Raw genomic sequence first — 144179 nt, 5'->3', positions numbered from 1 at the left:
AATGTCTCTAGACATTGTCAAGTGTCACCTAGGGAGGGCAAAACTATCTTTGGCCTACCCTGACCAAAACATCATCATGACCACTGTCATCCCAATCACCATTACTGATAGTCTAGTCTCTCATTACCCCCTTATAATCACAACCCCAAAGTTCCAAATATAGGCCCAGCATATTTTTTTATGAGAAAAAAATCAAATGGCACCAAAACATAAGAGAAGATAAGGGTTCGAGTGGTAAACCCAGGGTTACAAGGGACCAAAGAACAAAGTCAAAACCAAAACAAATATAATTTTTTTTCGAAACCTTGTTTGATCATTTTGGTAACCCAGAACAAAATTATTTTTTTAAAAAAAGAAGACTAGGGATTTCCCTGGTGGTCCAGCGGTTAAGACTTCGCCTTCCAATGCAGGGGGTGCACGTTTGATCCCTGGTCAGGGAGCTAAGATCCCACATGCCTCCGGGCCAAAAAACCAAAACATAAAATGAAGCAATATTGTAACAAATTCAATAAAGACTTTAAAAATGGTCCACATCAAAAAAAAAAGAAGAAGAAGAAGACTAAATAGAGGTAGAGGAAGTTCAATATTTAACAAATACTTGTAGAATACCTACTATGAGATAGGCACTGTGCTGAACATACACTGGTGAATAAAACAGATATAATCCCTGCTCTCACTGAGATGAAAGGTAAATAAAAATATGGTAAAATTTTCTAACAGTTTAAACACAGTCATTAATTGACCACTGTGACAGGCAGAATTCTAAAGATGTCCCTGCAAGATTCCTGCCCCTAGTCATTCAATCAAACTTTAATCTAGGTGCTTCTGTGAATGGACTTTTCAGATGCAATTAAGGTTACTAGTCATATGACTTTGACATTGGGAGATTATCCTGGATTATCTGAGTTTGTCCAATGTAGTCACATGAGGCCTTAAAAGCGTAAGTGCAAAGTGGAAAACAGTCTGAGAGAAGTGACAGAAGCAGATGCAGAAGCAATGCAGCAGATGGGGAGTCAGAGAGATTCCAAGTATGGGAAAGATTAGATGTGCTATTAATGGTTCTGAGATGTAAGGGCTAAAGGTGAGGATTGGAGAGGGGCTTGTAGGAACTAAGGGTGGTCCCCAGCTAACAGCCAGCAAGGCCACAAGGACCTCAGTCCTACAACCACAGGAACTGAATTCTGTCAACAATCTGAATGTACTTGAAAGTGGATTCTTCCCTGGAGCCTCCAGAAAGGAACGTGGTACAGCTGACACCCTGATTTTAGCCCTGTGCCCCTGTGTTGGGCTTCTGACCTACAGAAACTGTGAGATAATGACTGTATGTTGTTTTAAGCCACTAAATTCATGAAATTTGTTATGCCTCAGTAAAAAACTAATCAACCATTGTGCCTTAAATGTTTTAGAAGAGAGTGGGTCAAAGAAAATAGATATTAAAATATACCTTATCCTTCATCAATCTCAAGTTTGCTAAGTACTTGACAGGTGCTCACTTGTAGAATAAAAGAATTCATTCATATTTTCATTCATTTGTTTAATAATATGTATTGAGTACCTCTTCTCTGATGGTCCCTGGAAGAGGTGCTGAGGATACAGTAGTGAAAAAGATATTGTCTTTTACTTCTAATTGCTCATAATGGAAGTGGAGGATGGAAACATGTACACCCAACAATAATGCAGAGAATGTATAACTCAACCTTAATATAAATATGAAAAAAAGTATGAACAAAATACAAAGGAGCATGGAATAAAAATCACAGCTAACATCTATCAAGTACTTGTCTCACTCATATTTACAACAAGGCTATGAGGTAGAACCTGACCCTTCCCATTTTGCAGATGAGGAAGCTGAGGCACAAGCGGGTGAAGAAACCAGCCCAAAATCATAGTCAGTAAGTGGCGAAGCTGGGATTTTAACACAGGTAGTCTAACTCCAAAGCCTACGCTTTTATACACTTCATGGTGCGCTCTCTCAATGCAGAAGAGTGGGCACACTCATGAGAAGGGCTGAGATTTGGAATGGATACCTTTATCAAGGAAAGAAGAAGGGGTGAGCAGAAAGAAACAGCATCAGTAAAGACATAGATTTAGGAAGAAGGTGCATGGTGTGGCACATCCAGGGAACAAAGGAGGAACCTGTATCAGGATGAAGGAGAGCTGATGGCAGATGAAGTTGAAGCGTAAGTTGTCCTGACTTGACAGTCTTAGACCAATTAGTTGTTCAATTTCATTCTGAAGCTTTCAAAAGGACCTATTAAAGAGCATGATAAGGCAAATAATTTCCATCAAATTGTGTATGATTTTTAACATTGTTATTAGTGGATACCATCAGGCATCCAACATACAGCCCTCAAGTGTAATAACATTTATCCATACAACTTGGAAAAACCTTTGAAAACATAGTAAAACCCTAAATGATTCTGAGTTCAAGGAAACTGGGATAAAGTACAGATGCGTGTAAGAATCCAGCTCTGTCTTCCATCTAGAAAGCTCTTCATGTCTAAAGCCACAAAGATACTGCTCAGCTTCTGAATCATCTGAGTTCGTTCACAAAAAAATGGGTGGAAAATCTACATATTGGCATTGAGAACATTTCTCGATAGAAACAGACCAACTGTTCAAATCAGTACCACCCGAAATAAATACATAAATACAGCATATAGAAGCAAAGGCATTTGTGGATCTAAACCCTCAAAAATTCTTCCATTTTTTGCCTGATGTAGAGTCATCATGAGCATTTGGCATTCTAGCTCGTTCTGTTTAATACAGTAGCCACTAATCATATGTGACTGTTTAAATTTTAAAAAGTAAAATTAAATAAAATTCCACCTCAGTGTCATTAGCTGCATTTCAAGTGCTCAACAGCTAAATGAGGCTATGGTCAACATACATATAAAACATTTACATCATTGTAGAAATTCCCATTGGAAAGAAATAAGGTACTTATTTAGATAAAAGCAGTGATTTGTTAGGCACACCTAATATGACTTAGTTTATTTTAAATCCATATAATTAAATTCACCTATTGCAAGGTCTTATGAGGTTCTGAATTTTTGTTTTAATCATTCATATGTATTTCATTCCTCTAAGTATGGAGAGATTCTATAACAAGAGACTCTCCATGGAGACAAGACAAAGCATTTATTAGGCATCAGCTGTTTCAAGCTCTGTACTGTGTTCACATCTTTTATGTCACTTAAGTCTCATAACACCCCGGAAGATGGCATGGTTGTCGCCATTATACGGATGAGAAGGTTGAGGCCAAGAGAAGGCACCACGTCTTTTCACTTACAAAACCTAAGAAATACTTATTTCTTCCCAGCTAGCTCCACTGCTCCTAAGAGGAATACAGTACATAGACTGAACAGTTAATTTTCCATAAATGAGGTTTACTTAGAGGGAAATCAGAGTTCTCTTTCATGCAGTTGAAGATTTTTTTTAATTGTCAAAATCATCCTGTTCTGGCAGTGGTTAAGAAGTGACTCAGGGAAGTACAAGGCAAGGAGGAGAGAGGAAGTCTGTGCAGCTGGAAACACTGAGTCAGATACTTATGTCATCAGTCCCCAAAGGCTCCATACCTCTGCCACAAATATACTCAAAGTTACTTTTTTATGACTTCTCCGCTCCAGTCTCTGGAAGGAATGTGCTTGATATTTATTTTTAATCTGCTTCTCCCCCGAAAATGTGGAGGGGATGATATCTAGCCTATAAGATGGTCCCCAATGATTTTTGCCTTCAGACAGTCATCTTTGATACGGAATAGGGCTGACCTGTGTAACTAAAAGGATATTGCAAAATTGATGATGTGCTACTTCTGAGGCTAGGTGATGAGACATTAAAGGTTTCACCTTGTTCTACCTCTGGAGGAAGCCAGTCACCACATGATGAAGATATTCAAGCAGCCTGTGGAGAGGTACCCACGGAGAGGAACTGAGGCCTCCCACCAACAACCACCACCAACCTGCCAAGCATGTGAGTAAGACAACTTGGAAGTGCATCCTCCAGACCCAGTGAAGCCTTCAGATGACTGTCAAACTAGCCAACATATGAAACCTAGAAACAAAACGACCCAGCTAAGCCTGTCCCAAATTCCTGACCCACAGAAATAGAATGGAATAATATATGTTTATTGCAGTTTTAAACCATGCCATTTCAGCATAATTTGTTAGGCAGCAATAGATCACTAACACAGAGGGTTTCTCAAGCTTTATCTAGTAGCAACCCTGCAGATGGAACATCTCACGTGCTGCTTTATACATCTAGCTCTTTCTCCATAATTATGTCTCGTCTTAGCACCGAGGCTGCAGACAAGTACCAAGTCTTATACTTTGTTGTGTTCTCTCTTCTCATGCCTGTTGATTAATTGGGTTCCAGTGATTTTCCTCCTTCCCCTTTGACTACTGACAGCATTTTCCTCAACTCTTAGGTCCTTTCTCTTCAGATTTTCTTCCCCTTTTCTTTTTCTTCTTAGCTGATCAAAAGTCAGAAAAATCAAAAATGTTCTATCACAAAGTGTTCATGGCCCTCAGCAACAAAAGCCCACAGTACTCTTTTCAATGACCAGAGAAAGATTATAAAGACTCTCAATTAATTTAACTCCTCCTCCCATTAGGAAGCTGCTACACATGGTGAAACAAATGAAATAAAATTAACAAATTTGCTTATCATCTATTTCCTGTCATTTGAACACTTGCTTCACCCATAAACTATATTCATTCCACACTTACTGGACATGCAAAGCACTATGGGTGATGCTAAAACTATACACTGTCTATTTTCAAGGAACTTATAATCAAATATAGGAGGCTTGTCATAAAGATACAAATATTTATTCATATTCACTAGTACATTTACACATCAAAGAGAGTGAAAGCTAAGGGCCAGATGAATGGTATACTCAAGTGTTAACAGATCTTCAAAGGAAGAAGTTATTGCTGTGAGCTGAATTTATGGAGGAAAAAAGCCTTAAGAGAGTTTAACTGTGGTAAATATTATTATAGATTCTACCAATTTCATCCAGTTCTCTTTGGGCCCTGGGCATAGACATGCCTGCACATCTCAGTCTCTTGTTGTTGGCAGGGCCATGTGACCAGCTCTTACCCAATGGGGTGTAAGAAAAAGTAACATACTTCATTTCAGGGTTAAGTCAGGGAAAAACCCATTTTTTTTATTATTATTATTATTTAATCTTGGCCACACAGCTTGCGGGATCTCAGTTCCCTGACCAGGGATTGAACCCTGACCACAGCAGTGAAAGCGCCGAGTCCTAATCACTAGACCACCAGGGAACTCCCAAAAATCCATGTTTAATTCTCCAGTTTCTCTTCCCTAAGAAGGTCACATATTCTAGCCAGGGCACCACAGGATGGTGGTAGCTCTATCAGCTTGGGTATCTGAGTGACTACAAATAGCAGAGGCCCCCGACTACCTGTGTTGGACATGTACCTTGAACAGGAGATAAGAGATAAGACTTCCTTCATGTTATGCCACTGGGATTTCGGGATGAATTTGTTATTGCAGCATAACCTAGCCTGTCCTCACTAAAACAGAAAGATTCCAAAAGGCGGAGAAATGAAGTAAATGGTACAGGTAATTTATAAGTCATGTGTTACATGACCTTTCTCAGTGACAACTCTATGCGCATACCAGAACATAGGTTGTTATGATATATCTTAATAGAATCAAAGGTTTTTAAATAACAACATGAAGAGGGTGGGAAAGGCAGCAGGAGAATGAGCTACTGCCCTTGGGTGATCACTACAGATCTCAGAGTAACAGGATTATGGACACCTTGGCCAAGAGCATTCCTCTCTCTTTGCTTTCTTTTCCTTTGAGATTACAAGCCATATATTTCCATTTGGAAAACAGTATTTCATAACCTCTAAACCCAACATGAGTCTTGTGAAACCCTAGTCGACAGCTGAACAGCCAAAAATAAAGACTTGGAATTCCTTCAAAACTATCCCATTTTACACAGCAATGCTTTCTTTCTCTACCAAGAAAGTGTTCCAGCGTGATGGATTCCCCCTCTCGCTGTATATTACACTTACTGCTCTATGCCTGTCACTCCCTATTCTCTTCCTAGTTGCTTGTGCCTTATTAAATTCAACACTTTAAAACAACTAATAAGAAGCAGAGAGCCTCAAGAAGCCCTTTCTCTTGCAACCAGGGCTCCCTTTTTTCTAGAAATAAATGACGTTTTCCAATCAATCCGTGGGTGGGATTCACTGACAACGTATTTTCTTTGTAACGTTTCTCAATGAGTAGCAAATGGTCTTTGATGAGGATTTGGTGATAAATTTTAGCCAAACTTTTTCATACAGACATTATCTCCCATGTTACCTCCTCAAATCAAACCTCTTTGAAATTGATTTGCAAACAGAATTTGAGAGTCTAAAGATATAATCAAATAGTCATTCTTGACTATTATTCTCAAAGCAAAGCTCCAGGCCAAGTCATTTCAGGATATGCAATAAAACATCAAGTAGAAATTCAAAGGTCCATCTCAGTCTCCAATGTCTTTGAATATTTGTGTGTTTTGGGGCAGGCAGGGGAGCAAAGGAGGAGAAGAGAAACTTATTTTAATTATGCACATTTTAGAGTGTCTCAGTCTTTGGCCTTTAAACATTGTACTAAAGTCCAGTTTTTGTCATTTTGAAGGGATTTCCCAAGTTAACCAATTCCCATGGAACTGACTTCAGATTGGTCCCTTATCTAAGGAAAGGTTCTGACAACTCAACAGGAAGGATTTGCAAAGTTTTACCAGAGATTAAAAAATACCCCTAAAATACCAAATTTGAAGAAAATACCTATTTCACCTAAATCCTATACGCCCATGTGTAATATCAATTCTTCTGATTTTTGAGGAATATTATTCTTGTATCATTGGTTTGCAGTGGGAATGTATTACTAAGTCTCTTTGGTTCTAAGTAACAGAAACTAGGATAAAATGGAAGGAAAGAGATTATTAGAAGGACACAAGAGTATCCCAAAGGACTCAGAGGCAGAGATGCAGCCAGTTCCCCTAATGCCAGAGAACAGAAGGTAGGCAGGAACCTAGGAAATACAGTCGCCTTCTTTCTCTACTCCTCAATCCTCAAAGAGATATACGGCCACCCATAGATCTCAGGTTTACCTGTCACAGTTCCAGCCACACACAGAAAATGACTGCCTATCTATGCATCTCAAATTCCAGGAAGACAGACTTTGGCGGGCCAAGCTTGGATTAAATATCCAACTCTAACTGAAATAATTTTTGCCAGGGAACCATGTGGTGAGCAAAGATGATTGCTAAGGCTCAACTGAGCACTCTTACAGAGAAGGAAGAGAGTTCTCTGAATAGAAGAGATGGTCTGAAGACTCCACAGCCACTCCAGGAGTGCCAGTATAGATAAACGGGAGCCAGAGTTTAAGCAAAGGCTACTGTTACTAGAAGTTGTCCCATCCCTTTTCTCCTATTACAGGAGTTGATACAACTTCAAATACTCATATCTGACACCAACAAAGAGGGACCGTCCTTTCTTGATATCTTTTCCAAAGGTCCCAAGGGGCTCCCATTACCTTACCCTACTATTCAGCATGGGTTCTGACAAAAGAAGAAATGAAGCAACTTTGATTTTACTCTTTATATTTGCCAGTTCTTCTGGCAAGACCACTGAAGGGTAGCAGAACATGCCACCTAAAAATGTGCCACTTTGGTATATTGACTATTTTGAGCTGTAGGCACTTGAAAAACAGCAAGTGCAGGGAGAGACTTTCTCTGAACTCCCCTTACCTGCCTAAAGACAAATCCCCCTAAAGAAACTCAATTGTCATAAATTCCCTCTGTGGCAGTTTCATCAACCAGGGAAGACTGACTTGCCACAGGTGAGGAGACAAAAAGTCAACACCACAGCCAGACAAACTTTGTCACAAACGATCATACTTCTTAGACACTCTTCTAAGGGCCCATTCATCTTTCCTAAAAATCATTTATCCTCCCCAAGAGGTCTACATCTCTGCCCTCCACCCTTTCCCTATTAAGATGGTATTTAAGTCTGAATTTTAAGCTGCCTCAGGAGTCACTCAATTTTCCCTGGGTATCTCCCATGTAAATATGAGGTATACATGTTAATAAACTTCTGTTTGTTTTTCTCTTGTGTCAATTTGTCTTTTATTACAAGTATCTCGACTAAGAACTCAGTAAAGTAAAAGGAAAATTATTTTTTCCACTCCTACACCATCCTCATTGTGAGACTCTGGTATCAGGCTATCTAAAGCCTGACAGTCCTGTCATATGAACATATAGCCACGCCACTCAACTCCTTTTGTTCTCTTCTCATGCAAAACAGGCCATTTTCTGATGCTCTGGCTCCCCACATTGCTCAGGCCTTCACAGAGGACAGAATGAACTGGTTGTACTGACCCAATATTCTGTGCAGTGATTCAGCTGTTCATTGTAAATCACAATGAGGCACTCTGGGCTAGTATTCAGTCGCACAAGCTTGGGTAATGTGAATACATCTTGAAAAGAAGAATCTTCCACGGGTTAGACTGTGGACCATAGTAAATGAGTGCCCCCCAAGACAGCTGCCAGAGGTAGAGTCACTTAGCCTGTTCTCGTGGGGGTGCCTTGGACAGTGTCAACATGGCCCCATTGGAGTATTTTCTTATTAATTTATACATGTGTAAGCTCACTGTCATATACAGTTGTTCTTGGGTATCCTTGGGAGATTGGTTTTGCAATCCCCCACAAATACCAAAATCCACAGGTGCTCAAGACCCTTATATAAAATGGTGGAGTATTTGCATATAACCTATGCACATCCTCTTGTATACTTTAAATTATCTCTAGATTACTTATAAAACCTAATACAATGTAAATGCTTTGTAAATAGTTGTAAATACAATGTAAAACGTTGCCAATACAACAAATTCAAGTTCTGCTTTTTGGAATTTTTTTCAAGTATTTTTGATCCACGATTACTTGAATTTGCAAATGCAGAACCCATGGATAGGAAGAACCAACTGTACTTTTCTAAAAAGATAACACAACAGTAACGTTAATAATATAGTTCTTAAAAGAAATAAAATCCCTTGTAAACCTTTTTACATTTTCCATTTGTGATTCTTGTCTTCCTGTCCTTATTCACATACCTACGTATTCTTGCATATCTGAGAATCTTGCGTACCTTCCATTTTGCATTTTCTTTCTTCACATTATATCAGAACTATTTTAATAAATTATATCAGGACCATTTTTGCATATTTTTATCATTGGCTTCACAATGAAATTATAAATAGCATTATGATGTCACTGTAATGAATATTCTCTTCCACTTCTGTTACATTACTATGTTAGGAAACTCCCCTAGAGTTCTTATCTCAGAGGATCATCTCTTTTGATCAGACTCAAAATTCTGTCAAACTGTTCAGCAAAAGGAATTCACCTACCCATAATGTCACCAGTAGTCTAAACAGCTAACTGTTTCACCACAATGTTCTCAGCACTACTAAATCCTACCATTTTTTGAAATAGTGAATATTTTAGATCACAATGAAACTTTCAAAATGCCATCCTGTTTTGAAAGGGCTCTATATAAATTAGGAAGGTGTCCAGGAACAGTTACACATTTAACATGTAATTCAGGACTCTAAATATCCTACTGTGTTTTTTAAAAGGATTATGCTGAGGCAAATACAAGTGGGGTTGAAAAGATTAGAGAAAATCTCTTTTGCAGTATAAGCAGGCGAACACATTTTACAAAATCATGCTGAAAGGGGCTGTACGTTTTACCTGCTGTGTGTCCCTAAGGGTCACACACTCCTGAAAGGGGCTTTAATTTGCCATAACTGCTTGCTTTGTTTTGTTTGTTGTATGAATTCCCTGCTATAAGGAAATCTTTCAGTTGTTTCTCTATCTCATGATCACCTTTTGCAAAAAATATTTGTAGGCAGTAAACAACTTGACACATTTGAAAAACTTGTAGCAGGAAGGTAGGAAGCTGATTTTCTAACATTAATTCTCCACTTCAGGGGTCTATAAAACTGTAACTCAGTGTAATACCACTTCATTTTGACTCCAATAATACATACTTTCTGGGCAACACCTGGGGAAAGGGCAATGAAATATTTTTCATCAGTGGAATATCTTTCTCCCTTTGCCCTCCTATTTTCTTTCCTTCTCTACTTTTGCCTTTAATTCTTCTACTTAGAAAAATTCTCAAGGAGCAAAAACATGTCCCTCTCTGCATTTTTATAAGCTGGTCAGTTTTGATTCCAGGTTTCTGAGGTTTTTGAACTCAGAAAATTACACCTCAAACATAATCCCACGTTATTCTCAAAAATCGTTTTCCACAGTCATTAGCCCATAACGCCAATTTTCCTTTTGAAAACATAACAAAAAATTATGATCATTTTTGGAGACAAACCCTCACTCAGAATGATTCAAAGAGAATACAAATTTAATGACCACCCTGAGAGCCCAAGTAATACACCCCAGGAAATAATAATAAAATTTATGGTGGCCTTAAAAATGTTTATCTCCTTTCAAGAATCTCTAAATTATAGGGTAATATAACCAAGGACTGGCAACAACTCACAAAAGTCCAGAAGAGTATTTTCTTTGAGTTTGTAGGCAAAGATGCTTAAATTGTTCCCCTTCGAAAAATAAAGATTATTTATTATTTCCCTTCCTGCGCATCAGACACTCCTGCAACATGCCTGTAACTCTTGTGTTCTCAGGTTTGAGCTTCAAAGACTCCAAATGCATGAGAAACTAGTAGAGTAGCAAAGCCAACAAACTTGGGGTTTTTTGTTTGTGTGGTTGTTTGTTGTTTGGTTTGATTTTGGAGGGAGAGAAAAAGTCGGCGGGGGGGGGGGGGGCGGAGAGAGAAACAAACCGCAACAGCTTCATAAAGAAGTCTGAAGTGGGTAAACCAGAACACACAAAGACACAATTTTTCCCTCTAGATGATTACACTAGCAGGAAGAAAGATTTGAAACCATTGAATGTTTTATCTGATAACCACCTATGGCTTTCTCCAAAGAGACACATGTAAAATTGGGCAGGTTGTTTTCTGTTCTGTCAGGAAAATATTTAGTAACAGCCTTGTAAAAGTAAGTACTCACAGCTGCCCCAGGGAGCTGTGGATTTGCTTTCTAGTCTTGTGTCTTTCAACAAGTTGCTTTGTGTGTTCTCCCACAAAGGCCCTGCCTTCTTCTACAGACGGATTTACCATTCTCTCTGCATGAATGCTGTCCAAGCTGGCTCTCTATCTGATGGTCCTGGCATTTGCAGGTTCCTAACAGTGACCCACAGGATGGGAATGGTGAAATTCATATTGACTGACCCCATAAGGATATGGTAAAGCTTGACTGGCTCGTAGCTTTAAAGACCTTTCAAGGTAAAAGCACTACTTAAAATGCTCTGTATTCATTGTATAATTTGCTAACAGAAAGAAATGTTACCTGGTTAATGAGTGCTTCCCATTTCATAAAGTATTTGTCACTGGCAAATCCCTTTTCAAAATTTAGATAAACTTCTATGATGCATAAAAAATGATGCATAAGAAACAGAAAGCTAAGCCGCAGAGCTTGCTGCTACGGAATTTTAAAGCGTGGCAGGTGCCGTTTGTCACCCCAAGCGCGTGTCTGCAATAAGAACCTAATATCACAGTCTATTTACATGGTATGTGTTAAACATTGTCCCCACTTCCCAGCTATGCCAGATCAAAAACTCACAAGTAGGGCTTCCCTGGTGGCGCAGTGGTTGGGAGTCCGCCTGCCGATGCAGGGGACATGGGTTCGTGTCCCGGTCCGGGAAGATCCCACATGCCGCGGCAGCGGCTGGGCCCGTGAGCCATGGCCGCTGAGCCTGCGCGTCCGGAGCCTGTGCTCCACAACGGGAGAGGCCGCAGCAGTGAGAGGCCCGCGTATCGCAAAAAAAAAAAAAAAAAAAAAAAAAAAAAAAAAAAAAAAACTCACAAGTATTTTTTTAAGACAGGACATTACTGAACAATAATATTGAGCACATCTCACTTAACAGCTCTGTAACCTTGAACATACTATTGAACTCTTCAGAGTCATTTCCTCATCTATATAAAAAGGCTAATGATAATACCTACCTTGTAGAATTGTGGTGAGGCTTTAAAAAGAATTAAGTAAAACAAAGGCTGCTATTTATTAAACTCTAAATAAATGTTTGCTGCCAGAAACATCATCTTGAAATAATACCAGCTCTCCTTTAAGTAAACACTTCTGAAAAGGCTCTGCGTCCTTGGTCTAAAGATTTTCTTAGTCTAAAGATTCTCCTGGACTGGTGACCAAATCCTTGATTAGTTTTAAGGGCTCTTTGAACCTTCTGAGACTGAATGTAGAATAGTATGACTGTGAGGTTAAATACATTTTTTCTAGGAAACCTCGTATCTTTCATCACATTCAGAGGTTAAGAATCACTGCCATAAATCAACTAGTTTAACTTCTTTCCCTTCTACTTCCAGTGGAGAACCAGAGTCCCATTAAGGGCAGAGTGACCAGGCCAAAGACAGAGCAAGGAGCCCATACTCGGGTTGTTGCTGAGGCTCTACCCTATCCCAGCTTCTTCAGGCTTCCTCTCCCAATATTTGTGGTCCTAGACCTAGCTCCTTTCTGCAGTCTCCATCCATCCTTATCTCAGGACTAACCATGACACATGGCAGGAGAAATCTAAGACTATATAGGCCAACATTCTGGGCAATATCAAGTCACCTCTGTAGCAGTGTGCTTTCATGGAAAGGTCATGACCTTTGTGGTTTTCTTTTAAAGGATGCTTTTTTTTTAATGCGGACCATTTTCAGTCTTTATTGAATTTGTTACAATATTGCTTCTGTTTTATGTTTGGGGACACGAGGCATATGGGATCTTAGCTCCCCAACCAGGGATTGAACCCGCACCCCCTGCACAGGGAGGCAAAGTCTTAACCACTGGACCGCCAGGGAAATCCCAAGTCGTGACCTTTGAACTAAGAAGGATTGTGTTTAATTCTTTTCCACCATTTATTGGATGTATAACCTTGGAAATGTTTACTTAGTCATTCCTCCCATCATCTATAAAATACAAGCAATAAGATTTACTTTTTGAGTCTATCAGGAGAAAAATGAGATAATGCAAAGAATATAGAAAAACAGGAATGTATGTCAGGCAACAGTGGACGCTCAATAATATTCTCTTCTCATTTCTGGGTTTCAACCTGAATTCTCTGGGCACCTGCCTAGGACCTAAATCCCTCTAGGAATGAGCTCTGGCCCTCACTGGCTTCTTTATCCTTCCTCCCACATTCACACTCAAACCCACTCAGAGCCACAGACCTTATTACCTTGGGACTCTTTTCTGATGCTTACTACTTGCCTGACACTTACCTTTTTGCATCACATTTGTGGCCTCTAAATTCCCTACCATAGAATTCTATATACCCCTAGGGCCACCCTTCTACACCGTGTGAGACTGACTAACCTACTCCCGCCCCCCACACTGATCACTTATTTGAACTGTTACCCGCCTGCAAACTCTTGAAATACCATGTTAGGTTTGCAGGCTCAATCCCCAGATCCCCCTCTTCTTCAGTCCCTCTAATAACAATGCTAACCAGTTCACTGTGCCTGTTAAGCATAAAGGGATCTTTGATTTAATGGGCCTCTGGCATTTTTCACATATCATGAAAATTTTAAAATCCAGGTAATTAAGTCTAAAAAGCCCATGGTTATTTGAGGGTAATAATGGTAAATATAACCTTTTTGAGCTCTTAGTGTATGCCAGACACTGTCCTGAACACTTTATGTATATTTTTGCATAGGATCCTCATAACAATTGTATGCAGCGTTTGTGATTGTTATCTCTATTTTATAGATGAGGAAACTGAGACTTAGAAAAGTTGAGCAAAAGTTACACAAGTAGTAAGTGACAAAGACATGGGATTGACAAGAGAATCCTCATTGTAAACATGTATAAAGCATGTTTCAGGGTATCAATCTCCAGTTAAGGAAGTCATTACATATATATGCCCCAGGGCTCATTCCAATCAGAGCTCTCTGAAGAAGTGACCATACTGTGGTCATATACAGTTGAGTCTGCAACTTTACGTGAAAATATAATCTCACGTTACTAGGAAACCTAACCTCAACCTACTTGAGAGGATATCACTGTTCCGTTAGTAGGTAAGGGATTTTTCAATCCTGGGACAGATAAAAATTAAATAGGGAGATCATAAAGTTAATGAAACCCATGGTATTCATAATTTTAGGTTAAGTCAGGCACTGGGCAATTTGAATGTTTGGTGACAAGCGTCTGTAATGTTTTAAGAGAATTTATTATATTTAAGAATCTGACAGATTAGCCCTGTGATTCCAGTTTTAAATGTGTAATTGATTATTAACTTCTGATTTTAAGTAGAAAGGCTGAAGATAATTTAACTGTTTTTAAGTGGAACTGCAATGTTTAAGATAATTGGATTTACTATATTTCTGAGGTTGAATATTTGAGTCAAAATATGGTTGAAAAGTTTGGAAAGGTTTTGCAAAGTGTCTGAAGTATTTACAAAGAAAGTAGAAGTGTTAAACTTGTAAATGTATTTTAAAATATCAATGGAGAAATTTAACTAAGTAAATGTAAAGGATTATTTAAGTAGAATTTATTTATGACATTCATAAATTGCACAAGATTTCTGAATTAATCTAAATATTTTAAAACAAATGTAAAATATATAGCTTTAATAAATTAAACATTAACTAAAAACCCAAGTTATAGTAAATAGGCCCTTCTGCATAAAAAAGTGCTCCCTTAGCCACTAAAAAACTCACATTGACAAACTCATAATCAAAAGTAAGTGTTCTAACATAAACCTGGTCATGTCAGGCCTATACCTAAAGTCCCCCTTTGGAGATTATCTCGGTGCTTTGTGACCACCTACAGGGGTGGGATAGGGAGGGTGGGAGGGAGACGCAAGAGGGAGGAGATATGGGGATATATGTATATGTATAGCTGATTCACTTTGTTATAAAGCAGAAACTAACACACCATTGTAAAGCAGTTATACTCCAATAAAGATGCTAAAAAAATAAATAAATAAAAACTAAAGCTACCTGAAAAAAAGAAAAGGTTAAGATGGTAAGCTTTATGTTATATTTTACCACAACTAAAAATAAAAAATATATAATAATAAAGTCCCCCTTTGGTCACTCACTACACTGAGGAGAAATTCCAAACTCCTAAGCAAGGCCTATGAGGCCCTTCAAAATTGACCTCTGCTCACTTCTCCTACGTTATCTTCAGTTATCCTTCCCCTTCCCCAATGCATTTACCATCTCCAGTCACACTGGCTTTTTTTCTCTCCATGGTGCATCACAAGTTCATTACCGCAGCAAGGTCTTCATACTCACTGTTCTCTCTACCTAGAATATTTTTCCCAAAATCTTTTGCATGGCTAGCTCCTGCTTACCATTTAATTCTCTGCTGAAATGTCACCCCCTCCAAAGGCCACGCCTAATTATCTCTTCCTCCAACAACCTTTGACACATTAAAGTCTTAGAATCATCCTTGATGTCTGAATTACCTTGTTCACTTTTTGGTTTGCATATTTATTTTCCTTCTCTCTCAAATAAAATAAAAGCTCAGTAAGAGTAAAACCCTATTTGTCTTTCCTAAGACATTGCCTGACACATATTAGGTGTTCAATAAATGAATATCCATTACATAAATGAATAAACTAAAATAAATAAAACCCATCTTTGCCTTAATAACAGTTATTTTAAAAACATATCCCTACATAAACTCTGCTCAATATTCTGTAAAGACCTAAATGGGTAAAGAATTTGAAAAAGAATATATTCATGTATGTGTGTAACTGAATCACTTTGCTGTATACCTGAAACTAACACAACATTGTTAATCAACTATACTCCGATATAAAATAAAAATTAAAAAAAAAAAAAATAAAAACATATCCCTACATAATATTGAGTGCATAAGACCCAATTATCTAGGGTTTACTTGACAAATTCGATTATGTTATTTTGGGGTTAATGCCCATGAATTGCTGAAGATAGGCCAAATGCCAAGCAGAGCATACAAGCAAATATGGTCCCTCCCCAGGACACTTGCCATCCAAATTATAAGCATTCAAAACTCTTGGCAAGATGCCTATGCTAATAAGAAAGTGATCCAATATTCATGAGAATTTGAAAAGTCATTGTTTTTACCTGCAATTGTCTTGGCTTTTCCATAATTAATATGTCATTATCATCAGAAGACTAAGACATCAAGGATGGTAAAAGCACTGCTTCATATAACAACACTTATAGGGACAATGGTACTTAGCAAATATCACAGCAACTTGTGATAAAATAATCCAAAATCTGAGGCTAACAAACACTAGAAACCTACTAAACAGAAAGAAGATAGGAGAAGTTGACACCAAGACAGAAAGGTAGGATGTTCAACCTAACCTATAAGTGGAAAACGTATTCTGCAGATGCCTGGGAAGAGACAAACTCCAAGTATTCATGGGCCATAGAAAATAACATGTCTTGCAGATGTAGAGAACAAACATATGGACACCAAGGGGCGAAAGTGGCGAGGGGGGTGGTGTGTGTGATGAATTGGGTGATTGGGATTGACATATATACACTAATATGTATGAAATGTATAACTAATAAGAACCTGCTGTATAAAAATAAATAAAATAAAATTCAAAAAAAAAAGAAAATAACATATCTAGCGTCTTTAGTGTACCTTCCTTAATAGTTCTTTCTTGACTAGGTCAGGAAGAAACTGGTCTTAAATGCCTGCTAAGCTATTCCTCCATTTTCTCAACATTCTATCCCTATATCAAATTCGTTTACAAGAAAGGCAGATATCATCCATGCTACAATACGTCAGCAATGTGTAGAAATGTCTTTTCAAAATTCCAGTTTACAGCATGTCTTGGTCTGTTATCCAGCATGAATCTAAGAAACAATTAGATCAATAATCTTACACCACCTTTTGTTAGACTACATTTGCAAACATTATCAATTATGTATTTTTTATATAAGAATGCCTAGGAAAGTGTTTCTTACAGCTAGGAAACAGTTTGTCCCTCCCTTGATCTTGATCCACAGATCTGTCTACCTTATTCTTTGGTTTTTTGCACGTGTCTTTTTTTACGAGATGGTTAAAATTTGCTACGGAAGTGTTTGTGATAAAAACAATGACTAACTTAGTAAAATTTTACAACTCCCTTTTACCAAAAAAGGTATGTACTGGGTTCTCACCAGGTTGCAGTAAATGTCCAGAAATTGCTCAGAGCCAAGGTATCATCAGAGAATTGGGGGAGGGAAGGGCAAAGAATATTTAACCTCCATATAAGTATTGTTTTCTATGAAAACATAAAAGGAAAAAGTTCACATAAAGGTAGGCTGGGGAATTCCCTGGTGGTCCAGTAGTAAAGAATATGCCTTCCAATGGAGGAGATGCGGGTTCGATCCCTGGTCGGGGAACTAAGATCCCGCATGCCATGGAGCAACTAAGCCCGTGCGCCCAACTACTGAGCTCGCGCACGTCAACGAAAGAGCCCGCATGCCACAAACTACAGATCCTACATGCCCCAGAGGCCGTGCACCACAACTAGAGAAAGAAAAAATCCACAACTAGAGACAGAAAACCCCGCATGACACAAGTAGAGAGAAGCCCACACACTGCAATGAAGACCCCATGCCACAAGGAAAGATCCCACATGCCTCAACTAAGACCCTATTTTCTATATGGAAAATAACTGAATATCTGAGATAAAAGGAATCTTAGAGACCTCTAATCCAATCTCCTTGATTTGGACTAGGGAAAGTATAAATCCATAAAATCCATTTAATCCATAGAGATTAAATGACTTCCAAAGAAACAGGAAGCTAGTAACTAAATCATGCCTGGAATCTGGATCTCTTTCTTTCCAGATTATGAGATTGCTAATACTTGAAGAAATGTGAGCACTGGAGGGAAGATTTTAGTCTGACTCTCAATTCCTGAGGACATGTTCTGTGCTATAGAGATCAGGAAGATTTAGGTTGCACATTAACTGTTAAAACATGTTAAGTACATTATTTTTCTCCAATTCCATTCAATGTATGAATTTTACTGTCTATTTGTTTCATTAAACTAGATTTCCTGGGATTTCCCTGGTGATGCAGCGGTTAAGAATCCGCCTGCCAATGCAGGGGACATGGGTTAGATCCCTGGTCTGGGAAGATCCCACATGCCGCGGAGCAATTAAGCCCATGTGCCACAACTACTGAAGCCCACATGCCTAGAGCCCGTGCTCCACAACAAGAGAAGCCCAGGCACCGCAACAAAGAGTAGCCCCTGCTTGCTGCAACTAGAGAAAAGCCCATGTGCAGCAACAAACACCCAATGCAGCCAAAAATAAATGAAATTTTTAAAAATAAATAAATAAAAATAAACTAGATTTCCTGAATGTTTCAAATGGAAGCCAGGAGGTAAAGGTACAAGGGAAAGCTGCTTCACATTCAGTGTACGAATACTAAGACTATAATCAAATTTGCACAGATCAAATTCTAATCCTACTGAATTTCTTCTGGGATCAGCATCAGCATCTCCCAGTTCTTCCCGAAGACATCCTGAGCTTCAGATTCCTTTTTAATATTTTTTCCAAGAAAAAAAGGTATAGGTTTAGTGATGTCCTTTAAATGTTAGCTTTACAGTTAACATGTTAAGCTATTTTTATGTCTTGACTTATTCTTAACAGGGAAAACAAAGCCACTGGTATTTGTATAAATGAAAATTTTCATAGCTGGCAACCAACTGGTTGATACATATAAAACACATTTAAGATAATACTCAATTGCATTCAATAATCTTATAAGTAGGTATATAAAGAACAATGATTTACTTTGGATAGTATAGAAGCAATAGTCCTGGAATATTTTTTTCAACCTTTTATTTCACGATAATCATAGATTCTCATTCAGTTGTAAGAAATAATACAGAGAGATCTTGTGTACCCTTCACCTAGTTTCTCCCCATGATTATATCATGCCTACGTATAGTAAGATATCACACCCAGGATTATGACATTGATGATCTATCAACCTTACTCAGATTTCAACAGTTTTACATCATGCACTCATTTGTGTAGAGGTCTGTTTTTAATAGCTACAATTTACTGGGCATGTCTATGATCCAGTTCTTCCTTACAAAAACCAATTTACAGATGGGGAAAGTGAGACAAAGAGGAAATAATGAAGATTTGAACCTCTACCATTTAACTCTGAAGGCAGAGCTCTTTATACTACACTATAGATGTGAGAAGTCTACATATGTGTTTGGTTCATTTCAAAAATCTGTATACAGCTATTCCACAAAAGAGTCAAAAGAAATATTGACACAAACAGTAAGTAAAACAAAGAAGAATATCAAAGACATGAATCAACAGCAGAGGCAAACTGGGTTAATATGATGCAATTTAGCTCTGAGCTTCTTGGTAGGCAGAGTAAAAAGGTAAGGAGGATGATATATGAAATCCTGGTTGTCAAAGAAATCATTGATTCCTCAAGACACAGAAATTTTAAAATGTATATATGTATGTGTATATGCCTATGTTTGCTTCATTTCATTTTTAAAAATTCAGTCAGGGTTCATACATAACCAAAATAAACTCTGCCAAGGCATACTTAATACGTCAGTAAAAACAGTTTTTAAACAGTATACTCCACTAAGCTTTAAAACTGTGGTAGTTTCCAAAGATGACTATAATCAATGCTCTCTCTGTATGCTCATTCCATTCCTTTTCCCCTTGAATATGGGCTGGACTGACTTATCAACTCCCTCTGGCCAACAGAATGCACAAATGTAACAGTGTTCTAATTCCATATGTAGTACTTAAGAAGTCAGGCAGGTTCCACTTTGGAGCTTTCTGGGGAAGTTAGTTGCCTTGAAGTAAAGAAGCTCAGCCTAGACTACCAAATGATAACACACTTTGTGGAGAGATTGAGGTTGGTCCGACACATCAGAAATGTGAATAAATCCTTCTTTGACCATCATTCCTGGCCAGCACAGCCACAAGCTGAATACAACCCAGCGAATGACCCACCCTAAACCAAATGGAGCAGAAAAACTACCCAGCTGAGCCATGCTCTGATTCCTGACTTACAGCACCTTGAGAAATAATGAATCATTGGTTTAAGCCACAAAGTTCTAGGTTAGTTTGTTAAAAGCAATCAATAACTGAAATAATAACCAAAACTGATAGTCTGAAAATTCTTTCTGTAAGCTTACAAGTTTAGATGCACACATCTAGAGACTGTCCATGATACCCACCTGGAGCCCTCAGGAGCCACTGGGCACTTTCCCCACCTTCTGCCCCCAGCTCACTCCAACAATAAAATAAGGTCTTCAGCATCTTTCTGGAAAGAGCTTGTACACAAGTCTAGGGTCCAAAGATTTTGTGGCTACCACCCGAGGGACAGGCATCCAAATCACCTATCTCTGATAGCCAGTAGGACCTACATTCATAAGTCCACAGGAGTATAGCAAAAATAAAGCAGTTTTTAAACAGGCACAGGAACACCACCCCATCATTGTAAACTTGGGCTCAATGTAGATACAGCAGGCAAAAATGCCCATCTCCCAGTTTCTCCCTAGAAAGGATTTAATTGCATACTTTCCCAGTTGCTGTCTGAGGGCTTGGCTTCTAATCAACCTGCATTTAGGTGCTCACTGCAATCCTTCCTTTTCAGACACTGATGGGTCTTGGCATACTCTCAAGCATCAGGAGTCACTGAGAACAAAGATAAAAGGCTTAGACAACCACAAAGGTTTGAGAGGCAGCCAGGATCTTGGGCCAGGCTGACTGATGAGGTTTATTTCCTACATGAGACAGGTCTGTCAAGACTGGGAAAGGTGGCTGTTTTATCCAATGCACAGAAATCAACACAAACAGCCAAGTAAAATGAAGAAAGAGAGGAATATGTTCCAAACAAAAGAAGATAAATCTCTAAAAGCTGATCTTAATGAAACAGAGATAAGTGATTTGTGCAATAGAGAGTTCAAAATAATAGTCATAAGATTCTACCTGCGGTCAACAGAGCAATGCATGAAAAAGCTGAAAATTTCTACAAAGATACAGAAAATATAAGGAAGTACCAAAAAGAAATCGTAGAACTGAAGAATACAATAACTGAATTGAAATATTCAATATAGGGGTTCAATAGCAGACTAGATCAAACAGCAAAAAGGATACATGAACTTGAATACAGGAAAGTAGAATTCATCCAAACAGAGGAGCAAAAAGAAAAAGGAATGAAAAACAATGCAGATAGCTTAAGGGACTTATGAGATACATCAAGTAGATCAATATACATACTATAAGGTTACAGGAGTCTGAGAAGCAGAAGAGAGAGGGACAGGAAGCTTATTCAAAGAAATAATGGCTGAAAACTTCCCTAAGCTGAGGAGAGAAACAGACATCTAGGTCCAGGAAGACATAAGAATTCCAAGAAAGATGACTCAAAAGAGATCCACACCGTGCATATATGGTCAATTAACTTTTAACAAAGGAGCCAAGAATATACAATGGGGAAAGGAATAGTCTCTCCAATAAAAGTTGGTTGGAAAACTGGATATTCATATGCAAAACAATGAAAATGGGTCCCGACCTTACATCATACAAAAGAAATTAACTGAAAATGGATTAAAGACTTAAACATAAGAGTCAAAACTTTTTAAAAAATCCTACAAGGAAACATGGGGAGTAAACTCTTTGACATTGGTATTGGCAATAATTTTTTGTATTTGACACCAAAAGTAAAGGCAACAAAAGCAAAAGTAAAGAAGTGGAACCACACCAAACTTAAGAGCTTCTGCACAACAAAGGAAACCATCAACAAAATGAAAAGGCAACCTACTGAACTGGAGAAAATATTTGCAAATCATGTATCTGATAAGGGGTTAATATCCTAAATACAAAAGGAACTCATACAACTCAATAGCAAAAAAAAAACAAATAATCCAATTTAAAAATGGATAAAGGACCTGAATAGACATCTTCTAAGGAAGATATACAAATGGCCAACAGGTACATGAAAAAGTACTCAACAACACTGATCATCAGGGAAATGCAAATCAAAACCACAGTGAGATGTCACCTCCTACCAGTTAGGATGTATATTATCAAAAAGACAGGAGAAAATAATAAATCCAGGCAAGTATGTGGAGAAAACAAAACCTCTGTACTGTTGATGGGAATGTAAAGTGGTACAACCAACAAGAAAAATAATGTGGAGGTTTCTCAAGAAATTAAAAATAGAACTACCATACAATCCAGCAATTCCACTTCTAAGTATATATTCAAGAAAAACAAAATCACTATCTTGAAAAGATATCTGCAGTCTCATGTTCATTGCAGCATCTAAAAAAATTCAAATTCATAGAAACAGAGAATAGGATAGTGAATGCCATGGGCTGGGGGGGGCGCGGGGGGCGGGTGGAGGAAATAGGGAGACGCTGGTAAAAGCATACAAACTTTCAGTTATAAAATGAATAGGTCTGAGGATCCAATGTATGACATTCAATGTGACTATAGGTGATAATGCTGTATTGTATAATTAAAACTAGCTAACTAGCTCAGAGAACAGAACTTAAGTATTCTCATCAAAAAAAGAAAAAAAAAAGATAAACATGTGAGGTGTGATGGATGTGTTAATTCTTGATGGTAAGAATCTTTTCACAACATATACACAGAGCTAATCATCACATTGTATGCTTTAAATATATTACAATTTTATTTGTTAATTATACCTCAATAAAGCTAGAAACTTTTTTTTTTGTTTTGTTTTTTGTTTTTGTTTTTGTTTTTGTTTTTGCGTTAGGCGGGCCTCTCACTGTTGTGGCCTCTCCCGTTGCGGAGCACAGGCTCCGGACGCGCAGGCCCAGCGGCCACGGCTCACGGGCCCAGCCGCTCCGCGGCATGTGGGTTCCTCCCAGACCGGGGCACGAACCCGTGTCCCCTGCATCGGCAGGCGGACTCTCAACCACCGCGCCACCAGGGAAGCCCAGAAACTTTTTTTTAAAACGTGTTGATACAATAATTAAACATTTTCCAAAACTTCCCCGGTGGCGCGGTGGTTAAGAATCCGCCTGCCAATGCAGGGGACACAGGTTCGATTCCTCGTCCGGGAAGACCCCACATGCCGTAGAGCAACTAAGCCTGTGCGCCACAGCTACTGAGCCTGTGCTCTAGAGCCCGCATGCCATAACTACTGAAGCCCGTGCGCCTAGAGCCCATGCTCTGCAACAAGAGAAGCCACCACGATGAGAAGCCCGTGCACTGCAACAAAGAGTAGCCCGCGCTTCCCGCAACTCGAGGGCCCGCGTGCAGCAACAAAGATCCAATGCAGCCATAAATGAATGAATGAATGAGTGAATGAATGTTAAAAAAATAAACAAACAAAAAAATATATATATATAATTAAACATTTTCCAAACAAGTAGTCCTTCTTACATGACTAGAATGTGTTCAGTGCCTAGAAGCAGATTTTCCAAATGAATTCATCAATAAACATAAAACAAAATGAATTGCTCTAGTTTTCCCAGAGACCCTGTCTAGGCCAGACCACCCTAGGACAGATGGTTAAGTTAGTGTGGGTCCAATTCAGGACAACATGTGGAGTTACACCTTAGGTGATGTCCCCTCAGGCAACGTGGAGCTTTCCAGGGTCAAAGAAGCCCTGCCAAAACCAGGGCCATTTAAATGATGACAACCCCAGTGGGTAAAGATATTTGATTTTACACATCAATGGCATGAGCTACTGTCCTGCGCATTCATCGATAGGTCCAACATCCCATTAAAGCTCTCTAATTTCTGCTTAGTGGTATTAGGATTTAATTGATGGCAAAGACACTGCCTGACACTAAACAATGATGTTGTGGCAGTCAGTAGAAAATGTGTTACACAAAGGCCTTCCCAGATATGCCAGGCAATTCCACTGGCTGCATTTACTGGCTTGGAAGGCTACTTCAATTCTACAGTAGGTCTTTCTTGTTCTGCCTGACCATCATCCAGACCCCACCTTCTTTTACCAGAAACCCAATTTTTCTCTGAGAAACTACTCCACCCCTATTGTTAGTGTATGCTGTTTAGGAGGGACTGAATCTACTTACAGCTTCAAGAATAGGCTCCTAGATCTGGTCAATCACCTTGGGACAGTGCCAATAAGACTGAAACTTTGAACTTTCACTAGAACTACTAGAACTACAAAACTTTATCGTTTCCTACTGAAATTACTGAACTGGTAGGATGGAATGGGTATATATTCCTGGGAGCCCTCTTGCCATTAGGTGAGACACTGCCTTAGAGAAAACAATGGATAGATCATTTGATCTCCTAGATCCAGGAGTTGTAGATGTCACGTGTCAGTGTTTTTTCAGTAGATAAGCCAATAAAATACCTTTTCCATTTTTAGCTGTATTTCTTATCTCTTGAAATCATTCTCAGAAACTGCAAAAAATGGGTTATTGCACAAACTATGGGTTAATGAAATGTCACTTATTTCCTGGGACTGTACAATTTATCACACTCCTTTTCTGAGCCTCATATCCAAGTACCAAGGCATTTAGACAACAGCACTTCTACAAATGATATCTTACTTGATCTTTATAAGTTGGCCAAACAGGAAACTGAGATATTCATGGGATGTATGGCTCAAAAATCATCCATCAGGTCAAGACTGGAACCCAGCTCTTCACTAAATGCAAGCTTCTTCAGCGTGCATTGATGGACCTTACAGATCATTTGATTGTATGGCTCCCCAGCGTCAGTCCATGGACTGCGGGGGTGCAGCCACATCATCAACAGTCCACAGAGTAATGAGAAAAATACATACTTTCTAATAGGTTTTAATGGAGCTATTTCATTTCACTTTTACACTTTGAGATGTCATCCTTTCAGGTTTTCTGGGGCTAACATGTTCTCTTTTGTGAAATGATAACAATACATGTAAATACTCTTTTTGGTGAAATATAAAACAGGCAGCCCCCCCACCGTCCCCCCCAACCAGGCACGTAAGTCATCCAAGTTTTCTCCCAATGCTCTCAGCTTTAATAGTGACAGACACACTTGCTTTCTTCCTTATAACTCTCCCCCTCTTTCTCAGGCCACCTCAACAGAGTGCTCTCCACTCTCCACTGGGTAATTCCTTTGTCTTGTATAATGCAGATTCGAGTGGCCTTTTTTTTCTGGCTTCCCCAAATCTGGATCTCCTCCTATTGCTCAGCACCTTTTTAGGCCAGTTGCAAGAAGAAGCTGTCTTTCCTCTTGAGAACATGGGAAAGGGGGAAATTATAAATACTACAGGGGTTCAGAATGAGCCTCCCCAAAATGTGCCAATTTTGATTAAGGATTATTGTGAGCTAAAGTCAGTCGAGATCCTGCGCGTTCAAGAGAAACTACTGTCCCCCACCTTTAACTACCTAGAAGAATTTAAGTTGGAGATTTTCCCCAAAAAAGAGTTATTACCAAGGATAAATTTTATCTAAGTGGTCCCATCTATGTGGCAGGGTAAACATCTAATTACCAAACATCTGCTTTTCTTTTTATTTTATTTTTTCCAGTCTCTTTTTTTTTTTTCCAGTCTCTTTCTCCATTTCCTCACCTCAGTCATTCCCCTCCCCGACAGCCCTTGTTCTCTCTGCTCTACCTGTGTTGGGAGTCCCCAGGACCACCCTTGGTTATGATGATTTGCTAGAGGGACTCACAGAAAAGCTGGTATCCTCTCCATTATGGTGGTTTAATGCAGTGTAAGGATACAAATTACAGTCAGCAAAGGAGAAAGGCACATGGGGCAGAGTCCAGGAGAAACCAGGTGGGAGCTTCCAGTTATGCTCTCTGAGTGGAGTTGCATGGACAGTGCTTAATTCTCCCAGCATCTGCTTTTCTTCTTATTGTCCTGTGAATGACCCTCCTGTCCTTGGAAGCCCCAGGCCCCTATTCCATTCCTTAGCTCACAACAGCATATTTACCTCATTTTACCTTTCTGCTTTTGAACCTCTCATGTATATGGGATATCTGACCCTTACTTGTATGTGGGACTCCCATACGTAAGCAATTAAATTTGATTTCCTCCAGTTAATTTCTTCAAGTCAATTTAATTCTTAGATCAGCCAGAAGAACCTAGAAGAATAAAGTTTTCTACATCCACAACAATACTTCAAATAAACGCTTGTTAGTCTCAAACAAGCAAATTTATAAATATTAATACCAACATTACCTAAAGCAACAAAGCATCAAAAAGTTGAAGCCAAGCAAAACCCTGTGGGACCCTTCCAGGTACCAAAGCCTTTGCGTGTCCCTGTTTCTCATTTGTAAGGAAAAGATTTCAGCCTCCTAGACCTTCCCTGAGTTCCAAAGGGCAGATTCAAACAGTTACTAATTAAGGAAGGGAGGGAATGCTAAAATAAAGGAGGAGCCTTCAAGAAACAATAGTGCAGAGATAAAGCAGGGTCCTGGTTCCTTCTCAAGGGATATACATAACAATATATCTTTGAGTTCTGCAGGAACCAAGGCCCCCATCCACTTGGAGGATGGTAACTTCAGGCTGAGCACAAGATTCCTGGAGCACCACACTGTTACCTCACCACCAACCAATCAGAAGAAAGTCACATACCCTGCAGCCCTCACCACAAATTTTACCTTTAAAAACTCTTCCCCAAGAGTTCAGTGGTTTTTTTTTTTTTTTTTTTTTTGAGCACAAGCCAGCTGTTCTCCTCGCTTGGCCCTGCAATAAACCTTTCTCTGCTTCAAACTCCGACTTTTTGGTTTGTTTGGCCACACTTATGCAGGGCACAAGAAATTGCAGACAGCAACATAAGTGCCCCCATGATAAAGGAATGACTGAAGAAATTCTCCTATGTGGGAGGATAACATAGTCATTAAAATTATGGTTATGAAGACTTTGTAATAATATGGGGAAATGCTTATAATTAGATATAATAAAAAGAGATGTAATTATGAAAATACAATTGTGTTAAAATATCCAGGCATAGATAAACTATAACATTGTCCACAAAGATTTAATTGCACAGTGGGTTATGGGTAATATCTATTTTTGTTTTTAGAGAAGTCTCTGTCATCCAGATTTTCCACAATGGGAACATATTATTTTTAAATGTAGAAGAAATAAGTTTAAATTTAGCTCCATTTATGTATGCAGCCAGTATTTACTGAGTACTCATTATGTGGAGGTCAAAGGTCTTCTTTGCGAGACAAGGTTTGTCAGAGATTTAGGTAATACTGGCATTATTTTTTTCTTGCCAGCAAGAATAACTTGTACTAAGCCAGGCAGCCACCTCTCTCAAAGCCATCCTTAATGTCTGATGGCCACCACTGCACCTGAATAGCTCCAGGGCTGACTCTCCCCTGTTTGGCCCAAGGGCATGTCCATCTAAGGAGCCATACTGGGCAGGTACCTTCCAACCAAAGTGAGGTCAAGGATCCCATCCACAATTACTAGACTAGCACAAACCAAGAAAGAGAAATCAAGGAGCTTCATAGGAGTTAGCACAAGAAATCAAACTCAGGTAGAAATCCCAGAAGGGTAGTATACAATTTATATTTCCCTAGCAAGGTCCATTCTAGAATAACAGAAAAGTTTCACCGTTTTCAGAATGTCAAAATCGAATTCTCCTGAATGCTGGGCTGCCCTGAAATCAACACTTAGGTTCTGACTACTTCCCAATTCATCCTCAACAACTGCATCAAACCTCCAGTATGCTTTTTTGGAAGTTGATTTTTGTTTGATTTGATTTATCTGGCATCTGAAACTCAAGATGACAAAGGATGAAATCTCTTCTTAACCTGTGTGTAATTAACCGCATCAAAGAAGGCTCCAGTTACATACAATGAAACATTAATATACATTAGTTCCAAATGGTTATATTTCAGATAGATATTATCAGGCACTTTCTCCCCTGTGCCAAAACTGCACACACTGCTTATTTCAGCAGAGACCCCATCCTTTCCAAAGCAAAGGTACCCAATGCTGCCTCAGGGACACAATTGTGGTATCTACAGAAGGGAAGGAGCATATAAATTCTGTCAGTTGTTGACCAACAGGACCCAATTTCACAAGAATGGGTAAAATAATTTTGTTAGTCAAGAGATAATGTGGGATGCACAGATAGCTCGGAGAGCCATTTGGGTGGGAGAGTTAAAGTGAATGTAATGAGCACTTTTTGAGGTAACTTGAATTGGAGATGAAATGCATTCACTGCATCTGGAAAGTTAGGATCCCTAATAACACAAAGCTCTGTGGCCTGGCAAAAATTTCAAAGACTAAAGGCTTTTGGGCTTTTAGTATTTTTTAAAACTTTTTATTTTGAAAAAAAAATTCAAAACTATAGAAAACTTGTAATAATCATACCATGAACTTCCATATACCATTCACTAGATTCATCAATTGCTACGATTTTGCAATATTTATTTTATCTCTTCCTCCCTATATACTATACTCCCTCTCCCTCAAATGAAAAGGGGAGGAAAAAAAAAAGATTTTTCCTAAACCATTTGAGTATAAGTGCTGGACGGATACCAGAATATGGTCCTAGAATACCACTCCAAAATAGTATATTCAACACCCACTTTGACAGAAGGATTATTCTGAGCTGAAGGCAATTGAGAACATCCAGACTCTTTACCTCCTTCTGTCCAAAAATTTATAAAGAAAATTTCCATTTGTAAAGATTCTTCCTACTAGGAAGAGAACAACTCTTGGAGACAACTTTATCAGCGGGAGAGACTCTTATCTGCATAGCAAGATAACTTTCATTTACCCTACATTTCCTTCCCCATCTTACCATAACCTGCCCCCATTCCCTTGCCCAGAAGTCCCAAACCCCATTTTTCTTTGTTTAGACTAGAATGATATATAAGCCTCAATCATCTGGCCACCTCCTGGAGCCACATTTTTTCTTTGTGAACTCCAGTGCCACTGCATGCATACGTAAGGGAGAAAAGTTTGCCACCTCAAAATATGCCTCTTTGGCACAAGGATTATTTTAACCTGCTTATCTTTAAGAAATAGCAGACACAGGAGAAGCTCTGAAAACCAAGCAGGAGTCACTGTAAGAAATATTTACATGTTATACAAGGGAAATCTCTATTTGTAAAGTGTCTCCCTTGCTATACCAGGCCAATTCTTATCAATGGAGAGGGCAATGACTTACATCTGCATAACATCCTTACTCCTGTTTATGTGCTTTTCCTGGTAACCTTCCATAACTGACTCTCCCCACCCTCAATAACCTCTTTGTCTTCAGCGGAAGATGGTATTTAAGGTGGGCTTCCACCATTTTGGTTTGTTACTCAGAAAGACTGAGGAACTACTCTCTCCCATGTATACGTTATTAAATTTTTGTTTTATTTTCTCCAGTTAATCTGCCTCAGGTCTACTTAATTCTTAGACCACTCAGAAGAACTAAGAAGGGAAGAGGACAACTTCTTCCTCCCTGACACATACATAAGTAATTAAAACTGTTTTTTCTTTTGTTAATCTGACTTTTGTCAGTTTGACTTGTGGGCCCCAGCCACTGAACCTAGAAGGGTAGAGGGAAATAAGCTTTTCGTCTCCTGCAGGGAGATTTCAAAATCTTTTAAGAATTAGGACAGTCACATAACCATAGTACAATGATCAAACTCAGGGAACACTGATAGAATACTATCTTACATATAGTCCACATTTACATTTCTCAATCCCAAGAATATCCTGTACGGCCATTTTTCCCCAAGCGAGGGTCACAATGCTTTTAGTTGCAATGTCTCTTTAGTCTTCTTGAATCTAGAGTAGTTCCTCAGTCTTTCTTTGCCTATAATGTCATTAACATTTTTGAAGAGGACAGATCTGTGGCTAAGATATTTATGCTAGTCTGACTGTGTCCTCAGGGTTAGATTCACATTACACATTTTAAAAGGCATACTACTTAAGTGATTTTATGTCTTTCTTATTGCATTATATCAGGAGGCACCTGATGGAAGTTGTTCCCATTGTTGGTGATGTTAACTTTGATCCTTTGCATAAGATGATATCTTGATTACTCCTTGCATGGGTATGGGGGTGTGTGTGTGTGTGTGTGTGTGTGTGTGTCTTTGTCTTTGTCTATGTGTCTGTGCCTGTTGTGTGTATTGATGGGATTTAGTTCATGCTAACCCAAAATACGGCACCTTGGTATACTGCATATTTTAAAGTGAAGGAGTTTGAGAAAATGGCAGTAGGAAAATCTCAAAGCTGCCCCTGGCATTCTCCCCTGAAACAGAACATAAAACCCTCATGTGAGAGGTGTCCTCTTTCTGGAGGAAAGGATCATTCCTATATCTGAAGACAAAGGGACACTGAGAAGAATCCTTACAAACAGGCCTTGCTAAGTTGCTCCCAGTTAACTGCACTTACCTCATATTCTCTGACCTATCATACTTCTACATGACTGCCCACTCGTCATCAAAGCTAGAATAAAAATACGCAGGTCTGTTTCTTTGGGTCTTCATTTCCTTATGAAGGCTCCCACATCGTGTAAAACTTACATTAAATAAATTTGTATGCTTTTCTCCTGTTAACCTGTCTTTATCATTTTAATTTTCAGACCCAGCCAGGGACTCCAAGAGGGTTGAGGAAAACTTTTTCTTCCCCTACAGTATAAATGCATATAATAAATAATGTGTGGTGAGATTTTTTGAAACTATGCAAATATCCTGTTCCCAAAAAAGCTTCTGCTCGATGATTTTAGCATTTATTGATAATTCTAGTCTGAATTAATTATTACTAGAGAAGTTGTAAAATAGTGATTTTCTAATTCCATCATTTCTTCCACATTTATTAGTTGGTATTCTATATAAGAACAGCTTGCCTTCCTCCCTTCTTTATTTATTTATTTGTGGTTTAAGTATACCTTATTAGCTTGACCTTTAAGTATCCTGTTTGAAGCTGGCTTCTGTGTCATTCAGACATATCCTCATCCATTTTTTTTCTAGCAGTTTCTTATTTGCTGGCACAACAAAATGTTCCAGGTTTTCCTGTACTTTCCCGCTTGGGACCTGGAATGAGAATTTCTCCAAGTTCCTTTTCATGTGAAATGGTATTTAGAAACAAAGAACCAGGAACTAGGTGTGCTCACTGGTGCTGGGCTTGTCACTGCTTGGAGACCTTTTCATAAGACAGAACTATGAATTATAAACATATATTTATATCTATATGTATGTTTAATCATACATATATGTATGTTTAATCTATATGTGTGTTTAATCTATATGTATGTTTAATCATGTGTTCATATTGACACTTCTAATCTCAATCCAATAGTACACTGTTCTACCTTCCCTTCCCTCACTTCATATTTATTTGTATTACTATTGTATTACTATTCTTCCACAGTGATATACAGGCTACCCCCCCCCCAATATATATATACTCAGTTGTACAGTCCTACAACACATAAAAATAATTTCAGAATGTTCCATCACTACCACTATCAACAGCAATTGTAAATGTAAAAAGTTCAGGATTTCTTTCTAGTTATCTTTAAACTGTGCCAAAAGTACAGTCAAGATACTGTGTTCAAAATAACTTGAATTATTATTTCTTTCCCTTATGTGTGATCATATCATTCACTTGATATGTAGCTAGATTCATTTACCTCGGCTTTTATTCCATTTTTACTCCCAGTCTTGTAGTTTAATTTTATCTTTTGGGTATACAAAACATTAACATGGTTTCAAAGTCAAAACTATAAAGAAAGGTATCTTCAGGGTGGTATCACTCCCTTCCCTAACTCTTCTAATCCTATTCCCACACTACAGATTACCAATTTCATTTTTTCCACTTTATCCTTTCTATGTTTCCTTTTGCAAAAATAATCAGATAGATAGATAGACAGACAGACATTCTTATTTCTCCTTCTTTCATACATAAAATGTAGCATGCTATCTATATCCTTCCATACTTTGCTTTTTGCATTAACAACGTCTCTGAGAAGCACTCCATGTTAATTCATAAGAATCCTTCTGATTCTATTTTACAGCACACTACTGTGTGAGTTATGCCATGACTCATTCAAATAATCTCTTATACACAGGCATTTAGGATGTTTTCAATATTTCATAAGTACAGATGATACTGCATAGCTCGTCTTATGAGTGAAGTTAAACATAACTTTCATATGCTGAAAGACCATTTTTATATCAATTTTTGTGAACTGCCTAGGTCTTTTGCCACTTTTCTACTGGTTCTATGGGTTTTTTTTCTCCTCAATTTGTACTTTGTAATAACTCCTCAAATCACATATGAAGAATGTTAACTCTTTATCATAAGATATCTCGCAAATGTTTTCCCTCAGCTTATCACTTGTGGTTTAACTTTATGCTTTTTGCCATGCAAAAGGATTTTTAAAAAAATTAAAAAAAAAAAATTTTTTAATTACAGAGTCAAGTTTAATTGTATCTGAATTCTGAATTACAGAAAGGCTCTCCTTGTGCTCACTATATAAAGGAATTCCCTTTATTGAATACATTTAAGTGTCCCTCAGTATGGTATAAAAGGGTGAAACTGAGCAGGACCTTGTGGGGCACCTGGGCATGGAAGCCTTTCTGTCCCGTTTCTTGACTCCAGCTTCCATGACCTTCCCTGAGTTCCAAAGGGCAGATCTGAACAGTTGCTAATCTGGGAAGGGAAGGGATACAAAGACAAGGGAGGGGCAGCCAGGAAACAATAGTGCAGCCTTGGGGCAGGGTCCTGGTTCCACCTCAAGATACACATAACAATGTCTTTAAGCTCTTTAAGATGTCAGCATTCTTCATACCATAGAAAGACCACCTGAGGCTACATTAAAGGAACCAGAGAAGTTTATCAAGATTAGCTGAGACCAGATTAGAGGAGTGAAGGCCTTGCACACACCCTAATCTCATCAGCAACCCCACCCTTGAACCATTGCTATAAAACTCCTCATCAAATCCTCCCTGGTTGGGACACATAGTTTTTTGGGGCAGGAGCCCAGTGTGTCCCCCTTTACCTGGCAAAGCAATAAAACTATTCTTTTCTACTTCACCCAAAACTCTGTCTCCGAGACTTGATTCCGCACCGATGCACAGAGGCTGAGATTTTGGCATCAAGGGCCTGCTATAGGAATAAAATACTATTTGCCTATTGACCTCAGGGAAAATTCAAAGATGCATAAACTTTGTTTCTGCAGGCCTTTCATCTCCTAACGCTGTAGCTTTCATTTTCCCTAACCCCAGGTTTCCTCAGCAGGCTAGCTTCACTAGAGAGCTGTGAACTAAACCTGAATTACTAAAGAAGATACTAACTCATAACCACAGGAATCTTTCTCTAGAGCAAATAATAATTTGTAGTGCAAATCTGTTTTATAATCACCTACTTTTATAAAGCAAGGATCACCTGTGTTATATTTTATTATCTCGCATTGATGGTGCATTTTCTCTTATTTTTATCATCAAGTAATCCATGTTTATTATAGAAAAAAACTATAGTTAAGTTCAAAGAAAAATTTTGGAACAGTTAACATTTTAGGACATAGTACTGTATCAATATATACCTATTTAAAAATTCTATTCAATAAGACTATATTTACTATACTTTCTATTTTGTAGTTTATTTTTATTTTCACTTAATATAAAAATCTTTCCATGTTATTGAGTCATCAACAATAGCATTTTTCGGGACTTCCCTGGTGGTCCAGTGGTTAAGAATAGCCTTCCAGTGCAGGGGACATGGTTTCAATCCCTGGTCTGGGAACTAACATCCCACATGCCACGGGGCAACTAAGCCCGCACACTGCAACAAAGAGCCTGTGCTACAACGAAAGAGCCAGCGTGCCGCAACTAAGACCCAATGAAGCCAAAAATAAATAAATTTTAAAAAATAAAAATTGAATTAAAAAATTTTTAAATAGCATTTTTAAAGTCTACATGGTATTCCACTGTATAAAGTGTAGGGGAGAGAAGGGAAGCAAAATTCACCACCCCAAAATGTTTCTCTGGCATGAGGATTATTTCAAGCTGAAAACAATCAAGGCCCAAAAGATTTAGGAAGAAACTACGACCTTCCCCCTAACTGCTAAAAGAATGTAGACAGAGGACCTATTCCCAGAATAGAGCTATCTCCAGAGATATCCGCAAAGAACGTAGGCTAGGTATGGTGGGGGTAGGGTCTAGAGATCAGTCCACTCTGTGTCCCACTGTCACTGCCTGGCCCAGCAAACATTTACTTACCAACCTTTTGCTTTTCCAAATCCATGTCAATGGCCTTCCTTCCCTTTGAAGTCCCAAACCACTACCCTCAACATCCTCTTTTGTCTTCAGCTGAAGATGCTGCTTAAGGTGAGGGTTTCAGTCATCCTAATGAATTACTCAATTTTCCTGGGTCTCTCCCATGTAAACATGTTATTAAACTTTTCTTTGACTTTCTCCTCTTAATCTTTCTCACTTCGATTTAATTCTTAGAACAGCTGGAAGGACCTAGAAGGGTAGAGGAAAATTTCTTCCTCCCCAACAAAAGGCAGAAAATATTTAACCATGTATTTTGCACTTAGGATGTTTGGTTTTTCTTCTTAATATCATGAACAGCTCTACAACAAAATTACTTAAAGACACATGCCTTTGTGAATTTGTCAAGATATTTCTTTAAGATAAATATATAGACACAGAATTGTTGGATCAAACAGTATACAAGATTTTTTTATATACACAGCTGACTTGCCACCAGCAGTATTTGAAAATAACTGTTTCCTTCACTCACACCTCACCCACTTAGTGTAAGCATTCTCCCTAATGCTTTTTTATCTCAATTTCTTAACGCAAGACTGAACAGCAATGAAAAGCTCCACGAAAGTACAAGATGAGCAAATTCAGAACAAAATATTACTGATGCGTGTCTAAGACACTGTAAAACTCCTCTGAGTCTCTGAACAATCTATTGATCTCTGAACAATCTATTGAAACATCTGAGAAACCACTTCATTCAAAGATGAAGATTTTTTTTTTTTTACTCTGCCTATACAGCTTGGTCTTTAAGACTTTAAGATCCGGTGCAACTTCCTAACAGCCCTTTCCATTTAGTAGGAGCTCAAGCTTGGTTCTGATTATAAATAAATAGGAAGGTTTCTAGCCAAGAAGCATAGACCCAAGGAAGTTGTGAGAAGAAACTTACATGAAAGCTTCTCCCATTAGAGCTGAACTAATTAAAACTCTGTGATAATTCTCCCTCATCAGTTACTGGCTAAACACATTTGCCTTAGAAATTTTTACTTCAGGTTCTAGTCTAATGGCCCACACTTCCAAATTACACTTTTAATTAAAAAGCAACAACATGGAATTTTTCTTTTCACAACCATCTGTGCTTTCCCAAGAACATGTGACTGCTACTGATAAATCTACTACTTTGCACACCCCAATCTTTATGTTTAGGGTTCGAAAAACTTAGGAAAATAATGCTGTTCCATAAAAACAGTATGTGATCAGAAACACCTGGTTTAAAATTCAATGTTTGGTATGTGATGCTTCTTAACAAGTGTTTATTAAACTGCATAATTTCAAAGCCTGAAGTGGTATACTGCAATGTTTTCCTGGGAGTTGATCACATTTACATATCCTTTTACACTTCCTGTGAAATTAATATTGCCTTTTGTATCTTGAACTTAGCTAATATAACTTGCCATTTCTACTTTTCATTGCTATGAGTAATATAGAGTGGACCCCCAAAGGGACCCCTGCAATGCCTACATAAGCTTTATTCCCTCGCTGTTACATTTCTTCATATGAATACATTAAATCAAGATCAATAAACCTTTGCAGAATTCACTGGTCTTGCAAAAAGGCAAGATTCATAATGGTAAAGGCTGCCCAGTGAATAAAGGAAAACTCTTAAAACTGGAGCCAAAGGCCAGGGTTCACAGAGCCCTTGTCACATCCAACAGCTTGCCAGAGATCCTTCACAAGAAGGGAACATTTCCACAACTGCTCAACGTCTAAGCAAGAGTGGCTTCATCACCAAGAACCAAAACCCAGCTGGTAATAACTAGACCTCTTTCTCTCAAGGATACATCTCTGTCAAACATTAAAACCTGACCATAATTTCAGGATTCTTAAAATTCCACCTGAGGCACATGGGGGTGGAAATAGGATGATAATCAAAGAAAGTGGATGGTAGAGGCTGAGAAAAGAGGAACATCAGGAGTAGCTAAGAAGCTCCACAAAGCAAATCAAAGGCAGAAAATGGAAATCTTTGGAAATACCACATACCACAGTAGACAAAAGGTCACTGGAGGTCTCAAAGGATCATCCCCCACTCATCTGCCCTGAGTGGAGGAAAAATAATTTTCTCTCTACCCTTCTGAGTTCTTGGCTGAGACCCCTATAAAATGAGATTTAAAGGAGAAAAACATATTTAATTACATACATAGGTACAGGAGTCCACAAAGATGAGACTCAAAAGGCAGCCAGAGGATTGAAGCCAATGCACCATCCTGAGCTAAGGAAAGGGATAGGGGTCTGATGCTTCAAAAACGGGAAGGCAATTCACAGGAAGGTGAGAGGAGGAGATGTTTTGAAAACAAAGGTCATCTTGCCAGGCAGGTAAGTCTCTCTGGTGAAAAAGTTCTCTGGCAATAGGTATCTTCCATTCTAATGTAAATTTCCTTTAAAAAGGTAGATTTCCCTTATAAAATGTAGATTTCCCTTACAATGTAGTTTTTCCCTACAATAATGTAGATCTACAAATGATAGAATTCCCTAACTTCTACTGTTTTCAGAGCTTCTCCTGTGTTGCAGTTTCTTAAATATAATCAGCTTAAAATAATCCTTATGTCAAAGAGGCATATTTTGGGGTAACCCATTCTGCTCCCCTTTACCAACCCCCCCCCCCCCCACACACAAAGAGCAGCTGCTTTGTCTAGTTGACAATTTAGTCAAGGCCAGGAAACCTAAATGGCAATCTGAAGGAAAAGTTGGGGGCAACTCCAAGATACCTGACCTGGGATAAATACCCCATACCCTGTCAGAAAGCACTTTCTACCATGCCTTGTACAGCTCTCATTTATTCTTCTACTTGAAGTTCATCTCCAATTTGGTCAAGAAGCAGAGTAATGGGATTCAGGGCCAGGATTAGAGTGAGGCAAGTGAGACAATCACCTCAAGTACAAAACTTAAGGAGCGCTAAAAACACAAAAAAACAAAACAAAAAACAAAACCCCTCAGTAATCAAGATTATACTTCAGATGAGATTGGGCACATTCAGGGTGGTATGGCCATAGACCAAGATGAAACTTCAATGCAATATTTTTAAAAATCAAAATTGATGTGAAAAAATTAATGGTGATCAAAATATCAAAATTTTAAATAAAGATTAATGCCATGCTGAATCACATTTAAGCCTGCATATGCACTCCTATTTATAGGTTTTCATGTATTTTGTTAATTTTTTTGGAGGACACTGAAGCTAGAATTTATTACAATGTCAATTTTGTAGCTTTAATGGGTACAAAGTATATAACATTTTCAACATTTATTTCTTTATCTTGTTTTCAATGGGGAGAATTGTCATCTTTGACATTTTCTCATTAGTAGTAATGATCTTAAATGATTTTAAATTAATTTACTTAGTTTCATTAATTTAATTAACTTCATTTTTCTTTTGCCTTGGGCTCCAATATAGCTCAGCACAGCACTGGTCTTTATTTAAAATTTTTATACTTTGTTCATCATAGATTTTTTTGGCATTTATTTGATTTTGAAAATAATATTGACCTAAAATATCTTTTTTCTTGATCACTGAGTATTTTCACACTCTTAAATTGTGCAATGGTTGTTCCATCCAAGTCAAAGTTATAGCTATAGCCATTTCAGATATGTAACATAAATTTAAAAAATGACTCTAAATGTGGACAGGAGCACAAGACATGTTAAGTGAGAGAAGCATCCTGCAGAATAATATGTAACTATGGGCTCATTTGTGCTTAATTTTTAAAAAAAATAACTCTAAGTCATAATATATCAAATATACATGGATGGTAATGTTACACAGCTCAGGGTCGGCTGCTCGCAGCTTGAAAGCCAATACTCGAGAGACAAATGTTGATTGGAAAAGAAAGATTGCTATATTCAGGAGGCCAGCAACCTGGAGAGAAGGTGGGCTCATGTCTGAAAACCAACTCCAAAGATTCTGCTCAACCGTTAACGTTTTTAAAGGGAGAAAGGTGAAGTTAATCACAGTTAATCATTTGAGGAGGTGGTCAGAGTCTTCATTATCTTTCACTGTGTGCAGACTTTCTTCTGATTGGTTGGTGGTGAGGTTAACAGTGTGGTGCTCCAGGAATCTTGTGATCAGCCTGAAGTTACCACCTTCCACCTGGGCAGTGGCCTTAGTTCCAAGAGAAGAACTCAAAGATATATTGTTATGGTTCCTTGAGGAGGAACCAGGACCCTGCCCCATGGCTGCACTGTAGTTTCTTGACTGCTCCTCCTTTGTTTCTGCGTTCCCTGCCTTTTCTGATTAGCAACTGTCTGAATCTGCCCTTTGGAACTCAGGGAGGGTCAAGGAGGCTAAATGAAGACTATTTCCTATAAACAAGAAAGAGGGGACACGGAAAAGATTTGTACCTCAGAGGGCCCCACAGGGTCCTGCTCCATTTCAGTAAAGGGTAAAGAATTTAGTCATTGAGGCAAGAGGTTCTCAATCATGTTACTGCAAAATAATACATTAGGTGCTCAAGTAACATGTTACTATCAATAATCACAACTAAAGCATTATTCTTTGCTAATCTTGATATCTTTGAAATATCCCTACAACAATGTGATTCTCACTCACTTGTAGCTAGGTACATTTTTTTAATTTCAGAGAAAATGTACTGGGAATTATAAGCAACCACTGTAGATTCAAGGGAGCTCCTGGGCATCTCAACAATATGTGTCACTGAGCACCATTTTGCTTTGTTTTGTTTTGTTTTGAGGTTTTTTCAGTACGTGGTCAGTATTCCCTCTTTTCAATAATAGCAAACATCATTTTGTTTGCTTTTTTAACCAGGCTTATGCAGGTATAATTTAAAAATAGTAAAATTGTCCCCTTTTAGTGTACATTTCTATGAATTTTGATGAACACATACAGTCATATAACTGTCAGCTGTAAACTGGCACTTGCCATCCACCTCTACAGGGATTAAATCACGTGCTGCTGCAGCTGCTGACTTTCAACACCCTCTGAAAGGAGTTCAGGGTGGAGAGCAGAAAGGAGGCACTCTGTGCTCTGGGAAAAACGGGCAGAACAGGTCTTCAGATAGTTAGATATTTTATGAGCCGATTTTATGAGCCCAATTCTTGTCTCTCCTCATATCTAGAAAAGCACTAAATTGCTTCATGGTGACGTCTGCTCGTGACTAGCAGTAACCTTCATGAGACTAGCAGAAACCTTCTGCAAAATACATGTGCTTGATTGCATGTACTCCCCTTTCACCAAAATCACATACATACTGACCTTCCCCCCTACCTCTTTGGAGCAGTTTCTCAGAGCTATCTGAAAGGCTGTCTCCCAGGCTACAGTCCTCACTTTGCCCCAGATAAAACTTAACTCACAACTCTCACGTTGTGCATTTCTTTTTTAAGTCAGCATAACCAACATTAAAATGAAGATATAGAACAAATTTTAAAAGCCTATTTTTAGATGAGACTTAGAGAACAAAAACCACTTTTTAAGTTAAAAAAGTAATTGGGAGAAGCAAAATAAAAACCCAGATTTGGGCCACCAAAGCCACTGAACACGTCTAAGTGAGATAAAAGGCATGAAGCAAACACTCTGTAGAGCACAATTCAGTTATAAAAAATAAAATCATCATATAATTAATTTAGCAATTCTATTGCTTTACACATAAGTGTGCATAATGTATCTAACTCATTAAGACACAAAGTCTAGTCATATAATATTATCACAAGGTAACAAAGTTGCACTATTTTCTAGACATCTGGATTACTAATCCAATTTTACACAATTAATTCAGCTATTTGGTGTCATAAACACATAGCAAAAATTCACAGGGCAAAAAATGATTGTACATCTGGCATGAAGATGGCTCCAAGAATTGGACTTACGATGAGTAAATCATGTTTGTCTATCCTACTTCCTCCAGAGTATAAATACTCCAAATATAACTGTTTCCAAAGTAACCATGATCAAGAAAGGAGATTGCACAAAGGAGACAAGAATTAATAAGTTATATCCAGCCCTCTTTAAAGGCTGAGACTTCCCCTCAGGATAAGGAACCTGTAGTTTCTTATCCTTGGCAAGTTGGCCTATAAACCAAAATTGAGTGTCTCTTGTCTGCTCTTCCATCGCTAGTTTTGTAGCTTTGGTGCGCATCAGATTCTCCAGAGAGAGAGCCTAATTTTTAAGCCACGCATCATTCCTGTCTAGAACTTCTTTTACTCATTCATTCGTTTAGTTACTCTATGACGACTTCTATTTGCTGAGCCCTGGACTACGGATCCAAAATCCCAAACACCCCTGCCTAGGAGACTTGGAAAGATAAGGAGTCTGGAGTCTCCATCTTCCCCTTTTCCTCCCCAGCCATCAGCTTCTGTTAGCATTAATCCTGTGAGTTGTGGCAGCCCTTGAGATTCAACATGATTAGTCTTAAAATCAAGGGCAACTACTAACATCAATAATAAAACAAGTATTAGAAGAAAACATTAATTTCTTTACAACTTCGATGTGGGGAAAGCCTTTCTAACTATGATTCAAATCCAAATGTTAAAAAAAATTAGGAAAAGATTGAAAATTTTGACATATGAAAATTTTAAAACTCTTTTGCACAGGGAAAAAATAACCCATAAGCAAAGTCAAAAAACAAATGCATGCTAGAAAAAAGCATATACAATATATATAATAGATTAAGCACCAATCACTTTTTAAAAGTTAAAGGAGGGCTTCCCTGGTGGCGCAGTGGTTGAGAGTCCGCCTGCCGATGCAGGGGACACGGGTTCGTGCCCCGGTCTGGGAAGATCCCACATGCCGCGGAGCGGCTGGGCCCGTGAGCCATGGCCGCTGAGCCTGCGCGTCCGGAGCCTGTCCTCCGCAACGGGAGAGGCCACAACAGTGAGAGGCCCGCGTAATGCATAAAAAAAAAAAAAAAAAAAAAAAAAAAAAAAAAAAAGTTAAAGGAAAAAAGGTATTCAAAACCCCAGTTCTTTGTATGAGCAAAATAAAGGAACAAGAAGGTCACAGAAAAGGATATAGAAATGGCCTTTAAACATATGAAAATATGCTTACCTTCACTTATAATAAGAGAAAAGCAAATTAAAGCTACAGTTAGAATTACAACAATTGCACTACACTGATATAAGAGGTTAACAATAGGAAACACTGGGTGTGGAGTACATGGGAACTCACACAATTTGTATTATCTTTACAACTTTTCTATAAATATAAACCTATTCTAAAATAAGACATTTATTTAAAAACAACTGCACCAAGATACTGTTTCTCACTTACCAGATTAGCAAAAGTTCAAAAGCTTGACAATATACTCTGTTGTCAAGGGTGTGGAGAAATAGTCCCTCTTTTGCATTGTTAGTGAGAACGCAAAAGGATATAACCTGTATGAAGGGATATGTGGTATTGGCTAATAAAACTATGTATCTGTTTACTCATATATCCATCTACCTATTTATCTGTATGTTTACTTAACAGCAATGTCAGTTACAGCAATTCACTCTAAACATATACCTTCAACCATAAAGGAGAAACAATAGACACAAAGTTATTCACTGTGGCCTTATTTCTAATAACAAAATACTTAACAATCTAAGCCATCCACAGGAACCACCCCGGTACATCACAAGAAGGAATACTAGTCAGCTGTAATAAAGAATAAGGAGGATTTTTATAAAATGATATGGAAAATTTGCCAGGTTAAAAAAAAGCAAAGTGAAAAAGAGTATGTATAGTACACTACCTTCTGCATAAGAAAGGACAGAAAGTAAGCATTTATATATATGTATGTATTTGCTAGTTTTGTAATAAACACCTGAAGGATAAACTGGAAACTAATGAAAACATTTACTATGGAGGGTAGGTAAGACCTGGGTTGAAAGGGTAGGCATGAAATAGGACTTCCTTGGACAGCTTTTTATCTAAGTTTGGCTTTTGAACCATGTAAAGTTTTACATATTCAAATAGAAAAAGATGGAAAAGATAAAACCTAAACTTGCATGCAAACAGGAAAAGAAGTAAAAGGTATGCTATATTGATAAAAATAACCACAGAGGACAAAAAATGAATTCCAATAAGTTTTGAGTCTGGTACTCTGAATGTATATTCACAGTAGAGCATTAGTACAAAAAGAAGTACAAATTAATCTTGAACTTTACTTAGTAGATTGGTTGTTGGAAGTAGTATTGATGTAGTATTTCTGACACTATTTTCTGAATGTTATAGGATAGAGCAAATGAATCAATACATTGAACTCTCACAGTGGAATAAAGGAGATACGAATAAGGAATGAGGGTAGCTGAAGAAGAATTTTCTGATGTTGGATTTGAAATGTAGGTTATTACATATATAGTATATACATGTATATACACATAAATACATACATATATCTTAGAAGTAATGACACCAAAGTATCAATGATCCCACCTAGTAGCCAAATCTTTGTTCCTAAATTCCATTCCCCACTAAAGGGAGGCAGTACTCTTTGAAGAAATGACTTATTCTTGATCAGGACTAGGGAAAATACAATGTAAGCTTAAAAGATCTTATTTTCTTCAAGGGCATACTCAAAACTGACAGAGACATGTCAAAAGGACACAGGAACTAGATTAGAGAGGATCCTACTGGGGACAATTTGAGCATCACTAAAGAATAGGGATCTGTTTATATAGTTATATTTAATTTGTGGAACTCCCTTGAGCTATACACATATGATTTGTGCATCTTCTGTAAGCTGACTTTACTTAATACAAAGTTTGAAAAAAAAATCTGTGATAAAAGCAGCAAAGAAAACACATATTTTATTTTAGCTGAAAGTAGTACCATACTGTATGAGTAAATTGTTCCAGCTAGGATGATAATAATCCAATCCTACTACGGGTATGGGGAGGAGGAGCTCTTTTGTTACCAAAGAATATCAGCTAATAAATATATAAGGCTAATACAATTAGAAGAACACCAACAGGCAAGATTCATCCATGAATAATAAAACCAATGGATGAAAAGTTCTTGGGAAAAGTTCTTGGGAAACCAATGGATGAAAATATTCACCCACTCTCAAAATATCACCTCACAGATTACTTACTAATTACAAAGCAAAAAACAAATCTCAATAAAACACATACCTTCCAAAATTTGAGGTATCTGGAGAATATCACCTTAATCAAGTGATCATATGGCATCACCAAGAATGATACAAACAAATTAGGTGCCTCTGATATGATGCAATGTGAAGTATACAATATCACCTAGGTAGTATTTTAGCCAAAAATGTTTAAACTAAATCTAATTATGAGGAAACAACTGGACAAATCCACATTGCGTGGCATTCCAAGACACTGGCTTGGAAACTTCAAAAATATTAACTCACGAAAGATAAATAAAAGCAGGAGACTATTCTAGATTAAAGAGTCCAAAGCAGTGCAACAACTAAAGAAATGTGTAATCTGAGTGGATTTATAGAAAAGAAAATAGAAATAAGGAAAAAGGGACACTACAAGGTACAAGGGACATTAATGGGGACATTTGACTATATTTGATAACACAGTGTTTAAATTTCTTGGGTGTGATAATAGTATTATGGTTACACATTGATCTTAGGAGACACAAGGTTAAATGTCAGGTGGAAATACAATGTCTACAGCTGAATTGCAATTAGTTTTCAAAAGTATATAAATGAGAAAAAGAAAGCAAATGAACAACAGTGCCAAAATATTAATGAATAACTGAATTCCTGTGAAAGGTATTTGGGTATCTGTTGTTCTCTCAATTTTTCTTAAGTTTTAATATTTTCAAAGTAAAAAATTGGGAGGAAAATAATTGGGATAGACTGTAAAAAAAAAATCAAGGACAATTAGCATTTTCTAAATGCTTGCTATGTGTCAGGCCCTATTCATAAGGGGATTTCAATAATAACTCATTTAATCCTCATAATTCTATGTGATTGATAGTAATACTTCTACAGATGAGGAAATTGAATACTATAGAGAGAAAATAACTTGCCCAAGCTAGTAATCAGAGTAGTTAGGATTTGAACCTAAGAAATTTAGATTCAGAGTTCATTATCATAGACACAATATTTTTCTGCCCTTCAAATAAATAATAAATCAGATTATTGAAACATACTTATTGAATAATATGAAATAATATGATTAGTAGAACAAATATATTAATCACATCAGCTTAATGATTATACCTATCTGATATTTCCTACATGCCCAACACAGAATTCTGGAGGGTTCAATTGGTTCTGATTAGTTCTCTTTCCTATGCTGGAAAATAAGACCAGCAATAACTGGAGGCCAACGAACATCCTGGGTGGGGTGGAGGGTTGATTTTTATTACCATAGTATCTTCAGTTATGGGCATTATTTTTAAAACAGAGAATACAGAGAAAGTTAAAGAATCAATATTTATAACTAGTAGGTTTAAAAAATCAAAGAAAAAGGAACAAAAGTACAGGTGCTTTGAGGTTTGGATTATGATAAAAATGCCATTATAAAGCAATCCATTTCCCCAGATTGTAGCAGCTAAAGACCCTAACACAGTAAAAATTACATCATTAGTCAGTTAATCAGCTTTCTCTCACAATGACTCAATGGGGTGCCTTCTTTAACTCAATACAGTAACCAGCTCACCAACAGTATCTAAAAAAGAGAAAAGTTACAAGAATAAAAAAATCGACACAAAAAGCTATGGAGAAGAGAGACTGAAACAGACAAAAGCGGTTGTACTATAAAAGAAAGTGAGAAATGGAAAGGGAAATGTCAGGAATCAAAGGTTAAAAGAGAAAAGATCAGGATTAAAAAAAAAAAAAAAAGATATTCAAGTCTCTTATAAAAGAAAAGGGACAAGTCGAGAGATAAAAATCATGACCAGAGTTGAAGCCTGAAAACACAAGGCAACAGACAAAAAGAAGTGGTATTAGCAGTGCCATTCACTCACTCATTTACTCATTCATTTAACATCTAGAATATAGAAGGTACTTTGTGGACCTCTGAGAGACACAAAAATGATAAGCAGGGACCCCGGCCCTCAAAGAGCCTAGCTGCTCAAGATTTTCTCTTTTTGCATGTTCCTATTTTTTAAATGTGATTTTAATTATTGATGCCATACCTTAGTTAACTGTGGTTGTTAATTTTATATCTCAACTTGATTGGAACACAGGGTGCCCAGATTAAACATAATTTCTAGGTGTGTTTTTGAGGGTGTTTCTAGATAAGAGGGCATCATCCAATCCAGTGAGGGCCTGAATAGAACAAAAAGACAGAGAAAAGGGAAATGCATCCTCTCTGCCTGACTGATTAAGCTGGGACAGTCTTCTGCCATCAACTGTGACTTGCACCATCCGCCTTCTGGTTCTTAAAACTACACCACCAGCATTCCTGGATCTCCAGCTTATAGATGACAGATTGTGCAACTTCTCAGCCTCCATATCATATAAACCAATTCCTATATATAATAAATATATTTATTTATTCCTTTATAAATAAACACACACATAGGTAAACAGCTTTTGGCAGGAAAGAGCACTTTGCAGGAGGCCCCTTTTGTCTTGTCACTTTAACAATGCTATATTGCAGGGGTCCCCAACCCCATGGGCCGTGGTCCACGGCCTGTTAGGAAGCTGGCCGCACAGCAGGAGGTGAGCAGTGGGCGAGCGAACGAGGCTTCATCTGCCGCTCCCCATTACTGCCTGAACCATTCTACTCCCCCACCCCGGTCCGTGGAAAAACTGTCTTCCACAAAACCAGTCCCTGGTGCCAAAAAGGTTGGGGACCACTGCTATATTGTAACTGACCTTAAGCCAGGCACTATTCATCTCTGGCCCAAGCACACTTTCAAATCTTTTGATCACACAATACCTTGCCTAACCTGTTGGTTCTTTCCTTACATCAAAGAAATAGAAATGAAGAATAAGTAATTAACATACAACTAAATCTCTTCCCTAGCTTCCCCTTCGGTAATCTTGTGAACAAACTGTGTGAACAAAATAGCATCTAAAGAAAGATCACGAGAAGTCGACAAGCCCGCACGTAGTGGAAAATGGCAATGAGTCTGATCCCCTACCTCAATGATTAACTGAGATTTTTTCTCCTTTTCTCTTTAAAAACGTTCATGGCTGAGCAGAGTCTTCAGAGTTGGTTTTGGGACACAAGTCCACCTTCTCCCCAGATTGCCAGCTTTCTGATTAAAAACAACTTTTTCCATTTCTACCAACACTTGCCTCTTGAGTATTGATTTTCAAGCAGCGAGCAGCTGGACCTGAGTTCGGTAACACACACACACACACACACACACACACACACACACACGCACACATAAATACCTCCTATTGGTTCTGTTTTTCAGAAGAACCTTAATACACTAATATTCTCATACTCAGCACGTACTTCCAAATATTACAGCAGTTACATCATCCATAAAAGAGGGTACTTCTTAATGGCAACTGCTGTACTGAAGGAGTTTATTATGAAAGGAGATGTGCTCACATTTCTGATATACTGATAGTATCATCATTAATTAAAGCAGCATCATAAAGTGGTGCTATGATGTATAGATACTTTCAACTCTGGAAACATATCATCCATTTTCTTTTCATTACCTTATTCCAGAAAGGTGAACATCGGCAAAGGACAAGGAAATCTAAAGGAAGCAGAAAGACAGATAAGGAGTTTAGGAATCAAGTTTTCATTTTCTTTGTAATTTTCCACAGGACTTCTATGAAAAAAAGCAATACTGACCAATGGAGTATTTTTCATATTGTGTCTGAGAACGAATTCTGGGTAAAGGAAGATACAACAAGGGAGAGGCTCTCAACCAGATATCCTTTCCCAGTATCTCACATGCAGAAAACACCTAAGTGAGGTTTACTTGAAAGAAAATCAGAAATTGACCTCCCAGCCTGCCTGTGTATGGTTTCTGCTCTTACTAAGGTCAGCTTAATCCCTGAAGAGAGCTGAAAATTCAAGTTTAAATGGGTGTTTCATACATCCAATTTAGAGGACCCACCTCTACCCCCCAGGTCAACAAAAGAGGGTGAAGAGCATGGAAGTCAACACCCATTATTTAGACTGATCAACATCTGACTCCCTTAGGGCACTGCGCCTCCCCAATTCATTGTTTTCTCCTGGGATCTCAACTGAGGTGTCTCATCTCCCTCACCAGAGGTAGGAATGTGACTCAAGCTAACCAATCTGAGTCTTCTGGGGGGATTTATATGAATCAGCTGTAAGAGAATGGCGCTTCTGAGAACATGGGTAGTATTAAAAAGAAACAAAGAAGAAGAAAACAGGCCCAGAATGGAGTCACTTGCGCTAAGCTCCATGTCAACAAATCAAGAGTTAATACCTAATCTAATTGTAGTTTCAGCCTCTCCTAGAAATGTAATCTTAACCAGTCAGTCTGAAATTTCCTGGCCAGCACTGGTGAGATAATCCATCTGATGGAACTCTGCCATCCCCCAAGAAGGTAACTTTGCCTGAAACAATCCTTTCTTTTATTTATGACTTTCTTATCCCACCCCCTTTCTGCCCTTCCCTTGTCTGAGGCTCTTTGGAGCCCTTTTCTATCTACTAGACGGGATGCTGCCTGATTCATGAATTGCTGAATAAAGCCAATTAGATCTTCAAATTCACTCAGTTGAATTTTGTTTTTTAATAGTAGTTAAATTCACACCACCACAAGGACTTAGACTGAAGGAAAATTAAGAGCATGTAGAGAAGAAATGGGCTATGAGATGGGGAGGAGCAGAGGCAAATTAACCATGAAGCTATTGCAACTTAAGTTTCCAGGTCCTTTTAGAGCAAAGTGGTCATTTATGATCTTTTAATAAAGAAGCTTCTTCAAACTGTGTAAACTTCAGGCTACACAAAACCTAGATTCACCCCTGGAAGAAACAGTTTTGAATATACAATGAAGCACCTATAGCCATCCATGACAAAAGTCAGGTTCATCCCACTGGAAACTGAAATTATGTGAGCCAAAATTCCCATTTTCATTTCTCTCGGGATATCCTGAATTCAGTTTTACCCACTTACAACTGAAGGGTAGGAGAATATGTCACCCCAAAATATGACTCTTCAGCATAAGGATTATTTTGAGCCAATTATTGTAAGAAACAGGAGAAGCTCTGAAAGTAGAGTAGAACTTGCCCTTTTGTAAGAGATATTTACATTTATAAAGGAAATCTCCATTAGTAAGTGTCTCCCTCTCTGTACCAAGAAGAGAAGGATGACTAAATCACAAGAGAATCTTTTCAATGGAGAAGGCATTAAATCTACAGAACAAATCTTACCCTGGTTTACCATGCTTTTCCTAGTAAACTCCCATAACTACCTACCCCAACCCTCCTTACCTTTCTTATGTCTTTAGCTGAAGATGGTATTTAAGGTAGTAGATGCACCATCTCAGGAAGTTACTCAGTTTTTCTGGGTATCTCCCATGTATACAGGAAGTATACAGGTTAATAAATTTCTGTTTGTTTTTCTCCTGTTCATCTTTTATTACTGGGAGGTTTGGGGTGGTCTCAGCCAAGAATTCAGAAGGGCAGAGGGGAAATTATTTTTCCTCCTCTACATAACCAAAAGAATTTGGAGAATTTACGAAAACAATAAACTTAACTTCCTCTCAGGAAAATAGTACGAATCAATACTACTTTCAACTTTCAAAATATATATATTATAAGCTATTACTTTGCTTTTGTCCAAATTTCAGAATGTTGCTAACAGAAAGTTCCCACATCAGATTTAAGCAATTTTAATAAAACAAACCATAGGACAACCTTTACAGATTTTTCAAAGATATTTTTCCTTTAATTAATTAGCAATAAATGAAAAAAAGAAAGATTAAGCTGACACTACAAAAAGTCTCATTTGATAATAACCTTTTGGGACTTCCCTGGTGGAGCTGTGATTAAGAGTCCTCCTGCCAATGCAGGGGACACGGGTTCATGCCCTGGTCTGGGAAGATCCCACACGCTGCAGAGCTACTAAGCCCGTGCACCACAACTACTGAGCCTGCACTCTACAGCCCACGCGACACAACTACTGAAGCCCACGCGACACAACTACTGAAGCCCACGTGACACAACTACTGAAGCCCACGCGCCTAGAGTCCGTGCTCCGCAACGAGAAGCCACCGCAATGAGAAGCCCATGCACCTCAATGAAGAGTAGCCCCTGCTCGCCTCAACTAGAGAAAGCCCGTGCGCAGCAATGAAGACCCAACACAGCCAAAAATAAATAAATAAATTAAAATAATGATAATAATAAGTGTAACCTTTTTATGTTGTGTGTTTACCAAACGTATTTTTATTTCTTCATTGCACAGAGTACTTATTTTCTACTGAGAGTTCCATTTAAATTCTCTCTTGGCCAATCCACGTGATTGCTAAGGAATCCATTCATAATACTATATGTGTCAAACCCCTACCAGCAGTGCTTTGTCACCCACAGTCTCCTCGAAACAAATTACATTAGATATCTAAGACTCTTGGAAATCTGCAAGAAAAGCATATTCAGCAATGTTTCACTTAAGCAAGCCTCTGCCTTCTTGGAATTTTTCTTTGAAGAACATAATTTAGAAAGTGGTAAAATTTAATGGAGGATATTCCACACTTTTCTGAATAGCAACATGCAAACTAATAAAGGTCCAGGGAGTTCTTCCACGTAGTTCCAAGGAAATAAAATGTGCTTCTTATTAAATATTTCTCAAAAGGTACTTACAATACTACATTTGTTGGAAAAATTAGATATTTATCTTAAAAGAAACATGAAATATTTCAGGTCCAAAAGATCAGGAAATCAATCGAAATGGACCATTTGTCTTGTAAATGATTCATTCAGAATGACAAAGAAAATCACTGTTGTACCAGGAAGTGACCCCCTCATTTTGAAGAAAAGCAGGCAGTCGGAGAAACATGGATTTTGTGATTTTGAAGAAAATCACTGTTACTTCCGAGCAATGATTCAAGTCCCAATCAAGTCCTGTCCCCACCCCCATACACCTTGCCTCTTCACCTAAAGAAGACAATAAAATTTGTACTGACCCCTCCAAAAAGTGTGCAGCCAGATGATCTCACTTTAAAGAACTCTGTACACACACACACACACACACACACACACACACACACACACACACCCCCCTCCATCACCACCATCATGTTGCAGAACAGCCACCTCAGCAGAAAAGAGATTTGGGAGTTAAGTAAACCTTCTAGCCAGAGGTCCTGGTGTCCTGGTGTCTTCATCTAATCCCAAGTCACTATGGAGTAGGTCCCTGCAGGGCACTGGCTTTGGTGCCACAGGGCACTGCCATTTCTAGCACTGCCAGTTCCTTTAACCTTCAAGAGAGCAGAGAAGAGGCATTCAAACCGACGAGTAAAGAGATGTCCTGGCCGTCTAATTTCAAAGTAGGTCATATCAGAGTCTTTTATGGTTTTTAGAAGTATTTTATGCTACTCTGATGGAAACCTAAAACAGTAGTAGCTTCTGTCTGATAAATGCCATAGAGGGGGAAACAGTAAGTCTAAAGCAAAGGGAGGGGGGTGAAATTATTTTGCTGCAATAGGCAACAACACAGTGAAAACAAGAGACTACTGAAGTTTAAACAAATCATCTCTATTTATTCTGGTAAAGACTTTCCTCATATCAGCACTTTAAATACCACTGTAAAATGCTGACAATAATTATGTGAATGTTGCTACAAAAAATTAAATTTCCCAACTAATGGGTTTCAAAGGTGTTTCCGCTCCTGCCTTACACACATATACACAGACAGACAGACAGACAGACACACACACACACACACACACACGTGCACATGCGCAAGAACATTTCGGGTATCTCTGTTAGGACTTCCCAAAGTCAACTATACTGTATGGAACGAAAATATCTATACTCCTCCTACTACCACCACTACTACCAAGAAACAAGTCCAAAAAGAAAGAATGTGAGCCATAATACACTAACCTGAGGCCTGTGTTAGGCTTGTAGTTGGAAGCAGTGTGGCAGAGTAGTTATCAACCTGAACTTTGGAGTCACATCATACAGAACTGAATCCTATCTTAGTCACTGGGTGACTAGGGCTAGTAACTAAACCTCCCTGAACCCCAGTTTCCTCATCTGCAAAATGGTGACAGTCATGTATGTTATAGGAATTAAATGATGAAATGTATATAAAGTACTTAGTACAGATTCTGGCTCACAACAAAGCACTTGTGAAGTGTAGAGTAATTGCTATCATTATCAACAATTGTCACAGAGCATGCTTCTTGGTTAAACAGACACGAAGCTTAGGGGAATAAAGTCACTCTCAGGAAAGTTAGACTTTAAGAAAATAGAACTTGCCTAGTACTTTGGTTAAAATGCACATTTGTCTGACTTTATATTTTTGGCATTGGCATGTCTAATGGGCAGCTGATACAGCCTGTGCAGGATCTGCAATCTCAACAGAAAGGCAAGTATAACCTTCCTGGTTGTTAATAAGCAACTTGTTAATCTTTGGATGAATGGACTTCCCTGCTTCGACCTTTTCTACTCAAAATGTGGCCCACAGACCAGAACATCAGCATCACCAGGGAACTTCTTAGAAATGCAGAATCTCAGGCCCCACCCCTAATCTACAGAATCAGAATTTTAACAAGAACCCTAGGTGATTTGGATGCACATTAAAGCTCAAAAAGCACTATTGTAGACCACAAAATTTAATATACAACTTAACCCATTTTGGATGTGTTTCTGTAATCTCTGCTATACAATAAACCACTCCAAAACTAGTGACTTAAAACAATAAGAATAACAACCATTTATTTGTCCTACATCTTCTGTTTGGGCAGCCCTTAGTGGGACAACTCATCTCTCTGCTCCACATAATGTTGACCGGGGCAGTCCAGCTGGGACTGCAAGATCCAGGTTGACGTCCCTTCCCTCCATGCCCCTCGGCTGATATGACTGGGACAGCTGGGGGATGGCTGGGCCTCTCTCCATATCTTCGTAATCCTCCACGAACTCAATCCCGATGACCTCTCTCTTGCTGCATAACCAGACTTCTTAAAGAGATGGCACAGGGCTCTAAAGAGTGTTTATCTCCAGCCAACCTAAAGTCTAGCTGGACTCAGAACGGACACAGTGTTATTTCTGCCATTTTCTATTGGCCAAAAAAAGTCAAAATGTCAACCAAAACTCACGGGGAGGGAAAGAGGACTTTATCTCCTTACGGGAGAAGAGACATGCACAGACAGAAATGGAAGAATTTGTGGCAACCATCTTCTCAGACCAGTTACATACAACAGGGTGTCCATTCCTTTATCATTTCCTTTCTCTCCCGGTTCTTGTGATTGGTAAAAACATCCACTTCATTTCGATTACACGATTATATACACGCCCCCATTGGGAGCATAAGGAATTTTAAGGCCTGATATCTCCCCTCAAGGATCTTGTTATAATAAAATTGGTGAAATAAGGCATGTATATCTTAAAATTTTAATAACAATAAAGTGCTGTAATAATAAAATATTTAAGTAGCAGTACCAGATAATAATAGAAGTGACGGCCTAAGGCTGCGAACCATTCATTTAATTAATTGTGTACACAGTAGCCACTTTGGGTGCTCAGGGAAGAGCATGGAAGTGGAGAAAAAGGGACCATGGAAGAGGAGGGATGTATAGCCTGAGCTGAGGAAGATTTGCAAAGGAAGAGTTAGATAGATTTCCAAAAAAAAAAAAAAAAAGGACCCAATGAAACATACTTGAAGGATAACAGAACCAAGGAGCCAAGGGAATGGGGTCATGGGGACACAAAGCCATGAATGAGTGTCTCTGCATAAAGCACCTTTATGCTTCCCCCTTAGATATATTCATATGCCATTTATGGAATTCCCAACAGCAATGTAACCTTGTATTAATAATGAAGGGTTTTTACTAACCTTATAAATTTTACTATACCTTGTTGGGGGGTGGGGAGGGAGGACAAACAAACAGAAATGTGGGCATGTCAAATGGCAACTTGTAAACTTCACTATTCATTGTATAGGAATTAGCACTTCTGGTATTGTTAACAGCAACTTGTAAAGTTCACTCTCGCTTAGAAAATAAAAATGGAATGAAAGGTACTGCTTAGAAGAAGCATAAATTTCAATCTCCATTGCAGGAAAATAAGCTCTGATTACGCTACATAGTTCATACACCTCAATGTGCCAAACACTTGTTTTATTATACATTCATGTATAATCAGCTGGTTTTCCAGCAACAGAGAATGAAACTTACAAGTTGTTGTTTAACTTTCTTTTAAATGTATTTTCCTTCCTTCTCCTTTTTCCTCCTCCATACCCCCAAAACATAATATGAACAACGGGGTTTCTGAATGTTACCACTCATTAATTCCTTTTATAACAATGATTAAGACAATTTTAAACATTGTTCTTGGGCTTTATGCTATCACATATAATAGAGAATGACATAGTTTTGGGTCATACATTTCAAACAATAGCTTTTTAACTTGTTGGGGGTAGAGAGAGCTTTTTAAAAGTTAATAATAAGCATCATTAATAGCCTTTAATTTCTATTTGTTGTTGAAAAGGACCAGGCCTCTGACTCCAGAAGCTCCTCAGCATTTTCACAAATGCACCCATCAGAAATTCAGAACCAGTGCATTTGAATGATTTTACCATTTATTAAAACAAGTTTCTTTTTCTTGTTTCTTTTTTCTTTTCTTTTTCTTTTCTGACTTTATCTTACAGTTCTAGAGGCCAAGTACAAAAATCAGGGTGTGGGTGGGCAGGGCTGGTTCCTTCTGGTGGCTCCAGGGAGAATATGTTCCTTGGCTCATGGCTCCTGCCGGCACCTTCCAATCTCAGATTCTGCATCTGCCTCCCTCTTATGGGGACCCTGTGTGACACCCGGCCCACCAAGATACTCCAGGACCACCTCAGGATCCCACGTGGACATCTGGGAGGGTTATTCTGCCAACCACACTACCTCTCCCCCACCCCACTTCCCTGCACCCTGTATACGAGGGGGGCCTCCACCACACTAATCAGAGGCCCTCAAGCCCAGCAGCCAAGAGCCCTGACCCTCATGGGGACTTAGGACAGGGAAAGCAAAGTGTGTCATGTTCCTAAAGAGAGTAAGACACAGGCCCGGCGGCCCGTCTGTGTCGGCACCTGTCCGCCGGGCTCACAGCGCTTCCTCAGCACGGGCAAGGCGGGCCAGCCGTGCCAAGACACCTGCCAGGTCGGCGGTCTTGCCCAGATTGACGTAGGTGTCCGTGCAGATGCGGTGGAGGCTAAGCCAGTCGGACAGCAGCTCAGAGAGGAGGTGCACATGCTTCTCCATCTCCCAGGGGCTCGTGGCCGTGCGGTAGCTGCCCACCACCCTGGTGCAGGCCATCTCCATGCTGAGCGCTGGCTTGTGCTCTGACCTGAAGACGCTGCGCAGCACGCGGGCCACCTCAGGCAGCCGCTCGAGCCCCTGCAGCCGCTGCTCCTGTTCCAGGCGCCGGGTCATCTGCGCCAGCTGCTTCTGCACCTCCTGGGCCGGATCCGCTCCAGCAGGACCTGGGACATCCCCTTCAGGGCGGCAGGCGGCATGGCGGCAGGGTGGCTGGCAGTGCCGGGCTGGGGAACCAGGGGCTGCTAGGCTCGGCCGTGAGCTGGGCCAGGTCACTCAGAGCCTTCTCCATCCTGGATGACACCAGGCTGCGGGCACCGGCCAACACCTCCTGGGCGGTGGCCAGCTTCTCCACGGTGGGCGGCTGGGGCAGCTTGGCCAGCTCGATGTAAGGCACTTCGTCCACATTGAAGCGGGGGTGCCAGCGTGTCAGCTGGTCCTCAGGAACCTCCATGGGCGGCGGGGGGTGGGGGGGTTTCAGGGAGGCCAGGAAGGCCCTGTGATACTACTGGACACGGGCTACCAGATTCTGGCTGAAGGTCTGGCACCACCGCAGCAGGCGTGATGCCGTGAGCTGGGGAGCCACACTGCCAGCCTGCTGGTCCAGCAGCGGCTCGATGGTGAGCTGGTAATCAGACCTCCTGCCACCGTCCTTGAATGTGGCGGCGTAGCGCTCCTGGTGGAAGCAGTAGGAGCCAGGGTACATGGTTTTGATCTGGCCCACACTGTGCTCCTCAAAGCGCTTCTGCATCATGTCCTGGACTCCCTGCTTGACCTTGGCGAAGGTCACAGTCTCAGAGCGGTTGTACAGCATGCCCACGATGGTGTCCATGCTGCAGAACATCTCGGCCAGCACCTGGTACTTGTAGGGCAGCACAAGGCCCGGGGGCCCCTGCTGGGCCAGGGCGAGGAAGCGCTGATAGGCAGGCATCTGCTCACCACGTAGTCCCGCTGGGTGCCCCTTGTCCTCCGGTGCTCTGGGTTCCCCAGCATTCTTCTGTGCACTTGCCTTCAGCTCCTGGACCCGTGCCCCCAGCTCCTGTGCCCACTGCAGGCAAGACTTGAGCTCAGAAAGGGTGACCTTTGAAGGGACCTTGTGTCCTCCTGGTCTGCCAGTCAGGGTCGCTGACCAGCTGAGAGGGTGGCCTTTGTCTTCTTGCTTTGAGGAGAAGAGTGCTCTGGGGAGCCAGGGACAGCTGGGGAACTAGGGCCAGAGACTGCATTGGCCAGCAGCCGCAGCCTCCTGCACGGAGGTGGAGCAGGCTCATCGCTCTGGGGCTCGGCGGGTTGGGCCCAGCCGGGGCCGGGGCGCGGGGCTCAGGGTGCACCAGACCGGCTTGGTGCGTCTAAGGGGTGGTATGTAAATCTTCGGGAAGACCCTGACGGGCAAGACCTGAAAGTGGAGCCCAGTGACACCATCAAGAATGTGAAGGCCAAGATCCAGGATAAAGAAGGCATCCTCCCTGACCAGCAGAGGCTCATGTTTGCAGGCAAACAGCTGGAAGACGGCCGCACTATTTCTGATTACAACATCCAGAAAGAGTCTACCCTGCACCTGGTCCTCTGTTTAAGGGGTAGCTGTTAATTATTCAGTCTTGCATTCATAATGCCCAATGATGGCATCACTCTGCACATGGCACTGCGCCATGGCGGGAGCAGCGAGGCCCCAGCGGTGGGACCACAAGCAGAAGTGGAGACGCGTTTCCCGCTGATTTTCTCGCTGCACCCTGGTCCCGCCCCCACTCTGGGCGGAAACAATTGGCACAAACAAATTTCTAAATAGTTCTCCTGGACAGGAAGGACCCGAACCTTGGAAGAAAGTGGTAGAGTTATATTCTGTGGAGTCATGGCAAGCAATAAAGGAATAAGGGGAGTTGCCACCTCATTACTAAAAGTGTCAGTGCAACGATATCCTAATAAAAGGTGTTCTAACAGAAATTATAAGAAAACTCTCAAAAGAGAAGTCAGGTGCAATACAGCAGAGAATCAAGCAAAGACATCTTTATGTAAGAGGGGAGTAAAAACATACAAATATACCACCCCTATAATTTTCTTAACTTATAATTTTTGAATAGATGATACATCCAAGAAGTAATTAATTGAAATAATACCAAAGTAGCAATGTACATTGAAAAATGTCTTCTGACCCATGCTTTTAAAAATCTCTTATGCAGTCTTCAACATATGCATATATAAATATATATACATACACTTTACATTTCTATGACCACCATTAATAGCATATTCTAACCCTTCTTTCACTTAGAGATGGTTCTATATAGATACAGGCTTTATAAAGGCTTAACTATATTACAGTGCATAAATATTCCATAATTTATTCACCTAATCTATTTCTTGGACATTTAGACTATTTTAAATCATTCGTTATTAAACAAAATGCCATGATGAATATTTTAGTACAGAGATTTTTGTGCATCTAGTGACTATATTTCTAAAATAAATTACTAGAAATGAAACTGCTAGGTCAAAGGGTTGTGTGAATTTTATTTTGATAGTTATGGCCAAATAACTTTCCAAAGACAATGTACCAATTTATACTTCCATTCATGATACCAATATATCTTGCATTGAAGGAATTCCAAAATATCCAAAAGTTCACATCATTTTTCTGCCAATTGATCCATTCCCTCTGAAATGGGGGTTGGGGGTAAATATCATCTACTTTTGCTTATAAGTATAGGCAGGTTATAATTATTATTAGCCAAGATTCAAGGCTATATCATTACCTACCGCACCGCTCTCTCCTCACTGTGCTATAATTCTAACTGGTCATATAGATCTTTAATTTGCAGATCTCCCCAGAATACAGATTATCTGCATTCTGCAGACATCTGCAAAAAGCCATCCACAAGTGCATATTTCATGGCTGAATATTTTTACATAACATCAGCTGGAGCCCATCATTCCAGTATTCTCGCCACGTATCACAACCTGCTCTATTATATCAATAAGCAGCTTCAATTAGTCATTTTCTCCCCATGGTGACGACAGCTATAATAGCGTGCAGTGGTCTGATGAAGTTTGTAATACAAAGTACAGATGGGGATATTAGAAGGAAGAGGATACAAAATTAGAATAGCATAAAAAAATTCCACCTCCCAAATAGTTATTTGGGAAATGACACAGTATTCAAGAACGAATACAAAAATGCAATTACTTTTGAAAAAGATGGATAAATAAATTCACCACAGGAACACATTCTTGCCCCACATAGAACTCTGGTTTTTATTGACTAATTAGTCATTAAGTGTTATCCCAAAAGCAAGTATAAATAAAAGAATGTTTGGTAAATTGAACAAAAACTTGCCTTAAATAGAATTATAAGATGAAAATAAATACCAACGGAGAACGCTGCTTTGAAAGCGTTGTACAGTAGTAAATAAATTAGAAGGCATAAACACAGTTGGCTCTCCTCTCAGAATTTTTCCTAATCCTTCCAGTTCTCACTTTGTCCACTACTATCACTGGGCTCCAAGCCACCCCTACCATATCTGGCATAGAGCCATGTCTTCCTAACTGACCACCTTTTCAGCCTCTTCTATTCAGAGCAGCTGAAACTATTACTTTTTAAAAATATAAATCAGATCATGTTATGTCTTTCCTTTCAGTTCTACTGTAGTTTCTCTCACAATAAAAATCTAAAAGCTTCACCATGGCTGAAAACGTCCTATGCAATCCAGTCCTGCCACCTCTTCAATGACATGTCCCACTGCTCCCTTCTCATCCCCACACTGGCCTCCAACAAGCACAGTCCCAACTTAGGTCCTCAGGCCTTACTATTGCTTCTAGCTAGGATGCTTGCCCCTCAAATATTCATATGTACCCCCTCCTCTTAACTTTAATCACATTTGTCCTCAAATGTCACCTCATCAGAGAGGTATTCTTTGACTACCCAATCCAAAAGCAACCCAAAGCTCTAACAATGCATGCTGATTTACATTCCTTACACCACTTACTCCAGTTTACATTACATTATAATATGCATATGTGTATCAATTTATTATCTTTATCTCCTAGATTCTAGAATATAATTTCTATGAAGGCAAGAAGAAGCAAAAATACAAATTGTGCATCCCAAACAGACACAAAATCATGCTGTGATTGTGAATTATATCCATAGTTGTTAAAACATCATTTAACTTACTTACAAATTCATTCAACACAGCAAACATTTAATGAACTTCTAGTTACATATGTGACTATTATATATTCTGTTTATAATATGCATTATATTACATAATATGTATTATATATTATGTATATGTAAATATATAATATATAATTTAATAACATATACATATAATATAAATATTATATATAAATAATATATATTATATGATGTAATACATATTATAAACAGAATATATATTATATAATGAACATTTAATTAATATGGGGTTCCAGAAGCACAGGTCCCAGTGTCTATTCCTGGAGACAGAACTTTACAGTGTTTAGGAGACAAGACACAAAATATGAGCTATTGAAATACCAGGTCAAAACATTAACAATCAGAAGCCAACATAAGTAGGGCAGATAATAAATGTCAGGAAGTTCGGACGAGAGACTTGTGTAGGCTAAGAGGGTGAAGGAAAGTTTCAAAAAGAAAGATGGAGAGGATCAGGAAAAGGAAACTAGAAGGAGGAAAGCATTCTGGTTAAGCTCACAGCATAGGGAAAAACAGATTATACCAGTGATCCTCAGACTTCAGGGCATGGAACCCTGGTGCTAGATGGTCACTGACAGGACAAAACAAAGACTAATAAAGTTATGTCCCTTTCAATTCTCTTTCAATCTTTCTAATTCATCCAATGAGAAATATTAATTAGTGCTAACATGTCAAAACACCTTCCTAACACTTGGCTACGACGAATAGCATCATTTTATTTTTGTTATATTCCCCTTTAAAGTTTCATTCCCTTATTTATTGTAATGGATTTTATTTTCCATTTATGGAACACTATGTGAGTTTCTTTATATATAAACTCATTTAAGTAAGTAAAATGAGCTATTTTAAAGCCAGACATTAAACCAATCCTGGACCAGGTGGCTGGGACACTACCTGCCCAGACACAGCAGAGCCCAGCTTTAAAGTAAGCAAAGGGTGCTCAGTGGAGAAAAGCTGAAAGGGAAACTCTTGTCAAAACGCAAGAGGCCTCATGGCAGGCTAAAGATTTTAGAAAATATTACGTAGGCCTGTTTTCCAACTGGTTACAAATTCCTTGGAAACATGCCCTTTGCACAAGAGTGTGGCATGCCTCTCATTTTTAAGACTGCATGAACTATGACAATCGTCAATTCCATTATAAAAAGTTAAAGACAAAGTAGAAAAAAGCTAACATTACTCCATACTGTATGAGAAATATAAAAGCACAACCATAACTACAGTTTTAATTTAAAAAATTTTTGTCTGTATCAATAAGGATCTGGGCAGAAACAGAGTATACACAAAACACCCAACTGGGGTAAGCTGCAGAACTTTTTACAAAGGTGTGGTAATGGTGTGGGGAAACCAAGGGTTAAGGCAGTATGTGGAGTTAAGGGAGGAGCCCATTTATAAAGCCAACAGAGAAGAACCTCCCAGGCACAGAACTGAGTAGAAAGTGGGTATGAAGGGATAAACGGAAGATACCCAGCCCAAAAGTAAGGCTATTTCCAAATACCTGCTGGGTATTTATTTACTACTGTCTAATCACTAGCTTTAGGTTGGGCTTTGGGCTACAGAGTTTGAGTGTAGACAGGCTGGACTTAAACTTCAGCTTGCCACTCATCAGCTATGTGAGTTTCTTATGACACTGAACTTAGTTTTTCTGATGAAATGGGGGACAATAGCAGTATTCACCATAAGGCTGGTGTGAGAGAAAATGAGTAAATGTATATAAAGCACTTAGCATACTTTGCCTACAATAAATGTGTTGTGCACGTCGGGGGGTGGGAGAGGGTCAGGTCAGCCACCAAAATGTTTGAGAGAAACCTACAGGAGGAAAACTTAAAATTGTGGAAATTCTCAATTTAAATTCCATTAACTTAATACTTCATATGACTTGGCCAAAAAACCCCACATAATTCTATTCTATTGATAAAATATCTGCAAGGCCTACAAAGCAGGAAAATTATCTAAACTAGTAGAGGCAGGTAGGGGTGATGGTGGTGGCAGCAGCAGGGAGTGGACAGTAAAGACTTCCTGGAGAAGGCAACATTTAAAACGAGACCAATCTGAAGCCAAAGAGGAGTCAGCTAAAGAAAGAGGTGGGTGAAGAGGGAGCAGGGGGCACTCAAAGTGCCAAGGCCCTGGAGAAGAGGAAACATTACAGGTTTAATGAACCAAATGATCTAGACATGAAAGAGTAAAGGGAGCTTGGGGAAGACTCTAGCTGGAGAGGTAGAACTCTCAGCCATGCTTAAAGAGTTTGAATCATACTTTTTGTGAGGGCAGTGAGAAACCTCTGAAGGGTTTTAAACTGGGAAAAGACATAATCCCATAATCAGACTGTCATAGTTAGAAAACCACTGCTAAAGGGAACGGAGAGCCATTGAAGAGTTTTGAGTCAAGGACTGGACAAGAAAAATGGTGTTTCAAACTTACTTTTCATCATTTTAGTGAATGCCTAAAACTAAAATTGTTGTAAAATGTTATAAAAATGGTTTACAAATGTCACACATAACTTTTCCTTGGCTTAACTATACATGTGTGTTCATTCAATAACTCATGTACATTCATTAAGACATTTATTGAGCACCTAATATATATACCAGGAATTGTGCTTAAATAGGGACAGGAGAAGAAAACTCACAAATAAGCAGTATAAAAGTGCTTAAGATTTGAGAGGCAAAGGACATTTCTGAGTGGTGGGTAAAATTCCTAAGGTGGGAGCAAGCAGAGTGCATGTGATAAAACATATTCCAGAATGGTTAGAATATACAGTGCATGGGCAGTGTTGAAACACTCATTCAATAAGAATTTAGTGAGTACCTACTATGTGCTAGCATTGTACAGCCATTGGTGACACAGTGATGGACAAGAAAATGCTTAAAATATGACAAGATAACTTTTATCATTGCAGACAACACTAGGTTGATTATCAAGAGTACGTGAGGAAGAAAAACAGAAAAGAGCAGTGCCTTAATTTAAAGACGCTTGGAGTGGCAATAAAACATTTTTAATTAAAACTTCTCTACTGAGAATAGACAATCTTTGAAAGCCTGTGTAAATGAATTACATACAAATATACTAGTGATATTAGAGCTTTTAAAATGACATTATAACTTCTGAAATGTCAAATAACTTTGAATGTCAAATGTTACCCCCTCCATCAAAAAAATTACAATCATGGGGCTTCCCTGGAGGCGCAGTGGTTGAGAGTCTGCCTGCCGATGCAGGGGATACGGGTTTGTGCCCCAGTCCGGGAGGATCCCGCATGCCGCGGAGCGGCTGGGCCCGTGAGCCACGGCCGCTGGGCCTGCGCGTCTGGAGCCTGTGCTCCGCAACGGGAGAGGCCACGGCAGTGAGACGCCCGCGTACCGCAAAAAAAAAAAAAAAAAAAATTACAATCATGAATTGTCCAGCTGATCCCAAATCAAAGCAACGTACTTAAAAGGGGAATGCCCATTCTTTACACTGATTAGAAGAAATGTCTCAAATGTGGTTAAATCTTTGGTTTGACTTCACAGAATCTTGATGCTGATACAGACCCAGGAAGTCAGCTAAGGTCCATTTGGGGCAGCTTGAGAAGGGGAGAAAATGTGTTCCCTGCCTAACACGAACTTTTCCAACTCAGCCCCTGATCGTGCCAAGACAACACAGTGTAATAATGGTAATTTAATAATGCCGTCCCCTGGGCTCTGCCCAGATTAGAAAGCTCGGGGAAATAAATGAGGCTTGCAAGCCAAACAGAGGGAAACTTCTCCAGGCAGTGCCTGCAGCAGGGAGATAGCTGGTAACGAAATATCTGCAGTCTCCATTCTTTATACAAGAGGTAAACATTAAAAGGGAGTCAGGAAAGGTAAAGCTCTCAAAATGGAAATAAATAAATAAGCTCACCTGCCATGATGAGATCTCTGAAAATGACTTGGAAGGACTGCCCAGAGATTTTCCCAGGGGATGTGGTAAAGTATCGAGAGACATCAAGGGAGGTAATTATGTGCTTGGGCACATTTGCTGGATAAACTGGCCTCCTTACCTTCAACTTCCCGTGTGGGCACCAGATACAGAAACCATGTTTAAACTACACTGCGTTCTCTCTGGCTTTTACCATAAAAAGGAAATAAAAGTGTATTCTGGGGGATTCCCCTGGTGGCACAGTGATTAAGAATCCGCCTGCCAATTCAGGGGACACAGGTTTGAGCCCTGGTCTGGGAAGATCCCACGTGCCACAGAGCAAATGAGCCCATGCGCCACAACTACTGAAGCCTGCGTGTCTAGAGCCCATGCTCCACAACAAGAGAAGCCACCGCAATGAGAAGCCCATGCACCACAACGAAGAGTAGCCCCCGCTCGCCGCAACTAGAGAAAGCCCGCGCACAGCAACGAAGACCCAACGCAGCCAAAAATAAATAAATAAACAAATAAATTTATTTCAAAAAATGTGTCATGGGTTCTTGGCAAATCAGTCCAGTGTTAGATAGGGACCCATTATCTTTGACCTTCATGTTTTTGCCTCTTCTGACTCATAGAAAATCCTCAAAAACCCTTTAAGGGAAAGATATGTGATGTCTGAGAAATTCTCACTTTCAGAAAAAAGACACCATTTTTGCAGCATAAAAATCATAGTTGAATTCACTGATTTCTTTATTTTTTATTTCAACTGGTCTGTTATCTGCTCAAATTTTTAAAATTTACCTAAAATAACAGAAGCTTTGTTTACTGACCGTGTTATTAACATGTGAGGATAATAGCCAACCCTCTCCTTTCTCTGTTTTTCCTCTCAATCACCAAGACAACTCTAACATTCCTCCATCTTAGCTTCTTTATAGAAAAATTCTCACAGGTAACTGCCATCCTCTATCACTTCTGAAACTGGTAATGAAATGTCAGAGGAGGAACAGTTAATTAAAATTGTGGAATCCACTTTGCATCCTCTCACAGTCAATAAAAGTACTACAATTAAGGATACATTTCAACACATGATGTAACTAATATGTCACATTTTTTAATAACATTTGGCTATTAAAAATCAAAAGTCATGAATGTGGGGGCTTCCCTGGTGGCGCAGTGGTTGAGAGTCCGCCTGCGATGCAGAGGACGCGGGCTCGTGACCCAGTCCGGGAAGATCCCACATGCCGCGGAGCGGATGTACCCGTGAGCCATGGCCGCTAAGCCTGCGCTTCCGGAGCCTGTGCTCCGCAACTGGAGAGGCCACAACAGTGACCGCAGGAAAAAAAAAAAAAATCACGAACGTGAACAGAATATTCAGTAAACATCTTGCTACACTGGCCATAAAACTCCTTTCGTTCAACTAGTGCAATAGATTTGATATTGAGATCAATTAAGAAGGTGTTTTCTAGTAATAAACCAAGGAACATGTCTATAATCTGCAAGGAATTTATGGGAATAAAAACTGTACCTGGGGCTTCCCTGGTGGCCCAGTGGTCGAGAGTCTGCCTGCCGATGCAGGGGATACGGGTTCGTGCCCCGGTCCGGGAAGATCCCGCATGCCGCGGAGCGGCTGGGCCCGTGAGCCATGGCCGCTGAGCCTGTGCGTCCGGAGCCTGTGCGTCCGGAGCCTGTGCTCCGCAACGGGAGAGGCCGCGACAGTGAGAGGCCCGCGTACCGCAAAAAAAAAAAAAAAATGTACCTGAATATCCCACACGGGCTTACCCGAGCTGTTATCTTCAACAAGATTTCCTCACACTCTCAGCTTACTCCATAAACATTTAAGAAAGAAATGGTACAGAACAGCAGCTGAGAGAGTTCAGGCTCTGGAGTGAAATGTGGTGTGTTTCAACCCTGCCTCTGCTACTTTCTAAACATGAGACTGTAATCACTTGGCTTTATTTCTTGGAGTCTCAGTTTCCTTATCTGCAAAATGGAGAAAACACTCTCTACTCTTAGGGCTGCTGTGAGGATTAAATGAGATAACATACATGAAGCATTTTGAATAGTGACTAGGACCTTGTAAAGGCTGAATAAATATAAGCTGTTCCTCTTATTGGACACTTTATTCATTTAATAACTATATTTCCCTAAGGGTCTGGTAATTTAAGAACATTCATATACCTGAAATATATTCATTTGTTTTACACTATTGCACTACTCATTTTTCTACATAAGAATTAGGCAGATGATACTTCAGGGTCCCTTAGTTCCAAATGCTGCCACTCATATTTAGTACAGATATCTGTTAAGCAAAGGAGAATAAAGGAGTCAAATCACCTCAGAAGCTGCTAGTTTCCATCCTTGCTTGTCAACTAACTCCATATGAGTCAAACTACACTTTCCAGGGAGCACTTGTGAAAGTCCCTGATTCATAGAAGTATTTACTTTGGGGTTTGGGGTTTGTTTTCTCAGGTTTATGTCTGGGACAGCTTGCTAAAGCTAACAGTCCAGCAATTTTATTAAACTCTTTTCAATTTCAGCATTTTTTAAAGAGCATATAGAAATCACACTGGCAGTGGCTATTTAAACTTCCCAGTGGATGCTAAAAAAAATAAAGGACACTTAAATGACCGTTTTTGAGCAGAGCCAACAGCATGTGGCCTAATTATCCAACTACATGAAAAATTCTATGGATTTTTAACCAGAGTATAAGGGTTTGATATGCACAGTTCAGAACGCAAACGGCTACCTCACTGGGGGGATGTAGAACTTTTCAAGTCTAAATATAAGGTCCAGGTATATCGGGGTAAGTTTCTTCTCTGTTTTTCCTTCTGATAACTTCTAACAAATGATAAATGAACAAGATGCTTAGAAAATGATATAGCTAAGCCACTAATGAATACAAGTAAAGAAAATACCATTGTGCTAAGTGCTCTCCATTTATTTCTAATACAACCTTCTGAGGTAGGTATAATTATGCACATTTTACAGATGAGGAAACCAAACTCAGAAAGGGTGAGTGCCCTACCCCAGAGGGCAGGTATCAGAGCTGGTGTCCTGGTTATCCTCTATTTGCCCCTGCAGACCCTTTGTCTGCCCTGTGGTGGCCTCTCCTCTGCAGCCCTCTGAAGCTCTCATGCCTTCTGGCTTCTGTTGGGTTAAGACAGGAGGCAGACAGCTTTCCCTTATTGTCCCTACCTTAAAATCATTACCCCTTTATTTTGTTTCCTTCATCACTTATGTAAACATTAGCATACACTTAGTCATGAATTCATTCAACGATATTTACTGGGAGTCTGTCACGTACCAGACACTCTATTTAGGTGCTGAAATACTGTAGTAAATAAGACTCACGTGGCCCTTGCCCTATTTATTTTCTCTTCCTTTCTTTTCCAACTTAAATATTAAATATAAGGGATTTCCTAAAATCAAATACCATGTCTTCTACAAATCTTTGGGCAGGCCTGGACACATTACGGATGCTCAAGAGTGGATGGATAAAAGAATGATTGATGGATAAGAGAAAATCATCTGAAGTATCTGCAGGACCAGGATAGAAGCTACCAAGCCTAATAAGACTTTTTCAATTCGCAGTAATCGTGCCTCGGATAAACCTTATTGGCTACGATATTACCACTGCACAAAGCTTAAAACTAAGACTTTTTCAATAATTTGCTGAGCAAACCCATAACAGTGCTGCTCGTTACAATAAGAATTAAGAACAATGATGATATCTGGTGTTGATAAAGATGAGGTGAAATGAGCATTATTATAAACCACTGTACTGAGTATGAATCAGTGCTACCTTTCTATATGGCAATTTGCTTAAACACCACAAGCAAGTGACTCGGCTAACTGGCTTCCAGAAACAAATCCTAGAAGCACAATTAAGGATGAGTCCAAAGATATAGTTATAAGTATGTTATGAATAATTTGAAATTTTAAAAAATGGTAATGACCTAAGTGTTCAGCAACAGTGGATTGGATTAATCTATCCAGGCACATCATATAATGAAATACTACAAATGATTAAACATAATGCCATATCATATATTTCATGACATGAACATATTCGCATTAACTGAAAAAGGAGGATACAAAGTTTTACGTAGAATAACGCAATTTTTCTTTTAAAAAAATTTTGATATAAGAAAAGGGTCTAAAATAGCACTGTCCAATAGAAATATACGTAATTTTAAAGTATTTAGTAGTCATATTTTAAAAAGTAAAAGATGAAAAAAAAGTAAAAGATGAAATTCATTTAAAGATACATTTTAATTAATCCAACATACACAAAATAACAATAGCTTAAATTCTCTTTTTGAAATTTGGTGGGCAGTTTATACTTCTAGCACGTGGTGTCAATTCAGTCTTGCCATATTTTAAATATTTATGAGCCACATGTGGCTAGTGGCTACCAGACTGGACAGTTCGGGTAAGCCTTTAAAAGCAGGTATGGAGAGTAGGAATTTGTATGGTTTTTACTTTCTTCTTTCGTTTCTCCATCCTTTTACAATTACCATGTATAATTTTGCTGTTGACATATACTACTTCTGTGATACAAAAACAAAGTTGTTTTTAAATATTAAGAACAGAGGGTTTTTTTTTCTGTCTCTGGAATGCTTTTTGTCTCATCGTCCCTGCAGTTCACAGACTACCTGCTTCCTAGAATTAGAAAAATGCTCTCCTTTCTTCCCCTCTCTTTATAGAGACTTTGAATAGCTACCTAGCTTCAGCCCTCGGGCAAGTGACTTAAGGATCAAATAGTGTTGCTCTTCAGAGTCACAGCTAAATCAGCCCCTGCTTTCCAGTGATGTGACCCCGAATCTATCAAGACTCCAAGCACTGTTTTAGAAGCTCTCCTGGGCTTGTGGAAGGGCATGGAATGGGACCGGAAAGCACTTAATTTGAGGTTAATTAAATAGTGATGACAAGCCTTAATCTCCAACTTGTCATCAGATTGTAAACACTGATCGCAGCTGCAGCCATCTGCAATAAACCTATTGAGAGAAATCTTGACCAGAATGAAATGAGTATGTTGATTACCCAGATGAAGCTGAGAGAGATGAGATCAGAGAAATCCAGGCTCTTGTTATACCAGGAGAAAGGGAGACCCGAAAGGAGAGAAATCAGAGGAAAATGTGTCAAATCTGATTCCTTTACAGTCCTACCAAAAAAACCTAAAAAATTACTGGACCCCAGGAGCCTGGAGGATGAGAGAAATAAAGGTGAAGATGTAAATCCATTGGACTGAGGACCTGAAAGAAACTGAAATAGCTCTGTCACTATTAACACCTGATGGATTTCTGTGGAAAATATGTCTGAGCCACGTGCATGTGCTGTGGCCTCTGGACCAATAGCTATACCAGCGGAAGTGAACTACAGCAGGAGTTTCCCAGTTACAGGTCAGGCACTTCACATATAATTTACCTGATAATTCTCTCAATTATTTTATAAGGTATTATTATTTTTTCCATTTTAAAGAAGAAAACGCTAAATCTCAAAGAAGTACCTACCTCACAGAAGGCCATGCAAAATATGGGTTGAACCCGGATTTGAATACAGACTAACTCCCTCACGTAAGCTCTAAACCTCGGGCAGCTCTGCCTCGAGCTTTGCAGCTTTGCGGTAGTGGTAAGGAAGTGATCAAGGTGAAAGAATACTAAAGTTCATGAGGAAGATGGAAAGAAAAGAGCAAAAATTCCCCAAAGAGGATCTAACTAGTAAGTTAGGTGACCTAATGGAAATCTGCAAGGTGGGTGAACATTCTGGTACCACTGTTCTCAGTGTACCTTAAAAGTGCCGTTTCTGGCCTCACTGACATGGAGAACACATCCTCATTCTTCAAGACTCAGCACAGGTCAATCCGCACCTCATCTGTGAAGCCTTTCCCAAACCTCCTGGTGAGACCAGCACTTTCTTTTTATATTAACAAAGTGGGAGGCATTAGGAAGGCGATAACTTCAGTATAGTTGGCTGGACACCATGTCACATGTAAAGAAAGTTAGGAAGGAGAATCTGAACCTAAGGATGAGAAAAACTGAAGTAAAAGAACCATGATAGTTGTCAAATAGTTAATGGATTAAGATGTATGGTTTAAATCTATGTATTCTTCCCTGAAGCCTTTTTGGAATAAGATAAAACATTCATTCCTTCATTCATTGCCTAGTTTATGACACTGCTAGTGAAAATAGCAGTGAGCAAAACCAGACACAATTCTGCTGTCAGGATACATGCATCTAACAGGGATAACATGTTCATAATAAAAAGATCACAGAAATATATGGAAAACTGTGATACATACTCCAAATAATAGGTAAATAAGATGTGATGATTTTGTTCAAGACACAAAACTGGAATCGATGAAGAGATTTTGCAGGGAAATAAGCTTCAGTTCATTATTTGGAAGAACTTTGAAATAATCCACACATTCCAGAAATGACCCCATGAATGAGTACACTTCCCCCTCCTGACATTGGACAGGCCCAGGCTGAGGCCGGAGAACAAAAGGGTCCAGTGCCAGACAACTTCGCAGGTCTCTTTCAGCTCTTAGAAACTATGATTCTACCATTCTAAAGAAAATATTGTCTCAGCTGGTAATTAGAATTTGATAGCTTGAATTTCCAGGAGACTCAGGAAATTTGTGCAGAGAAGAATCATTTTCTGTACATAGAGGGGAGTCAAGCAAAATTGAGTCTCCTAAACAGCACTGATATACCTCTGTTTTACGTACTGCCCTGGAAGCTTTGTGAGTACAGGGGCCCATGGGCTTGCTCATCACTGACTCATCACTGCATGGCACATAGCACATACTAAATATTTGTTAAATGAACAAATAAATACAGTACTAAAATGTATCAGCACAAACACACTCACTTATAAAAACTTTCTTCTACTGTTATAGACCTTAAAATTGAACTTCCTTGAATAATTAATGAACATGAACATCAGTCAATCACTTGCTTCCTGATTGATAGCTAGGGTCCCTTGTCCAAGCACTCACTTAGTTCAATTAAAAATTAATAATTTTCCATGGAATAAATACACACTACACATAGTACATCAGGGGTTCCACTTTTAATAAGCAATTAAGCAGAGGGGCTAAGAATCTTTTAACTAAGAGAGAACTCCATGAACTTGCCCTTCAAGTTATCATTCACTTACTACCCATTTCTCTTCTAAATTTTTAAATTAGCCAGGAAAAAAGTAGTTCTGAAAACAGAATAAATAACGCCAATATGTTGTCATATTTTAGTTAACATCTGCAGGCGACACAATGTGTTTTTGTTAAACAGTGTGTTTTGTTTGTTTTTATTCCTTCTTTGACATGAAGAATACATTACGGAAGATCAATACAAAACTGAGGCACTGTATGTAAAATGTTAAGGGTCATTCATTGAAAAATTATGAACCATGCTATAGAACTTAGCCAGGTCAGAGCTAAATTAAATTATTGATCCATTCATGTTTCCCCTTTCTATGTGACTATCCCCTGATTTTTTATAACATACAATATTGCCTATATAGCAAATGAGTCATCTTATTCTAGGCCCAGCATGTCTGCTGACTGACAATTTTCTAAAATTAATCATCATATTGTTAGCATTCAGATTTATAAATTGAGCTCCCCTCACATAAACATCTAAATACCCAACATAAAATTTATAAGCTTTTGTAGCATGAACTCAAAGGGAAAGAGGGTAATTTTCACTTTTTTCAATACAAAGAAAAAATGAAATGTTGTTTTTCTTAACACCATTTCACTACTTTATGGTTCTTGGTACATTTCATTGATGAGGCCAAAACGTATTCACTTGACTTTTTAAAAATGACTTAACTGTACTACTAAGCAAAATGATGCAATCAACACTTTGTGAATTGAAGTCTTTTAAATTTTCAGACTTAAATCTTCCTCAAGATGTGTAACATCAAATTCTACAAGCAGTTTTACCAATTGTTTTGGGGATTTCTTTGAATACTAAAAAACTCTCATCCCCAATCAGCCTCCAAAGTGACAGAATGTATCTTGAATTAGGATCTTTTCTCACCTTATGAAAAGGGAAAATGGGTAAACAATTTGTAGGAAATGTAAATTCCACAGATCCACATTAATTTATGAAAAAGAAAGCTGACATAAGAGTTCTTGGCAGAAAAGATCTTTGATTTGGGGCTGTATTTAGCCAGTAACTTTTGCCTTCTGGGAAAATATTTTCTCTTTAACAAAGTAGTGTCAGATATAGAGGCCTCTTCATGTCCTCTGATGGAGATAAGATCATTCTGACTGGTGCTCCAAATAAGGCAGAAATTACCCCTAATGTGTAGTTTGAACATTGTATCAAAATACAGTAAAACGCCCTTTCAGAGTCTGATGAGAAAAACATGTGAGCTCACAAAATGTCTGCCTCCCTCAGGTGGAGAAATGGTCCACCGCTTTTCTTCACGCTGATTGTCACTGCAAGAAGTTCCCGGCATCAGGGGCATGTCCCACTGTCCCACACAAATGCCAATCCCTGTTGCTGGGACAAGGGGATTCTAGCCTCACAGCAGGCCTGAGGGACTCTATTTCTCTACAGGTCTGCTCCAAAGCTGAGCGCCCTTTGCACTAGAATCAATGTCATCCAACAAAAACTTCAGGAGAAAGTTAAATACCAGCAGCAAAACGTCTCTTGTGTACCAGTCTCTCCCCATTGTGTTTCTGCCTGGTGACAAGAAACAGTGAGGAAAACGGAGCAAGCAAGGGGTTGAAGAGAGAAAAATTGAAGAAGTGCAGAACTTGAGAGCTGGAAAGGGGCAAAGTTTCAAATAAGAAAAGACTCAAGCAACTTACTGTGCAGAAATATAGAATGCCATCTGAGGAAGGGCAGCAGGCTCCCTCCCCAGAGAGCCAGCTGAAGGTCATCTATACCTTAGGAAGTTCCTTCACTAGGTTTTGGCATCCTGGGCCTTGGAGTTCTCAGCACACAAGACAGAATCCCTCTCTCAGGAGGAGGACTTCATTAAACAAAGCTCACGAGTCCAGCAGCATGAACCCAAAATATTGAAGTAGAAGTCTACAATTTGTAATACAACTGCCACACAGACGTCAGAATGACCAGAACGTTCCCTTCCTGAAGATGTCCTCCATGCAAAGCCAAATCCTAACCAGACAGAAATTTGATGTGAAAGCAATCTGAACAAGAGGAGTTCATTTGATGAACTGAATGCTAAATGGCATCAAGGGGAATGGAGTCAACCAATGGGAGAAAATACACAACGTGCGCTGGCTGCAGTTCCCTGTATCCACTGCCATAACAGGAATGGCCTTGTCAACAAAACAAAGCTCCTAGTTCCTCACAGGAGACACATCTCCTCCAGAGAGGACTACACGCACATGCCTTCTGCATTTCCATTGCAATGTACCCACAATTTGAATGGCAAAATCCTTCTTTTGTCCTAAAAAACCTGCATCATTTTCTCACTGTGAAGTAAAATATATTCCTTGTAACAAATGAACATATGAAAAAGAGTAGAATAAAAATTATTCTATTTCTTCCACCTAAGAAATTACAGGTGGATAATCTTTCAGTCTCTTTCTTAGGTTGACCATATAAAACTTTCATTTTGCAGATAAAAAACAGCCATTTAACATTAATTTCACATGATCCAACCTAATATATGGGTTTGTACATACATTATATCAAAGTAGGATCACATATTACATTGTTTTGCTGCTTTTCTTTTAATTAACCAGGGCCCATAAATAGCTTTCCATGTCATAAAGTAATATCATGACAGATACTCTTGTACATGCTTCTTTGCCAAAGTCTCTGATTATTTCCTTAGGGAACATTGCTAGACATAGAATTGTTGGGTCAGAGAGTGTGCACACACCCATTCATTTATATATTACTTACGGTGGCTTTCACCCAATAACAGTAAAGTTGAATAGTTGGAATATGGACCCAACAAGCCTACAATATTTAGCCTCTGGTCCTTTACAAAAAAGTTTGCCAACTGCTGACCTGGAGTCTTCAGTTAGGTAGAGACACAACACCCACATGGAACATCCACAGGACACAGACTCCCCATTTGTAAAATTCACCATGATTACAAGCAGATCTCATCCATTTCAAATGTCTTCTACTCTTTAGCATTTTTTAATCAGTCCAAAGGTTCTATACAAGTCCACTTATCATTAGAATAGTGTTAAAGAATACTATTACAGAAATTTAACTCCATTGTTTTTAACCACAGAAATTACTGTAACTTAAGATATAAATGGGAACCAAATCAAACAAGATGTTATAAAAATTCCTTTCTTGTATAATAATCTATAGTAAACATAGATAAACATGTTCTTAAACATTTAATATAAAAATTGATTATTAAATAAAAAGACTAAAAGATATTTCATTTCTTTGGCCTTTGATTTCAAACAGCTAAAAATTTGAGGCTGGATTCCCTTTACTCATGAGAAAGACTCAGAAACTTGGCTATGGAAAAAACACACTTAACTTTTCACTGAAAAAGAATCACACAGACCACGTCTGAATATTTACAAATTCCTCGTTAATTAGATTTTAATCTACATGACTATACCATATGCTAGAAAGCCATCCAAATACAAACTCTATGAGCCGGTTTTATTGCCATTACTTTAAAGAGCCATTTAAAAGATTTTCTATGGGATAAAGATTGGGTGATTTATCATTGTTTTATGCTCCTTTAATCTGCTCCATCTTCCCATTGTAAAATAAATATTGGTTTTAAAATATATGGTTCTGCCCAGGTTTTGATGAGAAAAATTGCCCTGTAAATCACAAGCTCACCTGTGCCAATTCCAAGTCCAATGTTAACTAGCCCATTCTGATGAAAAATAAGTCAATTTTATAGAACAAAATCTAAGGAAGACAATTACATAAGTATATTATCAATGCTGCAATGTAACTAATTTGAGATATGAGCTTCCCCACTCCCTGTTTTTTCAATTCTCAAAAAAAAAAAAAACTAGTTGATGCCAAACTGGTCTTTCAATTGGACTTTTAAAGATGTATTATTGACCACAGTTTTTATTATATTCTGTCCAACTCCAATATACAAGTTATGCAATTGAAAATAAATACAAGCAAATCTGAAGGGTTATATGATAACATCTTTATCAATCACTTTTTTCATACTCAGGAGGCCACATCAATTTAAGAGTTGCCTCCTTGGACTATTTCACAGACCTCTGAGAAATTGACAATATACGCATCTTCCTATAGTAAGCATAGTGTCTAAACACTTTGGAAGATATGAATGGTTTCAAGCAGTGCTTCACTAATTATCTGTGATGAAATACTAGTTGACTGTATTATTCCTTTCCAATATGTTGTGGGCTGATGAGACATACACTTGGATATTGTGGCAATGCCAAATTGCTATAAAAGTTTCTAAACTTGCACTGTCCAACAGAAATAAAATGTCAGCCACATGTTTAATTTTAAATTTTCTACTAGCCATGTTAAAAACTGTAAAAAGAAACAGGTGAGATTAATTTTAATAATATGTTAATGTAGCCCAATATATCCACAATCTTATCATTTCATATAATATAATCAATATAAAAATATTGTTGATGACAAATACTATATGTTACCACTTCTACATGGAATCTAAAAAATATTGGGTTGGCCAAAAAGTGCGTTCAGATTTTTCCATACACTCTTGTGGAAAGACCTAAATGAACTTTTTGGTCAACCCAGTAAAACAACCAAATGAATAAAACAAAACAGAAACAGACTCACAGATATAGAGAACAAACTAGCAGTTACCAGAGCAGGGAGGGGCATAAAAGGGGTAGGGGTATTAAGAGGCAAAAACTACTATGTATAAAATAAATAAGCTATAATGATATATTGCACAGCACAGGGAATATAGCCAATATTTTATAATAATTTTAAGTGAAGTAAACTCTATAAAAATATTGAATTACTATGTTGTACACTTGAAACTAATATTGTAAATCATCTATACTTCAACAGAAAATATTATTGAAATATTTTACATTCTTTTTTAATACTGCCCTCGAAATCCAGAGTGTATTGTACACTTACAGTATGTCAATTCAGACTGACCACATTTCAAGTACTCAATAGCCACCTGCAGCTAGTGGCTACTGTGCTGGACAAGGCAGTCCTAAATCCTTACTCTCAATGTCTGACCTCCCTCTTCACATTTTGAGTAGTACTGTCTAAACCACTGCTCCCTTCAGAATAGCATCTCTAAGTTTCTCTTCTGTGATTTTCTGCCTGATGTTTTATAATTGAGGTCTCCATTTCAGATAAGGCCAACACTTAAAGAAATTAGCACACTCATGATTGTGGCTTACCTTATCCTCCCTTTCAGGAAGGGAATCACCATTAACAAGGGATGGATGCAGAAGCCTCCTCTGCTCTCCTTCCTCTAGAAGCAACCACTACTCTGAATGAAGCTGGTTTATTTCCTTCCCATCCTTGTTTTAATACTTTCTTTACAGATTACATTCTTAAGCATCTACATAAAGCTATTAAGAAGGGGAAATATGTTTGTGCTCTACTTAGACATGTGAATTTAATGTATTTGGCTTGTATAAATCCTTACCATATTCCAAAGACAACTGCTGAAACCGATTTTCACACCTTTCTAACCATCCACTCTATGATCTATGTCTTTGGACCCTGTAACCCCTTCTAGCTTGGGTAACTCCTACCCATTATTTAAGTCCCAGATTAAATGTCACTTCTTCAGGAAACCTTTGCTAATCTGCCCTTTGCCCAAATAAGATTAAGTTCCCTGTTAAATGCTCTAAACTTTCCTATACTGCACTTACCTCAACTGTAAATATCTGTTTTTGTAATGATTTGTTTAATGTCCATCCCCCTCATGAAAACATAAAGTAGCACCAGCACAATTCCCAGTACATAGCAGATGTCCATAAATACGTTTCATATGAGTGAATGATTTTTCTCTTCCATTCATTTATTCAAACTCAGTTAGAAATCATGTTTCTCAGTCTCCTGTTGTGACATGAGCTTAGAATGTATGTATCATAAATGTATTGGGCACCCCTATTTATTAAAATGTATGTTTAAATATATTACCATGAAGTTACTCACAGTACATTCTTTTGACCTTTTATTCTCTATTATACATATATTAGGTCCCTATTTTCATTTCTAATACTATTTGTGTTCTCTCTGTCACTCTTACTCTCTTTCCTTCCTTCTGTCTTTGTCTCTGTAGCTGATCAAGTTTGCCAGATGTGTTTAGTTAGTCTTTCAAGGAATCATCCTTTGCTTTGTCGATCTTCTCTGCTATTCCTTTGTATTCTATTTCATCTCTTTTTGCAGTACTTCATATTATCTTCTCCCTTTGCTTTATTTTGGTTTACTCTGCTATCATTTATAATTTTTTGGTTGAATGCTTAACTCACTAATTATCAGTCCTCCTTCATTTCAAATATATGCATTTTAATCTATAAATTTTCCTTTATGTACCTCTTTAATTGTAACCCACAAGATTTAAAAGAGTATCAACTAATTTCTATCATCACTTTTCTTTGACAAGGTTTAGAAGTATGATCTTGTTTCCAAATGTATAAAGTTTTTGAGGTCTACTTGTTTTTGGTCTCCTAATATTTTTTCTTCCGAGATAAGAGGAAATATAATTTTTAGCAATCAGTGGTAAGGCTTTCAATGTGTATATATTCTCTGGTAGTGGAATTCAGGAGTTCAGAGTTCTATGTATGTCTATTCAATCAAGCTAATCAGTTATGTTATTTAAATCTTCTTTATCCTTTCTAATTTGTTTAGTTTATTTGATTTTTCAGTGTCTTAGAGAAAATGTTTAAAACTCCCAATTATGGGGACTTCCCTGGTGGCACAGTGGTTAAGACTCTGAGCTCCCAATGCAGGCCAGGTTTGAACCCTGGTCAGGGAACTAGGTCCCACATGCATGCTGCAACTAAAAGTTTGCATGCCACAACTAAGGAGCCCGCCTGTCGCAACTAAGGAACCCACGTGCTGCAACTAAGGAGCCCTCAAGCCACAACTAAGGAGCCCACCTGACACAACCAAGGAGCCCACATGCTGAAACTAAGGAGCCGGCAAGCCGCAACTAAGGAGCCCACGAGCCGCAACTAAGGAGCCCGTGAGCCACAACTAAGGAGCCCACCTGCTGCAACTGAGACCCGGCAAAACCAAATAAATTAAATAAACAAATAAATAAATATTTTTAAAAACCCTCCCAATCATGATTACCTATGTTCTCAATACCTCGTAGTGATATGGTCAATTTTTACTTTATATATTTTTGACATGATGTGACTAGGTAATAATGCAGGTTCAGGATTAATATATCTTTCTGGTGAATTGTTCTTTTATCATTAAATAATGCCTTTCTTTATCTATAATAACATTTTTTAAAGTACATTTTGTCTGATATTAATACAGTATCACCCGCCTTCTTTTGAAAGGTATTTGCATGGTATATTATATCAATTTCCATCTATCTTCTTTCAATCTTCCCATGCCATTATTCTTAATAGGGGTATTCCTTATAAACAGTGTGTAAAGAGAGTGTAACTGTTTCTTCTTCCCCATGCAACTTAAAAATCTGTGTCTATTGACACACAGAATGAATCTTCTTTATGTTTGTTGTGATTCCTGGTGTATTTGGCTTTATTTCAACCATGAGATTGATTTACACTTTCCCAAAAGTCAGGAATTATCCAAATGTACCAAGTCTACACACCACAGAAGGCATGACTTTATCTAGCTTAGGCTCATAATTTAGCTATTCTCAATAAGTCACTTAGACACATTAGCAAACCATACTCTCTTAAAGCTATAAGGTAATTAATTAATCCTTACACAAGTAACACACAAAAATTTCCAAATTAAGGCAGCCAGTCCACTACTCTATGTCTTTACCTGGAACAAGAATATAAAAGAATACATTTGTCATCTACCTCTGATGTTGCTGTACTTCACTCTCCCCCATTTTTTTTTTTACTTCCATATGATGCAGCTTTCATCTTTTCTCCTCCTTTCCTACATCTCTTCTTCCCAACCCCATCTCTTAGCATCTCTTCCTTAGATAGTTACATTAGTATCCTTGGTCTCCCTGCCTTTGTCTTACTATCTTCCACTCCAATTCACATTCCAGTTAAATGAGGACCTTGCATTATAAATTAAGAAGTTTGAATGTTACCCTGCACATCAATCTCTCTTGAACCGAAACCTGAAGACACAGTCTTATAGTTCCAAACACTTTATTTTTCAATTTGTGATTTTATCCAATTAACATTCTAAAAAATCTAAATGACAATCTGATAATTGAGCTGTGCCTTCCAATAGCAGTGCCTGAGTTTGTCTTTTTTTTTACCCCATCGACTATCCTGTTCGCAGTGTCATTGGCACCAAATGATCACCTAAAGTGACAGTTTTTAACTTTCATTGTGTCAATAAGCACATCTGGCTGTTAGGTTGGCATGTCCTAATGCTAAAATTGTCCCACGTCTGCCATTGTGCTCTTTAGTGGAGATGATTCGCAATTGAAAGATACTGTCATCGAATAAGGCTTTAATTTATTAAGTTATTTAATTAATGGAGACTTTGACATGACATCATAAAAACCCACAGTGTGGCAGAGTAATGGTCTCTTTTAATTGTTATGGGCTAATGAGAAAAGAACAAAGGCAGAATTAATATGTAAATGATGTGTTTATATCAAACGAAAGCCCAATGATATTATGCGACACTGCACAAAAGGTTTCCCAATCTTTCCAATAGAGAAAAGTGGTGAGAGAACTGAGTCGTCCTTGCCTCAGAACAGTAATAGCGTGACAAATAAAAAAAGGCTTTGTCACCATAGTCACTATACTTTATTCAATATTCATTTATAAAAAATGTGTCAAATACTTAACCAATAGATAATGAGTGCTAAATACTGTTCTAGGCCCTGAAGATACAGAAGCAAAAAAGACAGGCAAAATCCCTACCCTCATAAAGTTATATTCAGATAAACAAATTAACACAAATTTATAATATTATGTCAGGTAGTGATAAGTCCTGTGGAAAAAAATTTAAGCAGGGTAAGGAGTTAAGAGAATGATGGGGGAGAAGGACAACTATTGTGGGCAGAGTGGTCAAGGAAGGATTCTCTGAGGAGATGACATTTGAGCAGAAGCCTGAGTGTAACGAAGAAGAAGCAAGGCATAGAAATATCTACGGGAAAAGACTTCCAGACAGAAGCAACAGCAAACACAAAGATGTTGAGGTGAGAATAAGCTTGACATACACGAAGAACAGCAAGAAAACCAGTGTGACCAGAACTCGGGGACAAAAGAAGAGAGTCATAGTAGACATGGTGAGAAAGACAAGCATGAGCCCAGTCTTGAAGGGCCTTGAGGCTATGGCAGAGAGACTGGATTTATTCTGAGGACAATAGGGAGCTACTACAGGGTTCCATAGAGTTCATGTAGAGTACCGGAAGCTGGACCAAGACAGCAGGTGCAGAAACAGAGTCAGTGCAGATTTGCTGGAGGAGATGAGGTCATTTACTCTCATTGTTTCTATTTCACCAATGAAAAATGAAGTGAAGGAATCAGCTGAGGGGAGAATTGGGGATGGGAGTTGGAGGTCTGAGGTACAGGTGAAGGTGTAAAACTGTTGCCTCACAGAGTCAGAAGTATTAAGCAAATGATGAAGGATTGCTAAATAGAGAAGAGGATACACTTGAAATTTGTGGACATAAACTCAAAGTAATGCCGTTCAGCATAGTTTTGTGTTCTCCATTCAACTGAACTCAGGTCCAAAGTAGACAAAGAGTCAGAGTCATGCCAGTAAACAGGACACAGAGAGACAAGCAAAGGAGAGACTGACCATAGCACCTAAGCTGGGTAAGGAGGGAAGTGAGGGCATGAGAGGAGAAATGAATACAGGCATGCCTCATTTTATTGCACTTTGCTTTATTGTGCTTAGAAGATATTGTGCTTTTTATAAATTGAAGGTTTGTGGCAATCCTGCAATGAGCAAGTCTATTGGTGCCATTTTTCCAATAGCATTTGCTCACTTCATGTCTCTGTGTCACATTTTGGTAATTCTCATAACATCTTCAACTTTTTCACTATTATCACTGTGATCAGTGATCTTTGATGTTACTATTGTAATTGTTTTGGGGCACCACAAACTGTACCCATATAAGACAGTGTACTTAATCAAAAAATGTGTGTGTTCCGATTGCTCCACTGACCAGCAGTTCCCCCGTCCCTTTCCCTCTGCTCGGGCATCCCTATTCCGTGAGACACAACCATGTTGAAATTAGGCCAACTAATAACCCTACAATGACCTCCAAGTGTTTAACTGAAAGGAAGAGTCGCACATCTCTCGCTTTAAACCAAAAGCCCGAAATTATTAAGCTTATTGAGGAAGGCATGTCGAAAGCTGAGAGAGGCCAAAAGCTAGGCCTCTTGCACCAAACGGTTAGCCAGGTTGTGAATGCAAAGGAAAAGTTCTTGAAGGAAATTAAATGTGTTCCTTCATGAACACATAAATGCTAAAAAAGCCAAGTACCCCTACTGCTGATATGGAGAAAGTTTTAGCGGTCTGGATAGAAGATCAAACCAGCCAAAACATTCCCTTAAGTCAAAGCCTAATCCAGATCAAGCCCCTAACTCTCAATTCTATGAAGGTTGAGAGAGGTGAGGAAGCTGCAGAAGAAACGTTTGAGGCTAGCAGAGGTTCATGAGGTTTAAGGAAAGAAGCCTTCTCCATAATATAAAAGTACAAGGTAAAGCAGCAAGTGCTGATATAGAAGCTGCAGCAAGTTATACAGAAGATCTAGCTAAGATAATTCATGAAGATGGCTACACTAAACACCAGATTTTCAATGCAGATGAAATGCCTTATATTGAAAGAAGATGCCACCTAAGATTTTCATAGCTAGAGAGGAAAAGTCAGTGCCTGACTTCAAAGCTTCAAAAGATAGGCTGAGGACTTCCCTGGTGGTCCAGTGGTAAAGAATCCGCCTTACAACACAGGGGACAGGGGTTCAATCTCTGGTCAGGGAACTAAGATCCCACATGCTGTGGGGCAACTAAGCCCACATGCCACAACTACTGAGCTCCCGTGTATCAGGTAGAGCCTGTGTGCTCCAAACTACAGAGCCCACGTGCTCTGGAGCCCGTGCACCACAACTACAGAGCCCATGTGCCCTGGAGCCTGTGCACCACAACTAGAGAGAGAAAACCCGCACGCCACCACTAGAGAGAAGCCTGCATGCCACAACTAGAGAGAGAAAAATCTGCACACCACAACTAGAGAGAAGCCCGCGCACCACAATGAAGAGCCCGCATGCCTCAACAAAGATCATACATGCCGCAACTAAGACCTGACGCAGCCACAAATAAATAAAATAAATAAATCTTAAAAAAAAAAAAAAGACAGGCTGACTCTCTTGCTAGGGGCTAATGCAGTCACTGACTTTAAATTGAAGCCAATGCTCATTCACCATTCCAAAAATCCTAGGGCCCTTAAGAATTATGCTGAATCTACTCTGCCTGTGCTCTATAAATGGATGAGAGCCTGGATGACAGCACACCTGTTTACAACACGATTTACTGAATATTTGAAGCCCGCTGTTGAGACCTACTGCTCAAAAAAGATATTCCTTGCAAAATATTACTGCTCATTGACAATACACCTGGTCACCCAAGAGCTCTGATGGAGATGTACAATGAGATTAATGTTATATTTTCATGCCTGCTAACACAACATCCATTCTGCAGCCCATGGATCAAGGAGTCATTTTGACCTTCAACTCATTTTTATTATTATTATTATTATTATTTTTGCGATACGCGGGCCTCTCACTGTTGTGGCCTCTCGCGTTGCGGAGCACAGGCTCCGGACGCGCAGGCTCAGTGGCCATGGCTCACGGGCCCAGCCACTTCGCGGCATGTGGGATCTTCCCAGACCGGGGCATGAACCTGTGTCCCCTGCATCGGCAGGCGGACTCTCAACCACTGCGCCACCAAGGAAGTCCTCAACTCATTATTTAAGAAATATGTTTTTGTTAAGACTACAGTTGCCACAGATGATGATTCTTCTGACAGATCTAGGCAAAGTAAATTGGAAACCTTTTGGAAAGGATTCACCATTCTAGATGCCAGTAAGATTTGTGATTCATGGGAAGAGGTCAAAATATCAACATTAACAGGAGTTTGAAAGAAATTGATTCCAACCCTCACGGATGACTTCAAGGGGTTCAAGACTTCAGTGGAGCAAGTAACTGCAGATGTGGTAGAAATAGCAAGAGAACTAGAATTAGAAGTGGAGCTTGAAGATGTGACTGAATCGTTGAAACCTCATGATAAAACTTTAACAAATGAGGAGTTGCTTCTTTATGTATGAGCAAAGAAAATGGTTTCCGGAAATAGAAAAGATCTCCTGGTAAAGATGCTGTAAAGACTGTTGAAATGACAAGAAAGGATTTAGAATATTACAAAACTTGGTTGATAAAGCAGTGGCAGGGTTTGAGAGGATTGAGCCCAACTTGGAAATAAAATGCTATCAAACAGCACTGCATAGTACAGAGAAATTGCTCATGAAAGTAAGAGGGAATCGATGTGGCAAACTTCACTGTTGACTTATTTTAAGAAATCGCCACGGCCACCCCAACCTCCAGCAACCACCACCCTGATCAGTCAGCAGCCGTCAACACGGAGGCAAGACCCTCCATCAGTTAAAAGACTACAACTCACTGAAGGCTCACATGATGGTTAGCATTTTTTAGCAATAAAGTATTTTTAATTAAGATATGTACATTGTTTTAGAAGGTTAGCACAGTGTTTCCTAACAAGAGCACTACGGCATTTGGGGTGAAATAATTCTTCATTGCCTAGACTGTCTCATGCACTGAATGACATTTAGCATCCTTAGCTCCTGCCCTCTAAAGGCCAGTAGGACTGCTCACATTTACAAATGCTCCCAAGGAGAGAAGTACCTCCTAGATTGAGAGCCACTGGCCACTGACCATGAGGTAGAGAAAGTGACATTTGCAAGTGAGAATTTCAAGGAACTGAGAGGCCAGATATGAGTAATCTATGTGGACATTCTTACCTAGAATGATGGCAGGAGAGTGATGGGCACAAAGACAGTGAGTTAGGGAATAAAATCATCAATAAATACAGAGGAGTAGTAGGCAGTAGGATAGGCTGATCCCACATGCTTTAAAAGTACTTCTGTGGATGAAGAAAAAAGAAGCTGTCTAGAAGTGACGATGAGGATGAAAAGAAGACACCAACTCCACGCCAGACACTGAAAAAAACCCACACACCACCTGAGAGAGTGACAGAGAAGCAATATCCTTAGTGGGTAGCCAAGAGTATCAGAGCAGCACTGTCCAGCAGAACTTCCTGTGATGATGGAAATGTTGTATAGTGACACTGTCCAGTAAGATAGCCAATAGCCACATGTGCCTATCAAGCCCTTGATATGAGGCCATTGTGACTAAGGAACTGAAATCTTCACTTTGTTTAATTTAAATTAATTTGAACATAAATAGCCACATGTGGCTAGTGACTACCGTATTCTACAGTGGAGAAGAGTAAAAGGTGAAGGGAACATTTAGAAATAAATTTGAATTTGAAGACACAGGAAATTCTTCTTAATGTTCAAGTCTTGAGAAAAGGGGCAAAGGTAGGTGTGACTCTAGGTAAGTTGGTGTTTCTGGAGAAGGAAGATGAGAGAAGTAACACTCAACAGCACCAGCATTTTCAATAAGCAGGATTTCAAAAATTCATCTTAAGTCATTTCTGCCTCCTCCTGAAACCAACTTCTGTACCATATTACTATGGAAGACACTTGAGAAAATCTCCTTCAAAGTGTAAAATGTCACCACCATGTAAGAATTATTCCTTCTCATGAGAAGCCCCTGTTATTAATAGACTGTGGCTATTGCCTATTTTTCTGGGATCTAAGTGTCCCTTCCCCAAAGACTGGCTTTCTATCTCTAACAAATGGAAAAAAAAAGTTACTTCTGAAAATTCCCCATTAAAAGATGCTGTTGTTTAGAAATTATGTTTCTTTCTTTTCTATAAAAGACTAGAAGAACATATAAGAACATGTTCTTTGTTATCCAAAATGAGGTAGAAGTATTCTGATTGGCCGCAGCCATAGGCCTATGATTTGTGCCTTCACAAAATAATAAAAAAGGGTCATGCACCACCACGGCCACCCTAACACACACACACACACACACACACACACACACACACACACACACAAACACACTTCCAGAATGGCCCCATGGCCATACCCTTAGAGGCCTGGCTGCAAACTTACCAACAACAACTCTGGCAATATGATTTTTTTTTTTTTTCTTCAGTACGTGGGCCTCTCACTGTTGTGGCCTCTCCCATTGCGGAGCACAGGCTCCAGATGCACAGGCTCAGCGGCCATGGCTCACGGGCCCAGCTGCTCTGCGGCATGTGGGATTCTCCCGGACCAGGGCAAGAACCTGTGTCTCAACCACTGTGCCACCAGGGAAGCCCTGTCAATATGTCTTCATCAACCAAATGAGCAACGCCAACGTGGGATCCAGGACCACTCTCTCGGTGGAAGAATCCCAGGTTCAGGCAGGGGACAGGCAGAGTGCAGGTAATATCTAGATATTGCTTGACAGTGCATTTGATTGGGAATAAAGGAACAGTAAAACACTTCTGATTAGTTTCTGTCTGTTAGTGTTCTCAATTTCCACTTTATTGCAATCAAAATATCAAAATATTCTCTGCCCCCAGAGAGGGGACACAGTCCCTGTTTTAATAAACCCTAAAATACATAATTAAGAAATAACCTCTGCAGGGCTAATCAGCATGGCACTACAGCTGGTCAGATTCCTTAGTGGACAAACATTAATTTCTCTTGGTCCTAAGGCAGAGTCTTTCCCTTAAGTGTCCTCACCAGATGCCAGTACATGTTCACTCTGTATCTTGTAGGCTGAGGGCCTTATACATTAACCATGCTTCTGAACTCTAAGGATGGGCCAGAGTCGGGCAAAAGGATCAAAAAACAAAGAGCAATAGATGTCCACAATGTTGGCGAGATGTATTCTATCAGATGCTTATTAGCCTTGGATCACTTCGGGTCCAGGATACAGATTTAAGCTTCCACTGTAATGAATTCCATAGTTTCCAGTAGTTGATCCATTAAACTAAGAAGTTATTCTTGCTTTCCCCTTTGGTTTCCCCTGATGGGACTTTAATCAACATGTAAGCCAAAAAGCATCCTGGTGCTAGGCACCCCAGTTAACTCTTCTATTCTCTGGCCACTGCCAAAGACAGTCATCTTGCAACTTAAGTTTACTGGGATCAATAAGATTCAAAGGAGAGTAGGTGAATGGAATGCTTAAAGTCCATCTCAGCTACTGAGAAGAAACCCTGCAAGTCACAATGAAGAGCAGCAAAAAGAAACTGAATTATTAATTCCCATTGCCTCTCTGTCCACAAGCTCCCTCTGGTGGAGGAACTACTAGGTAATGAAATAGTTATAATAACAATAACCAAAATTTAAAAAAAAAAGGAAAGAAAGGAAGACAAGAAAAGGCAATCCACAGCAAGACAATCAATCCCTGTAAAACTGAGAGTCAAACGTAGTGATTAGCAAACATGAGCTACAGCTAGAAAACCACTTACAGATGAAGCAGTGTGATGAATGATTTACCAAAAGGTCAACACTGCTCTTTTATCTTCACCACCCATCAGCTTCCATTGCCCTCAGTTTGTCTGGCACATAACAAAAAGCAGGCCATAAAATATTCACCATAAAAATTAACCATATTTTGCAACATCAAAAATAGAAACATATAGTTGGATGTAGTCTAAGCATATGGGCCAGCTTCTCAGAATTCCTCATATACATTGTAAAAAGCATTGACATTTAAAACCCTGTTATAAGAGGTAACGTACTCAGCAAGTACCAGAACCCTCTGCCCTATGCTCAGCTTTGCTGATCCACTGTTAGTACTCAAACAAGGGAAGGCACCATTAATCCTCTCCCAAAGACCACAGCAATAACGGCAGGAGAGGGGCTAGTGTCAGCATTTCCCCTACTACTCCCTTGGAAGCCAGACTTCTCTGTAGCTTCTGCTTCTAGCTGGCGTGGATGCCAGGCTTTCGATCTCAACATGCCTACTATACATTCTGACAAATGAGCTGGGAGATGAACTACCTTTATACTCTCATTTGACAATCTTTTTACAAAAAGGAACACAATACCAGATGAAAATACATTTTCAAGCTGGAGGGGTTCTAAATATTAACATAACTGCAAACTGCCAGATCCCCTTAACCAGAGCTGCAAAAGTCATTTTAACTGAACTGATTAAATTGGTTCCATCAAAAAACAGACCACTTCCCTCCTCCCTATCCTGTCTCTGAATTTACCAGCTGCTTCTCTGATTTAGTAAAATCAATAGGATATTTTGCATCTGGTAGATATAATCTAGGTTACCTGATTTATTGAAGAATTCTTCTCCCCAGACTCTGTTTAAAGAGACTACCTAAGACCTGGTTATTTACTTATATCATTGTTATTTGAAGATTTGAAAAAAGGTGGGGGGATCAATATCACTGTTACTTGAGGATCTGAAAAAAAAAATCAAAAAGAAAGAAAAACGGTCAAAACAGTTCTGAAAAAGAATAGCTATGAGGATGTTCATCACCACACTATTTATTTTATAGAAGTAAAACTTGAAAATCCTACATTTCAAACAAAAGAAGACTGCTGAAATTAACTATGGTATAGTCATCAAGTGGAATATTATGTAGACATTGAAAGTTATGTAGCAGAATATTTAATAACATGAAAAAATATTCATGGTATTATTAAAGGGAAAAAACACATTGAAAAAACAGTAAGGTATAGTATTATCAGATTTATTGACAATGGCCTTATTTGGATAAGATTGAAAGTTTGGCAATTGATTAGCTAACTCATTTTCTGTTCACAGCCCCCTTACTCCAGCACCCCCTTAAAGCTAGGGGTGATTCTATAAAATGAGATATAAACAGAAGTCTGCTTGCTGGCGCTTTTTTTGTCCTGATTAAAAGGGGGGCAGATGGGGCTCCTTCTTCTGTTGTCTATACCAGACTGAATCAGCTGATCGATCCATAACCACAGACTGACCTCTCAGTCAACAGTGGGGGAAAGACAAATCCTTACAATCAACTATTAGATACCACCAAAAACAGCTGCAACTTGATCTGTTTACTCATCTTTTAACCATTTGGGTTTTTTGGGGGTTTTTTTTTGCAGTACGCGGGCCTCTCACTGTTGTGGCCTCTCCCGTTGCGGAGCACAGGCTCCGGACACGCAGGCTCAGCGGCCATGGCTCACGGGCCTAGCCACTCCACAGCATGTGGGAACTTCCCAGACCGGGGCACGAACCCATGTCACCTGCAACGGCAGGCGGACTCTCAACCACTGCGGCACCAGGGAAGCCCCTAACCATTTGTTTTATTGTCCATGTAGATATAATCAAAGAATAGCCCCTAGGAATCTATGGAGTTTTAATGAAATGAAGTTAAGGCTTTGGGTTGTGTGAAGAATAATAAGTACCATTCCAAGAGCAGGGCAGCCACATTTCCTCTCAATTGCAAAATACAAGCTAGTCATCTTGAAAGCTGGAAAATTCACTCTCAATATACCTTGATAATAGGAATAAATATAGGCATGTATCTCAGCCATTTATGGCCCAAATAAACAAGGGATAAAATAATATCAGTAAGTGACAGAAATATCAATACTGCCTAGATTTACATGTATCTCTTACTAGAGCAGCTACCATTTTACACTGTGGCAATCTGTTTGCATGTCCATCTTCCCACTAGACTATAACCTCCCTTTAAGCAAGAACCAGTTTCTTTCATCTTTGCTAAGGATGCCCAAATCTTCCTCCTTCCAAGCTCTCAGAACCAAACTTAGTCCCCAATGATAGATGCCTATAAAACATGGCAACAATTTTGACTCTTTCTTCATTCTAAGTCATCCTACTTTAAAAAAAAGTCAATAACTTTTTAACATTTCCAAAATATACTGAAGGAAGGGGAAAATCACACATTAAATTCTTGTCAAGTAACATTTACCTCCTCAAGCCCTGACTAATCAGAAATGACTGGACTTGGCAGCTTCTTTCACCACTTGGTCTATAAGCTAAATTCAGCTCCTATTGTGCCAACTGGAAAATGACAACATCCCTTGCCACCTCACACAACATCACATCCCACCAGTCACTCTAGAGTCTGGCAATCTGGTGTGACCATTCCACATCAGATCAAGTATAAATTATAAACCAAATGTAAAGGGTCCTAGTAGCCCCATTCCAGAAGAGCAATGGTGAAGTCAGAAGAGATTAGAAGGGTGCCAGATTTATTACTATTGATTCCCTGCTGGCAATTTCATGAAAGGATATCCATCACAGAAACAGAGAGAGCATCTGGCTCATTTCCAGCTCTTTTGTCTTCAAGTTCTTTAAAAAAAAATCAACCAAGAGGATAAGAAACTAGGAATTGGCAGATGGGGCCCAAGTTTCTCTACACGATAAGACGCCTTCATCACTACATCCTAATTATGCATATCTGCTCCTGCAGAGTCCAATACATTTATTTATTGAGCCTTACCACTGCCATCCTGGTAACCCAGAAAAGAAGCCAATCTATAATGACTCAAGCCACATTTCACAATAGACTCCGAAGGACACATGATGTCATTTGCTAAAATGACTCAATCCAGATAGAAAGCATTCTGACCTATACATAATTGATTGACCTTTGCTATGCTTTCCTGGTTATTTATATACTATCATATGCATGAATGTATATCAGTGGTATTTACATTTGGCAGCTACTTTGGAGAACGCATTATTCAATTGGGATTTGAAGCTTTTTATGACCATTTCCTGACCAAATATTCACAAATGAAGGACAAGAAAAGATGTTACCTTAAAAATAACATTTAACAGGCTCTGGAAAGTCTAAGGAAGCTTTGTTACTCTAATTGTTTTAAAATACAGTGGATAAGATCTATGTAAAGCTGAATTCAAAACCCTAAGACCAAGGATATTAAAGGGCATTTTATGTATTTTCCATTTAGGGCTCAATAATGATAGTAAAATATGCTTTACCGAAGGTGTGGAGTATTTTGGATACTTGTGAGAAAAGCATCCTGTGGAGAAGGTTAATTAGAGACTATAATAAACGACCAGAGAAAATAGCACAACTATATGATGCTCTTTGACTTTTTAATTATGAATTTTGTTTTCCAAAAGGGGTTAGCTACAAATTAAGTATTAATCAGATGATCAAGATGGTTTCAAGATAATCACAGAAACAGAGGCAGATGGATACACTAGATTAGGGAAAGAAAACGTGTAGCAGGTATGTCCTTATTTCCACTTTGCATACTCAGGGCAGACATCAATAACTGATCACTGAATTCTTAACCAAGAGCTCTGACATAGACTAAACACTTTTCCAGTACTACTCAAGGGAAGCACTGCCAAAAAGATGGACTTGGAACGTGAAGTGAAATATATTTGCCATTGCCTAACTAAATCATACAGTTCATTTCAGATCCCAATACATATTAAATATCAAGAACAGTAATGCTATTATGAAATACTCACAATTCAGTACTCCTTCATTTGCTTGTCTAAACTAAATTTCCAGTGATCTGAAGGTGGATTCACTGGCACACATTGCTATTGTGCCTTAATAATATAATTAAATAGTTCTCAAACTGATTCTCTCTTGTCATAGACTCCAAAACCCAATATAAAACTAAACAGATTTTTAAAACTAAAATTTAAAAGCAACATTTTGAATCCTAGGAAAACATGAAATCAAATTCAGCAGGTTTCTCTGAGTCATGGTAGATTGGTATGATCCCTAGGGTAAATAAAAAGCAAAGAAGGGGTCTAACCAGAATAAAATGGAAATGCTTTTATGTTCACAGAAAAATATTATACAGTGTTGAAAAGGAATGGCCTACAGTCATAAGTATCTACAGGGATAAATCTTAGAAACAAAGAATAAAGTGGAAAGAGCGTATGCTGAAGACTACATACAGCAGTGCTTTCCAACTTATGTACTTCAGTGACTCGGTTACAAAGGTCTTAAGAGAGCATCTGGGGGTGAATAGTAGCTGGAGTGGCCAGAGTTCTGGGGGTGAATAGTAGCTGGAGTGGCCAGAGTCTTTTAGTGGGACATGAATAGCATTTATCCCAAGGCACTGTACAATATTTTCAAGTTCAGTGTATGCCAAGATGTGAAGAAGTTGGGAAGCACTGACATATGGTATAAAGCCATTTTTATAATGCTCAAAAACTAAAATATATCTTGTTTAGAGATATATACACATGTGGCAAAATTATTTTATAGGAGAAAAGAAAAGCAAAGGATGGATGAGTGGAAAATGCATCCAGTACATCCATTCCTTCAGGATAATGGCTACTATCAAAATGGAAACACAGGAGCTGAGATATAGGGAAGGAACACATGAGTAATTTATAGTTCTTAAATTGGATGGTAGGTTCATGGGTGTTTAGTTTATTGTGCTCCAAATATACTGTTTTATAAATATAAAATATTACATAATGCTCATTTTAAAATATCAAAATTAAGAAGCCAGGCAACTTTCTAGCTTATTCAGGATCAGTTTTTCACAGTGGAATCTCAAGCATCTCAAGCATAGATACAACTTCTCAGGGAAGGCTTTAACCCAGAGGTTTCTAATGGTCAAAACCCTACTCAAAGGGCTTCCGTGGTGGCGCAGCAGTTAAGAATCTGCCTGCCAATGCAGGGGACACAGGTTCGAGCCCTGGTCTGGGAGGATCCCACGTGCAGCAGAGCAGTTAGGCCCGCGCACCACAACTACTGAGCCTGCGCTCTAGAGCCCCTGAGCCATAACTACTGAAGCCTGCGTGCCTGGAGCCCGTGCTCCGCAACAAGAGAAGCCATCGAAATGAGAAGCCTATGCACTGGTGAAGAGTAGCCCCTGCTCACCACAACTAAAGAAAGCCCACATGCAGCAATGAAGACCCAACGCAGTGATAAATAAATGAATAAATGTATTTTTTGTTTGTTTTGTTTGTTTGTTTTTTTGCGGTACGCGGGCCTCTCCCTGTTGTGGCCTCTCCCGCTGCAGAGCACAGGCTTCGGACGCGCAGGCTCAGCGGCCATGGCTCACGGGCCCAGCCGCTCCGCGGCATGTGGGATCTTCCCGGACCGGGGCACAAACCCGTGTCCCCTGCATCGGCAGGCGGACTGTCAACCACTGAGCCACCAGGGAAGCCCTAACTGTATTTTTTTTTTTTAAAAAAAAAACCCTACTCGATGATGACAAGATTTTGTTCTAATCCAACTAAGAGTTTTCGTAACAATTAGATGGACACCTAAAGTTCCATTTCCACACTCAAACAAAAATATCGTAAAAACCATGTGCAAGCCTCTTAATTAGGATTCACTTAGTTACAAAAACACAAAAATCCACCGTGGAGCTCAAGAAAAATGGGGGTCAGAATCAGAAATTAGAGGTATCCCATAGCACATAGGACAGGAAGTACAGCCAGGTCTCATGAGGAACCAGAGCCAGAAAGAGGGGGGCCATTCAGATCCAATATTGATACATTCTGGGGCTATAGGATCTTGTTATCTCTATTTCTTTCTAGAACATTTACCCTATTGCTTCTACCTTAAGATGTGCTTTCTCTGCTTTGGCATTGACACGACCAAATATTTGTGTCTCTTTGCAGCTTAACTGGAAACCAAGTGCACACCACTTCAAAATGACCAGAGGAAAAGAATCTGATTAACCCAACCAAGGTCAAGATCAGTCCACACCTGGTCTAATCAGCCACAACTATCTGCAAGGAGTTACCAATTCAAATACCTACCAGGTAAGGCAGGTAATTAAACATGTGAAGCTGACCAGGTGTGAAACAAGGAGCTGGGACTAAAGGGCCTACAACAAACAGAGTTCCTGCCGCTTCTCAACTTTGGCTGTGTAATAGTAGAAATCCAGGTTTTCACTGAAATTTCCTGATTTACAAAACTTATCAGCAGGCCATATTAGGCCACGGGTCTCTGCTGTCAGTGTCCTACAAAGAATGAACTGTGGATATGCCAGATTCAGAGGGTCACAGTGGACAGACACAACCGTTAAGTGCCAGCCCTTTGGGTGAAAGGCCAGTTCTCGCAGAAGGGGTCATAGATCAGGCAGTCCCTCCAACAAAGCTGGGATTACGCACTACTCTTACATATACACTCTCACACACAAACACATAGCTAAGACTCTAAAAATATCTTGTTCAAGATCAGATACTAAACTGGGTGGAGATAGTTTTCATGTGGCTCTGTATGGGTTCACAGAAAAAATCAGTAAAGTACACAAAGAAATGAGACAAAGCAAACTAGAGCCAGAAAAAGACAGCATCATCACCTTCTTCTTTTCTATCCACAGATAGCCAGAAATGCTGCCATAAAAAGACTACTCACTACAAAGCAATTAAAGATTCTTTTTTCAATTAACTAAGGGTGACACAGGTGCTCTTATCTCAATTTCTTCATCATACCAGCACTGTTAGATACAGAAGTCTTAACTTAGATGTGACTTTCTCCAGGAAGCCGGGCCTGAATCCCTGATCTTGGGTTAGGCAAGTGCCCCCTTAGGTGTTCCCACAGCATCTTGCCCTCGCTCGCCTACATGCCCAACCCCCTGCCCGCCATGGCACCTAACAGGTAATATCCGTGCATAGCTATTTATCTCTGCATGTAGGTGAGCTTCCTTTTACTTTTTTTTAAATTGAAGTGTAATTGATTTTCAACAAAATGTTAGTTCCAGGTGTACAACATAGTGATTCGATAGTTCTATATATTACAAAATGATCACCACAATAAATCAAGTTACCATCTGTCACCATACAAAGTTATTACAATATCACTGACTATATTCCCCATGCTGTACATTTTATCCCCATGACTCAGTTATTTTGTAACTGGAACTTTGTACCTCTTAATCTCCCTTACCTATTTCACTCATTCCCTCACTCTCCTCCCCTCTGGAAACCACTTGTTCTCTGTATCTATGAGTCTGTTTCTGTTTTATTTCTTCATTTGCTTTGCTTTTTAGATTCCACAGATAAGTGAAATCATGTGGTATTTGTCTTTCTCTGACTTATTTCACTTAGCATACTACTCTCTAGGTCCATCCATGTTGTTGCAAATGGCAAAATTTCATTCTTTTTTATGGTTGTGTGTGTGTGTGTGTGTGTGTGTGTGTGTGTACCACATCTTCTTTATCCATTCATCCATCAGTGGACGCCTAGGCTGTTTCCATATCTTGGCTATTGTAAATAATGCTTAAATGAATATAGGGGTGCACATACCTTTTCAAATTAGCATTTGCTTTTATTTTCTGCAGAAGAATACCCAGAAGTGGAATTGCTGGAAATCCAGCAGAATCCACCCAGAAGTGGATTTTGTGGTAGTTCTATTTTTAATTTTTTGAGGAACGTCCATAGTGTTTTCCACAGTAGCTGTACACATTTACATTCCCCTAGGTGAGCTTCTTCAAAGCAAGGATAATGTCTAGTCCTCCTTTATGCCCCAGTGCCAATTCATTGAGTAAATTCATAGAGTCAGGCATATTGAAAATTTTATTTCTATTTTTTAGCAATCAATTCAGGGAAGAAAAGTTGAATTTAGACTTGATTTCTCCCTATTCTTTTGTATGAACTTAAAATTTTTCAATAGAAAACACTTTGACTCAAACTAGAAGTACATATATCATGTTGAGTTATCACACTCAAAACCACATAGTTGTGGGGCTTTTTGTAATATGTAATCATATTTAGGCTAAAAATCCTCAAAGCCACCCTCTGTCAGCTTGTAGATATGCACAGATTCTTCCCAATAAACCTATATTGATGTAGATATAAATATAGAAGAATAAGGCATGGTAAAATTCTCTACCTAAGGACATAAAATCCATATACCTAAACTTAGGAGAAATTTGGAGAAGTACAGTATATGCATGTCCTGAAAGACTTATGTTCCATTCTAAAGAAACGAGTCTTGGCATACTTCCCTAGTGCCAAGAACTGTGTAGCAGGAATTAATTTTTAAACGAAATAAGCTAAAAATGAAATAAATGTAGTATTATTTATAGATAAGTCTTATTCTTCAGTAATTATTGAAGCTGACACTGGTATGTTTTATCATTGGTAGTTGGACAAAGTTTGATCAAATGTCTCCCTTTTCTCATGAAATATAGATACAATGTTCTGATTCTCACTGCTATCCCAGGTCTGGTGGTGCTTCATCATGTTCAATTTGGTAACCTAAATAATGTGGGGGAAAAAGAGCGTAATTTCAAACCAATAAGTATATCTGCAACGGAAAGAAGTGAGGTTCATGTCTCAGACACTTGTGCCTAAGTTAAGACAAATTAATTTTTAAAAATTTAATGTTTTATCTTGAACAGGAGGGAGTCTTGTTTTCTCATTCTAGCTAGATGGAAGTATCTGGCAAATGTCTTCTTTGAAGCATTATTTAGCAATGGAATTATAGTCAATGTCATAAGGAAAGATAAAGCAAACTGAAGGACAAAAGGATAAATGAAGAAATGTACAGCAACGCTTGCCAAGGCAAGTTCCATTCATGAGTATCACCAAATGAAAGGGATACTGGATTATATCAAGTTCAACAACTTTCCTTACTCCAGGAATTGTCAGTCTTTAATATTCATAATGGCCCTCCTGAATTTTCAGGAATTTGCCATGCTTATTGTCTATATAAAGGCTTTACCACTCTTGGGAATACTAGTGCTATTGGTCAAAATTCTAGCTCGATCACTTAGTAGCTCTGTTCCCATCCATGTGCAAATTTCTTAACCCCTCTGAGCATCAGTAACCTCATTTGAAAATTTAGTCCTTTAATTTACATTTCATCAGAACTTCTGTCGTTGACTTTCCTTTGAAGTTACTTCCTATAATTAGTAACAGATAATAATATCTTCAGGGACTTCCCTGGTGGCACAGTGGTTAAGAATCCTCCTGCCAGTGCAGGGGACACGGGTTCGAGCCCTGGTCTGGGAAGATCCCACATGCCGCGGAGCAACTAAGCTCGTGCGCCACAACTACTGAGCCTGCGCTCTAGAGCCCAACGAGCCACAACTATTGAGCCTGCATGCCACAACTACTGAAGCCTGCGTGCCCAGAGCCTGTGCTCCGCAACAAGAGGAGCCACCACAATGAGAAGCCCGTGTGCTACAACTAGAGAAAGCCCATGTGCAGCAACAAAGACCCACGCAGCCAAAAATAAATAAATAAATAATTTTTAAAAAAACAAAATATCTTCAGCTGCAGTAATCCATCTCCTATTCAATTTACAAAATATATATACATTCTTTTATGCATTCAACAAACAATTATTAAGCATTTGGCATATGTCAGGCTAAGCTAGTGACAGGATATCAATATACACAGAGCTGATGGTCTTGCTGGGGAGACAGTGATGAAATCTTAACACAGGTACCAAAAAGAGAGACTATAACAAGAGGCCTAAACTGTAGGGGAGAAATATTGGAGTTGAAATCTGAGGAGATGAAATTAAGTCAGTGGAGATAAACGAAACAGAATTCTAGAGGCTAAGGGAACAAGAATGTGCAAAGACCATGTGGCAGAAGGGAGGAGAGTGATTTTAAGGAGGAGAAAGGGCAGTGTAGTTGGAGTTCAGAGAGCTAAGGGAGATAATATGAAAAGAATCAAGAGAGAAAGACAGGGGGCTGTGTTAGGCTTTGGAATGGTGGAAATGGTTTCCACCTGGAGAGTGGCATAATCAAACTAGCATTTTGAAAATCTCCCTCAGGCTATATTTGGAAAATGGATTGGATGGGGACAAAAGTGGATGCAAGGGAATCAGTCAAGAGGCTATTGCAGTAATAATGATAATTTAGACTATTACGGGAACAGTAGATACAGTAGAATTACAACAAATCTGAGAGATATTTAACAATTGGTAATGAATTGGGTAAAGGAGTTGGGTTCATTTTACACAATAAAGTCTTAAGCATCAGTATTTGATCTGGTATGTAAAATGTACTTCCAAATCAGATGATGCTTTTTCTTTACTATATTATGGCAGATTTATCTCAATTACTATAATACTTCTGCTCTTTCAAAAACTGTTATGATTCTTAATCATATTCTACAACGGTCATTGTTCAATGTTTATGCCTTATGGAATAGTGGAACCAAAAACTTTAAAATACATTTATGTTAAATATATCATGTGTCTTTTTGTACATTATCATTACTCTTAGCTTAATACATTGTAAACTGCAGTGCTCACCTCCTCACCCATTTTCCATCAGCACAGGTAATATGGACTACTTGTTCCTGCCTACAATTCACTCAAGATGAGAGCAAATTTATTTGTGGGAATATGTAGGAGGTTTGCTCTGGGAAAAAGGAACAGTACTGTACATCACATTGGCGGTTATCCTTCCTTCCCCAAATTGCTGCTTAATCTTGTCAACAAACAAACAGAACACAGTAAAATAACAAGGATTACAAATACTTAAGAGTTTAGTGGACTGACTGCCCATTTGTTGAATCTGACAGGAAGGATAAACTTGGTCTCAATATATACATTTGAATTTTAAAAGATTTAGACAGAAAGTTGATGACTCTTTGAAAACAATATTTTAAAAGTGTATTTAATACATAAATAAAAAGGAGAGAATAAAAATATTTACAGTGGTTACTTCTGAGGAATGGGTTTGGGGTGCCAGTATAGGGGACGTTGCCTATTACTTTATATGTTTGAATTTTAAAAGCAGGCATTATTTGGTAATCAAAATAAAAGAAAAAAGAGCAGATATGAAAAACAAGATCAATAAAATAATATCACTGTTTTGTAATGCCAGGATAGTGAAGGCAACATTTATCACAGAAACAAAATGTATTACACTAGACTTTCATTACAAACATCTACTTTTCAAGGTCCACGATCTGACTAACCCATGGCATTTATCTATACACTAAATCTCCACAATCAACTTGATGTACCCTGCATCTCTGGAGTACCTGACTAGACAACAAATTATCCCAAAATTGAGGCAGTAGACTTTGGGAGCAACTGTAGATTTGGAGTTTGCTTTCTGCATCTAATTTTTCTCTGTTTTTATGTTTATCTTAGTTTAGGATTTAGGGTTTATTACAAGTGGGAGATTTGTTTATTGATTTGCTTGCTCTCTTCCTTTCTTAAAAAAAAAAAATATATATTTTTCCTTTTACTCTTTTAGTGAGTGTGTCTGTGTATGCTTCTTTGTGCGATTTTGTCAGTATAGCTTTGCTTTTACCATTTGTCCTAGGCTTCTGTCTGTCCGATTTTTTAAAATTATTTTTTAATTTTTAATAATTTTTTCTATTTTAATAACTTTATTTCATTTTTTTTCTTTCTTTCTTTCTTTTTCTCTCCCTTTTCTTCTGAGCCGTGTGACTGACAGGGTCTTCGTGCTCTGGCCAGGGGTCAGGCCTATGCCTCTGATTTAGGAGAGCCAAGTTCAGGACATTGCTCCACCAGAGACCTCCTGGCTCCACTTAATATCTAACAGCGAAAGCTCTCCCAGAGATCTCCACATCAACGCTAAGACCCAGCTCCACTCAACAATCAGCAAGCTACAGTGCTGGACACCTTATGCCAAACAACTAGCAAGACAGAAACACAAGCCCACTCATTAGCAGAGAGGCTGCCTAAATTCATAATAAGGTCACAGACACTCCCAAACACAGCACCGTACACAGTCCTGCCCACCTGAAAGACAAGATCCAGCCTCATCCACCAGAACACAGGCACCAGTCCCCTCCAACAGGAAGCACACACAACCCACTGAACCAACCTTAGGCACTGGGGGCAAACACTAAAAACAATGGGAAGTATGAACGTGCAGCCTGCGAAAAGGAGACCCCAAACACAGTAAGTTAAGGAAAATGAGAAGACAGAGAAACACACAGCAGATAAAGGAGCAGGGTAAAAAATGACCAGACCAAACAAAAAAGAGGAAATAGGCAGTCTACCTGAAAAAGAATTATTCAGAGTAATGATAGTAAAGACGATCCAAAACCTTGGAAATAGAATGGAGAAAATAAATGCTTAACAAGGACCTTGAAGAACTAAAGAGCAAACAAACAATGATGAACAACACAATAAATGAAATTAAAAGTTCTGTAGAAGGAATCAATAGCAGAATAACTGAGGCAGAAGAATGGATAAGTGACTGGGAAGATAAAATAGTGGAAATAACTACCGCAGAGCAGAATAAAGAAAAAAGAATGAAAAGAATTGAGGACAGTCTCAGAGACCTCTAGGAAAACATTAAATGCACCAACATTCGAATTATAGGGGTTCCAGAACAAGAAGAGAAAAAGAAAGGGACTGAGAAAATATTTGAAGAGATGATAGTTGAAAACTTCCCTAATAAGGGAAAGGAAAGAGTCAATTAAGTTCAGGAAGCAAACAGAGTCCCATACAGGATAAATCCAAGGAGAAACATGCCAAGACACATGTTAATCAAACTATCAAAAATTAAATACAAAGAAAAAAAAATTAAAAGCACCAAGGGAAAAGCAACAAATAACATACAAGGGGATCCCCATAAGGTTAACAGCTGATCTTTCAGCAGAAACTCTGCAAGCCAGAAGGGAGTGGCAGGACATATTTAAAGTGATGAAAGGGAAAAACCTATAACCAAGATTTCTCTACCTAGCAAAGATCTCATTCAAATTCGACAGAGAAATTAAAACCTTTACAAACGAGCAAACGTTAAGAGAATTCAGCACCACCAAACCAGCTTTAAAACAACTGCTAAAGGAACTTCTCCAGGCAGGAAACACAAGAGAGGGAAAAGACCTGCAATACCAAACTGAAAACAATTAAGAAAATGGTAATAGGAACATACATATCGATAATTCCCTTAAATGTAAATGGATTAAATGCTCCAGACAAAAGACACAGTCTGGCTGAATGGATACAAAAACAAGACCCATATATATGCTGTCTACAAGAGACCCACTTCAGACCTAGGGACACATACAAACTGAATTTGAGGGGATAAAAAAAAATTCCATGCAAATGGAAATCAAAAGAATGCTGCAGTAGCAATTCTCATATCAGACAAAACAGACTTTAAAAGAAAAATTATTACAAGAGACAAAGAAGGACACTACATAATGATCAAGGGATCAATCCAAGAAGATATAACAATTGTAAATATTTATGCACTCAACATAGGAGTACCTCAATACATAAGGCAAATGCTAACAGTCATAAAAGGGGAAAGTGACAGTAGCACAATCAAAGTAGGGGACATTAACACCCCACTTTCACCAGGGACAGATCATCCAAAATGAAAATAAATAAGGAAACACAAGCTTTAAATGATACATTAAACAAGATGGACTTAATTGATATTTTTAGGACATTCCATTAAAACCAACAGAATACACTTTCTTCTCAAGTGCTTATGGAACATTCTCCAGGGTACATCATATCTTGAGTCACATATCAAGCCTTGGTAAATTTAAGAAAATTGAAATTGTACCAAGTAACTTTTCCGACCACAACGCTATGAGACTAGATATCAATTACAGGAAAAACTCTGTAAAAAATACAAACACATGGAGACTAAGCAATACAGTACTAAATAACCAAAAGGTCACTGAAGAAATCAGAAAAGGAAATCAAAAAATACCTAGAAACAAATGACAATGAAAACACGATGACCCAAAACCTGTGCAATGCAACAAAAGCAGTTCTAAGAGGGAAGTATATAGCAATTTAATCCTACCTCAAGAAAGAAGAAATATCTCAAACAACTTAATCTTACACATACAGCAATTAGAGAAAGAAGAACAAAAAAACCCCAAAGTTAACAGAAAGAAAGAAATCATAAAGATCAGATCAGAAATAAATGACAAAGAAATGAAGGAAACAAGAGCAAAGATCAATAAAACTAAAAGCTGGTTCTTGAGAAGATAAACAAAATTGATAAACCATTAGCCAGACTCACCAAGAAAAAAAGGGAGAAGACTCAAATCAACAGAATTAGAAATGAAAAAGGAGAAGTAACAATTGACACTGCAGAAATACAAAGGATCATGAGAGAGTATTACAGGCAACTATGTGCCAATAAAATGGACAACCTGGAAGAAATGGACAAATTCTTAGAAAACCACAACCTTCTGAGACTGAACCAGGAAGAAATAGAAAATATAACAGACCAAACACAAGCACTGAAATTGAGACTGTGATTAAAAATCTTCCAATAAACAAAAGCCCAGGACCAGATGGCTTCACAGGCGAACTCTATCAAACATTTAGAGAAGAGCTAACACCTATCCTTCTCAAACTTTTCCAAAATCTAGCAGAGGGAGAAACACTCCCACACTCATTCTACGAGGCCACCATCACCCTGATACCAAAACCAGAAAAAGATGTTACCAAAAAAGAAAACTACAGGCCAATATCACTGATGAACATAGATGCAAAAATCCTCAACTGAATAGTAACAAACAGAATCCAGCAGCACATTAAAAGGATCATACACCACGATCAAGTGGGCTTTATCCAGTGAATGCAAGAATTCTTCAATACATGCAAATCAATCAGTGTGATAACCCATATTAACAAATAGAAGGATAAAAACCATATGATGATCTCAGGAGATGCAGAAAAAGCTTTTCACAAAATTCAATGTCCATTTATGAAAAAACCCTCCAGAAAGGAGGCATAGAGGAAACTTACCTCAACATAATAGAGGCCATATATGACACACCCACAGCCAGGATCCTTCTCAATGGTGAAAAACTGAAACCCTTTCCTCTAACATCAGGAAGAAGACAAGGTTGCCCACTCTCACCACTATTATTCAACATACTTTTGGAAGTTTTAGCCACAGCAATCAGAAAAGAAAAGTATTACGTTTTTCCAAATCTGAAAGAAAGAAGTAAAGTTGTCACTTTTTGTAGATGACATGACACTATACGTAGAGAATCCTAAAGATGCTACCAGAAAACTACTAGAGATAATCAATGAATTTGGTAAAGTAGCAGGATACAAAATTAATGCACAGAAATCTCTTGCACTCTTGTACACTAATGATGAAAAATCTAAAAGAGAAATTAAGGAAACACTCCCATTTACCAATTCAACAAAAAGAATAAAATACCTAGGAATAAGCCTACCTAAGGAGAGAAAATACTTGTATGCAGAAAACTATAAGACACTGATGAAAGAAATAAAAGATTATACAAACAGATGGAGAGATATACCATGTTCTTGGATTGGAAGAATCAACATTGTGAAAATGACTACACTACCCAAAGCAATCTACAGATTCAATGCAATCCCTATCAAACTGTTCACAGAACTAGAACAAAAAATTGCATAATTTGTATGGAAACACAAAAGACCCCAAACAGCCAAAGCAATCTTGAGAAAGAAAAACAGAGCTGGAGGAATCAGGCTCCCAGACTTCAGACTATACTGCAAAGCTACAGTAATCAAGACAGTATGGTACTGGAACAAAAACAGAAATATAGATCAATGGAACAGGATAGAAAGCCCAAAGACAAGACCATGCACATATGGTCACCTTATTTTTGAAAAAGGAGGCAAGAATATACAATGGAGAAAAGACAGCCTCTTCAATAAGTGGTGCTGGGAAAACTGAACAGCTACATGTAAAAGAATGAAATTAGAACACTCCTTAACACCATACACAAAAAGAAACACAAAATGGATGAAATACCTAGAGGCAGAACACTCTATCAGATAAATCACAGCAAGATACTTTTTGACCCACCTCCTAGAGGAATGGAAATAAAAATGAAAATAAACAAATGGGACCTAATGAAAATTAATAGCTTTTGCACAGCAATGGAAAACATAAACAAGACGAAAAGACAACCTCCAGAATGGGAGAAAATGTTTGCAAATGAAGAAACTGACAAAGGATTAATCTCCAAAAACTTTACAAGCAGCTCATGCAGCTCAATATCAAAAAAACAAACAACCCAATCCAAAAATGGGCAGAAGACCTAAATAGACATTTCTCCAAAGAAGACATAAAGATGGCCAAGAAGCACATGAAAAGCCGTTCAACATCACTAATTATTAGAGAAATGAAAATCAAAACTACAATGAGGTATCACCTCACACTGGCCAGAATGGCCATCATCAAAAAATCTACAAACAATAAATGTTGGAGAGGGTGCAGAGAAAAGGGAACCCTCTTGCAGTGTTGGTGGGAATGTAAATTGATACAGCCACTATGCATAACAGTATGGAGGTTCCTTAAAAAACTAAAAATAGAACTACCATGTGACCCAGCAATCCTACTACTGGGCATATACCCTGAGAAAACCATAATTCAAAAAGAGTCATGTACCACAATGTTCATTGCAACTCTATTTACAATAGCCAGGACATGGAAGCAACCTAAGTGTTCATTGACAGATGAATGGAGAAAGCAGATGTGGCACATACATACAATGCAATATTACTCAGCCATAAAAAGAAATGAAATTGAGTTATTTGTAGTGAGGTGGATGAACCTAGAGTCCGTCATACAGAGTGAAGTAAGTCAGAAAGAGAAAAACAAATACTGTATGCTAACACATATATATGTAATCCAAGGGAAAAAAAACAAAAAATGGTTCTGAGGAACCTATGGGCAGGACAGGAATAAAGATGCAGACATAGAGAACGGACTTGAGGACACAGGGAGGGGGAAGGGTAAGCTGGGATGAAGTGAGAGTGTGGCCTGGACATATACACACTACCAAATGTAAAACAGATAGCTAGTGTGAAGCAGCCTCATAGCACAGGGAGATCAGCTTGGTGCTTTGTGACCACCTAGAGGGGTGGGATAGGGAGGGGGGTAGGGAGATGCAAGAGGGACGAGATATGGTGATACATGTATATGTATAGATGATTCACTTTGTTATAAAGCAGAAACACATCATTCTAAAGCAATTATACTCCAATAAAGATGTTTTTAAAAATGTACAGATTCTTGCCCATCCCAAGATTATGAGGACATTCTATTTTTCTTACCTTATTGAACTTGCAAGAGTCTCTAATACAACGATGAACAAAAGTGGAAATAAAAGATATACTTATCTTATTCACAATCTCAACAAAAAAGCTGTCAATAATTCAACATTATGTAGTCGAGATTTTCTGTAGCTTTTTTGTAGATACCATTTATCTGATTAAGAAAGTACTGCTCTATTCTCATTTTGCTAATTTTTATCATAAATGAGTGGTAAATTTTATCAAAAGGTTTTTTTCCTCTCACCTACAGAGATGATTGTATGGTTTTTCATTTTTACTCTATTAATGTGGTAAACTGTGTTGATTGATTTTCCAATAATTAACTTGCATTCTTAGAATTAACCCAACATTTTAGTAATATATTATCCATTTTATATGTCACTGAATTTGATTTACTAATTTTTGCTAATGTTCTAGTTAGGATTTTTGCATCTATCTTCAGAAGAAAAATTGGACGATGAATTTCTTTTCTTTTAATATCGTTCTTGGATTTGGTGTCAAGGTTATGCTGTCCTAATGTGAATTTATATTTGACTGTTTCCTCCTTAAATATTTGGAAGAATTTGCTGGAGAATTTAAGTGGTAATTTCTTTATCAGAAGATCTTTAATTATGAAGCAAATTTCTTTAATAGATATAGGATAATTCAGATTTTCTAAAATGTGTTATATCCATTTTAGTGTGTTTTTAAGGAACTTAACCATTTCATTTAAATTTTCAAATTTATTGGCATAAAATCTTGCTAATATCTAAATATTATCATCCTCTTAATATCTATATTCTAGTGTTATTCTTTTTGCACTGTTGATTTTAGCAATTTGCAACTTATTTTCTTCCTTAATTATTCTTACCACAGTTTTATAAATTTTGTTAGCCTTTTCAAAGAACTGATTTTTGGCTCTATTTATTTTTTTACTGCTTGTTTTCTGTATCAATGACTTCTGTCCTTATCTTTATGTTCTTCTAATTTCTTTGAGTTTACTTTGCTTGTTTAGATCCTTGAGACTGATATTTAGATCACTGGCTTTCAGTCTTTTTTTTTCTAATGTAAGAATTTAAGGCTATAAATTTCCCTATAAGTACTGTTTTAGCTGCAACCCACAAGGTTTGATATGTTGGATTTTCATTATCACTTGAATATATTTTTAATTTTCATTATGACCAGTTACTTTGACACATGAGGGAAAGAGTATTAGTTAATTTCCAAATATTAGAATTTTCTTATTTTCATTTTGTTATTTCCACTTTAATACTATTGTGATCAGAAAATAAACTCCGTGTCTTCCATCTTTTGAGATTTGTTGGAAAATGCCTCTGTCTAGGCATACATACTAATGGCCAAATGTCTCTTGTGCACTTAAAAAATGAATATTCCTCAGTTGGTAGGTGTAGGTATATATATTTCTATATATTAAATTAGGTCAAGTTTGTTAAATGTGGTATCTGAATCTTCTATATGTTTACTGACTTTTTTTCTGCATGTTCTGTTAATTATTAAAGAGGTATGGTGAAATTCCAAATAAGTTTGAGGATCTGTACATGTCTTGCTTTAGTACTATTAGTTGTTTACTTTTTAATATTTTAAGGTATTTCTATTTGTATGCATACATAAAACTGCACTGCATCCTTTGGTTAATGTTTGCATGGTATTCCTTTTTTACTTTTAACGTTTTATGGCTTTATATTTAGAGTGTGCCAGGTATAGTCAGCAAATAGTTGTCCTTTATTATGATCCAGTCCAATAATCTTTGTTTTTAAATTGAAGTTTTTAGTCTTTCACATTGGTGTTAAATCTCCACCTTAATATGTTCTTTATTTGTCTCATGGTTCTTTATTCTTTAACTCTCCTTTTATCTTCAACTAAACAAAAATTTTTTTCATTATTCTACTTTGTTCCTCTTTCAGCTTGCTAGTTATACTTTTTTTTTTTTTTTTGCGGTAAGCGGGTCTCTCACTATCGTGGCATCTCCCGTTGCAGAGCACAGGCTCCAGACCCGCAGGCTCAGCGGCCATGGCTCACAGGCCCAGCCACTCCACGGCATGTGGGAATCCCCCCCGGTCTGGGGCACGAACTCGCGACCCCTGCATCAGCAGGTGGACTCCCAACCACTGCGCCACCAGGGAAGCCCCTAGCTATACATTTTTTAAGTGGCTACCCTAGAAACTAAAATATGTTCCATTGATTTATTACACTACCATAATCAATATTTTACCATTTCCTGAATAAGGACTTCACGTTTTTTTAACTTCATTTACCCCACACCCCACTGTCATCTTAGTTATTATTATTGGTTTTTATTGTAATGCTACATATATTTTATCTTTCAAGTTTTTTGTTATGGAGAATTCCAACATATAAAAAGATGAATTAACAATGCAATGAAACCCCGATATCCAACAGTTTGTTTAATGATCATTAGCTCATGACAAGTCTTGTTCCGTCTCTATTCCCACCCACATCTCCCTCAACCATATTATTTTAAAGAAAATTCCAAACATCATATCATATCTCTTGTAACTATTTTTTGTCACTTACTATTTAGGATGTATCTCTAAAAGATAAGCAGTTTTTAAATACATAACCATAATATTATCAAACATTAAAAAATTTAACAATAATGCCAGAATGCCATCAAATATTCTGTAAATATTCAAATATCCAAATGTCATAGCTATTTTTACAAGTATTCTAAAATCAAGATCCAAATAAGTTCTGTACACTGTAATTGGTTGATACGTCTTTTAATGTTTATTTTACCTACAAATCTCCGTAAATCTTTTTTTCCCTTGCTACTTATTCATTAGAGAAACTGGATTCTTTGAACTAAGGTTTTCCATTATCTGATTTTTTGGTATGGTATTACATTAAACAAAATGTCCCCTATCTGTAAATTCTATTTGTTGGTAGTTAGATCTAGAGGCCTAGTCAGACTCAGGTTCATTTTTTGTTGTTTTGTTTGGGGCAAGACTACCTCATGGCTGATGATGTGTATTTGTCTCTCAGCAGGCACACCATGTCTGGCTGTACTCTGTAATATTCCTAGTCATTAATATCCAATGCCTGGACCCATTAATTCATTAGAATTTAAAAATAAGAATATTCTAATTGTTATTTTTTCATTTATTAGCTGGAATACTATTATCAAGAGAAAATTCTCCCCATCTATGTTAACTTACTCAGTAGTATGAGAAATGCAGAATAAATGTTCAATTCTTAAATTTTTATACTATATTTTAAAATAATAAATAAACCACCCTTCTACGGTAACCAATTGTTATTATTAAGATTATGAACCTATGGGTTTAAAATATTTAATTTCAATCATTGCAGTTCCTATTCCAATGGAGGCTTAAATGGTCCCATCTTTGGTTACAGGGAGTTAAACTCTGCTAGACATTGTTTGGATTGTTTCAAACAGTCTATATGCATTTATATTTACTTCTATATTTATCCTTTTTGGTGCTTTATGTGCCTTCCTGCACTTCCATGATTTCACCTGAGACCATTTCTCTTCTGGTTGCAGAGCTCCCTTTGACAGCTTCATTGTAGAGAAGCTGTTAATTAATTCTCATTTTAATTTTTCTAAAAATATCTTTTTTGAAGGATATGCTCACTGCATATAGAATTCTAGACTGACAATTACTTTCTTTGGCTTTTTAAATATGTCATACTATTTTTCTTTAGCTTCCATTGTTTCTGTTTAAAAATTAGTTATAAGTCTAACTGGTATTCCTTTGAAACCGTATCTTTTTTCCTTTAGATATTTTTAAGATTTTCTTTTTATCTTTGGTTTTTCAGTAGTTGTACTACAATATATATATATATTTGATTTTCTTTGCTTATAGTTTCTTAAATTTCTGTCTTGATATTGTTCACCAATTTTGCAAAATTCTTGATCAGTATCTCTTCAAATACTGCTTCTGTTTCTATTTTCTCTCTAATCTCCTTCTGGTGTCCAATGACCAGGCCCAGACCTTTGCACTATCCAATACGTCTCTTATGGAATTTTCTTTATTTTTGCATTCTTTTTTCCACTCTGTGTTTTAATCTGGGTATTTTCTACTGACCTATCTTTTAAGTCACTAATTCTCTCTTCTGATGTATCTAATATGTTTTTAAAACCATCTACTGGGTTCTTAATTTCAGTTACTATAATTTTAAATTTGAAGTTGTCCATCTGATTCCTTTTATAGATTCCAGATCTCTAGTGAAACTCTGTCTCTTCTTGAACATATTAATCAGCTATTTGGAAGTCTGTGTCTGACAACTCCAATATCTGAATCACTTCTGAATCTATCACTTTTGGCTACTTTTTCTTTCTTCATTTTTGGTCATTTGTTCCTATTTCCTGGCATGCCTGCTAATTTTTTAGTAAATGACAGATACATTATTTATGGAAAATTATACAAGTTTGAACAATGCTACCTTCCTCCAAAGATGATTTGAGCTTCTTCTGGCAGGCAGATCATCTTGATTCAACTGAGGGTGGTATATTTCCAGTTTGCTTTTATCCTAGGATGTAGCTATTCAGGAGACCCAATTAAAAGCCTTGAGTGTTTATCATGGTCCTAACCTCCTCAGAAGGTCTATGAGACTGCTAAAATCTGTGCATATTTACCTTTTAATCTCTTATCAGGTGTTTTCAACATTTTTTTTTTTTTTTTTTGGTCTCATCCTAGAAGTACACAATAAGGCCTCAAGGGAAAATTCCATGCAGCATTTTGACTTCACTTCTCTGTGCGTCCTTTCCTCTGAGATTTTGGTTCCTTAAGCCTTGAACTCCATTGATCATGAAAAAAATTAAATTATTTCCCTTTTAGAAAACAAAATTTTAAGTTCTATTCCTTATTGATGTTTTTATGCTTTTACTTTCCCTCATTTTTAATATTTTTAAAAGCCTATCACATTCTCATTATTCCAATATAAACACAAAGAAACATGTAGAAATAGAAAGCAATAAAGTATTGACCTTCACTAGGCAATCAAACCTGAGCTAAGGTCAGGAAATCTGCAGGTTTCTCAAGTAGGAATATGGAAGAGAAGAGAAGCGAGATGTGCTATTTATCACAGACAATACTCAGCACAATTTTATTGCTCCTTGGGGAATCCAAAGCTTTTAAAGGTGCTATTATTATTTGGAAGCCCTCCAGAGAGCACTAAGTATTAAAAATAGCACCTGTACTCTGCTAAGTCAAATCACCTACTTATTACCCAGAGTGATGAAAATCATCTAATAAAATATTACAGACACTTGGTCAAAATCATGCACACAATTCATATGCTCAGAGAAGTTGAAGGAAATGTCTATGCCTGGCTCAATACATATTTTTTCAATGGATAACTAACTTAATGAGGAGATAAAGATAATATCACTGTTTTGTTTGTTTTTTAATTAAAGATGTTTAAGCTTTTTAAACAGTCAAAATAAGACCTCTGTAGTAGCATCTTCTGTTTTTCTTGCACAGCGTCTACATAAAACCTTACCTTTGTAATAGTGGCCCATTTTTTTTTTTTTCCTTTGGAGAGCCTGCTCCCCCGCCAATCCTTAGAATACAGATATAGGAATGTGACCCAGGTCTGGCCAATGTTCATTGACCACTGTTACTGGTACAGCAATAAGCATGTGACCTAAGTTATTCTGATGAGACACAGTACTTGGACTTATAAAAACTACTGGAAAGAGTAACTCTGCTGGGATAGCTAAACTGGTAGAATGGAAGGTCCAGTGTGGTGATCACCACATAAAGAAGGTCTGCTTACAAGTGGAGCCAAAACTACCTAGGACTTCTCAGTTACCTGAGTCAGTAAATGCCCCTTATTGCTTAAGCTAGGCTAGTAAGACTGGGTTTCAGACCAGCAACCAGGAGTCTTTACTAACATAGCTACATCCAAAAAGTACATAGCAGCAACCAAGTCTGCTGACATGAGTGATTAACTCTCAGGTTTAAGACAAAACTCTGGCTACTAAGTGAAATGATGAAGCAGCATTAGGAACACTTCTCAGGTATGAGGTAAAATGTATTCCAGTCCACCGATAATGTTTTCATTTCCCACCTCCATTTACATTATACCCAAGACATGAGACGTGTACATTTATCAATAACATCAAATAATGTAGCTCAATTCTTCAGACTCCAAGAATGGATTACTGTTGGCATTTTATCCTGTTCCTCATAGATGCTAGTTATTTGGGGATTGGAACAAGTTATAAAAAGTTCTAATTAGGGGAAACATTCATGTGTTTTATGTTTTTAAAATGATATCTTCAGCTCTGACTTTATACAATGGGTTGGTGGTAGCCATAAATAATATTCCTAGGAGAAAGCCAACAAATAGAATAAGAATTCCTCCAGTAATCTTGTTGTCCATTAAGTGGACACAGATTCAAGCATGTGCACATACTGGAAATCACACATTTGTACTCATGGCATTTAATTACAAATAAAATGAAATCTGAAAAACCAGAATTTTAAATATTAATTTAATAACCTTTATGTACCTAGTTTCTGAATGATTCTCTTCTTCTCTAGGGAGGCATCTAATGTCAAACTGTGATATTAAGGTGACATTAAGGTGAGTCATGGTAACTTAAAAGGCATGAGGAAGGCACATGTCAGAATTATTAATTTTAAAAAAAGATGAAATACTCCCTTCCTTAAAATTATGCATTGCTAATCTATGCTGAACTTCGAAGTGCGGTTTTATTTCCCTCATTTGCAACCAATCACTGTCTCCAGAAGGAAGAGGTTAAAAAGAGAAAGACTGTAAGAGAAGCATAACCATTTGAAAACCCCAAAATAAATGAGAAGTCAAAAGAAAAGTGACAAGTTTGTTCGTTATTTAAAGAAGAATTTTCAGTGGGCCAACCATGGCTGATACCATTATAACCATGCCCAAATTCACCAAGGCAGTTGTTTTTAAACTTTTTTTGAGTTTTTAAATAGATAGGTAGATTGATAGATGACATGTATACATATATCAATACATAAAAATAAAGAACTCTTATATCCTGACCACATTAAATAAAATCTCAAATATTCTATTCTATTCCATTCTATTTCACTTCACTAAAAATAAATGCTGATCACAAATCACTAAATTGTTTCCACAACATACCAGTAACTTAAAACTAGATGCAAAGCATATGATTTGGCACAAATGGAAGAAATTATACATCTTAGGCTAAAAGAATCAGACATTATTATTATTATATTATTACACTAATTTCAGATTGACTTTTCCAAAATGAAATCAAATCAGCTCTACAAGTGAAATCTCTTATACTGTTCATTAACTTCACCAAATATTTTCATAAAGCACTTGAAGTGAGATGTTTCATTCAGAATGATCTCCCTATGATCATGTTTTGAAAAAACTCAATGCAAGCTCACCGTCTCAAAGTGAATCCAAAGACACTAAACTTTTCCTTTTAAAAAAAAAAAAAAACCGCATGTCTCTACAAAAGTCAGTGAAACAGAATGTTATGGGGTAATATTCTAATGTAACAAGGAGGTATCCCATTATTTGTTCTGTTTTACCTTTTGGTATCAACTACTGTTTGATTACTCTTTCTGTAAAGAAAATGTATTCTTTTTTTTTTTTTTTTTTTTTTTGTGGTACGCGGGCCTCTCACTGTTGCGGCCTCTCCCGTTGCGGAGCACAGGCTCCGGACGCGCAGGCCCAGCGGCCATGCGTCACGGGCCCAGCCGCTCCGCGGCATGTGGGATCCTCCCGGACCGGGGCACAAACCCGCGTCCCCTGCATCGGCAGGCGGACTCTCAACCACTGCGCCACCAGGGAAGCCCTAGAAAATGTATTCTTAATGAACCTAAAGGAAGACAATGATTTGCTGAATGAAAAATGTGACATGTAAAACAAAACACTCCTCATTCCATACCAGTGTATATAATATCATTTGGCTACCCAGACTTTCTTAAAGCTCTAACCTCATGATGACTCCCCTCCCCGATATTTCCTTTTACCTTGGAGGCAGGAAGTGGGAAGGAATGTTTCCTTTCCAGACCCATTATTAACTGAAAATTCCAGTGCCCTGAATGTCTTTTTTTCCATTCAAAAAAAAGTAATCGTGACTCCTATTAAAATGATTTCCTTTATTAACTCCTGCCTAAGAATTTACATGTTGGCATGTTTGAAAGTACCCTGCAGAAACTAGGCATGGTGCTCATCGTCAACATGACAGACTGATGATGGGTGATGGGTTTCCTGTCAACTCCCACGCCACACTGACTAAATTTCTATGACCACAGGGTAGACCCAGCTTATGAATTTTTTTGTCTTCTTTCTGCTTCACAGATCACTCATAATCACACACAGAAAAAAAATAAGAGAGAAGAAAATCAGGGAAGCCGTTTCCCACTGATGCTGAAAGTAGAAGCAAATGCCATAATCCTCAGCATGGAGAGTAAAACCCTGTGGCAAAAAGCAGCCAGTGTTGTAGTGTGGCTGGTTCAGCATTATGACCAAAATGGGCCACTCTAAGCTCTGGGGTTCAGTCAGTGGGGGTTTTCTCAAATTTGTCCTTAAAGGTTGAAATTTGTCATACTTATGCTCAGCCACCCTTAAGATGCTTGAGTGTATGGCTGTGTGTGAAATAGAAATAAAACCTGCAGAGCTGTTTTCTGGATTGAATAAGACACCATAAGTTCACAACCTCCAAATAACTGAAGGTGCTGTAAAAATTCCAAAAGGGTGTGCTGAACAGTCGGGACGCTGGTATCCTCCATTAAGGGAGACATGGTTAGCCACGTGGCTTAGCACAATTTGGGAAAGAATCGTAAAGCTTGCACAAGAAAACTTGGTCAGAAATTTCTATTCCTTAATCTTATCTCTTTCTTTCATTCTCTCCTTACTTCATTGACATATGGGCAAGTGAAAAAGACTAGAAAGACAACAGGAGATGTTAAGGAAGAGGAAACAAAAGTGTGACCCCCAAAGTTTGTCATTTGTCCTGGCAGTTGATACCAGAGGCAGTAACCAGCCATGTTCCTTCCCTGAGTCAGGTCCTTCAAGGACCTGAGATGGAGCAAGTGCAGAGAAGCAGCTTTGGGATGGCTAGGGCAGTGCTTCTTGAACTTTAACATGCCTGCAAATCACCTGGGGGGTTCTTTCTTTTTTTTTTTTTTAACATCTTTATTGGAGTATTATTGCTTTACAATGGTGTGTTAGTTTCTGCTGTATCACAAAGAGAATCAGCCGTACCTATACATTTATCCCCATATCTCCTCCCTCTTGCGACTCCCTCCCTCCCACCCTCCCATCTCACCCCTCCAGGCGGTCACAAAGCACTTAGCTGTTCTCCCTGTACTATGCGGCTGCTTCTCACTAGCTAAGCTATTTTACATTTTCACCTGGGTGTTTTTTTAAATGTAGATTATGATTCTGGGATGGGGCCTTAGATTCTGTACTCCATGAGGAGCTTGTTAATATGCTGATTCTGAGAGTGGAGTGGGGCCTCAGATTCTGCAATTTTGCTCTCAGAAGAAACCCAAGCTGGCATCCCATGTCATGCCCCACTGCTGCTCTTCGGGTCTGGTCCATTGGCATACACTTAGTCTTTTTCTTAGAGAAATTTCACCTGACTCCATTCCTTTTTAAAGACACCTTCAGTAGAGAGGCAAAAAGCATGGCATAGTAGAAAAAGTACTGGCTCTGGAGTCAGACAAATTTGGGTTGAAATTCCATCTCTGCAAAACTGATTTGCACTGTGTGTTGTAGGTGAGTTTTTTTTTAACCCCTCTGAGGTTCCTTTCTCTATCTATAAATGGGGCATGCTATCTTTCTAACTATCAGGGCTACTACAAAGAACAAATGATATCATGTGCACACTCTGGAAAGTTCATTCATGGAATAAATGAATAAGGAGTTTAAAGCACCGTAATTCTATCCACACGCAATAACAAGGGGCTGGGGGTGTGTTACAATGTTTGAATACACCTTAACTTTTGCTAATACTATGGCTTTGTCTCTGTCTTAGATATACAACTACAGGTTGCATAGAGTTCTAAGCACATTAAGTCAAGCATTTCTCCCCATTTCCAATACTTTTCTGACTCTATAAAGCTACTCTCTGGTCATGCTTTTAGTAATGATGGAATCCAGGGCAGACTTGTTCTAAATATTTCTTGCTCTGTCTAATGGTAAAAATATACGTGATAATTTTCTTTCCCTCGATTAATTCAGTTCCTAGACTTGTTCTTCTGGACTTTGGCTCCTATTTCCAATGACAGATCCTCCTTGTTCTCAAGCTGCCCCTTCTAGTCTCTCTTCTCTGATATAAAGTCAGGCTCCCCTTTGCTCCCACAGTAAATAAGGCAAAGGCGCCCCTCCTGCCCATGTTGTCCAGTGGTGAATCTGAGTTCCTCTAGGTGAATCTAAAAGATTCCTCTGAGTTAACCAGAGGAATTAAGGGGAAACAGCTAAGGTAAACCTTCCCTAACCCTCCCACATCTGCAGATTGATCCCAGCGCTCAAAACTCAGGGTTTAATAAAGAGAGGAAAGGAGACGGGGCTATTCTAATGAATATACTAGAAATAAGGAGGGAAATAGAAGAAAGCTGTGAAATTGTGATATCAGCTGCCACATCCTGCCTCCCCTGACTACCTCTGGCATCTCCAAGGAGGAGGGGGCTAGCAGTCAATGGGTGTTATAACTCCTAGGTATATCTCCTTGACCCTTCTGGGCCCCGTCATGACTTCTGTTTAGGTGACACTAAAGGGTCTTGAGCACCATTAGAACAGGAAGCACATGTCAACTACAGAGGTCCCAATTCATGAGAAAAATCAATGATCGTTCAGGGATGCCCCTGACATCACTTCCTCTGCCCCAGTGGCCTCTCTCCCCCAAGCTGTTACAGCAGAAGTGGGGCCTGCTTCCTGTTAGCTCATTTCCATCCCAGACTGAATCAGAGGAATGAATTATTACTGGCTCATCTGTCTTATTAGATTGATCTGTATGATACTGCCATATTTGTAGTTCGAATACTGCTTATATCCTATTTACAGAAACAGAGTTTCACTGCTACAAAAAACTAAACCATTTCTATGGTTGGGCTATGCTGGCCAGAACAAAGTTATTTCAAATTCATTTAGTAAAAGACTGCCTATTTTAAACTACAACATACTTAGTAGGGCCCTTACCCTTACTGTCTACTTTTCTGAGACAAGATAAATTCAGCAAACTTCTTTAGGAAACCTCCCATCTCGAGCAGGAACTATCAAACACCATGCAATCACTGTGCATTTACTCTGTGGAGGGTGTGAGAAGGCCAGAACAATAAACAAAACCCCATTTCTGTCTCTAAGGAGTAACTGATCTCTAGCTGAAGAAAGCAGAGAGAACAATGTGGGAAAGGTAAAGAATGAAGCAACAATGTAAGAAATGTCACAAGACAGACCATAATCATTTGCTAAATGAGTAGAATCGAAAATAAGTGCAGTGAGTAGAGAGACAGGAGCAATCACCTAGAATCTGATTTGAGCCACTTTCCATCTAATTTAGCTCATCAATCACTGTACCCTCCCACCTACTTACTGTGCGAAGTTATTGCAGAAAATGAAAATCGCCTCTCTGCCTACTTATAACTCCCGGATGACAGTCTCAGAGATATATCCCCAGTAAGTCTCAGACCACGCCCTCTCATTTGTTGGATCCATCCCAGGAAAAGATGGAAGAACAGGGACATTTATGCTGGACACTTCTCTCTCTAGATGAATTCAGTATGATGGGGTGGAGGTGGGTGATTGAGGGTATGTATGTCAATATAAACTGCAGCATCCTCGCTGCCTAGCATTTAAACTAACTTTATGATGCTTCTTAATTCTGAATTTCAACCTTTCTGAGCAGTTGCCAATAGCCAAAAGTGGCCATAGCTGTAAGTATATTATAAATACTGATTTAGCTACAAATGAGGCCATGTTAGTATCACACATTCACTGGCCATTTCAGCAATTCCCTGCGAGCTCTCACAGACCCTCCCGTGGTACCCTGCTCTGCCTCTCTACTGAGGTCTCTGCTTGAGGATGGTACCTAGCCAGGAACTCTGTCTCCAGCATCCTCCAGGAAAAGGCTGCTTCCTTAATCCAGGAGCCAAGACCAAGTGCTCTGCAAGTGGCAAACTCTCAAGGCAGCAGCAGCCGTGGCTGCTTCAGTGCTCCCCGCACTAAAGCCACATTGAGGTATTCCATGCAGAAATGCAGATACTGCCCTTTCGGAGAAGGACAATGCTGTCACCCTCTATCACCAGGCCCAATAAAGGTTTGCTCACGCCCCAAGGAAACATCTCCGATTAGGCCCTTTCTCTTACCCCTCATCTCTAATCCACAGAAAAAACCTTTGCCCTACAAAATATCTCTTGAGCTCCCCCACCCCTTTTTCTCCATCTCAGCAGACATTCTGAATATTAACCACATTTCCACAGCCTTCTAATAACCTGCTTCCATCCTTGTTCTTTTAATCTATTCTGAACACAGGGGCAAGAGAGACTTTCTAAATCAATTAAATGGACTATATCTTCCTGGGCTTAAAACCCTTCAGTGCTTTCCTGTTACACTCACGATCAAATCTAAGCTCTCCGCCCTGGCCAACAAGGCCTCGTGAGACCCGGTCCTCTCTCTTCCTGAAGCTCAGACAAACTCTCTGGTGCTAGGCTACAGAACAGACACCATCCCTGGTCTTTTCACGGCCCAGCCTACCCCACTATGTACATTAAGCCTATACCCTTAATATACATAGAAATTTCTTCAAGGCCTCCCTTTCCCTCAGGCAGATGCTTGGCAAACCCAACTCTAAATGCTCCTTTTGGCTCAACCCAATTCATCTTCTCTCTCCATCTCTGTATACATAGGTGTGTGTGTGTGTCTGTGTGTATGGCTATTTGTATATACAGTATACACACTGTTGTGTATATTTAGATGTCACATTATCCCAAATTCCACAGAAAAGCACTGCCTGAGCCAAATGCTATGTGCGCCTAATTTATTAGAGCGTGCCATCCCATGGAAGCAAGAGGGAAATGAGGTAAGGAAAGAGGAAAAGCAGATCCAAGGGTACCTTCCTCAGTCTTGTTCTCAAGCACAACTGATTGTGGGATCTTCTCAGGACAGCTGATCAGGCAGAAGAAGGGAGACAAATGTTTTCCACCCCATGGCCATAGGAGGTGGGTGAGCCAGTCTAGTGCATCTCAGCCTTGGCAATAGCGGCGTGGGTGGGGGGCTGTAGGTGAGGCGAGGTGAGTGCTTATGGGAGGGGCTGGGAGAAGTCACTGCAATAGCCTTCAGCCACTAAAGGCAGCAGTAGTGGCCCGGCTCAATAACCACAAGAGCAGCACATAGCAAGCGTACAGATCTGGAGTAGGGCCTAACCTAAGGCTAGCACAGATGGATTAGAAGGTGATGCCATCTAAATGTATTGCTCAAGAATGGCAAGCACGTGACCCATAGGCTCACCACTCCCAAAGTTTGCACTCACGGCAAACATCTCCAAATGTTCAACAGTACTTTTTCTAGTTGAGCCCAGCCAGCCTCAGAATCTTTCTCAATACAGGGCTGTAAACAGCGACTCTATCCAGTAAGACCTGACACATCTCCAGGAGAGAACATTGCAATAAAAAAGTTCTTTCCTATACATTAACTAATTTGATCTCTACAAATTTGCAACACTCAGTGGGGAAGGCAAAATTCACCTCTATTCTGCAGCTGGGCAACAGAGACTTAAAGAAAGTAACTGGGGCTTCCCTGGTGGCACAGTGGTAGACAGTCCGCCTGCCGACGCAGGGGACACAGGTTCGTGCCCCGGTCCGGGAAAATCCCACATGCTGCGGAGAGGCTGGGCCCGTGAGCCATGGCCGCTGAGCCTGCGCATCCGGAGCCTGTGCTCCGCAACGGGAGAGGCCACAACAGTGAGAGGCCCGAGTACCGCAAAAAAAAAGAAAGTACCTTGTATGGATACAGTCACACACCGTCAGAGCAGGGATCAAAACCTAGATTTTCTGACTCCTGGCTATGTATAAAAACCTAATATACATATACTATAACCCAATGACTGAGAATCAAAGAATTATTTTATTAATTTAACCATAAGAGAATAAATACTGTGGCTCTTAAGGACTATTCTCTATTTTATTTTTTTAACATAAATTGGCAGACAGAAAACAGACGCTAAAAAGAACATGACAGTAATGCAAATAAGGATAATACAATATATTTTTTAAAATTCAGACCTGGACAAAAAATACTATCAACCTAATGAAAATGATAAATTTCAGTAAGTGGAAAATGCCACAAAAGGGAAGTTTTTCCACAGCATCTTCCATCTCACCCAGCCTTATAGCTCAGAAGTCAGTGTATGTGGCTCTCCTTGACATTTTGGGAAAAGAGAATACCATTCTAGAAATCAAACTCTGTGTACACCCTTGCATAGTAGCTCTCATCATTCTGCATCGGACACCAGTTTTACAGATTTGGCATCACATAGTGATCCATACCTTATTCGTGGAGCGGAGTTCATTTCATATAAAGCAGTTCTGATCTTCATTGTGGTGTAATTACAAGTCGATCTGTCAATGCTGTTGTTCTTAAGCTTTGACATTTATTATAGTAAAGATGTGTCATTATTTCTACTGACCCTTCATTCCTCTCTCATCCACCAAATATACCTACCCAAATATTCAGAGCTTTGTATATATGATTGTTGGCCTGGTATTCAGGCCTTGCTCTCGAACATGGTCCCTGCCTGATCCCCGGTAAAGCTTTAATCACACAAGAATAAATAAATAAATAAGATATCAAAAAGAATAAGATACTGCCTCTTTCCTTTAAAGTAGTATGCTCCAAACTGCATGATATAACCCAATAGTGGTCAAGAAATCAATTTAGGGAATTGTGACCAGAATTTTTTTAAAAACTAAAATAGAATTGAATAGAAAATATCTCACAGAGTGGGTATACTTTCATGAAGCTGTGTGTACCTGCGTGTGTGTGTGTGTGTGTAAATGTATTCCTTACTGTGGGTGATCTAAGAGTTTGAAAGACAAAGTTTCCCACAGTGGGAAAACCATCTCTGAACAAAATCTATGCGTGGAGAATCCCTAGAGTGACACATCATCAGCATTCAACATGCACATATGATGGTAAAAACTAGTACTACTGAGAAGTAGACCTGATGTTCAAGCAATGGTGAGAACCCAAACTTTGCTTTCTAAAGCCCATATTCATCATTTTACCCCTGCTCAGAAAACACCATATGTGGCCCCCATCACCACAGAATATAATCCAAGCTCACTGCAGGTGAGGGCCTCCAAACTCATCTCCCACCACGTGTCCCCCCCACCCCCACCCTCTTGTGCCACACTGGGGCTATAATCCTTTTCTGCCACTTCCTGAATATATTCTGTATTTGGCTACCGCTGGGCCCCGGCACAAATTCCTCCTTCATATAAGAATGCCTTTCCTTCTCTAAGTGACCAGTAAAGTCATAAACTCATAGCAGATAGTTTTGTTTTGTCCCTCCAGCAAACAATATCATCTTCCTTCTGGTAATATTATTCTCTTTGCATTGAGGAACTCCCCAAAGTTTCCTGTGTTCCTGGCGGTGTTGTCAATCATAATGCCCCATTGCCTGTGGTCACGAGGGAAACCATGTGACAAATATAGCTGGTAAGACAACTGTAATCCTTAATCACACCTGAAAAGTCACTCCAGGAATTAGGATGTGCATATGTTAGGCCATTACTCTACCTGCCCCACCAGGTCATACTGATCCTGATAGTCCACGGCCCACATTTTAAGAACCACTGAATGACCATCACGATAAAAGCCTGCCTTGTATTTTAGTTCTTTTTTAGTCTGTCTGCCCCTGCTCTATCCCACTAGATTCAGGGTGTTCTGAAGGCCAGTTTGAATCGTGGCCTTTTTTAAAAAAAATAATTTAATTTTATTTACATCCACCTTTCTGAATACTGGCATATACATCTTTCAGTTAAATTTGAGGAATAGGCAAGCAGACTGAAATATTAACAGAAAAAAATTGTGTACCTAATGGCCTGAAATGGAACGAGACTGGCTGATAAAATCGTCTGGATTCCTTACTATTCAACATACATCTTTCTACCTAATTATGCTCCTGAATCTCACATTTCTCAATTGCTGACTGCTGGATATTGCCAGTCTGATGTCCCAAATATTTTCAATTTTTCTCTAGCCAAAACTGTGTATCCAGGCCCATACTGAGCTCTACCTCATGGGCTCTGGTCCTCAAAGATGGCTTTACCACACACTCAAATATTAAAGCCAGATATCTCATCAGCATCACAGGAACAGCAGCCGACATTTATTCCACAAGTGCTGTGAACCTGGAAATGTTCTATATTCCCTATAGACACTTACTCATTAGTTCTTATAGGTCTTGTTCATTTTTATATCTCTGATAGTGCTTTGCATATAGCATATATTCAATAAGCCTACATTACCTGGTTCACTCAGCAGACCATAAACTCCTTGAGAGTAGGGACTGGGTCTTCTCATTTTGTTTCCAGCATGAAACTAAGTGACATACCTCACATTGCATTTATAGTACAATGACAGAGAGGCCAGACCATATGTGAGTAGTAGGGACTAAGTTAGCCAAGTTGGGATAGGGCCTGAGGTCAAACTGCCTTGAGAAGTACGCAGAACTTAAACATGATATAGCAGGCAGCTCATAGCTACTACACAATCCTAAACAAGGACATAAAGTTAACATCATTTTACAGAGCCATAGCAATATGTCCACAGTTTAGCTCAGAAACAATTAGACAAGGACCAAAGGTTTTCCAGGTGGTCTGATTCTTCAATGAGACAAGAGGAATGAAATGGGGTCCTTCAAGTTCTCTTTCAGCCTCGTGATTCTAGGTATTGAGTTATCTGTCCTTTGTTCTCGGTGATTTACTATATCTGATTGTAACTCAGATTCAAACATTAGGCTCTGCCTTCTTTTCCATCAGGATTTTAAAATCAATATCTTTACCTTTTATGAAATTGTGTGATGTGCTTTGAAGACTTAAGGCATCTTAGAGAGACAGGGAATGTCACCTTGTACTATCGTACCAGTGTATTAAATAGTGACTTCTTTAAAAATCAAAAGCTGCTTCTTGAAATGCTATTAAATTGTAACCTATAAAAGCAGCACACAATCATCTCAATGGTACAAAAAGCAAACTTTAAATATAGTGGATGAAGTGGATGAGACTCTGCACTCCCAATGCAGGAGGTCGGGGTTCGATCCCTGGTCAGGGAACTAGACCCCTGCATGCTGCAACTAAGAGTCCGCATGCTGAAACTAAGACCCAGCACAGCCTAAATAAATAAATAAATATTAAAATATATATATTTAAAATTTTTTTAAATAAATAAGAGTAGATATATGTATCTGAGTCACTTTGCTGTACACCTGAAACTAACACAACATTGTAAATCAACTATACTCCAATAAAAAATCAAAAAATAAAATAAATAAATATAGTGGATGAGAACTGTTACAATATAAGAGAAGAATGTAATCTAGTTTGTTAGCCATTTATGTGCAACATGAAAGAAAAAATTCTCATAAAGAGTAAGCTTTACTCACCATACTTGTCAGATAGAGCACCTAACGTGTGCCAAGGACTGTGTAATACAGTGTTAAACAGAAGAATCTCTATCCAGATGGAGCTAACAATCTAGTGGGGAGGACAAACATTAAGGAAATAATCATGAATAATTAAGTAGGACAAAATAAAATGGAGGCATTCCAGGGCAATTCAAGCATAGACCCAAGCATGGAACAGATGTGGGAGACCAAGAAGCTCTCCAGGAGAAATGATACTCCATTTGAGATCCTAAGGATGAGCATTAGCTGACTGGCAACAAAGAGGGGGAAAGAATCTTCCAGCAAGTGATCAACATAGAAGAAGAAGGAGGAATAGTGGGGATGCGCTGGGAGCATCAAGGGCTGTTCAATAATGTTCAGCCTGGACAAGATGGTTGGGGAGAGTTGACACATCAGTTTGAGCCCAATCCCTCAGAATTTTGCATTTTAAGTCTCCTGGTTCAAGATGACTTTCTAGAAAGGAGGGGCTCTTTATGAAACTGAGTATACTGAGAACCTCAAGAATCTTAAATCAATGCATTGCTTAGTATATAATCCTGATTCTAAAAGATACCTGATGAAAGTTTTTTTCAAATGCCCATGACTTTTTTTTAAAGGGATTTAAGATAATCTGGTGATAAGGCAGAGACATGACGTAGGTTTTTCTACTGAAGTCCTTGGTTTATATACCGTCCCCCCAAACCCCCGCCCAGCAGTGTTGGAAGCCAGCATCAGTATTTTAAGGTGTCTCTACTGGGTTTGTTGCATAGTGCACAGACAGCATGCCACATGTAGATGACAGCACAGTTCTTACTAAGAGATCTTATTCTGATGACCTTTAATCAAGCTCTTACTACATATGAGACAAGTGTCTCATATGCTGAGGGTTCTACATATATTTCTCATTTAACCTTTGTGACAACTCTAGAAGGTAGGTACAGTTATTATTCTCAGTTTATAGATGTGTCACCTGAAGCTTAGAGAAGTTAAATAATTCTTCATAGACCACACAGCATGTCAGCAATGGAGACTCTTAACCCCTCCCCACTGCTATGCAGGGAAGTTCTGCTTTTGTTCAATTCTGGTCATTTTTGCTGAGGGGGAAAAGGGTGTTTTACCACCCTTTTTAGTTTCCCTTTGAATTACTATCTAATGGTTATTGCTACAGTGTTTAATAAGCAATGCATTATCGCTGGGCATTGGAATTAATATCATCACTCAGAGACAGCAAACAGAAGTTTGCGTTTGTGCACTGCCTAGAGGTGGAAGCTTCAATAAAAGCCTAAGGTGGAAGAGATGAATGTGCAGACTTGAATCAGAGGTAAGGGATGCAATTTGATGTGAGGTAATAAGACATTCTGCCTAGGCTAGAAGAGACACCCAATCTTTAACCCCTTCTAGCCCAACCATGTGGATACAATTCTCCTAACATGGCTTTTCTTTCCTCCACAGGGCATGAAAATCCCAACCCTGTCCATCACACACACACACAACTCTTGTGCATGCCCTAGGGTGCCCGGCATACAATATTTTAGGAGCAACGGGCTGCAAGTCCCTTTGACAAAGCTTGCTTGGGGCCTAGGAATTTTAATCTATATCCACAAACTGAAGACGTTTATATTAAAAACTTCCTACCAATTCAGCAATAGCTAGGAGAACGGTGACTGTAATTTACAGGAACTGGCCTGCAGCCTTCCAAATGGCAAAGCAGCAGCAGAAGATAAGGAGCAGCTTGTTCCTAAAGGTCTTCACATTGACCCCATGCATTAAGCAGAACAAAGGATCATTAATGATTCCAAGGTATGTCATATTAGAATGAGGTGGTGGTGATGAGAGAGCATCTACTTTTGCTATTCTTGTAACATTTCTTATTTTTAAACTCCAGTATAAAAGTATGTGTTAATTTGTATGATTTGTTTCACATGCTATGCTATGCTCCAGGCTAGACATATATATGAGATGGTTTCCCCATTCTAGTATTTCATAAAGAGCAATAAAAAAAAGAAAACAAAACAATAAACAATGACAACAAGAAAAGAACCACTTTCCAGAACCGTCTGGTTAGTTCTGACATTTGGAAAATTGCTTTATTGCCAGAAGTCAATTTCTGCGATTGTGAGCATGTTTGCACACATAAAATTAATAATGTGCATAGCTCCCCTCCCCTCACCATTTTATCTCCGGCAGATTGGACCCCTCAGCCTATAAAGTCACATTTTTCAATTAAGATTTTCTTCCTTTATAAAATACACAAGGAAATATCTCATAGAGCCCCAGGAATCTTGGAAATGCACACTTACTCATTCCTTCACTCGTTCAGTCAGTATTTGTGGAAAACAAAGTGTCAGACTCTTTTCTAGGACCTGAGGACCGAGGTTAGATAAAACAGACACGTACATAATCCATTAAAATAAGTCTGGGGGTAGTAACTGTTAGGAAGGAAATCAAGTAAGGCAATGTGACAGAGAGACAGGTCCTTCATAATGGGTGGTCAGGAAAAGACTCTCTAGGAAGGTGACATGTGAGCTGAGAGCTGGCTGACAAGAAGGAGCCAGAAGAGTGCTCTGGGCAGAGAGAATGGCAAAACAGGAGAGCCAATGACAGGAACAAGTCTGGCTGTTCCAGAGCAGGTGAAGTTCAGTGTGGGCAGAGGGCACTGAGGGAGGGCTGGGGGAGGGGAGATAAGGTCCAGGTGGCAGGTGGAAGTAGACGGGTTGTGGGGTGCCCTGGGGGCCATGGTACAGACTTCGGGTTCTGCATCAACAACGAGCAGAGCCACTGAAGTCCTAAAGTTGGGGCATGATGGATTCCAACATTTTTAAATCTACAGCTGCTTTTTTTGGTCATGGAGGAAGAAAATGGACAAAATTGTGTTCCACTCACAGGTGTCAGTTCCTTATAGATCCTAAGGATCCTGTCTTTGTCAGTATGTACAGTGATTAAGAACACAGTGTGGGTCAGGAAACCTAGGTTTGAATCCTTGCTCTGCCATTAATGTGCTGTGTAGTCTTAGGGAATCCATTTAACTTACTAAAGGCTTCATTTCTCCTTGTAAAACCTGTGATAATAATTCCTCCCAGGGTCTTGGTGAGAATTAAATGAGACACTACTCACAACACAGAGTAGCACTAGTGCCTGGCACATGGTACGTGTTCAGGGAATAACAGCTGTTAGTAGTAGTAGTATTACTATTAGGAAGAAGAGAGGGAAGGATGAGGTGGAGGACTAAGCAATTACCCAGATCCTTTAGGGTAGAATACAAACCTACTGGAGATAGGATGGAGGTTTCCATGAGCATAGAGCATCTCTGTGCTCCAGGGTCCCTGCATGAGTACTGACCATGGTAGAATCTGAACCAAAACAGAATTTTTTAAAAACTGGGAGCAATCCAAATGCTCACAAACAGGAACATGGATCAATAAAACGTGGTCTATTAATGCAATGAAATACTCCATGGAAACAAAAAGAATGAACTGGCACTCCCAACAACATGGATGAATCTTACAAATATGTTCATTGAAAGAAGCTAGAAAGGAGAGACTACATGCTGTGTGATTCCATCTATATGAAGTTCAAGAACCGGTGAAACTAATTGTTGTTGATATCAAAATAGTATAGTTACCTCTTGAGGGAGTGTATTTGGAAAACATTTGGAAGAAGAACAAAAGAGCCTGCTGGGGAGCTTTAAAAGGTTCTCTACCGGGATCTAGATGATGGTTACACACAGATATATATGTATTTAAAAATAACATCAAACTGTAAACTTAAGGTCAGCATACTTTATAAACTTCCACGGTGTGTACGTTTTACCTTAATAATTTTAAAATATAACTTCAGGGGATCAGAGTTAGCTAAATAAACAAATGCTGACTGCTCTATTTTTAAAATAAATTTATTTATTTACTTTTGGCTGTGTTGGGTCTCCGTTGCTGCACGTGGGCTTTCTCTAGTTGCGGCTGGGGGACTACTCTGCGTTGCGGTGCGTGGGCTTCTCATTGCGGTGGCTTCTCTTGTTGCGAAGCATGGGCTCTAGGCACACAGGCTTCAGTAGTTGTGGCTCACGGGCTTAGCTGCTCCGTGGCATGTGGGTCTTCCCAGACCAGGGATTGAACCCATGTCCCCTGCATTGGCAGGTGGATTCTTAACCACTGCACCACCAGGGAAGTCCCTGACTGCTCTATTTGAGAGAAGTCTAACCTCAGGACCACTTGGGAGCCTGTTAATTCCCAAAGCTGCTTCCCCGTTTCTATATTCAACAGCTCTACCCATACTGTCAGCCACAGGGAAGGCAACTAACCACAGGGAACAGATGAAGAAAAGTTCAGCTTAGTCGCAGGACAACCAGAAAGCATGTCAAACTACGGCCATGACCAGCTTCTCAAAACCACTTCAGTGATTGCCAATGCCTTCTTCATGCCTTATCTTTCATTTGTGCTGAATTAGTCTACATGACATGAAAGTTCAAGGGGGCAAGGTCCCTTCTTTTCTATATGAGAAATATACCTCAGGTACCTGGGTGCTCTATAAAGAATAAAAATAATAACAGGAGACTATGGAACAACTGAAGTGCAGACCATATGTTTAAACAGCACTTTCTGGCATTTTAATAAGGGAAATTCAGAGGGCTTCCAGCATAGAAAAAGAATCCAAATGGAACTATTTCATTTTCCTGACAGAGCACCCCAACCTGCAAGACAAGAGTCATTAAATCTCATCATGTGGCATTAAAAAATGCTTTTCATCTAAGATCAGCCAAAAATGTGCCCAGGGCAAATGTTTATGACCATATCATCGCAACCTGAAATTCAGATCGGTAGACTAGCTAGAAATATATGCTCACTAGAACAGTTCTGAGTTTTTCTGCATCTATCTCAGTGAAAAATGGGAGCAAAAGAAAGCTTATTTTTCCTGGAAAAACACTATCAAATAATAAAACAATCCAGGACCAGTTTTCACAAAGTAATAACAGGTCATACATAATTGATTGCCTTTAGTCTGCATCTCCGGGTATTACAAATCATAGTTACTAGAGCTTCAACCAAAGTTACTTTCATTCCACATTCAGGCTGTCCGTTCTGGCACTGCCAGAAACTACCTTAGCGACTATTGCACACTTTACTGCATTGTTCTTTAGTTTCTTCTTCAGTGAAGTTTTCACATTCCCAACAATGTTACACATCCTTCTCTCTGTATGTTCACCCACTCTCTCTGATGGTAGGCAAAAGGTAAATTCCTCGAGAAGTGAACTGATTTGGACTTACGATCTCACCTCGGGCTGGCAAGGGACTATGAACTACCCCAAGAGATAAAACACTTTCCTGTGAAATCATATCCTAAGTCCCTCCATTAAAACCCTAGAACTGCACTGAGAGCAGGAGAGAAATACTAAAATTATCCCAACTCCTTGGTTTCCCAAACACTGAGCAGCTGTATCCATAAAAAAAGAATAAATAATTCATTCCAAAACTCTCTTTCTTTGCACAGCCCAGGGCTCACAGCATTAGTTGCAGGAGAAGGTATGAATCGGGGCTTAGAAAGTTTGAGTTGTGCCTTGGCCACCACAGGAACCATACCCCTCTGCCTGACTTTCCCTCTGTAAGTAAGGCTAATGACCTAGACCTGGGCTGCCCATTACGGTAGCTATGAGCCACACATGTCTATTCAGCAACTGAAATGTGACTAGTTTGAACTGATATATGCCAGGAGTATAAAATATACACAGGATTTTGAAGACTTACTACTAAAAATAATACAAAATATGTCTCAATACTTTAAAAATATTGATTACATGTTGAAATGATAATATTTTGGATATATTAGGTTAAATAAAATATATATTGAAATTAATTCTACCTCCTTCCTTTTACTTTTTTAACGTGGCCATCAGTTTTTTTTTTTCATTATATATGTGGCTCACATTGTATTTCATTTGTATAGCACTGATCTAGATCATTCTGAATTGCTATCAGGACTAAGAGTCTCGCCTTGTGGAAATGGTGAATTGCAATCCTAACAGTGTATATAGACATGTTTTGTAGGTCTTGAAAGATGGAGAATAAAGAAGAGGCAGTAACATAATCACCAAGTGTATTACGTTTCATTATGCTTACATGTTCCTAAGCACATTGCAAAAAGATTTTAAAAAAGACAGAGAAAAAGCATGGTGTAGTCCCTTATCCTCCTGAAACAGTACTGACACTGAAAATGAACTTTGAAATCAAACCATCTTAAATCTGAATTCTGCCTCTATACCCTCAGTTTCCCCATTTGTGAAAAGAAAAATACATATACCTACTTTTTAGAAAATTAAATGAGATAATATAGATTAATGCTTAAAATATCATTGAGCACTGAGGGAATGGAAAAGATTTTGGCATTGGACATGTGGAGTCAGGAGGTGGAGGGACACTGAGATAGAAATGCTCATTAAGGAACTGGGAATCTGAGCCTGGAGATCAATAGACAAATGAATAGATAAAATAGATAAAATCACTTCAACCAGTCTGCACAACAGGAATTGCAAACTCAGGAGTACTCCGGAGCCAGACAGGTGAGAAAATAAGTGAAACCAGTTGTGTGGATAAGTGTATGTGTATGGTCATGTGGGGAGCACATACCCCATCTAAACCACACAGCTACAGCTCAGATCCAGCCAATTTAGACCATGAGGGTATAATAATGGTACAGTGTGGTCAGATTTTCCAATTTTTAAAGAGATTCTAGAAATTCAGATTTTTTAATGTTTACAAAAAAATTTAAAGGCACTCATTCCAAACAGATTTCATGGGAAAATAGTTTAATACATCTGCTGCCTAGACGGTCAAAGAGATAACTTGTTGGACTCCTACCATATGAAAGTTAGTGGAGATCTCAAATGGAATTCCCCCTAGCCCCAATACATTTGAGCTGCCAAAGCTGGAGAGGGAGATTTACCTCTCTCCCCTCTTAGCTCCTCATGCAGCAAGAACCCAGTTGCCGTGGCTACAGCCGTCCCAGGGGTCTTTCTCTCTCTCTCCCAGACCCTGACCTAGATGTTATGTAGAATGTTTCAAAGAGAGCTGCAAAGTCACTTGGACTCTGCAGGAGACACGTGACATAATCCAAGGTGCTACTCTGGCTATTATTCACTGCCTACTTTAGATCTCTCTGGAATATTGTCTGTTTCAGTTTCAGACTCTCTCTGCTACCTATTTGGGTAAATAAATTACCACACTGTATAAATGTGGAAGAACTGCCTTGCCGAATAATTTTTTAAATATCATACTTAAAAAAAATACTAGTGGCCTCTCTATATCTATTGTTAGAAAGTAAAAGGACTTATACCCGAAAAATTAAAATTACAGTAGCTACTCTCTCCTCAAGTAGGTGATTCTTAGGAAATGCATTTGAAAGAGGATGACTTCCCAGTGAACACTTTAATTTTAATTTAACCTTCCCAGAAAATGAAGTGCTTTGTGTAGATTCTTTTGCTTTTATTTAAGGCATAAAAATTAGTTCTAAGCCGTGATAACTGTGAGCTTAGGAATGTAATCATTTTAAGCACCACTTCTGACTTGCTTATAAACCCTACAGATCCTGAGTTGCTGTTTATTGCTAATCTGAAGTTGGCAAGTTATTTAACTGTGAAGCTGAACTTCAAGTTGGAGTGTGGTGAGATGATTGGAGGTCGATTGTTTGGTTTTGCTTTCAACAGGTTACCCAAAGGCTGGATGCATGGCGTGGTGCAAGCAGGTTTCTGGGTATGGGCTTCTCTAACTATTCATCTTCTTAATTAAAATGGGAACAATGACATGTTCTCAGGGTGGAATAAAATATTACATTAAACTATATCTCTGGGCTTTCCTGGTGGCGCAGTGGTTGAGAGTACGCCTGCCGATGCAGGGGACACGGGCTCGGGCCCCAGTCCGGGAAGATCGCACATGCCGCGGAGCGGCTGGGCCCATGAGCCATGGCCACTGAGCCTGCGCATCCAGAGCCTGTGCTCCGCAACGGGAGAGGCCACAACAGTGAGAGGCCCGCGTACCGCAAAAAACACAAAACAAAACAAAACTATATCTCTACCTTTTGAAACCAATCACAGATAGGACAGACAATCACAGCTCCTATCATTCACGTTTCTGATTTTGGTCTTAATTGTGGCTTTTGGTTGTTGCTATAAGGACCCAACCTAAATATCATTGCTTATATTTTATCATTTAAAGAAAAATAAGGGAGCCAAGGTTTTGCCCATGAAAAATCTTGATGTCCATAATATAGTAGGTAAAGTATTTCTAAACTCTTTAGAATTATGTGTTTGAATCCATGACAACACACCTACATATATATATAATCAACATCAACATCAACCAAAGTGACATATGGCATTTTTTTCTTCCTTTATAATAAACAGGAAATGTTTTAAGAAAAATGAATTCATATCTATACTAGATATGATAGATATGAATATGATAGATAGATATGATATCTATGATAGATAGATATGAATTCATATCTATACTAGATATAGATATGAATTCATATCTATATTTAAGTATAGGCATATTTGAATTGAGATTCCCTTGAAGAAAGTTATAATTTTCAAACACCACCATGCCTAAAACATATGAGTATTCAGATACTGAAATTATTGAAAATTAAGTTATTAAAACTTTTGGCATATACCTGTACTTCATGTAATTAATATTTTTCAGTAATTCAAGAAACAGATAAAAAAATTTCACCCTAATTTTAACTTACTATAATTTCCATTTGAGAAACAATCTAGAAATTATCACCTGCCTGAATATTTTTGGAGTAGAAAAGATGACACAGTGCTGACCTGTGGGCTGACTCAGGTCCCAAGATGCATGTTGTAGGAACCCTTTGGCTGTTGTTGTGGTTCTTTATTCCAGGGTCCCCAACGCGCGGGCCAAGGACCGTTACATGTCTGCAGCCTCTTAGGAACCAGGCCGCATAGCAGGAGGTGAGTGGCGGGCTAGCGAGGGACGCTTCATCTGCCGCTCCCCATCACTCACATTACCTCCTGAACCATCCCTCCCCCACCCCACATCCGTGGAAAAATTGTCTTCCAGAAAACAGGTCCCTGGTGCCAGAAAGGTTGGGGACCACTGCTTTATTCATCCATTCAAGAGCCTGTACTAGCACGTTGTGTAATAGCAGGCACCTTGCTAGATTTTGGGACACAACAATAATCCCTGCCCTCAGGCACGTTACAATCTTCTTCACTCAGCATCTAATGGATCCAAAGCCAGGGAAGAGAAGCACCTCACAGCCACAGACTGCAACAAGGAAAAATAAAATGCTACTACTACCCGGTGTTTGTGTGTCTGTCTCTTTGCTTCTTTTAGGAGGTGGTGATATTTTTACATAAAAATCTGAATTTCTGGCTTCTTTCTTTAAAACAAAAAAAATCAGATCTTAGCATACTAGACCAGAAATCCCCCTTGGCAACAGCTCACTAGAGCCAGGTGGCAGCGTTGTACTTCCCAGATCATTGCATGTGCGTTCTCTAGTTCACCAATGTTCCCATCACTCCCATTAGGTTCACACATCACTCAGTTCTATTATCCACTTGGTCCTCATATTACAGTATTGAGTGCTGCCCCTCCTAAAAATGACTAGCAGTCAGAGAGCCTGGCTATAGCCTTGGGTCTGCTGTTTATTAAATATGTGACCTAGGATGAATGACTTAACCCACTGACCCTCAGCTTTCAGTTTTCTCTTCTGAAAAAAAAAAAAAAAAAAAGACAAAAATTAAAGATAATAAGACGAAACAAACCAACTTTGCTTTCTGGGCATGGCAATCGTGAATCTCCAAAGAGAAATCTATAGAATGGTTTCAAAATCTGGGAAGCACTGACCAAAGAGTTAGCCTTGTCGTAATTATATTTTCAGAAAAAAAAATCTAGAAAGTCAGAAATAACAGCCTGTGTCTGATTATTACTGTAAAGACCACAAAGTATTCTCAACTGAATCGAATCTCACAAGACTTCTATGTGACAAATATTACTTTATACATTTTGTAGATGAAGAAAACCAAGGCTCAAGGGCTTCCCTGGTGGCGCAGTGGTTGAGAGTCCGCCTGCCGATGCAGGGGACACGGGTTCGTGCCCCGGTCCGGGAGGACCCCACATGCCACGGAGCGGCTGGGCCCGTGAGCCATGGCTGCTGAGCCTGCACGTCCGGAGCCTATGCTCCACAATGGGAGAGGCCACAACAGTGAGAGGCCCGCTTACCACAAAAAAAAAAAAAAAAGAAGAAGAAAACCCAGGCTGAAAAGGATCAAGGGACATGCTCCATCATAAAATTTTTATCAAGTCCACTTTCAAGATTGTTACCATAATTTGTCAAGATTGTTACCATAATTTTAATACCCATGAAGAGACCATGAACAACTGATACCACAGAATGGAAGACTAACCAGTAAGCTGAGCCATCTTTTTCCAAGGACAAACTCCAGAGAAGGAGTACAGTTTTTGAAGGGGAACACTTTTTAGAGGATATTATATGTTGTAATATCAGGGAAATATCTTGAATAAATATTTATAATTGACACTCATATAGACTTTTAATAAACTGGAAGGGTTAACGATTTTGAGGATGTACTCTCTTATTAAATGTTTCTCAACATTATATCATTTTCTTGGAGACTGTTATCAGTAAGGAGGTATTCAGTAACCTCTATGAGAAACAAATGCCCTTAATTTTATTAAAATCTACTTTTATTAACCCCCTCCTTACCTTCTATTTTAGCCCATTTGAACCATACTGCAGTTCAGAAAGAAATATGAGAATGGACCTGGTTTACTTTCACCTTTTCAAGAAGACCCTGATATAGTAAAAAGTCTGATTTAAACATGAAGTAAAGATTTATCACTTACCTTTCAGAAAAGACTCACCATAGGAACAGTAGGCTTTTCTAATGCATTTACATTTTTATTACGCTTACAAAAATTCAATTTAATGGTGTCTTTAGGTACACATTTACTGAATAAAATCAAATATATATTATCTTCATAATAACTTTTTTAAAAAATGCAATGGACTTATTTAAGTTTCTTCCACGGTTCACCGTAATTTAGGTAGAGAAAATTCTAAATGAATAAGCACAGGAGTGACTTTAAAGTACGTAGGAGATCTCCACGTACTTAGTTTAGAAGCACTGTGGGAAATAAATCAGGAGATATGTGAAAGAGTAACCAGTTCTTGGTGGGAGGTAAACATGAGTGAGTAATGTGCAACCTACTGTTTACACACTGCAATCAGCTGGTTGCTAAGAAAAAAGCTTAAAGATAATGGCACTGCCACTACCATGGTTTTGTTCTAAACTTCTGAATTAAGCAGAGAAACTCAGACTAGAATGCCACATGGAGAACACGGTGCCAGGGACCATACACTTAGCATGCTAGAACTAAGTGTTAACAGCAACTGCAGAAGATGTGACTGCAGACTCAAGTAAACTTTCTGAAACAGTCATCTACAAGAATGGCTGTGTTTGCTGATCACGCTTCATGAAAAGAGATAGGCCCAAGAAATCTATAAGAATTGTAAGCCACAGTTTACAAATTTCAAAAACGGGGGAGAAATGTTTAGCATCCCAGCTTTTTATTCTTCCAAGTGAAGATTTTGAAAACAAACAGCATTTCCATCTAGTGTGCCCATCGCTTCATTATAAGAATAAATAAAAACATCCTAGTTCTAGGAGAACTAGATTTCTTTCCATGGACAATTTCATTTAGGAAAAGACAGCAGAAAACCTACAGAAAAGAAAACTTTTAAGGCAGGTTGTATTCCCCAAGCAACAGACTCTTCACACATTTATCTTGAAGGAGGTTTTTAAAGGAGTGCTTTGGGGATCAACATCTATAGAAAAAAAGGGAGGGAGAGAAAGGAAGCAGAATTGACAGAAGTTCCAATGGTAACTTGTGCGGAATAATGAACATGGGCTGTCTTGTTTTGGGGTGAGAGGGCAGGGTCCTTTATACCCTCCAGTGTTGAGTTACTGGAAACAGACCACCTCATGAAAGAGACGTGCCTTTGAAAGAGGGCTGTCTGTGGGCAGCATCCCCAGCAGGCAGGGTAATGAGTCCTTAGCTCCTGAAGGAGGATCTGGGCAATGTATCAGAGTCCATACAACACTTTTGTCCCAAACTAGTGAAAATATTTTCAAGCACTGGCATTAAAGACAGTCACCTTTAAGCCTTTAATCTTAAGAGGTCACCATAATGCAAAGGCCACTTAAGATAACAATGGTAAAAAGTAAAAGCTTACAATGCTCTCATATTGTCAGATAACATCTGCAGGAAAATCATTCCTGTTGCTTTCTGATACAAAATGACTTCTTAAGTATCATATCTAAAAGGTGGTTCTAGAAAAAGATGGTGTGAATTCATTTTTCTCTGCTCTACTCATTTTTCCCTCTAAATACAACTAAATACCCTGGAAATTATTCATCAGAAAATGATAAAAGAACTCTGAAACCTGGAAAAATGGTCACTGGCTAGGGACCTCAGAACTTGGAGGACAACAATGTGGTGAGTCCCCTGGTTTTCTGTTTATTTCCCATATACCCTGGACTGGGCACCAGAGCAGGAAGAGCCTGCTCTCTCTAGCCAAAGGACCAGAAAAGGGGAAGCCTAATAGAAACCCAGTGAGGAGCTCCAGTCTCTGAGGCACCAATGGGCAGTCTGATCTGCAGGCAGCAGCAGTGAAGTCCTAGGCTGACCTCATTACATATCTGACAAAAGACTAGTATCTAGAATATATAAAGAATTCTCAAAACTCAATAGCAAAAAAACAAAACAGCAACAACAAAAATCCAATTAGAAAATGGGGAAAAGACAAGAAGAGATATTTCACCAAAGAGCATAGGCAGGTGGCAAGCACATGAAGACGTACAACATCATTAGCCATTAGAGAAATGCAATTTAAAACCATGCTAAGACAATAACAAAACAACAACAACAAAACCCAATCCAAAAATGGGCAGAAGACCTAAATAGACATTTCTCCAAAGAAGATATACAGACTGCCAACAAACACATGAAAGAATGCTCAACATCATTAATCATTAGAGAAATGCAAATCAAAACTACAATGAGATATCATCTCACACCAGTCAGAATGGCCATCATCAAAAAATCTAGAAACAATAAATGCTGGAGAGGGTGTGGAAAAAAGGGAACACTCTTGCACTGCTGGTGGGAATGTGAATTGGTACAGGCACTATGGAGAACAGTATGGAGGTTCCTTAAAAAACTACAAATAGAACTACCATATGACCCAACAATCCCACTACTGGGCATAAACCCTGAGAAAACCATAATTCAAAAAGAGTCATGTACCAAAATGTTAATTGCAGCTCTATTTACAATAGCCTGGAGATGGAAACAACCTAAGTGCCCATCATCGGATGAATGGATAAAGAAGATGTGACACATATATACAATGGAATATTACTCAGTCATAAAAAGAAACGAAATTGAGCTATTTGTAATGAGGTGGATAGACCTAGAGTCTGTCATACAAAGTGAAGTAAGTCAGAAAGAGAAAGACAAATACCGTATGCTAACACATATATATGGAATTTAAGAAAAAAAAATGTCATAAAGAACCTAGGGGTAAGACAGGAATAAAGACACAGACCTACTAGAGAACGGACTTGAGGATATGGGAAGGGGGAAGGGTGAGCTGTGACAAAGCAAGAGAGAGGCATGGACATATATACACTACCAAACATAAGGTAGATAGCTAGTGGGAAGCAGCCGCATAGCACAGGGAGATCAGCTCGGTGCTTTGTGACCACCTGCAGGAGTGGGATAGGGAGGGTGGGAGGGAGGGAGATGCAAGACGGAAGAGATATGGGAACATATGTATATGTATAACTGATTCACTTTGTTATAAAGCAGAAACTAACACACCATTGTAAAGCAATTACCCCAATAAAGATGTTAAAAAATAAATAAATAAAATAAAATCATGATAAGATACCACTATATACCTTTCAGAATGGCAAAAATTAGAACAGTGATAACATCAAATGCTGGTGAGGATGCAGAGAAACCGAATGACTCATACGTAGCTGGTAGCAATGTAAAATGGTACAGTGATTTCGGAAAAAATGTTTGGTGGTTCCTTTTAAAATTAAAAATGGACTTATCATATGACCCAGCAATTGTACTCTTAGGCAATTGTACTCTTATCCCAGAGCAATGAAAACTTATTCTCATGCAGAAGTTTGTACATGAATGTTTACAGCAGCTTATTTGTAACAGCCAAAAAGTAGAAAGTATCCAAACATACTTCAATAGGTGAATGTTTAAACAAACTGCAGTACATCGGTAACATGGAACAATTTTAGCAATTTTTAAAAAGCCAATCTCAAAAGGATACATACTGCACAGTTAGTTTTATATAACATTCATGAAATATGAAAATTATCAAGATCAAGAACAGATTAGCAGTTGCTAGTGGTTGGGGATGATGTGAGGGGATGGGTGTGGCTATGAAGGAGTAGAAGGAAGGAGTCTTGTGATGATGGTACAGGTAAGTATCTTTTTTTTTTTTTTTTTTGCGATACGCGGGCCTCTCACCGTTGTGGCCTCTCCCGTTGCGGAGCACAGGCTCCGGACGCGCAGCCTCAGCGGCCATGGCTTACGGGCCCAGCCGCTCCGCAGCATGTGGGATCCTTCCGGACCGGGGCACAAACCCATGTTCCTTGCATCGGCAGGCAGACTCTCAACCACTGCGCCACCAGGGAAGCCCCAGGTAAGTATCTTGATTGTGTTGGTGATTGCATGAAACTACATGTGATAAAATTGCATAGAACTACACTTACACACGTAATATACATAAACACACACAAAATGCCTGTATAACTGGTAAAATCTGAATAAGCTCTACAGATTATACCAGTGTCAATTTCCTGGTTTTTGTATTGTACTATAGTTAAGCAAGATATTATCATTGGGGGAAGCTGGGCAAAGGGTCCACAGGACCTCCTTGTGTATTTCTTTACTACTTCCTATGAATCTATAATTATTTCCAAATGTAATTTTTTAAAAATCAGACCTACTGATTACTCAGAGTAAAAATTCCAAATCTAGGTATTGTTTCCTCTGCAGTTTACCCAGCATCTGCACTGATCATTGGAAGCAGATCATAAGCACATCTCAGATGCCCATACTTCCAATAACCTCTCCAATCCCCAGGCTCAATTCCCTCCTCTAGGCCCCTTCTTAGCGTTTAAAGAAGGGAACTAGTAGGGTGGGAACCCCCTCAATGGCTTAGCAAAACTCTATGCCAGTTCTCAGGTTGTCCTTCAACTCTGCTATGGCTCTATTCCACTTCTGTTGTCATCATTTTCTCCATGTCTGATGCATCATGGTTGCTGCTGAAAAAGGTTTGGTTGCAGCCTTTCCTCATCAAAAATAGACCAGTTTTGGGCTTCCCTGGTGGCACAGTGGTTAAGAATCCGCCTGCCAATGCAGGGGACATGGGTTTGAGCCCTGGTCCGGGAAGATCTCACATGCCGTGGAGCAGCTAAGCCCGTGCACCACAACTACTGAGCCTGCACTCTAGAGCCCACGAACCACAACTATTGAAGCCCGAGTGCCTAGAGTCCATGCTCTGCAACGAGAAGCCACTGCAATGAGAAGCCCACGCACAGCAACAAAGACCCAACGAAGCCAAAAAAATAATTAATTGATTTTTACAAATAGACCAATTGTGATTGCTTGTGGCATTTTATAATGACATGTACAAAACAAACAAACAAACAAACCCTAAAGCATGGCAGAAGGTCCTTAGGCTTTTATATAAATAATTTACTCTATATAAATTCCCCTAAGATAAATTCGTGTCAGTCTACAGAAAGTGTCTCTCTCAGGGGACTCATACCAGTTGTATTTCAGCACACTGATAGCCATTTGCAATTTGCAAAGAAAAAAATATATCTTTTATATCTGAAGGGGAACACCACACTGTTATTCCTTTGTAAGATTAAGAAATTTATTCTAAAGTTAGCTGAATTCTTACTCTTTTTACAAACTAGACTTTAAAACACAGCCAGTAAATTGACCAAGCACTACCGCTTTTATCCTTCTGATATGTAAGCCTATCAAAACATTAGTGATAAAAAAAAAATTAGTGATGAAAACCTTCATTTAAAAAATCCTGTTATTCAATTATAATATGCATTTCACTACCACACTGCATTTACGACCCTTAAAAGTCAAAGCTGGAACTGCTCTAATACTGATTTCTTCAGTGCTTATCATTAATTAAAAAGTAAAAAACTATTACCAGGGTATCTGCAATCAGGCTTTTAAAGTAAGAAACATCAATATCCGGTAATTGAGAACATTTGGGAACAAATTTTAATCAGCAAAAACTCAGGAGAGAAAAGAAAAATGTTCTGTATTATTTCAAATTGTAACCAGATCAGTATATGCTACTGAAATATTACAACTGCCCGTGCCTTCAAGGCATCTATCCAATTTTTCTCCTCTAGCAGATGCCAAAAAAAAAAAAATAGTTAGACTCGTCCATTTATATAATGTTTACATATATAACACATCAGCAATATATTGTTTGAGGTTTTATAGAAGCCAACGTCAAGAAGCAAAATGTGGTCTGCCAATGTACTTCAGTTCCTGCTCATCCTTAGAGGTAGGCAGATGGATCATTAAATTATGGCTGTGCTAAGTACCTACTAAAGCATAGTGATGTACTTGTGTCAAGGGCACATAGATGAATAAAACAGTTCCCACCCTAAAGGAGTGCAAAATCTAGTATTGGAGCCACATGGAGAGTCTGCAAATGAAAGAACTCAAGCACAGAGTGTGCCCATGGTGAAAGGGAAGTCCTTAACATCAGCTGAGACTGATAAAAATAGAAAAGAATAGTGGTAATAGCAAGAATGGTTTGAGTGTCTTTGGCTCCCTAATCCACTCTACCAGCATCCACCAAGTCACCTCAAATAAACAAATCTATTTGTTATGTACCTGTTAGGTACCTGCAGTTTCAAAAAATGTCCCCTAGCTTCCCCTTATCTATCAGTCAGGGTCCCAGCAGGATACAGATGGCCCACTCTAATTAAAATAGATTGAGGAGGGTTTAATAAAAGAGACCATTTACAAAACTTTGGGTAGTATACACAGAAACGATAAGGAATAGCCAACACTCTGGAGTTATTATCATCCTTAGCTGTAAAAGGAGAAGGGAAAGGAGCAGTGCCCAGAACCTAGAAGGAGAAGGTCTGGTTGGGAGTTAATATTAAGAAGAGATTTAGATAGAGGGACACAGCTAGACCAAGTAAAAGCCATTGGGAGGGATCCAAGGCAACTAATACCCTGACCTCACTCTCCTCCGTTCCTCTGATCTCGTTTGGGTTTCCAACTGGCCAGAAGGCAAAAAATCCACTGATGAAGTCCATATAGATGAGCAGATGGAAGAGAACAGAGTTCCTGATTCCCACTGTTGAGAAAATCAGGAGCTACCAACTGCCTAGGGCAGAAAGTTGCTCTGAAGTTTAAATGATATAAGGCATATTATGCAAACAAACACAACCTCAAACATAGCACATGAATGAGAAATGGAAGTTATTAAATATATAATAAGGATTTTCTTCATTATACAATTCAATTTAGCAATTATCTATGCCTCCTATCATTTTCTCTCCACACGAAAGGTACATAGGAAGGGGAGAGAAACCAACATTTCTGGAGTGACTACTACATTTGCAGCACAGTGCTAAGCATTTGGGATATGCCATCTCATCTAATTTTCCCTAGGAACTACAAGATAGGAATTATTTAGCCTATGGGATAGGTGAAGAAACTGAAGCTCAGACACATTAACCATCTTGCTTACAATCATAATTAGGAACTCAGATCTGTCAAACTCCTAAACCCATGATTTCTCCATTATTATATGTGATGAGTTGTAGATGGGCTACCTGCCCACATGAGAAATAGTTTTCATCAAACCGAGGGAAATCAGAGGACAAGCTTGCTAAAGGTAAAACATCCGTCTTAAGGTTGCCGTTAAGAAACAGTCAATAACTGACAGATATGAGGAAGAAGAGGAGAAGAATGGTGATGATGATGATGATGGTGATGACAGTGATGGTGATGGTGACGACTGATGGTGGTGCTGGTAATGATGATAAACACCTCATCTTAACAAAGGGCTAAAGAGCTTCTATAACTGACACCAAGAATTCCTAAAATAGGGTATCAGTATGTAGCTGAAGACTACATTTGACTATTGTTAATATGATAACTATTTGTTAATACTGGTCCCTCAGTCATAAGAAGAAGCTTTTTTCAGAGCAGGCTGTGTGGTATAGCAGCTTGAACCCTTTGAATTTCAGTTTCCCAGTCTGTGAAATGCAGTAATAATATATGTGGTGCCTAGAGCTGATGTGAGGTATGAACAACAGACTGTGTTTAGAGCACCTTGGATCCGGGCCTAGAACACAAAGTCAAGTTAGCCTTTTAATACTGATGGAAGGTTGTATCAAACACATGTGGGTTCTTGGCAAGTCTTTCTTCGAGTAAAGGACCTAGAAGTAGAAGTCAACCTCAAGCAACATTTTTAGGGAAATAGTTTTTCTTTTGTCATTTCAACAAACAACTGAACCAGAGTGTTTTAAAGATTATTCTGCCATGAAAACAGCACTGTCAATGACCACAATAAATGCTAAACAAAATTTTTCATGAAATTAAACATTTTTCATGAACCCAAGGCTATAAATATTTTAGGGGTAACTCATGACACTTTGTATTTATGCTATGTGCCATTACCAATTTTTTGTGTACAAAATATCCTTTCTGATGTAAAAAATTGTACGAAAAATCAAAAGAAGCCACCAAAGAAAAAACAACTTATTGGAGAAAAAAATTCCTAATTTCCTAATTTTTTTCTACAACTGACTGCATTCAAAGAAACACATGCATTTTTAAACAAAATATATACCACAAATTTCCTCTTTAGATTGAATCTTTCAGGAGTAACTTAGCAAAGTTGAAGCTTTAGTAAAAAATACATGAAATACAGAGTGAATAAAGTCTTTATTTCATCCTCCAGAAAATATCTACTTATAAAATATACACATGGCTAAATTCAGAAACCTACATAGTGGAAAGTTTCATAATTTGATTTGTTATAGTAAGCTACTGATATTTTTGATAGGAAAGAAGAGAGGAAGGGAGATACGAACCTCAGAATATATCCTCTGCAGTTTAAGATATAAAAGTTTTATTATTTCCATTAAGGTACTTAATATTTAACATCAAATGTTGCTTCTTTCATGTTGCTGTCTTATTAAAAAAGCCTATCAACGAAAAATTAAGTCTCTATATGAAATGGTTCATCCATAGTGATAACAAGTTTGAATTATAACTTAGTCAATGAAAGGTTGTCTATATTTTATTGCTTTTGCTATTTCTTTAGTAATCATCTTTGCAGTCTGTGTACTGACATTTGCAATAATGTGTTTACATCAGAAAGTTAGGCCCTGTCGTTTGATGTAACAAGAGGCTATATTTTGTAGCACACAGGCACTTAGCATACCCCACTTCCTCTCTGGCATGTGAGTATAATGGTTTTTTCATCTGTCATATTTAATTACCTTTATAGGCATTAACAACATATTAGTAAAAATCTGTGGAGGGATATTCGTTTTGTCATATTCTTTTTCTGAGGTGAAAGTCTACTTGATAACTACAACTTCATTTCCCATAAAGCTAAAAAGAAAGTACTATGTGATTTTCATCTGTCTATCAGACCAAGGTCTCTTATTAAAGACTGAATCAGAGAATAAAATTACAATGCACTCTGACTCTGCCACAGAATTTTGTAACTTGAAGGGAACTGTATTCCCGTGTGCATGCAAATACCCTATCCCACTACAGAATGTGTTCTCTACACTTAGCAGAAGTCGCTGATGCTTCACCCAGATCCTGTTTGGGTTTTGGGATCCATTTTACCAATTTGGTAGCCCATTCCTTCTTACAGGTGTTGCTGCCAATCTTCTCCAAAGGACTGCCCTTGAGCGAAAGAGCCCCTTCACCCAGAGGTGCCTGGGAGACGTACCACCATAGCCACCCCCTACCCAGGGCCCATAGCTAATGACTGACTAGTGGAAAGGGGAGCACTCTCTCTCAAGGCAGGACTGCCCTTGTGGTACGATTCATGCTCCAGAGCACCTCATGCGATCCGGCTAATTTTATCGGAAACCACATCCTTGGCAGCTTCTTCCCCTGCCCTATCCTAATACTCTCACTCCCCTCCTGGTTTCTCCCAAGAGCCCTCCCTTAATAAATCACCTGCACACCAATCCCTGTCTGAAGACCAGGAACCCAACCTAAGACTCCATAGAAGCAAACACTGATGAAAAGACAGGCACATAACTGGTCTTCCAGTTTGGGCAGGTAAGCAACAACATCTCAGCCATTTTTAAAGCCCCTGTCTACAGAGCTTTACAAGCCCAAGTTGGTGCTGGGGGGAGAATGTCACATGCCATTATGTAACTGTGTGAAGGGAAGTTCCTAAGATCTACAAACTCACCTCACTGACAGGAGTCACTAACTGATTCCTACTCTGGGGAATGCGGCAGTTGGCAAGGGCTGCCCTTCTTGGCAGATGTCAGGTGGTGTCCTGCACTGCAATTCCCCACTCATTGGGAGAACAAAAGGAGTCTGGGGCTAGTGGAGGGAAAAAATACAACAAGCCGAGCATCAAACTACAAACAGCTCTTTGAAACCTCCCTGATAGAGATGATGGTGTTTGTGCCATACCTATTGGGTTGAATCCAATAATAGAAGGATGGATCACCACTTACTCTGTGCTGTCAGTAATGAAAGCTATCAAAACTAAGTCTGAATGCACCTCACTGTTGCCGTGTAAATCTAACATGGACAGCTTAATGAGGGAGGGACATTACCTTTTCTCACACTCCAATTTTACTCATGAAAGAAATGTGGCCCATACTGGCAATTAACTTGAGAGATTAATTAAATCAACAGCAAGTTCAGTTCCTTCCACAGTGCATTCTGATATCATAGGAAGGGACCAACATGCTGTGGGCACTTAGCACATGTTAAATAATAATTACTAAAATAATCTAATTTGGACTATTTTTTGCAGAAAACTGGTAGCTAACCTCACCAGTAAACAAATGCCACAGTCTGATACAGCTACTCAATATTTTACATGGTCTTACTCTAAACTCTATTATTCCTGAAACTCCCAACAAATACTGCATAATAAGTGTGTTTCCTCCCTCAGCAATTTCACTCACCAATAGTATTTACTATATCTTATTGGGCCTCCTGAAGAGTGAGGAGGCAGCCAATCAGACAAAACACAAACTCTGACCCAGCTTAAGAAGTAATAGACAGGATCCCATTGTGTCTTCTTCAAAACAAAGACTGACACTGACATAGGAAGGAAAGAACAACAGGGGTAGAGGCATGACCTTTATTTGCTGTCAGAAAGCCACATGGTGTGCTCTGGTTTGCTTTCTTATGTATTCTCAGAGTCAACTGAGTTCTATTTTTGTGCTTTCTTCTCTGAAATGCTAAAGTGCTTTCCTCATCTATCTACAGAAAATCTGGTTTTAAGAGGAGTCGTACAAATTTGACCAATTGGCAGAATGGTAATTAAATTCTTGCTTTGGTGAAAGTCAATAAAATTGTTTTAAAATGTTTGCTATAGAATCATGTACCTATAATATAGATCAAATTAATACAATAGAGTTATTATATAGATACCACATATGAATTACAGTAGTGCCTATTCCCCCTCATCCCCACACAGCTCTCAAATCCACCTACCCAAAAGGTGATTCCTAACAGTCTCATTAGCAAGGACTCCTCTTATTATCATTTGAGAATGGAGTATAAATTTTTAAATATTCTATATATCCAAGATTAATAATCAACTAATTTCCCTTTTGGTGTTATTAAGGAAGGTATATATTCTGTTGAAACTTCTGATCAACAAATCAACATTAGGACACAGAATTAACATAATCCTTGGGAAAAATAGGAAAAGGTAACATTTGGGTACCTTCTTCACAGTCAGTGTGGTTACTCATACACTTTAGGAAATAATGAAATGAGTGTGAAGATCTCCTTTCTAGACAGGGAACTCTACGACAAGGTGATGTCCTAGACCTACCCTAATAGGCATAAGTGAAGAAAATTTATATTAACAACCTTTTAAACTGCAAGAAGCTTTATCTACCCAAGTGGCACCTTGGAACTAGAAAGAGATGGTAATTAACATCAAGTCCCAATGTTCTAATATAATCATATCACCTGAAACACAGTATCTCCAGGAATATCTTCAACTATTACAAAAAATGTCTACACTATTAATATACTTCTTGACCACCACAGACTGAATGTTTGTGTCCCTCCCTAAATTCATATGTTGAAATCCTAACTCCATTGTGATGGTATTAGAAGGTGGGGCCTCTGGTAGGTGATTAGGTCACATAATGGGATTAGTGCTCTTATAAAAGAGACCCCAAGAGCTCTCCTGCCCCTTCCATCATGCAAGGACACAGTGACAAGATGGGCTATGAACCAGGAAAAAGGCTCTCACCGGACAATGAATCTGCCAGCGTCTTGATCTTGGAGTTCCCAGCCTCTAGAACTAAAAGAAATAAATTTCTGCTGTTCAAGCCACCCATGGTATTTTTGTTATAACAGCACAAAGAGACAATGACAGAGTGTTCCTACAATTGATGACAAAAAGAAGTATATGGAAAACAAATGACTGATTTTATCAGATTTGGAGTGGTCTTAAATTTGCATCAAAATGAAAATATTTAATTCAACTGATCCAATATTAGTCCATATTTTTCATTCAGGCTATTATTTTAGACCTACTACTACTAATAATGTCTAACATTACTAAGCTCTTACAAAGTGTTTTATGTGCATTCAATCATTTATTTGACTCAACAACCCTATGTAAGAAGTACTATTATCATCCCACTTTACAGATGAAAAAACTAAAGTTTACTTAAGTATCATGCATAGCTATACAGCATCTGTGTTTACCTGCTCCTTGGTCAATCTGGACCAAATGACCGGGGTGGAGGAGGGGGTAGGGAGAGGTAGTGGGGGTGTGAAGTTTGATATTGTGTTCTAATGGTCAAGGAAAACACTGTGAAATGTCTGAACAATAACTTGTCCCACGACCACAAGCTTACCTTCAGTACTGAGAATACTGTAAGAGATATATCTAAAGTTCTTTCTGATATTTCTTACATCACCAGTTTAATTGCATATAATAGATATTAATTGGATGTAAGATCTATTTGAATATTTCTCACTGTAGCAGAATTATATAAGGAGAGTTAAATAATATAGGGAGCTGACAGTTTTGTTTAACAGAAAGTAAAAGTTGGGAAAAATATAATCTCAATGATTCCACTGAAGTGGGGGTGGAGTCAAGATGGCGTACTAGGAGGACACAGAATTCACGTCTCCACACAACTAGGACACCTACCAGGCACCGGTGGGGGTCCATGGACACTTAAGGGGATGGGAGGAACCCCCAGCAACCAGGCAGGACATGGGATATGGGGGTAGTGAAGGGGGAGGAGAAGTGGAGGCGGGTCAGGACTGGCGCCCCTGAGGGACGGCTGAGGGAGGGGAAGGGATCCTATGCCCGAAGGGG

General features: G+C 38.8%; 3 pseudogenes; 1 reads left to right on the top strand and 2 right to left on the bottom strand.

Annotated features, from left to right (window-relative positions):
- Positions 1 to 54422: 54422 nt before the first annotated feature.
- LOC136129535 (DNA replication factor Cdt1 pseudogene) lies at positions 54423 to 56283 on the bottom strand (annotated as a pseudogene).
- Positions 56284 to 66257: 9974 nt separating this feature from the next.
- LOC136130114 (U4 spliceosomal RNA) lies at positions 66258 to 66336 on the bottom strand (annotated as a pseudogene).
- Positions 66337 to 80032: 13696 nt separating this feature from the next.
- LOC136129534 (tigger transposable element-derived protein 1-like) lies at positions 80033 to 138627 on the top strand (annotated as a pseudogene).
- Positions 138628 to 144179: the final 5552 nt, after the last annotated feature.

Source organism: Phocoena phocoena, chromosome 10 (assembly GCF_963924675.1).
Source record: "Phocoena phocoena chromosome 10, mPhoPho1.1, whole genome shotgun sequence".
Taxonomy (NCBI): Eukaryota; Metazoa; Chordata; class Mammalia; order Artiodactyla; family Phocoenidae; genus Phocoena; species Phocoena phocoena.
Note: the sequence above shows the minus strand (reverse complement) of the source record. Positions and strands in the feature narration are given on the sequence as shown.